The 144179-nt window shown below is 36.2% G+C and overlaps 2 long non-coding RNA genes across 3 annotated transcripts; both read right to left on the reverse strand.

The window, feature by feature from the left end:
- Positions 1 to 5218: 5218 nt before the first annotated feature.
- LOC147846246 (uncharacterized) lies at positions 5219 to 68326 on the reverse strand. 2 transcript variants are annotated; one of them, XR_015478320.2, is made up of 3 exons: positions 68068 to 68326; positions 56872 to 64173; positions 5219 to 5513 (listed from the first exon to the last, which is right to left on the reverse strand). It is a non-coding gene; the product is annotated as an uncharacterized LOC147846246 (long non-coding RNA). The 2 variants fall into 2 exon arrangements; XR_015478319.2 differs by having other exon boundaries at positions 5219 to 5446; positions 56793 to 64173.
- Positions 8421 to 9726, reverse strand: LOC147837030 (uncharacterized). The gene is made up of 2 exons (XR_015478321.1): positions 9642 to 9726; positions 8421 to 8687 (listed from the first exon to the last, which is right to left on the reverse strand). It is a non-coding gene; the product is annotated as an uncharacterized LOC147837030 (long non-coding RNA).
- Positions 68327 to 144179: the final 75853 nt, after the last annotated feature.

The following is a 144179-nucleotide window of genomic DNA, read 5'->3' on the forward strand; positions in this document are numbered from 1 at the left end:
GCTTCCCCCGAGAACGCTCATTGCCAGTTGTTTTTTTCCATGACCGAGGGCTCTCTCGGCACGGATACACTGGCCCACAGCTGGCCTCGGGGCATGCGCAAGTATGCATTTCCCCCAGTGAGCCTGCTCGCACAGTTACTGTGCAAGGTCAGGGAGGACGAGGAACAGGTTCTGCTAGTTGCACCCCTTTGGCCCAACCAGACCTGGATATCAGAGCTCTCACTCCTCACGACGACCCTCCCCTGGCGGATCCCTTTGAGAGAGGACCTACTCTCTCAGGGACAGGGCACCATCTGGCACCCTCGCCCCGATCTTTGGAACCTCCACGTGTGGTCCTTAGATGCGAGTAAGACTTAGGTAACCTACCGACTGCAGTGGTTAATACCATCACTCAGGCTAGAGCCCCCTCCACGAGGCACGCCTACGCCCTGAAGTGAAGTCTATTCACTGAATGGTGCCTCTCTCGCAGAGAAGACCCCCGAAACTGCCAGATTAGTGTTGTGCTCTCTTTCCTTCAAGAGAAATTGGACAGCAGGCTGTCGCCCTCCACTCTCAAGGTTTACGTGGCCACCATCTCTGCTTATCATAACGCGGTAGCTGGCGGCACCATGGGAAAGCATAACCTCATCATCCGGTTCCTTAGGAGTGCTAGGCGAATTAATCCATCTCGCCCCCCTCTCATGCCCTCTTGGGATCTCGCCCTCGTTCTCACGAGTTTGCGAGCTGATCCCTTTGAGCCACTCAAATCAGTATCTCTAAGATTTCTGTCCCTGAAGACAGCCCTGCTGGTTGCGTTGGCCTCCATCAAGAGGGTCGGGGACCTGGAGGCATTTTCGGTCAGTGACTCGTGCCTGGAATTCGGGCCGGATTACTCTCACGTCATCCTGAGACCCCGCCTGGGTTATGTGCCCAAGGTTCCTACCACCCCCTTTAGAGATCAGGTAGTGAACGTGCAAGCGCTGCCCCCGGAGGAGGCAGACCCAGCCCTTTCTTTACTTTGTCCAGTTCGCGCTCTGCACATTTATGTGGACCGTACTCAGAATTTTAGATCATCTGAGCAGCTTTTTGTCTGTTATGGCGGTCGGCAGCAGAGAAGTGGCGTATCGAAACAAAGATTATCCCACTGGATTGTGGATGCCATTTCACCCGCTTATTCGAGTCGAGGTCAGCCGTGTCCCTTGGGAGTGCGTGCACACTCCACTCGGAGTGTTGCATCCTCTTGGGCGCGTGCACGCGGTGCCTCTCTAACAGACATCTGTAGAGCTGCGGGCTGGGCGACACCCAACATATTTGCAAGGTTTTACAATCTGGGAGTGGAGCCGGTTTCCTCAAGGGTATTAGGTAACCCTTTGGTGATTGAGGAAACAACTCGGTATGGTGTTGAGACACGCTTGCTGCACCATTTTTCCTAACACGGAGATACGTGCGCCTTTTTATCTGTCAGTAAAGTTCCCCATCAGGTGAGCCCTGCAGATTCCTCCGTGGCCCCCAGCACTGACTCAGCGGAGGAGTCACTTGCTGGCCCACTACGTTGTAGGTCTGCCCGCTGGTCAGCCTGCGTTTTGGGTATAGGTGCCTGTTATGCGTGATCCCCACTAGGCAATCCCATATGCTTATTCCGCCACGGTTAAGTCCCCCCCCTGGGTCTTCCCTCTCCACTAACCACTCTTTTGCTATGCGTACTCCCCCTTTATAGGGCTAGTCCATATGTAAATTCTGCCATCTATCCCCCCTTGGGTAACGGATGGCCTCTGCAGCGTCCTCCCTATCGGGATTGCACGCTTCCCAACGTACTGTCGTATTTTCCTAGAATTATCTAGATGCTCACGACTTCTCAAAAAATATATCTAAATCCGTAAGACTTCTGTTGAAGTAGGATAAATTAGGGCCAGGGACAGGTTGGAGGACCGCGCCTCCCATGATGTGGGTGCGTCACGCTTGCTTGACTATCCCGTCATCGGGGGCGTTGGTAAGGTGCAATCATTATGGCGCTTTCCATAGTTCTTCCATTTCGTGGATTTCAAATTAAATCCACTCTATAGCACTGAAGTTCCCCAACCGAAGGGGAACGTTCGAGGTTACAGAAGTAACCCTTCGTTTCCCGAGGAGGGGAACGGAAGTGCTATACTCCGTCACCATAATGACTGTCCCTTAGCTGTTTGAAAGTCTCTTCAGCTTAAAAGGATGGCGTTTGCATGCTCCAGGTGTGCTTATATGCTGGGATTTTGTGGATTTCAAATCAAATCCACTCTATAGCACTTCCGTTCCCCTTCTCGGGGAACGAAGGGTTACTTCTGTAACCTCGAACGTTTCTAACGGCTAGGAATAGACAGTTTCTGTTTGGTTACCATAGCTAAAACAATGAAGTTTGGACTGCTTGAATGACATCTGTGTTATCTGTTTTGAAAAATGTTGGGGAACATGTGTCAACCCAATGAGAAAGGGTTTACACATTTGCAGGACCGGTCTTCTGCTCTGCTGGGATAGTGATAATGAAAATGAAGTGGAACCTAGTGTCTTTAACCAGGTCAAAGCAAACAAGAAAAACTGTAATTCACTTGATTTAAAAAAAACAGGAAAACATGTATATTACTGTGTTAAATGAAAATCTGAAATATTTAATGGCTTATGGCTATGGTTTTGTATTCAAAAATTTTTTTTTTTGGATGGTTTTTATTTATTTATTTATTAATTATTTATTATTTATTAATGGTACTTTTACCATACACCAACTTCTCAACAATTTGGTAGAGGCTGATATTTTAGAAATTATGGGATATGTTGGAAAAAAAATGCATTGATTGTGTTAACTAGCGACATTAGGAGTTACGAAATGCAATCAAAAAAATTATATTGCTTTTGTCTTGGTGTGACAGTTAAATAGTTATTTGTAATACAATTTTGTTCTTTAATACAGCAGTCAGATATACGAACTGTGCCCTGAATTTGACCTGCTCAAAGAAAACACTCTTTCTGAATGTATCAAACAAAACTCATGCATAGAAGACAGCATGAGCATTTACAGCAAATAAACTAATGGCAATATTATCCCGCCTGCTTTTTGAGTGCTGACAGGCGAGGTCTTACACACCTATGATTGGTTATTGTCCTCAACACAAAGGGATTTCGAAATATAAGCGCTGTTCACCCATGGCGGGACACCCATATGTACTTAAGTAAAAGTGGAAGTAGGAGAAAAAAACAATACTTCAGCAAAGTACAGATACTGCCTTTTAGTACTTAAGTACAGGAGTGAAGTAGTTCTACTTCGTTACTATACATCTCTGTAAAGGCCTATCTGAAAAAAAAGATTTTAGATATTTTCTAAAATCAAACACCAGAGAAGGTTTAAAAATATTATTTTTAAAGTATTTGGATACGATGCTTATAATCAAATCGTGAAAACAGAGCATTTTTGGGGAGAGTGAAAGCAGAAACTGCAACCTTTTTTCTGTTATCCAGCTGTGCAGTGCCACTTTAAAAACTCATTGGGGAAAACTGTAAAACTAAGTGTGTTCTGTGTCCCCAAACAAGTGTTGATGTTTTTATATGACAAGCTTAAATTGAAAAATGAAATTTACATGAGGAGTTTTATTAGTAAAAAGCTGCTGAAATATATTTTATTACTTGCTCTTATGTGCTGAAATACTTAACACTTTCCTTAAGATCACATAATATGAAACATCTAAGTGTCATAAAGCCTATAAGGAAAAATGTATATGATTTAGGTCTCTCCAGAGCATTTGGGGTGAATTTTTGACTGCGTCTATCTAAATGAGGATGTTATAAAACAAATTTTATAACAAGTTATTAACGGAGACCACTCGTTGCACGATGCCAACAGATCGGTCGGAGAGTAAATGAAAAAACACACAGGACCATGCATATAGACATATGCTATTATGTAGCCTACTGCTGCCCTACAGAAAAATTCAGCTTAAACCAGCCTAGGCTGGTTGGCTGGTTTTAGCTGGTCGACCAGCCTGGTTTTAGAGGGGTTTTGGCTGGTTTCCAGCCATTTCCAGCCTGGTCTTAGCTGGTCAGGCTGGGAGATGACCAGCTAAAACCAGCTTGACCAGCCTAGCCAGGGTGGGAGTCCAGCCAAAACCAGCTATGTCCATCTTAAACCAGGCTGGTCAAGCTGGTTTTAGTTGGATTAATCTGGTAATTTTCCAGCCTGACCAGCTAAGACCAGGCTGGAAATGGCAGAAAACCAGCCTGGAAATGGTCAAAACCACTCTAAAACCAGGCTGGTCAACCAGTTAAAACCAGCCAAGCAGCCTACACTCAAAAAAAAAAATTTAACCCAAAAAGTTTAACTTTATGTAATTCAATTGGATGTCAATTTTTCATCCAATTTAATTACATAAATCCAACGTAAAAGTTAACATTAGTTTAAGCTTAACCTCTTTATGTTCAGATTACATGTGAATTGAATTAAATAAATTTTATGACAACTGCTGTACTCTGTTTTATGCTTGTATATTACATAAACTTTACTCATTTCTAATGTTTTTGTTATTTGCTTAATATAATCACATTTTTGTTCTTAGATATATATTAAATAATTACTCAAAACAGGTTACATTTACAAATATTTATTGTGTTATTTCTCCATAAGTCCAAAGTAACATCCAAACTGACCAGAAAAACACACAAAAAAGCATAACAGCACATACCATAATGCAGTTTATAACAAAGAAAGGCAACATATTTCTGGTTATTATGACTCATGTGACTCTTCAGTTTTGTGCCTACAAGTAACATAAACAAAGAAACGTAATACAACATTGTAACATGAAATTAGCTCATTTTATGAATATTAATAATCAACAATAACGGTTTATTCTTAATTATTAATATTCCGGCTTAAGCTTCAGTCAGTTTGGTCAAACAAACATATGATTGTAGCTATATGATCATGCTCGCGCGACCGAGCGGATTCCCAGATTATGAATATTAATTATCAACAATAACGAATTATTATTAACCATTAATATTCCGGATCAATTTATTGTTAATTTGACCAAACGAACACAAGCAGAGCCGCCGCTCTTCCGAGCGGACACGGTAATCTATTCATTTAGAAATAGGGAATTTAATTGCTACTTCTTGTGAAGTAGATTAATCATTCAAAAGTTTTAAACAACTTATAATAGCTAGGCAGGGGAATCTGTATTTCAGTGACATTTTCTCGTGAGGCAAACAATACAATTCATTTGATTATAATGGAATTTATTGACTAGTCAGACGTAACGAACAAACAAACGCACAAACATACATTAAACACAAAACAAAGGTAAACCACGTGGAGATATCGGGTCTATAGAACGTGTAACAGCAAAGAGAAATAGTAAAGCTAGGAAATATAGATTTCAGATAAAAGAGTGACAAAACTTTCAGTTCCACACGCACCATTACGGACCACCAAGGTTATAAAAAAGACCTTTTTGATAAAAGGGGCACAGCTTAATCGCATAACTAAAATCACCTGGTCTTTCATGTCTGGAGGTCTCTTTTATGCGTCTCTCTTCCGTCGTGATGAAACTCCTTTTGATGTCCTTCTTGATGCATGGAGTTTGTAATGCAATTCGGACGAACACGATCGCAACTTTAAACTGAGTTTACTTTTGCCGGAAAATAAAGAAAACGTGGCGGGAAAGTCCATGCGGCTGTGAAGAGCCGTGTGGCCCTTAAAGGGACCACCGTCAATGATGTTCCTTTTTAGGACGTTCTCTTTCTGCCCAGATGTTTGGCAAAAGGTCTGGTTATACCTGCGGGTCACGTGACAACCCGTACAGCATTCTGACCAATGATTTCAGGGGAAAGTTTGCACGCGAACCTTCCTTTGTCTCGAGGCTGCTCGTATGCAAATTTAAGTGTCCGCCTTAAGCATGCGGACAGGCATTTAATACAGGGCTTTAATGAATAAAGCAATGTGAGTTATGGTCTTGCTCTATGCATCATGTGTTGTAAGATGTCAGCAGAAACCCATCGGTACCAAACATGGGGGGTTTAAAGTACATCAACATAATTTTTCATATCCTTACAATATTTATGCTTTACAAAGGCCTAAAGGAAACATGCAGGTTATAAGAGAGGTTACACAGGTAAGAAAAGTCAGAAATGAGATACAAAGTTTACAAAACATAACCCATTGGGGTAACACTTTATATTGATGGTCCCCCTTTAGATTGTCTGTTGACCATAAGTTACTTTTCAAGTTCTTATCTGTTTACTCTCATCTAGGTAGTATATGTAGATTGTTTTTTAAATGTTTCTAGGCAATCATTACAATGTCTACAACATGTAAACATTTATTAAACTTTGGGTAAGTTAAGTGTCACCAATATAGGTTCTAGATGGTCAACAATGTATCAGTAGATATGTAACAAATCTTCAACAGATGTTCAACAGAGTATCAGTAAATAAGCAACAAATCCTCAGCATTAAGGTTCTAGATGTTCAACAATGTATCAGTAAATATGTAACAAATCTTCAAAAGATGTTCAACAGAGTATCAGTAGATATGCAACAAATCCTCAACATTTATTAAACTTTTGATAAGTTACGTGCTACCAAATTAGGTTGTAGTGTATTACAGTGTATTAGTAGATATGCAACAAATCTTCAACAATTTTTTAGTACATTTACCATCAAGATTTTTTTGTTGTCAGTGTCTGCATGTAGTTGCTAATCAGTTTATGAATAGACCTTCAGTAAACATTCAGATGCCTATAAGTAGCAACGCAACATAATTTAAAATGAACTTTAAACAAATATAAAGTTAGGGTTAGGTACAAATTTCATACATGTATTTGCTAACGTGTTCAACTAACTATTCGTTGCATTTAACCTAACTTTCAGTAGACAGTTAGTTTACTTTAAGTTACATTTATCTGCTCATCTGTTGTCACACTAGGCCCATCAAAATGAAGTGAAAACCTAAGAAATGCTGTTGAATGGCTGTAAGGAGCCAACATCACAGACAGCATGGTTACTATTCTGTAAATGTTCAGCAGATAGTCAACAGACAGGTAGTAGCAACACTGGTGCAAGTATTTGAAGACAGACACAACAGTACCACACATACAAAAACATGAAATAAATACCAGAGTCATTAGTTCGTTCAACTGCTTTTAATGTATTGCTGTAAAAAAAAAAGAACAGCCCAGATAATTAAGCTAAAGAAAACTAACTTCAGGACAACTAAAAACAATTGTTACATTTGAAGAGTTTAGATGCAAAACCATATCCGCTTGTTAAGTGATGACATATGTAATACTGTTTCCGGGTCCAAGTCGCCATTCATTTGAGTGGAGAAATCATTCGTTTATGATCACGTTTTATTCCTATCACACATTAAAGTCAATTTTATATAAAATCATAGTGTACACAACAATCTCTGGGCTTGCTGCATAACAAATACCAAAAATATAACAATAAAAAAAATGAATCACTTTCTGACATCGGATATTAGGCATTACCACATGTTTTTGGACTTGTCAGGGAAACCAGAGTACCCAGAGGAAACCCACGCGAACATGGGGAGAACATGCAAACTTCACACAGAAACACCAACTGACCCAGCCGAGGCTCGAACCAGTGACTTTCTTGCTGCAGGCAAGACAATGCAGGCACCATATACATTTTTTTCTAAAATGTTATTTTTTTTAAGTCTCAGTTCTGCAATGTAACTTTTTTTGTGGCAAATATTTTTTTTCATTATCTTTAACATAGTAGGCTGAAAAAAAAAACAAATTTTAGAAAAACAATTTAAATGGCGGGCAATGTGGTGGCGCAGAGGGTAAAACGTTCACCTCACAGTAAGAAGGTCGTTGGTTCGAGCCTCAGCTAGGTCAGGTGGCATTTCTGTGTGGAGTTTGCATGTTCTCCCTGTGTTCGCGTGGGTGTCCTCCGGGTGCTCCGGTTTCCTCCACAAGTCCAAAGACATGCGGTACAGGTAAATTGAGTAGGCTCAAATATGTGTGTGTTTGGATGTTTCCCAGTGATGCATTGCAGCTTGAAGGGCATCTGCTGTGTAAAACATGGAATGATTCATTCCATTGTGGCAACCCTAGATTAATAAATGGACTAAGGTGAAAAGAAAATTAATTAATTTAGTCGGAATTTAATAGTTTTTGCATCTGATTTAAATATATATATATATATATATATATATATATATATATATATATATATATATATATATATATATATATATATATATATATTTTTTTTTTTTTTTTTTTTTGCCATTATAAGCTAAGTTTATTGTGCTGTAAGTTTTTGCTTCTACATTTTACCAACAGTAAACAGGAGCATTATTGAACAAAGAAACATACTGTACAATAAACATGGCAACAATAAGTGACATAGCAAATCTACTCTAATCACTTATTCAGATAAAAAGACAAAAGTGAACCCTTCCTTTTTATTGATACAACATTTATGCAAAAATCTCCAAAAATGAACTCTCTACACTTTTGAGCGAACTGTTAATTGCCCTGGTGTGAAGCTGATGCTGTTAAATCCCTCCCTGTTAGCAAAGTACAGCTCTGCAATTGCAGCAAGCTGAGCCACTGCATTTTGAGAGACACCTTCTCTCTGAAACGCTCTGGTCATGGTTGGTCCACGTCTTGTCCACTTCAAAAGCCTTTTGTAGCAATGTATGACATCAAGAACAGCTGAAAAACAATTTAAAACATTAATACCTTCATGACCAAATAATCACAATGCAACCACCTATCGTAAGCCTAATGAGCACGTAAAATTATAGAAATAAGTATCATTAACATGCACATTTGTTTGTGTGCGTGTGTGTGTGTGTGCGTGCGTGCGTGTGTGTGTATGATAGACAGCATGTGCTAGGGTGTGTAAGAGAGAGAGCCAGTACATGTTTATGAGAGAGCATGTAGAAGTGTGTGTGTGAGTGAGAGCATGTACATGTGTCTGTGAGATGTCTATGTGTTTGTGTTGGCAACATTGTATCATTTAGTCAGGCTTAAAAAGTAATTCTGACTTGAATTGAGATAGAATGTAGGTGTGTGTGAGAGAGAGCATGTACAAGAGTGAGTGTGTTAGTGAGAGTGTGTACACGTGTGTGTGTGTGTGTGTGTGTGTGTGTGTGTGTGTGTGAGTGAGACTAGTCAGTTAGTGTTGTGCTGAAATTTGCTATGTCCTGAAAACTTGTCAGACAAAACAGTTATTTACTTTTTGGTTTTATTTTTATATTATATTTTTTACATAATATAATCATTTTTATTTTAATATTTTATTTTAAATAATAATAGGCCCACACACACACAGTCTAAAAATTGATTATTAAGCATGTAATACACACCTAGTCTAAAGACACATTATTAAAACATGCAAAATTACTTGAAATTTATACAAGTTTTCATGACAAATGGTGATTAAGTGGCCAAGTAAATTGTTTTTGCCTTTATCACTCCATCTGAACTTGAAAACAGAATTATGCTTTTTAAATCGAGTTTTATAACAACTAACTACTATACAGGCTAAGTTGAAATGGATCTAAGAAACTATGTTGATGCGAGCTGATCACTTTCCATTGGGCCTACTTGAAACAGTAACACAGTAAAATCACAAGTAACATTTGGTCAAAACTTCACACGTACCTTTTCTTCCACGGTAGTTGCATTTGGGTTGATCACGGAGAACAAATTTGCGTTCCTTTTGTTAAGGGAGCTTTATTTAGGCGGCAATCCTTTTTAAGCGCCTTTTATGTAGTTTTCCTGTAGAGGGCGCTTAGCTGTACATAATTTGAAGTCGAGTTTTATGGGAAAGATTAAAAACACTCATATTTTATAAAAACGAGTCATATTACATCTAGCTATATCATGTACAAATCAAAATGGTCCAGCTAACATTTAAAAAATTATTAAATAAAGTTTTTTGAATCATCGGAAATGACTATGTGATGACAGCGCTTAGAAATGTAACAGGTACCCTGTGACATCGACATAAGTTAGTACCCCAAACAGTTGGGACCAATGACTTTAAAAGCCGATATAAATATAATAAAAATAATAAACTTCATGAAGATTTCTCATTAGATTAATATTATAAATTCAAACCGCAAAGAACATAATAATTTTAAATATCTGGGCCTCCAAGTCCCGCCCATTTCCGGAGTTGTCTTTTCCGCGCCAACAGAGCATTATGCTGCATCTAAATTCATGAGTTCTGCTGTAGCAGTTTAGGTAATGTATTTTCGCGAATGTAAATTAGTAAAAAATAATAGGTTTAATCAGATGTGTAGATGAGCACTTTGTTAAGATAACTCTGAGACAGTTTATATTAGTGAAACAAGTCTGAAATTAATACAGTGAATGCAAAGAAAAAGACAACGAAAAGCATGAAAATTGTGACATCTTGTAAAGACCGCTACATCTGGTAAGTATATTATATTTATTTTATCCATATCCTATTCAGAAAATAACATCAATAAAAGTAAGTTATTATTGGGCTATTATAGCATATTTGCTTCAAGATTAACAATTATTTTAAGCACTTACAAGTTTCACCCTCTTATAGTACTGTAAATGTTTAAAACCTTTTAAAATTTGATTTTCTTTCAATGCTTTCAACTTTTAAATTACTTTAAACCATTGTTTTATTCAATATAGAAGCAGTTCTCAAACTTAAAATAAGATGACTATAATTGAGACAGATTATTTTAACTTGTCTATTTATTTGTTTGTGTGTTTGTTTGTTTGCATTGCCAAAGGTAATACATGTTTATGAATAACTTTACTACTTATTTGCAGGCAGTGAAAGAAGTCATGTAGACGAATTTGGAAAAGTGTAAGGACGAAGTCTATATTTTTCCATTCCCATGCAAGTCATTTCAGTTGGATGAAGTGTATTTACAGGCAAGTTTTCATATGATCTCTACAGCATATTTTCTATGATCTCTAGTAGCCTGTTCTCTAGTATTCTACGTATACATTTTTTTCATTCAGTTTTTTTTACTGTAATATAACATTGCATTATTTAGATTTCACAAGGTCTCCATATGCGACAAGTGGATATGATGTTACCATTGTGTGTATATACATAATATAAATATGTATACTGTTGATGGCAGAATTATTGGCCCCCCTTTGAATTTTTTTTTTCTTTTTGAAATATTAAAGGAGCAAGGACATTTTCACAGTATATCTGATATTTTTTTTCTTCTGGAGAAAGTCTTATTTATTTTATTTCCACTAGAATAAAAGCAGTTATTAATATTTTAAAATACAGTTTATTGGCAAAATTATTAGCCCCTTTAAGCTATATATGTATTTTTATTTTTTATTTTTTGATAGTCTACAGAACAAACCATCATTATACAATAACTTGCCTAATTGCCCTAACCTGCCTAGTTAACCCAATTTACCTAATTAAGCCTTTAAATGTCACTTTAAGCTGTAAGAAGAGTCTTGAAAAATATCTAGTAAATTATTATTTATGTCATCATTGCAAAGATAAAATAAATCAGTTATTAAAAATAAGTTATTAAAACTATTATGTCTAGAAATGTGTTGATAAAATATTCTCTCTGTTAAACAGAAATTGGTGAAAAAAATAAACGGGGCTAATATTTCTGACTTTAACCGTGTATATAGGTGACGCAGTGGGTAGCATGTTCACCTCACAGCAAGAAGGGGGTTGGTTCGAGCCTCGGCTGAGTCAGTTGGCATATCTGTGTGGAGTTTGCATGCTTTCCTCGTGTTTGCGTGGGTTTCTTTCGGGTGCTCCTGTTTCCTCCACAAGTCCAAAGACATGTGGTACAGGTGAATTGGCTATGCTAAAATTGACCGTAGTGTATGAGTTCGAATGGGTGGATTGTGGCTGGAAGGGCATCCGCTGCGTAAAACATATGCTGGATAAGTTGGCGGTTCATTCCACTGTGGCGACCCCAGATTAATAAAGGGACTAAGCCGACGAAAATGAATGAATGAATCAATATATATATATATATATTTACATATATATTAGTTACATAAGTGGATAATAACAATGGAATGACACAAGGAGAAAGTACTGAACTACTGAAATGTATTTGATACTTCATATTACTGTATATTATAGTAGTAGCAGCTTAAAGACGATTAAAATTTTTGAGGTAAGTGTTACCCCTAATCTCATTCCAAATCTAAAAGAAATTAATTCATTCATTCATTTTCTTTTCGGCATAGTACCTTTATTAATCCGGGATCTCCACAGCGGAATAAACCGCCAACTTATCCAGCATGTTTTTACGCAGCAGAAGCCCTTCCAGCTGCAACCCATTTTTGGTAAATTAATTAATCTTATGAACACATAAAATATTTTTGTTATGAAGTATTAGAGAAGTGCCTAAAATATACCATAGTTATTTTAAAATTTAGGATGACCAAAAGCCTTTGAGTTTGCAACTTAATGTGGGTAAGTAAATTATGTAATATCGTAATATATGTAATGTTTTTAAACATGATAACAAAATGCTTTATTTTAATGCGTAAGATAAAACTTTTATTTATAAATATTTATTAAACAGTTTCCGATTGCTAACAGCCAGTGAATACAAGTGAGAGGAATTTAAATCTGTTGCCTAGTAATTTGTACATAAACATCCCTTCTGTTTTTGTAGGGTTTAAAGTTTGATAATTAAAATTGTCATGACAAGAATGAATGAATTTGCACCATTTTAGCATTGCAGTTTAACAAAATGGTGTGCTTTGAACTTAAACTTGGTGGTAAATGAGCTATAGTTTAACTACAAGAATTTAGCCAAGAGATTCTAACTAATAATGCAGCATTTTTTTTAAAGTTAATTACAGAGTGAAAAATCCCTAGACAAGTCTGAAAATTTGATTCAGGAAAAGTATGCAATTTTTTAAATGGAATTTGTGTAGTGTTTATACATGTAGATAAAAAAAATTAACATTGCTCCATTGCTCTAACAAATTAAATTGCCACAAGTATTTTTATAGACTCACAATATTTGACTTTATTTTAAGGCTGCATGGCTTTTGACTATTCAGAGTTTTTGAAAAGGTTTAACTTAAATTTCTTTTCTATTTTTTCAGTATGGCAGAGGGCGTTTTGGAGGTCTGTGGAAAAGGAAATGCTGGTTATTTGGAATGGTTGAAATTTTGCCTTCCCGAAAACCTGTTTTCCAGCTGGTGGACAAACGGGACAAGAAGACCCTTATACCAATCATAGCAAAACATTTCAAGAAAGGCAGCATCATTCATAGTGATGAATGGCGTGCACACTCAAGTTTTTCAGAGAGGATACCTACATCACACAGTGAACTACAGCATTAGTTTTGTTATTCCATCATCACGGGTACATACACAATACATTGAAAAGGCATAGGCAAACTACAAAAGGGAAGTATGGAGACTGCGTGCAAACCGGACAGAAAAGTCGCTGAAAAACCATCTAATATATATAGAATGGACTTATTGGTTGGGTAGGAAACACAAACAAGGGATTCTTGGAAGGCTTATACATGACATCAGTCAGCTCTACCAGTGTGTGTGTATACAGTTAAGGTCAGAATTATTAGCCCCATCTTGATTTTTTTTTTTTTTTATGTTTTCAAAATGATGTTTTAACAGATTCAGGAAATATTCACAGTATGTCTAATAATATTTTTTTCTTCTGGAGAAAGTCTTATTTGTTTTATTTCAGCTAGAATAAAAGCAGTTTTTAATTTTTAAAATCCATTTCAAGGTCAAAATTATTAGCCCCTTTAAGCTATATATTTTTTTAGATAGTCTACAGAACAAACCATCATTATACAATTACTTGCCTAATTACCCTAACCTGCCTAGTTACCCTAATTAACCTAGTTCAGCCTTTAAATGTCACTTTAAGCTGTATAGAAGTGTCTTGAAAAATATTTAGTCAAATATTATGTACTGTTATCATGGGAAAGATAAATAGAGTTATTAAATCTATTTTGTTAAGAAATATGTTGATAAAATCTTCCCTCCATTAAACAGATATATATATATATATATATATATATATATATATATATATATATATATATATATATATATATATATATATATATATATATACACACACACACAGTTTAAGTCAGAATTATTAGCCCCCCTGAATTATTAGCACCCCTGTTTATTTTTTCCCCAATTTCTGTTTAATAGAGGGAAGATTGTTTTAGCACATTTCTAAGCCTAATAGTTTTAAAAACCTATTTCTTATGAATGGTTTATTTTATCTTTGCCATGATGACAGTAAATAATATAATAATTTTATAATAATATAATAAATAATATTTTTCAAGACATTTTTATACAGCTTAAAGTGACATTTAAAGGCTTCACCAGGTTAATAAGGTGAACTAGGCAGGTTAGGGTACTTAGGCAAGTTATTGTATAACGATGGTTTGTTCTGCAGACTATCAGAAAAAAAATAGCTTAAAGGGGCTAATAATTTTGTCCCAAAAATGATTTTAAAAAATTAAAAACTGCTTTAATTCTAGCCGAAATAAAACAAATAAGACTTTTTCCATAAGAAAAAATATTATCAGACATACTGTGAAAATTTCCTTGCTCTGTTAAACATCATTTAGGAAATATTTAAAAAAGAAAAAAAAATCAAAAGGGGGCTAATAATTCTGACTTTATTTCAACTGTGTGTGTGTGTGTGTATGTATATGTGTATATATATATATATATATATATATATATATATATTTATATGAGCAATATCACACGAGTAGCGTTAGTGTCCCCACCAGTGCCGATATACAGCCATATCGCAGTGCTACGAGTGTGATATTGCGTTTATACAACAGTTTGATGGCATAATTGTGGATATAAAAACTAAATCAAACATGGTGAGTCTCAAAAACCTTTTTGTATGAGGAACTACTTTCTTCCGCATTGGATTCAAATCATAAGCTGACAGTTAAACAGTTGAGCAAGCATGTTTTAAATTTTAGATCTGTAGTGTCTGCTTTCTGCTGGCTGTATGTGGGCGGAGTAATACACAAAGGGTAATTATTACGTAAATATATCACGGCTATCAGCCAATCAGATTCAAGAACCAGACAGAATTGTTTATATATATATATATATATATATATATATATATATATATATATATATATATATATATATATAAACATCGTTATACAATATATGTTTGTATATATATATATATATATATATATATATATATATATATATATATATATATATATATATATATATATAAAGAAAGAGAGAGCGAGTAAGAGCCATTTAATGTTCAGTTGTGTTTACTGAAATTTTTGATAGCAATACATTAAAAGCAGTTGAACGAACTAATGACTCTGGTATTTATTTTTATGTTTTTGTATGTGTGGTGCTGTTGTGTGTCTTCAAATACTTGCACCAGTGTTGCTACTACCTGTCTGTTGACTATCTGCTGAACATTTACAGAATAGTAATAGTACCATGCTGTCTGTAATGTTGGCTCCTTACAGTCATTCAACAGCATTTCTTAGGTTTTCACTTCATTTTGATGGGCCTAGTGTGACAACAGATTAGCAGATAAATGTAACTTAAAGTAAACTAACTGTCTACTGAAAGTTAGGTTAAATGCAACGAATAGTTAGTTGAACACTTTTGCAAATACATGAATGAAATTTGTACCTAATCCTAACTTTATATTTGATTAAAGTTCATTTTAAATTATGTTGCATTGCTACTTATAGGCATCTGAATGTTTACTGAAGGTCTATTCATAAACTGATTAACATCTACATGCAGACACTGACAACAAAAAAATCTTGATGGTAAATGTACTAAAAAATTGTTGAAGATTTGTTGCATATCTACTAATACACTGTAATACACTACAACCTAATTTGGTAGCACGTAACTTATCAAAAGTTTAATAAATGTTGAGGATTTGTTGCATATCTACTGATACTTTGTTGAACATATTTTGAAGATTTGTTACATATTTGCTGATACACTCTTGAACATCTAGAACCTTAATGCTGAGGATTTGTTGCTTATCTACTGATACTCTGTTTAACATCTGTTGAAGATTTGTTACATATTTACTGATACATTGTTGAACATCTAGAACCTTAATGCTGAGGATTTGTTGCTTATCTACTGATACTCTGTTGAACATCTGTTGAAGATTTGTTACATACCTACTGATACATTGTTGACCATCTAGAACCTATATTGGTAACACTTAACTTACCAAAAGTTTAATAAATGTTTACATGTTGTAGACATTGTAATGATTGCCTAGAAACATTTAAAAGACAATCTACAGATACTACCCAGTTGAGAGTAAACAGATAAGAACTTGAAAAGTAACTTATGGTCAACAGACTATCTAAAGGGGGACCATCAAAATAAAGTGTTACCGATCCGGCCATAAAATGCATCATTCTTTTTTGTTTTAGACAACATTTCCTGCACTGTTAAACATGTTAAAGCAAGTTGCAAGTGAAAATCTATGTCTCTGACTGAGTTTGCATTACTGTGATTTGACCTCTCTGCTGGCTGAGATAAGCTCATTTTCAACGTCCAATTCAGAATGTAATAAAACCAGATCCAGCTATAAAATGCATCATTCTTTTTTGTTTTAGACAACATTTCATGCACTGTTAAACATGTTAAAGCAAGTTGCAAGAGAAAATCTATGTCTCTGACTGAGTTTGCATTACTGTGATTTGACCTCTCTGCTGGCTGAGATAAGCTCATTTTCAACGTCCAATTCAGAATGTAATAAAACCAGATCCAGCCATAAAATGCATCATTCTTTTTTGTTTTAGACAACATTTCATGCACTGTTAAACATGTTAAAGCAAGTTGCAAGTGAAAATCTATGTCTCTGACTGAGTTTGCATTACTGTGATTTGACCTCTCTGCTGGCTGAGATAAGCTCATTTTCAACGTCCAATTCAGAATGTAATAAAACCAGATCCAGCTATAAAATGCATCATTCTTTTTTGTTTTAGACAACATTTCATGCACTGTTAAACATGTTAAAGCAAGTTGCAAGTGAAAATCTATGTCTCTGACTGAGTTTGCATTACTGTGATTTGACCTCTCTGCTGGCTGAGATAAGCTCATTTTCAACGTCCAATTCAGAAAGTGATAAAAACAGATCCAGCCATAAAATGCATCATTCTTTTTTGTTTTAGACAACATTTCATGCACTGTTAAACATGTTAAAGCAAGTTGCAAGTGAAAATCTATGTCTCTGACTGAGTTTGCATTACTGTGATTTGACCTCTCTGCTGGCTGAGATAAGCTCATTTTCAACGTCCAATTCAGAAAGTAATAAAACCAGATCCAGCTATAAAATGCATCATTCTTTTTTGTTTTAGACAACATTTCATGCACTGTTAAACATGTTAAAGCAAGTTGCAAGTGAAAATCTATGTCTCTGACTGAGTTTGCATTTCTGTGATTTGACCTCTCTGCTGGCTGAGATAAGCTCATTTTCAACGTCCAATTCAGAATGTAATAAAACCAGATCCAGCCATAAAATGCATCATTCTTTTTTGTTTTAGACAACATTTCATGCACTGTTAAACATGTTAAAGCAAGTTGCAAGTGAAAATCTATGTCTCTGACTGAGTTTGCATTACTGTGATTTGACCTCTCTGCTGGCTGAGATAAGCTCATTTTCAACGTCCAATTCAGAATTAATAAAACCAGATCCAGCTATAAAATGCATCATTCTTTTTTGTTTTAGACAACATTTCATGCACTGTTAAACATGTTAAAGCAAGTTGCAAGTGAAAATCTATGTCTCTGACTGAGTTTGCATTACTGTGATTTGACCTCTCTGCTGGCTGAGATAAGCTCATTTTCAACGTCCAATTCAGAAAGTGATAAAAATAGATCCAGACATAAAATGCATCATTCTTTTTTGTTTTAGACAACATTTCACGCACTGTTAAACATGTTAAAGCAAGTTGCAAGAGAAAATCTATGTCCCTGACTGAGTTTGCATTACTTTGATTTGACCTCTCTGCTGGCTGAGATAAGCTCATTTTCAACGTCCAATTCAGAAAGTGATAAAAACAGATCCAGCCATAAAATGCATCATTCTTTTTTGTTTTAGACAACATTTCATGCACTGTTAAACATGTTAAAGCAAGTTGCAAGTGAAAATCTATGTCTCTGACTGAGTTTGCATTACTGTGATTTGACCTCTCTGCTGGCTGAGATAAGCTCATTTTCAACGTCCAATTCAGACTGTAATAAAACCAGATCCAGCTATAAAATGCATCATTCTTTTTTTATTTTAGACAACATTTCCTGCACTGTTAAACATGTTAAAGCAAGTTGCAAGTGAAAATCTATGTCTCTGACTGAGTTTGCATTACTGTGATTTGACCTCTCTGCTGGCTGGGATAAGCTCATTTTCAACGTCCAATTCAGAAAGTGATAAAAACAGATCCAGCCATAAAATGCATCATTCTTTTTTGTTTTAGACAACATTTCATGCACTGTTAAACATGTTAAAGCAAGTTGCAAGTGAAAATCTATGTCTCTGACTGAGTTTGCATTACTGTGATTTGACCTCTCTGCTGGCTGAGATAAGCTCATTTTCAACGTCCAATTCAGAAAGTAATAAAACCAGATCCAGCTATAAAATGCATCATTCTTTTTTGTTTTAGACAACATTTCATGCACTGTTAAACATGTTAAAGCAAGTTGCAAGTGAAAATCTATGTCTCTGACTGAGTTTGCATTACTGTGATTTGAACTCTCTGCTGGCTGAGATAAGCTCATTTTCAACGTCCAATTCAGAATGTGATAAAACCAGATCCAGCCATAAAATGCATCATTCTTTTTTGTTTTAGACAACATTTCATGCACTGTTAAACATGTTAAAGCAAGTTGCAAGTGAAAATCTATGTCTCTGACTGAGTTTGCATTACTGTGATTTGACCTCTCTGCTGGCTGAGATAAGCTCATTTTCAACGTCCAATTCAGAAAGTAATAAAACCAGATCCAGCTATAAAATGCATCATTCTTTTTTGTTTTAGACAACATTTCATGCACTGTTAAACATGTTAAAGCAAGTTGCAAGTGAAAATCTATGTCTCTGACTGAGTTTGCATTACTGTGATTTGACCTCTCTGCTGGCTGAGATAAGCTCATTTTCAACGTCCAATTCAGAATTAATAAAACCAGATCCAGCTATAAAATGCATCATTCTTTTTTGTTTTAGACAACATTTCATGCACTGTTAAACATGTTAAAGCAAGTTGCAAGTGAAAATCTATGTCTCTGACTGAGTTTGCATTACTGTGATTTGACCTCTCTGCTGGCTGAGATAAGCTCATTTTCAACGTCCAATTCAGAATGTAATAAAACCAGATCCAGCCATAAAATGCATCATTCTTTTTTGTTTTAGACAACATTTCATGCACTGTTAAACATGTTAAAGCAAGTTGCAAGTGAAAATCTATGTCTCTGACTGAGTTTGCATTACTGTGATTTGACCTCTCTGCTGGCTGAGATAAGCTCATTTTCAACGTCCAATTCAGAATTAATAAAACCAGATCCAGCTATAAAATGCATCATTCTTTTTTGTTTTAGACAACATTTCATGCACTGTTAAACATGTTAAAGCAAGTTGCAAGTGAAAATCTATGTCTCTGACTGAGTTTGCATTACTGTGATTTGACCTCTCTGCTGGCTGAGATAAGCTCATTTTCAACGTCCAATTCAGAAAGTGATAAAAATAGATCCAGACATAAAATGCATCATTCTTTTTTGTTTTAGACAACATTTCACGCACTGTTAAACATGTTAAAGCAAGTTGCAAGAGAAAATCTATGTCCCTGACTGAGTTTGCATTACTTTGATTTGACCTCTCTGCTGGCTGAGATAAGCTCATTTTCAACGTCCAATTCAGAAAGTGATAAAAACAGATCCAGCCATAAAATGCATCATTCTTTTTTGTTTTAGACAACATTTCATGCACTGTTAAACATGTTAAAGCAAGTTGCAAGTGAAAATCTATGTCTCTGACTGAGTTTGCATTACTGTGATTTGACCTCTCTGCTGGCTGAGATAAGCTCATTTTCAACGTCCAATTCAGACTGTAATAAAACCAGATCCAGCTATAAAATGCATCATTCTTTTTTTATTTTAGACAACATTTCCTGCACTGTTAAACATGTTAAAGCAAGTTGCAAGTGAAAATCTATGTCTCTGACTGAGTTTGCATTACTGTGATTTGACCTCTCTGCTGGCTGGGATAAGCTCATTTTCAACGTCCAATTCAGAAAGTGATAAAAACAGATCCAGCCATAAAATGCATCATTCTTTTTTGTTTTAGACAACATTTCATGCACTGTTAAACATGTTAAAGCAAGTTGCAAGTGAAAATCTATGTCTCTGACTGAGTTTGCATTACTGTGATTTGACCTCTCTGCTGGCTGAGATAAGCTCATTTTCAACGTCCAATTCAGAAAGTAATAAAACCAGATCCAGCTATAAAATGCATCATTCTTTTTTGTTTTAGACAACATTTCATGCACTGTTAAACATGTTAAAGCAAGTTGCAAGTGAAAATCTATGTCTCTGACTGAGTTTGCATTACTGTGATTTGAACTCTCTGCTGGCTGAGATAAGCTCATTTTCAACGTCCAATTCAGAATGTGATAAAACCAGATCCAGCCATAAAATGCATCATTCTTTTTTGTTTTAGACAACATTTCATGCACTGTTAAACATGTTAAAGCAAGTTGCAAGTGAAAATCTATGTCTCTGACTGAGTTTGCATTACTGTGATTTGACCTCTCTGCTGGCTGAGATAAGCTCATTTTCAACGTCCAATTCAGAAAGTAATAAAACCAGATCCAGCTATAAAATGCATCATTCTTTTTTGTTTTAGACAACATTTCATGCACTGTTAAACATGTTAAAGCAAGTTGCAAGTGAAAATCTATGTCTCTGACTGAGTTTGCATTACTGTGATTTGACCTCTCTGCTGGCTGAGATAAGCTCATTTTCAACGTCCAATTCAGAATTAATAAAACCAGATCCAGCTATAAAATGCATCATTCTTTTTTGTTTTAGACAACATTTCATGCACTGTTAAACATGTTAAAGCAAGTTGCAAGTGAAAATCTATGTCTCTGACTGAGTTTGCATTACTGTGATTTGACCTCTCTGCTGGCTGAGATAAGCTCATTTTCAACGTCCAATTCAGAAAGTGATAAAAATAGATCCAGACATAAAATGCATCATTCTTTTTTGTTTTAGACAACATTTCACACACTGTTAAACATGTTAAAGCAAGTTGCAAGAGAAAATCTATGTCCCTGACTGAGTTTGCATTACTTTGATTTGACCTCTCTGCTGGCTGAGATAAGCTCATTTTCAACGTCCAATTCAGAAAGTGATAAAAACAGATCCAGCCATAAAATGGATCATTCTTTTTTGTTTTAGACAACATTTCATGCACTGTTAAACATGTTAAAGCAAGTTGCAAGTGAAAATCTATGTCTCTGACTGAGTTTGCATTACTGTGATTTGACCTCTCTGCTGGCTGAGATAAGCTCATTTTCAACGTCCAATTCAGAATGTAATAAAACCAGATCCAGCTATAAAATGCATCATTCTTTTTTGTTTTAGACAACATTTCATGCACTGTTAAACATGTTAAAGCAAGTTGCAAGAGAAAATCTATGTCTCTGACTGAGTTTGCATTACTGTGATTTGACCTCTCTGCTGGCTGAGATAAGCTCATTTTCAACGTCCAATTCAGAATGTAATAAAACCAGATCCAGCCATAAAATGCATCATTCTTTTTTGTTTTAGACAACATTTCATGCACTGTTAAACATGTTAAAGCAAGTTGCAAGTGAAAATCTATGTCTCTGACTGAGTTTGCATTACTGTGATTTGACCTCTCTGCTGGCTGAGATAAGCTCATTTTCAACGTCCAATTCAGAATGTAATAAAACCAGATCCAGCTATAAAATGCATCATTCTTTTTTGTTTTAGACAACATTTCATGCACTGTTAAACATGTTAAAGCAAGTTGCAAGTGAAAATCTATGTCTCTGACTGAGTTTGCATTACTGTGATTTGACCTCTCTGCTGGCTGAGATAAGCTCATTTTCAACGTCCAATTCAGAAAGTGATAAAAACAGATCCAGCCATAAAATGCATCATTCTTTTTTGTTTTAGACAACATTTCATGCACTGTTAAACATGTTAAAGCAAGTTGCAAGTGAAAATCTATGTCTCTGACTGAGTTTGCATTACTGTGATTTGACCTCTCTGCTGGCTGAGATAAGCTCATTTTCAACGTCCAATTCAGAAAGTAATAAAACCAGATCCAGCTATAAAATGCATCATTCTTTTTTGTTTTAGACAACATTTCATGCACTGTTAAACATGTTAAAGCAAGTTGCAAGTGAAAATCTATGTCTCTGACTGAGTTTGCATTTCTGTGATTTGACCTCTCTGCTGGCTGAGATAAGCTCATTTTCAACGTCCAATTCAGAATGTAATAAAACCAGATCCAGCCATAAAATGCATCATTCTTTTTTGTTTTAGACAACATTTCATGCACTGTTAAACATGTTAAAGCAAGTTGCAAGTGAAAATCTATGTCTCTGACTGAGTTTGCATTACTGTGATTTGACCTCTCTGCTGGCTGAGATAAGCTCATTTTCAACGTCCAATTCAGAATTAATAAAACCAGATCCAGCTATAAAATGCATCATTCTTTTTTGTTTTAGACAACATTTCATGCACTGTTAAACATGTTAAAGCAAGTTGCAAGTGAAAATCTATGTCTCTGACTGAGTTTGCATTACTGTGATTTGACCTCTCTGCTGGCTGAGATAAGCTCATTTTCAACGTCCAATTCAGAAAGTGATAAAAATAGATCCAGACATAAAATGCATCATTCTTTTTTGTTTTAGACAACATTTCACGCACTGTTAAACATGTTAAAGCAAGTTGCAAGAGAAAATCTATGTCCCTGACTGAGTTTGCATTACTTTGATTTGACCTCTCTGCTGGCTGAGATAAGCTCATTTTCAACGTCCAATTCAGAAAGTGATAAAAACAGATCCAGCCATAAAATGCATCATTCTTTTTTGTTTTAGACAACATTTCATGCACTGTTAAACATGTTAAAGCAAGTTGCAAGTGAAAATCTATGTCTCTGACTGAGTTTGCATTACTGTGATTTGACCTCTCTGCTGGCTGAGATAAGCTCATTTTCAACGTCCAATTCAGACTGTAATAAAACCAGATCCAGCTATAAAATGCATCATTCTTTTTTTATTTTAGACAACATTTCCTGCACTGTTAAACATGTTAAAGCAAGTTGCAAGTGAAAATCTATGTCTCTGACTGAGTTTGCATTACTGTGATTTGACCTCTCTGCTGGCTGGGATAAGCTCATTTTCAACGTCCAATTCAGAAAGTGATAAAAACAGATCCAGCCATAAAATGCATCATTCTTTTTTGTTTTAGACAACATTTCATGCACTGTTAAACATGTTAAAGCAAGTTGCAAGTGAAAATCTATGTCTCTGACTGAGTTTGCATTACTGTGATTTGACCTCTCTGCTGGCTGAGATAAGCTCATTTTCAACGTCCAATTCAGAAAGTAATAAAACCAGATCCAGCTATAAAATGCATCATTCTTTTTTGTTTTAGACAACATTTCATGCACTGTTAAACATGTTAAAGCAAGTTGCAAGTGAAAATCTATGTCTCTGACTGAGTTTGCATTACTGTGATTTGAACTCTCTGCTGGCTGAGATAAGCTCATTTTCAACGTCCAATTCAGAATGTGATAAAACCAGATCCAGCCATAAAATGCATCATTCTTTTTTGTTTTAGACAACATTTCATGCACTGTTAAACATGTTAAAGCAAGTTGCAAGTGAAAATCTATGTCTCTGACTGAGTTTGCATTACTGTGATTTGACCTCTCTGCTGGCTGAGATAAGCTCATTTTCAACGTCCAATTCAGAAAGTAATAAAACCAGATCCAGCTATAAAATGCATCATTCTTTTTTGTTTTAGACAACATTTCATGCACTGTTAAACATGTTAAAGCAAGTTGCAAGTGAAAATCTATGTCTCTGACTGAGTTTGCATTACTGTGATTTGACCTCTCTGCTGGCTGAGATAAGCTCATTTTCAACGTCCAATTCAGAATTAATAAAACCAGATCCAGCTATAAAATGCATCATTCTTTTTTGTTTTAGACAACATTTCATGCACTGTTAAACATGTTAAAGCAAGTTGCAAGTGAAAATCTATGTCTCTGACTGAGTTTGCATTACTGTGATTTGACCTCTCTGCTGGCTGAGATAAGCTCATTTTCAACGTCCAATTCAGAAAGTGATAAAAATAGATCCAGACATAAAATGCATCATTCTTTTTTGTTTTAGACAACATTTCACACACTGTTAAACATGTTAAAGCAAGTTGCAAGAGAAAATCTATGTCCCTGACTGAGTTTGCATTACTTTGATTTGACCTCTCTGCTGGCTGAGATAAGCTCATTTTCAACGTCCAATTCAGAAAGTGATAAAAACAGATCCAGCCATAAAATGGATCATTCTTTTTTGTTTTAGACAACATTTCATGCACTGTTAAACATGTTAAAGCAAGTTGCAAGTGAAAATCTATGTCTCTGACTGAGTTTGCATTACTGTGATTTGACCTCTCTGCTGGCTGAGATAAGCTCATTTTCAACGTCCAATTCAGAATGTAATAAAACCAGATCCAGCCATAAAATGCATCATTTTTTTTTTTTGTTTTAGACAACATTTCATGCACTGTTAAACATGTTAAAGCAAGTTGCTGGAGAAAATCTATGTCTCTGACTGAGTTTGCATTACTGTGATTTGACCTCTCTGCTGGCTGAGATAAGCTCATTTTCAACGTCCAATTCAGAATGTAATAAAACCAGATCCAGCCATAAAATGCATCATTCTTTTTTGTTTTAGACAACATTTCATGCACTGTTAAACATGTTAAAGCAAGTTGCAAGTGAAAATCTATGTCTCTGACTGAGTTTGCATTACTGTGATTTGACCTCTCTGCTGGCTGAGATAAGCTCATTTTCAACGTCCAATTCAGAATGTAATAAAACCAGATCCAGCTATAAAATGCATCATTCTTTTTTGTTTTAGACAACATTTCATGCACTGTTAAACATGTTAAAGCAAGTTGCAAGTGAAAATCTATGTCTCTGACTGAGTTTGCATTACTGTGATTTGACCTCTCTGCTGGCTGAGATAAGCTCATTTTCAACGTCCAATTCAGAAAGTGATAAAAACAGATCCAGCCATAAAATGCATCATTCTTTTTTGTTTTAGACAACATTTCATGCACTGTTAAACATGTTAAAGCAAGTTGCAAGTGAAAATCTATGTCTCTGACTGAGTTTGCATTACTGTGATTTGACCTCTCTGCTGGCTGAGATAAGCTCATTTTCAACGTCCAATTCAGAAAGTAATAAAACCAGATCCAGCTATAAAATGCATCATTCTTTTTTGTTTTAGACAACATTTCATGCACTGTTAAACATGTTAAAGCAAGTTGCAAGTGAAAATCTATGTCTCTGACTGAGTTTGCATTTCTGTGATTTGACCTCTCTGCTGGCTGAGATAAGCTCATTTTCAACGTCCAATTCAGAATGTAATAAAACCAGATCCAGCCATAAAATGCATCTATCTTTTTTGTTTTAGACAACATTTCATGCACTGTTAAACATGTTAAAGCAAGTTGCAAGTGAAAATCTATGTCTCTGACTGAGTTTGCATTACTGTGATTTGACCTCTCTGCTGGCTGAGATAAGCTCATTTTCAACGTCCAATTCAGAATTAATAAAACCAGATCCAGCTATAAAATGCATCATTCTTTTTTGTTTTAGACAACATTTCATGCACTGTTAAACATGTTAAAGCAAGTTGCAAGTGAAAATCTATGTCTCTGACTGAGTTTGCATTACTGTGATTTGACCTCTCTGCTGGCTGAGATAAGCTCATTTTCAACGTCCAATTCAGAAAGTGATAAAAATAGATCCAGACATAAAATGCATCATTCTTTTTTGTTTTAGACAACATTTCACGCACTGTTAAACATGTTAAAGCAAGTTGCAAGAGAAAATCTATGTCCCTGACTGAGTTTGCATTACTTTGATTTGACCTCTCTGCTGGCTGAGATAAGCTCATTTTCAACGTCCAATTCAGAAAGTGATAAAAACAGATCCAGCCATAAAATGCATCATTCTTTTTTGTTTTAGACAACATTTCATGCACTGTTAAACATGTTAAAGCAAGTTGCAAGTGAAAATCTATGTCTCTGACTGAGTTTGCATTACTGTGATTTGACCTCTCTGCTGGCTGAGATAAGCTCATTTTCAACGTCCAATTCAGACTGTAATAAAACCAGATCCAGCTATAAAATGCATCATTCTTTTTTGTTTTAGACAACATTTCATGCACTGTTAAACATGTTAAAGCAAGTTGCAAGTGAAAATCTATGTCTCTGACTGAGTTTGCATTTCTGTGATTTGACCTCTCTGCTGGCTGAGATAAGCTCATTTTCAACGTCCAATTCAGAATGTAATAAAACCAGATCCAGCCATAAAATGCATCATTCTTTTTTGTTTTAGACAACATTTCATGCACTGTTAAACATGTTAAAGCAAGTTGCAAGTGAAAATCTATGTCTCTGACTGAGTTTGCATTACTGTGATTTGACCTCTCTGCTGGCTGAGATAAGCTCATTTTCAACGTCCAATTCAGAAAGTGATAAAAACAGATCCAGCCATAAAATGGATCATTCTTTTTTGTTTTAGACAACATTTCATGCACTGTTAAACATGTTAAAGCAAGTTGCAAGTGAAAATCTATGTCTCTGACTGAGTTTGCATTACTGTGATTTGACCTCTCTGCTGGCTGAGATGAGCTCATTTTCAACGTCCAATTCAGAAAGTGATAAAAACAGATCCAGCCATAAAATGCATCATTCTTTTTTGTTTTAGACAACATTTCATGCACTGTTAAACATGTTAAAGCAAGTTGCAAGTGAAAATCTATGTCTCTGACTGAATTTGCATTACTGTGATTTGACCTCTCTGCTGGCTGAGATAAGCTCATATTCAACGTCCAATTCAGAATGTAATAAAACCAGATCCAGCTATAAAATGCATCATTCTTTTTTGTTTTAGACAACATTTCATGCACTGTTAAACATGTTAAAGCAAGTTGCAAGTGAAAATATCTGTCTCTGACTGAGTTAGCATTACTGTGATTTGACCTCTCTGCTGGCCGAGATAAGCTCATTTTCAACGTCCAATTCAGAAAGTGATAAAAACAGATCCAGCCATAAAATGCATCATTCTTTTTTGTTTTAGACAACATTTCCTGCACTGTTAAACATGTTAAAGCAAGTTGCAAGTGAAAATCTATGTCCCTGACTGAGTTTGCATTACTGTGATTTGACCTCTCTGCTGGCTGAGATAAGCTCATTTTCAACGTCCAATTCAAAAAGTGATAAAAACAGATCCAGCCATAAACTGGATCATTCTTTTTTGTTTTAGACAACATTTCATGCACTGTTAAACATGTTAAAGCAAGTTGCAAGTGAAAATCTATGTCTCTGACTGAGTTTGCATTACTGTGATTTGACCTCTCTGCTGGCTGAGATAAGCTCATTTTCAACGTCCAATTCAGAATGTAATAAAAGCAGATCCAGCTATAAAATGCATCATTCTTTTTTGTTTTAGACAACATTTCATGCACTGTTAAACATGTTAAAGCAAGTTGCAAGTGAAAATCTATGTCTCTGACTGAGTTTGCATTACTGTGATTTGACCTCTCTGCTGGCTGAGATAAGCTCATTTTCAACGTCCAATTCAGAATTAATAAAACCAGATCCAGCTATAAAATGCATCATTCTTTTTTGTTTTAGACAACATTTCATGCACTGTTAAACATGTTAAAGCAAGTTGCAAGTGAAAATCTATGTCTCTGACTGAGTTTGCATTACTGTGATTTGACCTCTCTGCTGGCTGAGATAAGCTCATTTTCAACGTCCAATTCAGAAAGTGATAAAAATAGATCCAGACATAAAATGCATCATTCTTTTTTGTTTTAGACAACATTTCACACACTGTTAAACATGTTAAAGCAAGTTGCAAGAGAAAATCTATGTCCCTGACTGAGTTTGCATTACTTTGATTTGACCTCTCTGCTGGCTGAGATAAGCTCATTTTCAACGTCCAATTCAGAAAGTGATAAAAACAGATCCAGCCATAAAATGGATCATTCTTTTTTGTTTTAGACAACATTTCATGCACTGTTAAACATGTTAAAGCAAGTTGCAAGTGAAAATCTATGTCTCTGACTGAGTTTGCATTACTGTGATTTGACCTCTCTGCTGGCTGAGATAAGCTCATTTTCAACGTCCAATTCAGAATGTAATAAAACCAGATCCAGCTATAAAATGCATCATTCTTTTTTGTTTTAGACAACATTTCATGCACTGTTAAACATGTTAAAGCAAGTTGCAAGAGAAAATCTATGTCTCTGACTGAGTTTGCATTACTGTGATTTGACCTCTCTGCTGGCTGAGATAAGCTCATTTTCAACGTCCAATTCAGAATGTAATAAAACCAGATCCAGCCATAAAATGCATCATTCTTTTTTGTTTTAGACAACATTTCATGCACTGTTAAACATGTTAAAGCAAGTTGCAAGTGAAAATCTATGTCTCTGACTGAGTTTGCATTACTGTGATTTGACCTCTCTGCTGGCTGAGATAAGCTCATTTTCAACGTCCAATTCAGAATGTAATAAAACCAGATCCAGCTATAAAATGCATCATTCTTTTTTGTTTTAGACAACATTTCATGCACTGTTAAACATGTTAAAGCAAGTTGCAAGTGAAAATCTATGTCTCTGACTGAGTTTGCATTACTGTGATTTGACCTCTCTGCTGGCTGAGATAAGCTCATTTTCAACGTCCAATTCAGAAAGTGATAAAAACAGATCCAGCCATAAAATGCATCATTCTTTTTTGTTTTAGACAACATTTCATGCACTGTTAAACATGTTAAAGCAAGTTGCAAGTGAAAATCTATGTCTCTGACTGAGTTTGCATTACTGTGATTTGACCTCTCTGCTGGCTGAGATAAGCTCATTTTCAACGTCCAATTCAGAAAGTAATAAAACCAGATCCAGCTATAAAATGCATCATTCTTTTTTGTTTTAGACAACATTTCATGCACTGTTAAACATGTTAAAGCAAGTTGCAAGTGAAAATCTATGTCTCTGACTGAGTTTGCATTTCTGTGATTTGACCTCTCTGCTGGCTGAGATAAGCTCATTTTCAACGTCCAATTCAGAATGTAATAAAACCAGATCCAGCCATAAAATGCATCATTCTTTTTTGTTTTAGACAACATTTCATGCACTGTTAAACATGTTAAAGCAAGTTGCAAGTGAAAATCTATGTCTCTGACTGAGTTTGCATTACTGTGATTTGACCTCTCTGCTGGCTGAGATAAGCTCATTTTCAACGTCCAATTCAGAAAGTAATAAAACCAGATCCAGCTATAAAATGCATCATTCTTTTTTGTTTTAGACAACATTTCATGCACTGTTAAACATGTTAAAGCAAGTTGCAAGTGAAAATCTATGTCTCTGACTGAGTTTGCATTACTGTGATTTGACCTCTCTGCTGGCTGAGATAAGCTCATTTTCAACGTCCAATTCAGAATTAATAAAACCAGATCCAGCTATAAAATGCATCATTCTTTTTTGTTTTAGACAACATTTCATGCACTGTTAAACATGTTAAAGCAAGTTGCAAGTGAAAATCTATGTCTCTGACTGAGTTTGCATTACTGTGATTTGACCTCTCTGCTGGCTGAGATAAGCTCATTTTCAACGTCCAATTCAGAAAGTGATAAAAATAGATCCAGACATAAAATGCATCATTCTTTTTTGTTTTAGACAACATTTCACACACTGTTAAACATGTTAAAGCAAGTTGCAAGAGAAAATCTATGTCCCTGACTGAGTTTGCATTACTTTGATTTGACCTCTCTGCTGGCTGAGATAAGCTCATTTTCAACGTCCAATTCAGAAAGTGATAAAAACAGATCCAGCCATAAAATGGATCATTCTTTTTTGTTTTAGACAACATTTCATGCACTGTTAAACATGTTAAAGCAAGTTGCAAGTGAAAATCTATGTCTCTGACTGAGTTTGCATTACTGTGATTTGACCTCTCTGCTGGCTGAGATAAGCTCATTTTCAACGTCCAATTCAGAATGTAATAAAACCAGATCCAGCCATAAAATGCATCATTTTTTTTTTTTGTTTTAGACAACATTTCATGCACTGTTAAACATGTTAAAGCAAGTTGCTGGAGAAAATCTATGTCTCTGACTGAGTTTGCATTACTGTGATTTGACCTCTCTGCTGGCTGAGATAAGCTCATTTTCAACGTCCAATTCAGAATGTAATAAAACCAGATCCAGCCATAAAATGCATCATTCTTTTTTGTTTTAGACAACATTTCATGCACTGTTAAACATGTTAAAGCAAGTTGCAAGTGAAAATCTATGTCTCTGACTGAGTTTGCATTACTGTGATTTGACCTCTCTGCTGGCTGAGATAAGCTCATTTTCAACGTCCAATTCAGAATGTAATAAAACCAGATCCAGCTATAAAATGCATCATTCTTTTTTGTTTTAGACAACATTTCATGCACTGTTAAACATGTTAAAGCAAGTTGCAAGTGAAAATCTATGTCTCTGACTGAGTTTGCATTACTGTGATTTGACCTCTCTGCTGGCTGAGATAAGCTCATTTTCAACGTCCAATTCAGAAAGTGATAAAAACAGATCCAGCCATAAAATGCATCATTCTTTTTTGTTTTAGACAACATTTCATGCACTGTTAAACATGTTAAAGCAAGTTGCAAGTGAAAATCTATGTCTCTGACTGAGTTTGCATTACTGTGATTTGACCTCTCTGCTGGCTGAGATAAGCTCATTTTCAACGTCCAATTCAGAAAGTAATAAAACCAGATCCAGCTATAAAATGCATCATTCTTTTTTGTTTTAGACAACATTTCATGCACTGTTAAACATGTTAAAGCAAGTTGCAAGTGAAAATCTATGTCTCTGACTGAGTTTGCATTTCTGTGATTTGACCTCTCTGCTGGCTGAGATAAGCTCATTTTCAACGTCCAATTCAGAATGTAATAAAACCAGATCCAGCCATAAAATGCATCTATCTTTTTTGTTTTAGACAACATTTCATGCACTGTTAAACATGTTAAAGCAAGTTGCAAGTGAAAATCTATGTCTCTGACTGAGTTTGCATTACTGTGATTTGACCTCTCTGCTGGCTGAGATAAGCTCATTTTCAACGTCCAATTCAGAATTAATAAAACCAGATCCAGCTATAAAATGCATCATTCTTTTTTGTTTTAGACAACATTTCATGCACTGTTAAACATGTTAAAGCAAGTTGCAAGTGAAAATCTATGTCTCTGACTGAGTTTGCATTACTGTGATTTGACCTCTCTGCTGGCTGAGATAAGCTCATTTTCAACGTCCAATTCAGAAAGTGATAAAAATAGATCCAGACATAAAATGCATCATTCTTTTTTGTTTTAGACAACATTTCACGCACTGTTAAACATGTTAAAGCAAGTTGCAAGAGAAAATCTATGTCCCTGACTGAGTTTGCATTACTTTGATTTGACCTCTCTGCTGGCTGAGATAAGCTCATTTTCAACGTCCAATTCAGAAAGTGATAAAAACAGATCCAGCCATAAAATGCATCATTCTTTTTTGTTTTAGACAACATTTCATGCACTGTTAAACATGTTAAAGCAAGTTGCAAGTGAAAATCTATGTCTCTGACTGAGTTTGCATTACTGTGATTTGACCTCTCTGCTGGCTGAGATAAGCTCATTTTCAACGTCCAATTCAGACTGTAATAAAACCAGATCCAGCTATAAAATGCATCATTCTTTTTTGTTTTAGACAACATTTCATGCACTGTTAAACATGTTAAAGCAAGTTGCAAGTGAAAATCTATGTCTCTGACTGAGTTTGCATTTCTGTGATTTGACCTCTCTGCTGGCTGAGATAAGCTCATTTTCAACGTCCAATTCAGAATGTAATAAAACCAGATCCAGCCATAAAATGCATCATTCTTTTTTGTTTTAGACAACATTTCATGCACTGTTAAACATGTTAAAGCAAGTTGCAAGTGAAAATCTATGTCTCTGACTGAGTTTGCATTACTGTGATTTGACCTCTCTGCTGGCTGAGATAAGCTCATTTTCAACGTCCAATTCAGAAAGTGATAAAAACAGATCCAGCCATAAAATGGATCATTCTTTTTTGTTTTAGACAACATTTCATGCACTGTTAAACATGTTAAAGCAAGTTGCAAGTGAAAATCTATGTCTCTGACTGAGTTTGCATTACTGTGATTTGACCTCTCTGCTGGCTGAGATGAGCTCATTTTCAACGTCCAATTCAGAAAGTGATAAAAATAGATCCAGACATAAAATGCATCATTCTTTTTTGTTTTAGACAACATTTCACACACTGTTAAACATGTTAAAGCAAGTTGCAAGAGAAAATCTATGTCCCTGACTGAGTTTGCATTACTTTGATTTGACCTCTCTGCTGGCTGAGATAAGCTCATTTTCAACGTCCAATTCAGAAAGTGATAAAAACAGATCCAGCCATAAAATGGATCATTCTTTTTTGTTTTAGACAACATTTCATGCACTGTTAAACATGTTAAAGCAAGTTGCAAGTGAAAATCTATGTCTCTGACTGAGTTTGCATTACTGTGATTTGACCTCTCTGCTGGCTGAGATAAGCTCATTTTCAACGTCCAATTCAGAATGTAATAAAACCAGATCCAGCCATAAAATGCATCATTTTTTTTTTTTGTTTTAGACAACATTTCATGCACTGTTAAACATGTTAAAGCAAGTTGCTGGAGAAAATCTATGTCTCTGACTGAGTTTGCATTACTGTGATTTGACCTCTCTGCTGGCTGAGATAAGCTCATTTTCAACGTCCAATTCAGAATGTAATAAAACCAGATCCAGCCATAAAATGCATCATTCTTTTTTGTTTTAGACAACATTTCATGCACTGTTAAACATGTTAAAGCAAGTTGCAAGTGAAAATCTATGTCTCTGACTGAGTTTGCATTACTGTGATTTGACCTCTCTGCTGGCTGAGATAAGCTCATTTTCAACGTCCAATTCAGAATGTAATAAAACCAGATCCAGCTATAAAATGCATCATTCTTTTTTGTTTTAGACAACATTTCATGCACTGTTAAACATGTTAAAGCAAGTTGCAAGTGAAAATCTATGTCTCTGACTGAGTTTGCATTACTGTGATTTGACCTCTCTGCTGGCTGAGATAAGCTCATTTTCAACGTCCAATTCAGAAAGTGATAAAAACAGATCCAGCCATAAAATGCATCATTCTTTTTTGTTTTAGACAACATTTCATGCACTGTTAAACATGTTAAAGCAAGTTGCAAGTGAAAATCTATGTCTCTGACTGAGTTTGCATTACTGTGATTTGACCTCTCTGCTGGCTGAGATAAGCTCATTTTCAACGTCCAATTCAGAAAGTAATAAAACCAGATCCAGCTATAAAATGCATCATTCTTTTTTGTTTTAGACAACATTTCATGCACTGTTAAACATGTTAAAGCAAGTTGCAAGTGAAAATCTATGTCTCTGACTGAGTTTGCATTTCTGTGATTTGACCTCTCTGCTGGCTGAGATAAGCTCATTTTCAACGTCCAATTCAGAATGTAATAAAACCAGATCCAGCCATAAAATGCATCTATCTTTTTTGTTTTAGACAACATTTCATGCACTGTTAAACATGTTAAAGCAAGTTGCAAGTGAAAATCTATGTCTCTGACTGAGTTTGCATTACTGTGATTTGACCTCTCTGCTGGCTGAGATAAGCTCATTTTCAACGTCCAATTCAGAATTAATAAAACCAGATCCAGCTATAAAATGCATCATTCTTTTTTGTTTTAGACAACATTTCATGCACTGTTAAACATGTTAAAGCAAGTTGCAAGTGAAAATCTATGTCTCTGACTGAGTTTGCATTACTGTGATTTGACCTCTCTGCTGGCTGAGATAAGCTCATTTTCAACGTCCAATTCAGAAAGTGATAAAAATAGATCCAGACATAAAATGCATCATTCTTTTTTGTTTTAGACAACATTTCACGCACTGTTAAACATGTTAAAGCAAGTTGCAAGAGAAAATCTATGTCCCTGACTGAGTTTGCATTACTTTGATTTGACCTCTCTGCTGGCTGAGATAAGCTCATTTTCAACGTCCAATTCAGAAAGTGATAAAAACAGATCCAGCCATAAAATGCATCATTCTTTTTTGTTTTAGACAACATTTCATGCACTGTTAAACATGTTAAAGCAAGTTGCAAGTGAAAATCTATGTCTCTGACTGAGTTTGCATTACTGTGATTTGACCTCTCTGCTGGCTGAGATAAGCTCATTTTCAACGTCCAATTCAGACTGTAATAAAACCAGATCCAGCTATAAAATGCATCATTCTTTTTTGTTTTAGACAACATTTCATGCACTGTTAAACATGTTAAAGCAAGTTGCAAGTGAAAATCTATGTCTCTGACTGAGTTTGCATTTCTGTGATTTGACCTCTCTGCTGGCTGAGATAAGCTCATTTTCAACGTCCAATTCAGAATGTAATAAAACCAGATCCAGCCATAAAATGCATCATTCTTTTTTGTTTTAGACAACATTTCATGCACTGTTAAACATGTTAAAGCAAGTTGCAAGTGAAAATCTATGTCTCTGACTGAGTTTGCATTACTGTGATTTGACCTCTCTGCTGGCTGAGATAAGCTCATTTTCAACGTCCAATTCAGAAAGTGATAAAAACAGATCCAGCCATAAAATGGATCATTCTTTTTTGTTTTAGACAACATTTCATGCACTGTTAAACATGTTAAAGCAAGTTGCAAGTGAAAATCTATGTCTCTGACTGAGTTTGCATTACTGTGATTTGACCTCTCTGCTGGCTGAGATGAGCTCATTTTCAACGTCCAATTCAGAAAGTGATAAAAACAGATCCAGCCATAAAATGCATCATTCTTTTTTGTTTTAGACAACATTTCATGCACTGTTAAACATGTTAAAGCAAGTTGCAAGTGAAAATCTATGTCTCTGACTGAATTTGCATTACTGTGATTTGACCTCTCTGCTGGCTGAGATAAGCTCATATTCAACGTCCAATTCAGAATGTAATAAAACCAGATCCAGCTATAAAATGCATCATTCTTTTTTGTTTTAGACAACATTTCATGCACTGTTAAACATGTTAAAGCAAGTTGCAAGTGAAAATATCTGTCTCTGACTGAGTTAGCATTACTGTGATTTGACCTCTCTGCTGGCCGAGATAAGCTCATTTTCAACGTCCAATTCAGAAAGTGATAAAAACAGATCCAGCCATAAAATGCATCATTCTTTTTTGTTTTAGACAACATTTCCTGCACTGTTAAACATGTTAAAGCAAGTTGCAAGTGAAAATCTATGTCCCTGACTGAGTTTGCATTACTGTGATTTGACCTCTCTGCTGGCTGAGATAAGCTCATTTTCAACGTCCAATTCAAAAAGTGATAAAAACAGATCCAGCCATAAACTGGATCATTCTTTTTTGTTTTAGACAACATTTCATGCACTGTTAAACATGTTAAAGCAAGTTGCAAGTGAAAATCTATGTCTCTGACTGAGTTTGCATTACTGTGATTTGACCTCTCTGCTGGCTGAGATAAGCTCATTTTCAACGTCCAATTCAGAATGTAATAAAAGCAGATCCAGCTATAAAATGCATCATTCGTTTTTGTTTTAGACAACATTTCATGCACTGTTAAACATGTTAAAGCAAGTTGCAAGTGAAAATCTATGTCTCTGACTGAGTTTGCATTACTGTGATTTGACCTCTCTGCTGGCTGAGATAAGCTCATTTTCAACGTCCAATTCAGAAAGTGATAAAAACAGATCCAGCCATAAAATGCATCATTCTTTTTTGTTTTAGACAACATTTCCTGCACTGTTAAACATGTTAAAGCAAGTTGCAAGTGAAAATCTATGTCTCTGACTGAGTTTGCATTACTGTGATTTGACCTCTCTGCTGGCTGAGATAAGCTCATTTTCAACGTCCAATTCAGAATGTAATAAAACCAGATCCAGCCATAAAATGCATCATTTTTTTTTTGTTTTAGACAACATTTTATGCACTGTTAAACATGTTAAAGCAAGTTGCAAGAGAAAATCTATGTCTCTGACTGAGTTTGCATTACTGTGATTTGACCTCTCTGCTGGCTGAGATAAGCTCATTTTCAACGTCCAATTCAGAATGTAATAAAACCAGATCCAGCCATAAACTGCATCATTCTTTTTTGTTTTAGACAACATTTCATGCACTGTTAAACATGTTAAAGCAAGTTGCAAGTGAAAATCTATGTCTCTGACTGAGTTTGCATTACTGTGATTTGACCTCTCTGCTGGCTGAGATAAGCTCATTTTCAACGTCCAATTCAGAATGTAATAAAACCAGATCCAGCTATAAAATGCATCATTCTTTTTTGTTTTAGACAACATTTCATGCACTGTTAAACATGTTAAAGCAAGTTGCAAGTGAAAATCTATGTCTCTGACTGAGTTTGCATTACTGTGATTTGACCTCTCTGCTGGCTGAGATAAGCTCATTTTCAACGTCCAATTCAGAAAGTGATAAAAACAGATCCAGCCATAAAATGCATCATTCTTTTTTGTTTTAGACAACATTTCATGCACTGTTAAACATGTTAAAGCAAGTTGCAAGTGAAAATCTATGTCTCTGACTGAGTTTGCATTACTGTGATTTGACCTCTCTGCTGGCTGAGATAAGCTCATTTTCAACGTCCAATTCAGAAAGTAATAAAACCAGATCCAGCTATAAAATGCATCATTCTTTTTTGTTTTAGACAACATTTCATGCACTGTTAAACATGTTAAAGCAAGTTGCAAGAATAAGCTCATTTTCAACGTCCAATTCAGAATGTAATAAAACCAGATCCAGCCATAAAATGCATCATTCTTTTTTGTTTTAGACAACATTTCATGCACTGTTAAACATGTTAAAGCAAGTTGCAAGTGAAAATCTATGTCTCTGACTGAGTTTGCATTACTGTGATTTGACCTCTCTGCTGGCTGAGATAAGCTCATTTTCAACGTCCAATTCAGAATGTAATAAAACCAGATCCAGCTATAAAATGCATCATTCTTTTTTGTTTTAGACAACATTTCATGCACTGTTAAACATGTTAAAGCAAGTTGCAAGTGAAAATCTATGTCTCTGACTGAGTTTGCATTACTGTGATTTGACCTCTCTGCTGGCTGAGATAAGCTCATTTTCAACGTCCAATTCAGAAAGTGATAAAAATAGATCCAGACATAAAATGCATCATTCTTTTTTGTTTTAGACAACATTTCACGCACTGTTAAACATGTTAAAGCAAGTTGCAAGAGAAAATCTATGTCCCTGACTGAGTTTGCATTACTTTGATTTGACCTCTCTGCTGGCTGAGATAAGCTCATTTTCAACGTCCAATTCAGAAAGTGATAAAAACAGATCCAGCCATAAAATGCATCATTCTTTTTTGTTTTAGACAACATTTCATGCAGTGTTAAACATGTTAAAGCAAGTTGCAAGTGAAAATCTATGTCTCTGACTGAGTTTGCATTACTGTGATTTGACCTCTCTGCTGGCTGAGATAAGCTCATTTTCAACGTCCAATTCAGACTGTAATAAAACCAGATCCAGCTATAAAATGCATCATTCTTTTTTATTTTAGACAACATTTCCTGCACTGTTAAACATGTTAAAGCAAGTTGCAAGTGAAAATCTATGTCTCTGACTGAGTTTGCATTACTGTGATTTGACCTCTCTGCTGGCTGGGATAAGCTCATTTTCAACGTCCAATTCAGAAAGTGATAAAAACAGATCCAGCCATAAAATGCATCATTCTTTTTTGTTTTAGACAACATTTCATGCACTGTTAAACATGTTAAAGCAAGTTGCAAGTGAAAATCTATGTCTCTGACTGAGTTTGCATTACTGTGATTTGACCTCTCTGCTGGCTGAGATAAGCTCATTTTCAACGTCCAATTCAGAAAGTAATAAAACCAGATCCAGCTATAAAATGCATCATTCTTTTTTGTTTTAGACAACATTTCATGCACTGTTAAACATGTTAAAGCAAGTTGCAAGTGAAAATCTATGTCTCTGACTGAGTTTGCATTACTGTGATTTGACCTCTCTGCTGGCTGAGATAAGCTCATTTTCAACGTCCAATTCAGAATGTGATAAAACCAGATCCAGCCATAAAATGCATCATTCTTTTTTGTTTTAGACAACATTTCATACACTGTTAAACATGTTAAAGCAAGTTGCAAGTGAAAATCTATGTCTCTGACTGAGTTTGCATTACTGTGATTTGACCTCTCTGCTGGCTGAGATAAGCTCATTTTCAACGTCCAATTCAGAAAGTGATAAAAACAGATCCAGCCATAAAATGCATCATTCTTTTTTGTTTTAGACAACATTTCATGCACTGTTAAACATGTTAAAGCAAGTTGCAAGTGAAAATCTATGTCTCTGACTGAGTTTGCATTACTGTGATTTGACCTCTCTGCTGGCTGAGATAAGCTCATTTTCAACGTCCAATTCAGACTGTAATAAAACCAGATCCAGCTATAAAATGCATCATTCTTTTTTGTTTTAGACAACATTTCATGCACTGTTAAACATGTTAAAGCAAGTTGCAAGTGAAAATCTATGTCTCTGACTGAGTTTGCATTTCTGTGATTTGACCTCTCTGCTGGCTGAGATAAGCTCATTTTCAACGTCCAATTCAGAATGTAATAAAACCAGATCCAGCCATAAAATGCATCATTCTTTTTTGTTTTAGACAACATTTCATGCACTGTTAAACATGTTAAAGCAAGTTGCAAGTGAAAATCTATGTCTCTGACTGAGTTTGCATTACTGTGATTTGACCTCTCTGCTGGCTGAGATAAGCTCATTTTCAACGTCCAATTCAGAAAGTGATAAAAACAGATCCAGCCATAAAATGGATCATTCTTTTTTGTTTTAGACAACATTTCATGCACTGTTAAACATGTTAAAGCAAGTTGCAAGTGAAAATCTATGTCTCTGACTGAGTTTGCATTACTGTGATTTGACCTCTCTGCTGGCTGAGATAAGCTCATTTTCAACGTCCATTTCAAAAAGTGATAAAAACAGATCCAGCCATAAAATGGATCATTCTTTTTTGTTTTAGACAACATTTCATGCACTGTTAAACATGTTAAAGCAAGTTGCAAGTGAAAATCTATGTCTCTGACTGAGTTTGCATTACTGTGATTTGACCTCTCTGCTGGCTGAGATAAGCTCATTTTCAACGTCCAATTCAGAATGTAATAAAACCAGATCCAGCTATAAAATGCATCATTCTTTTTTGTTTTAGACAACATTTCATGCACTGTTAAACATGTTAAAGCAAGTTGCAAGTGAAAATCTATGTCTCTGACTGAGTTTGCATTACTGTGATTTGACCTCTCTGCTGGCTGAGATAAGCTCATTTTCAACGTCCAATTCAGAAAGTGATAAAAACAGATCCAGCCATAAAATGCATCATTCTTTTTTGTTTTAGACAACATTTCATGCACTGTTAAACATGTTAAAGCAAGTTGCAAGTGAAAATCTATGTCTCTGACTGAGTTTGCATTACTGTGATTTGACCTCTCTGCTGGCTGAGATAAGCTCATTTTCAACGTCCAATTCAGAAAGTAATAAAACCAGATCCAGCTATAAAATGCATCATTCTTTTTTGTTTTAGACAACATTTCATGCACTGTTAAACATGTTAAAGCAAGTTGCAAGAATAAGCTCATTTTCAACGTCCAATTCAGAATGTAATAAAACCAGATCCAGCCATAAAATGCATCATTCTTTTTTGTTTTAGACAACATTTCATGCACTGTTAAACATGTTAAAGCAAGTTGCAAGTGAAAATCTATGTCTCTGACTGAGTTTGCATTACTGTGATTTGACCTCTCTGCTGGCTGAGATAAGCTCATTTTCAACGTCCAATTCAGAATGTAATAAAACCAGATCCAGCTATAAAATGCATCATTCTTTTTTGTTTTAGACAACATTTCATGCACTGTTAAACATGTTAAAGCAAGTTGCAAGTGAAAATCTATGTCTCTGACTGAGTTTGCATTACTGTGATTTGACCTCTCTGCTGGCTGAGATAAGCTCATTTTCAACGTCCAATTCAGAAAGTGATAAAAATAGATCCAGACATAAAATGCATCATTCTTTTTTGTTTTAGACAACATTTCACGCACTGTTAAACATGTTAAAGCAAGTTGCAAGAGAAAATCTATGTCCCTGACTGAGTTTGCATTACTTTGATTTGACCTCTCTGCTGGCTGAGATAAGCTCATTTTCAACGTCCAATTCAGAAAGTGATAAAAACAGATCCAGCCATAAAATGCATCATTCTTTTTTGTTTTAGACAACATTTCATGCAGTGTTAAACATGTTAAAGCAAGTTGCAAGTGAAAATCTATGTCTCTGACTGAGTTTGCATTACTGTGATTTGACCTCTCTGCTGGCTGAGATAAGCTCATTTTCAACGTCCAATTCAGACTGTAATAAAACCAGATCCAGCTATAAAATGCATCATTCTTTTTTATTTTAGACAACATTTCCTGCACTGTTAAACATGTTAAAGCAAGTTGCAAGTGAAAATCTATGTCTCTGACTGAGTTTGCATTACTGTGATTTGACCTCTCTGCTGGCTGGGATAAGCTCATTTTCAACGTCCAATTCAGAAAGTGATAAAAACAGATCCAGCCATAAAATGCATCATTCTTTTTTGTTTTAGACAACATTTCATGCACTGTTAAACATGTTAAAGCAAGTTGCAAGTGAAAATCTATGTCTCTGACTGAGTTTGCATTACTGTGATTTGACCTCTCTGCTGGCTGAGATAAGCTCATTTTCAACGTCCAATTCAGAAAGTAATAAAACCAGATCCAGCTATAAAATGCATCATTCTTTTTTGTTTTAGACAACATTTCATGCACTGTTAAACATGTTAAAGCAAGTTGCAAGTGAAAATCTATGTCTCTGACTGAGTTTGCATTACTGTGATTTGACCTCTCTGCTGGCTGAGATAAGCTCATTTTCAACGTCCAATTCAGAATGTGATAAAACCAGATCCAGCCATAAAATGCATCATTCTTTTTTGTTTTAGACAACATTTCATACACTGTTAAACATGTTAAAGCAAGTTGCAAGTGAAAATCTATGTCTCTGACTGAGTTTGCATTACTGTGATTTGACCTCTCTGCTGGCTGAGATAAGCTCATTTTCAACGTCCAATTCAGAAAGTGATAAAAACAGATCCAGCCATAAAATGCATCATTCTTTTTTGTTTTAGACAACATTTCATGCACTGTTAAACATGTTAAAGCAAGTTGCAAGTGAAAATCTATGTCTCTGACTGAGTTTGCATTACTGTGATTTGACCTCTCTGCTGGCTGAGATAAGCTCATTTTCAACGTCCAATTCAGACTGTAATAAAACCAGATCCAGCTATAAAATGCATCATTCTTTTTTGTTTTAGACAACATTTCATGCACTGTTAAACATGTTAAAGCAAGTTGCAAGTGAAAATCTATGTCTCTGACTGAGTTTGCATTTCTGTGATTTGACCTCTCTGCTGGCTGAGATAAGCTCATTTTCAACGTCCAATTCAGAATGTAATAAAACCAGATCCAGCCATAAAATGCATCATTCTTTTTTGTTTTAGACAACATTTCATGCACTGTTAAACATGTTAAAGCAAGTTGCAAGTGAAAATCTATGTCTCTGACTGAGTTTGCATTACTGTGATTTGACCTCTCTGCTGGCTGAGATAAGCTCATTTTCAACGTCCAATTCAGAAAGTGATAAAAACAGATCCAGCCATAAAATGGATCATTCTTTTTTGTTTTAGACAACATTTCATGCACTGTTAAACATGTTAAAGCAAGTTGCAAGTGAAAATCTATGTCTCTGACTGAGTTTGCATTACTGTGATTTGACCTCTCTGCTGGCTGAGATAAGCTCATTTTCAACGTCCAATTCAGAAAGTGATAAAAACAGATCCAGCCATAAAATGCATCATTCTTTTTTGTTTTAGACAACATTTCATGCACTGTTAAACATGTTAAAGCAAGTTGCAAGTGAAAATCTATGTCTCTGACTGAATTTGCATTACTGTGATTTGACCTCTCTGCTGGCTGAGATAAGCTCATATTCAACGTCCAATTCAGAATGTAATAAAACCAGATCCAGCTATAAAATGCATCATTCTTTTTTGTTTTAGACAACATTTCATGCACTGTTAAACATGTTAAAGCAAGTTGCAAGTGAAAATATCTGTCTCTGACTGAGTTAGCATTACTGTGATTTGACCTCTCTGCTGGCCGAGATAAGCTCATTTTCAACGTCCAATTCAGAAAGTGATAAAAACAGATCCAGCCATAAAATGCATCATTCTTTTTTGTTTTAGACAACATTTCCTGCACTGTTAAACATGTTAAAGCAAGTTGCAAGTGAAAATCTATGTCCCTGACTGAGTTTGCATTACTGTGATTTGACCTCTCTGCTGGCTGAGATAAGCTCATTTTCAACGTCCAATTCAAAAAGTGATAAAAACAGATCCAGCCATAAACTGGATCATTCTTTTTTGTTTTAGACAACATTTCATGCACTGTTAAACATGTTAAAGCAAGTTGCAAGTGAAAATCTATGTCTCTGACTGAGTTTGCATTACTGTGATTTGACCTCTCTGCTGGCTGAGATAAGCTCATTTTCAACGTCCAATTCAGAATGTAATAAAAGCAGATCCAGCTATAAAATGCATCATTCGTTTTTGTTTTAGACAACATTTCATGCACTGTTAAACATGTTAAAGCAAGTTGCAAGTGAAAATCTATGTCTCTGACTGAGTTTGCATTACTGTGATTTGACCTCTCTGCTGGCTGAGATAAGCTCATTTTCAACGTCCAATTCAGAAAGTGATAAAAACAGATCCAGCCATAAAATGCATCATTCTTTTTTGTTTTAGACAACATTTCCTGCACTGTTAAACATGTTAAAGCAAGTTGCAAGTGAAAATCTATGTCTCTGACTGAGTTTGCATTACTGTGATTTGACCTCTCTGCTGGCTGAGATAAGCTCATTTTCAACGTCCAATTCAGAATGTAATAAAACCAGATCCAGCCATAAAATGCATCATTTTTTTTTTGTTTTAGACAACATTTCATGCACTGTTAAACATGTTAAAGCAAGTTGCAAGAGAAAATCTATGTCTCTGACTGAGTTTGCATTACTGTGATTTGACCTCTCTGCTGGCTGAGATAAGCTCATTTTCAACGTCCAATTCAGAATGTAATAAAACCAGATCCAGCCATAAAATGCATCATTCTTTTTTGTTTTAGACAACATTTCATGCACTGTTAAACATGTTAAAGCAAGTTGCAAGTGAAAATCTATGTCTCTGACTGAGTTTGCATTACTGTGATTTGACCTCTCTGCTGGCTGAGATAAGCTCATTTTCAACGTCCAATTCAGAATGTAATAAAACCAGATCCAGCTATAAAATGCATCATTCTTTTTTGTTTTAGACAACATTTCATGCACTGTTAAACATGTTAAAGCAAGTTGCAAGAGAAAATCTATGTCCCTGACTGAGTTTGCATTACTTTGATTTGACCTCTCTGCTGGCTGAGATAAGCTCATTTTCAACGTCCAATTCAGAAAGTGATAAAAACAGATCCAGCCATAAAATGCATCATTCTTTTTTGTTTTAGACAACATTTCATGCAGTGTTAAACATGTTAAAGCAAGTTGCAAGTGAAAATCTATGTCTCTGACTGAGTTTGCATTACTGTGATTTGACCTCTCTGCTGGCTGAGATAAGCTCATTTTCAACGTCCAATTCAGACTGTAATAAAACCAGATCCAGCTATAAAATGCATCATTCTTTTTTATTTTAGACAACATTTCCTGCACTGTTAAACATGTTAAAGCAAGTTGCAAGTGAAAATCTATGTCTCTGACTGAGTTTGCATTACTGTGATTTGACCTCTCTGCTGGCTGGGATAAGCTCATTTTCAACGTCCAATTCAGAAAGTGATAAAAACAGATCCAGCCATAAAATGCATCATTCTTTTTTGTTTTAGACAACATTTCATGCACTGTTAAACATGTTAAAGCAAGTTGCAAGTGAAAATCTATGTCTCTGACTGAGTTTGCATTACTGTGATTTGACCTCTCTGCTGGCTGAGATAAGCTCATTTTCAACGTCCAATTCAGAAAGTAATAAAACCAGATCCAGCTATAAAATGCATCATTCTTTTTTGTTTTAGACAACATTTCATGCACTGTTAAACATGTTAAAGCAAGTTGCAAGTGAAAATCTATGTCTCTGACTGAGTTTGCATTACTGTGATTTGACCTCTCTGCTGGCTGAGATAAGCTCATTTTCAACGTCCAATTCAGAATGTGATAAAACCAGATCCAGCCATAAAATGCATCATTCTTTTTTGTTTTAGACAACATTTCATACACTGTTAAACATGTTAAAGCAAGTTGCAAGTGAAAATCTATGTCTCTGACTGAGTTTGCATTACTGTGATTTGACCTCTCTGCTGGCTGAGATAAGCTCATTTTCAACGTCCAATTCAGAAAGTGATAAAAACAGATCCAGCCATAAAATGCATCATTCTTTTTTGTTTTAGACAACATTTCATGCACTGTTAAACATGTTAAAGCAAGTTGCAAGTGAAAATCTATGTCTCTGACTGAGTTTGCATTACTGTGATTTGACCTCTCTGCTGGCTGAGATAAGCTCATTTTCAACGTCCAATTCAGACTGTAATAAAACCAGATCCAGCTATAAAATGCATCATTCTTTTTTGTTTTAGACAACATTTCATGCACTGTTAAACATGTTAAAGCAAGTTGCAAGTGAAAATCTATGTCTCTGACTGAGTTTGCATTTCTGTGATTTGACCTCTCTGCTGGCTGAGATAAGCTCATTTTCAACGTCCAATTCAGAATGTAATAAAACCAGATCCAGCCATAAAATGCATCATTCTTTTTTGTTTTAGACAACATTTCATGCACTGTTAAACATGTTAAAGCAAGTTGCAAGTGAAAATCTATGTCTCTGACTGAGTTTGCATTACTGTGATTTGACCTCTCTGCTGGCTGAGATAAGCTCATTTTCAACGTCCAATTCAGAAAGTGATAAAAACAGATCCAGCCATAAAATGGATCATTCTTTTTTGTTTTAGACAACATTTCATGCACTGTTAAACATGTTAAAGCAAGTTGCAAGTGAAAATCTATGTCTCTGACTGAGTTTGCATTACTGTGATTTGACCTCTCTGCTGGCTGAGATAAGCTCATTTTCAACGTCCATTTCAAAAAGTGATAAAAACAGATCCAGCCATAAAATGGATCATTCTTTTTTGTTTTAGACAACATTTCATGCACTGTTAAACATGTTAAAGCAAGTTGCAAGTGAAAATCTATGTCTCTGACTGAGTTTGCATTACTGTGATTTGACCTCTCTGCTGGCTGAGATAAGCTCATTTTCAACGTCCAATTCAGAATGTAATAAAACCAGATCCAGCTATAAAATGCATCATTCTTTTTTGTTTTAGACAACATTTCATGCACTGTTAAACATGTTAAAGCAAGTTGCAAGTGAAAATCTATGTCTCTGACTGAGTTTGCATTACTGTGATTTGACCTCTCTGCTGGCTGAGATAAGCTCATTTTCAACGTCCAATTCAGAAAGTGATAAAAACAGATCCAGCCATAAAATGCATCATTCTTTTTTGTTTTAGACAACATTTCATGCACTGTTAAACATGTTAAAGCAAGTTGCAAGTGAAAATCTATGTCTCTGACTGAGTTTGCATTACTGTGATTTGACCTCTCTGCTGGCTGAGATAAGCTCATTTTCAACGTCCAATTCAGAAAGTAATAAAACCAGATCCAGCTATAAAATGCATCATTCTTTTTTGTTTTAGACAACATTTCATGCACTGTTAAACATGTTAAAGCAAGTTGCAAGAATAAGCTCATTTTCAACGTCCAATTCAGAATGTAATAAAACCAGATCCAGCCATAAAATGCATCATTCTTTTTTGTTTTAGACAACATTTCATGCACTGTTAAACATGTTAAAGCAAGTTGCAAGTGAAAATCTATGTCTCTGACTGAGTTTGCATTACTGTGATTTGACCTCTCTGCTGGCTGAGATAAGCTCATTTTCAACGTCCAATTCAGAATGTAATAAAACCAGATCCAGCTATAAAATGCATCATTCTTTTTTGTTTTAGACAACATTTCATGCACTGTTAAACATGTTAAAGCAAGTTGCAAGTGAAAATCTATGTCTCTGACTGAGTTTGCATTACTGTGATTTGACCTCTCTGCTGGCTGAGATAAGCTCATTTTCAACGTCCAATTCAGAAAGTGATAAAAATAGATCCAGACATAAAATGCATCATTCTTTTTTGTTTTAGACAACATTTCACGCACTGTTAAACATGTTAAAGCAAGTTGCAAGAGAAAATCTATGTCCCTGACTGAGTTTGCATTACTTTGATTTGACCTCTCTGCTGGCTGAGATAAGCTCATTTTCAACGTCCAATTCAGAAAGTGATAAAAACAGATCCAGCCATAAAATGCATCATTCTTTTTTGTTTTAGACAACATTTCATGCAGTGTTAAACATGTTAAAGCAAGTTGCAAGTGAAAATCTATGTCTCTGACTGAGTTTGCATTACTGTGATTTGACCTCTCTGCTGGCTGAGATAAGCTCATTTTCAACGTCCAATTCAGACTGTAATAAAACCAGATCCAGCTATAAAATGCATCATTCTTTTTTATTTTAGACAACATTTCCTGCACTGTTAAACATGTTAAAGCAAGTTGCAAGTGAAAATCTATGTCTCTGACTGAGTTTGCATTACTGTGATTTGACCTCTCTGCTGGCTGGGATAAGCTCATTTTCAACGTCCAATTCAGAAAGTGATAAAAACAGATCCAGCCATAAAATGCATCATTCTTTTTTGTTTTAGACAACATTTCATGCACTGTTAAACATGTTAAAGCAAGTTGCAAGTGAAAATCTATGTCTCTGACTGAGTTTGCATTACTGTGATTTGACCTCTCTGCTGGCTGAGATAAGCTCATTTTCAACGTCCAATTCAGAAAGTAATAAAACCAGATCCAGCTATAAAATGCATCATTCTTTTTTGTTTTAGACAACATTTCATGCACTGTTAAACATGTTAAAGCAAGTTGCAAGTGAAAATCTATGTCTCTGACTGAGTTTGCATTACTGTGATTTGACCTCTCTGCTGGCTGAGATAAGCTCATTTTCAACGTCCAATTCAGAATGTGATAAAACCAGATCCAGCCATAAAATGCATCATTCTTTTTTGTTTTAGACAACATTTCATACACTGTTAAACATGTTAAAGCAAGTTGCAAGTGAAAATCTATGTCTCTGACTGAGTTTGCATTACTGTGATTTGACCTCTCTGCTGGCTGAGATAAGCTCATTTTCAACGTCCAATTCAGAAAGTGATAAAAACAGATCCAGCCATAAAATGCATCATTCTTTTTTGTTTTAGACAACATTTCATGCACTGTTAAACATGTTAAAGCAAGTTGCAAGTGAAAATCTATGTCTCTGACTGAGTTTGCATTACTGTGATTTGACCTCTCTGCTGGCTGAGATAAGCTCATTTTCAACGTCCAATTCAGACTGTAATAAAACCAGATCCAGCTATAAAATGCATCATTCTTTTTTGTTTTAGACAACATTTCATGCACTGTTAAACATGTTAAAGCAAGTTGCAAGTGAAAATCTATGTCTCTGACTGAGTTTGCATTTCTGTGATTTGACCTCTCTGCTGGCTGAGATAAGCTCATTTTCAACGTCCAATTCAGAATGTAATAAAACCAGATCCAGCCATAAAATGCATCATTCTTTTTTGTTTTAGACAACATTTCATGCACTGTTAAACATGTTAAAGCAAGTTGCAAGTGAAAATCTATGTCTCTGACTGAGTTTGCATTACTGTGATTTGACCTCTCTGCTGGCTGAGATAAGCTCATTTTCAACGTCCAATTCAGAAAGTGATAAAAACAGATCCAGCCATAAAATGGATCATTCTTTTTTGTTTTAGACAACATTTCATGCACTGTTAAACATGTTAAAGCAAGTTGCAAGTGAAAATCTATGTCTCTGACTGAGTTTGCATTACTGTGATTTGACCTCTCTGCTGGCTGAGATAAGCTCATTTTCAACGTCCAATTCAGAAAGTGATAAAAACAGATCCAGCCATAAAATGCATCATTCTTTTTTGTTTTAGACAACATTTCATGCACTGTTAAACATGTTAAAGCAAGTTGCAAGTGAAAATCTATGTCTCTGACTGAATTTGCATTACTGTGATTTGACCTCTCTGCTGGCTGAGATAAGCTCATATTCAACGTCCAATTCAGAATGTAATAAAACCAGATCCAGCTATAAAATGCATCATTCTTTTTTGTTTTAGACAACATTTCATGCACTGTTAAACATGTTAAAGCAAGTTGCAAGTGAAAATATCTGTCTCTGACTGAGTTAGCATTACTGTGATTTGACCTCTCTGCTGGCCGAGATAAGCTCATTTTCAACGTCCAATTCAGAAAGTGATAAAAACAGATCCAGCCATAAAATGCATCATTCTTTTTTGTTTTAGACAACATTTCCTGCACTGTTAAACATGTTAAAGCAAGTTGCAAGTGAAAATCTATGTCCCTGACTGAGTTTGCATTACTGTGATTTGACCTCTCTGCTGGCTGAGATAAGCTCATTTTCAACGTCCAATTCAAAAAGTGATAAAAACAGATCCAGCCATAAACTGGATCATTCTTTTTTGTTTTAGACAACATTTCATGCACTGTTAAACATGTTAAAGCAAGTTGCAAGTGAAAATCTATGTCTCTGACTGAGTTTGCATTACTGTGATTTGACCTCTCTGCTGGCTGAGATAAGCTCATTTTCAACGTCCAATTCAGAATGTAATAAAAGCAGATCCAGCTATAAAATGCATCATTCGTTTTTGTTTTAGACAACATTTCATGCACTGTTAAACATGTTAAAGCAAGTTGCAAGTGAAAATCTATGTCTCTGACTGAGTTTGCATTACTGTGATTTGACCTCTCTGCTGGCTGAGATAAGCTCATTTTCAACGTCCAATTCAGAAAGTGATAAAAACAGATCCAGCCATAAAATGCATCATTCTTTTTTGTTTTAGACAACATTTCCTGCACTGTTAAACATGTTAAAGCAAGTTGCAAGTGAAAATCTATGTCTCTGACTGAGTTTGCATTACTGTGATTTGACCTCTCTGCTGGCTGAGATAAGCTCATTTTCAACGTCCAATTCAGAATGTAATAAAACCAGATCCAGCCATAAAATGCATCATTTTTTTTTTGTTTTAGACAACATTTCATGCACTGTTAAACATGTTAAAGCAAGTTGCAAGAGAAAATCTATGTCTCTGACTGAGTTTGCATTACTGTGATTTGACCTCTCTGCTGGCTGAGATAAGCTCATTTTCAACGTCCAATTCAGAATGTAATAAAACCAGATCCAGCCATAAAATGCATCATTCTTTTTTGTTTTAGACAACATTTCATGCACTGTTAAACATGTTAAAGCAAGTTGCAAGTGAAAATCTATGTCTCTGACTGAGTTTGCATTACTGTGATTTGACCTCTCTGCTGGCTGAGATAAGCTCATTTTCAACGTCCAATTCAGAATGTAATAAAACCAGATCCAGCTATAAAATGCATCATTCTTTTTTGTTTTAGACAACATTTCATGCACTGTTAAACATGTTAAAGCAAGTTGCAAGTGAAAATCTATGTCTCTGACTGAGTTTGCATTACTGTGATTTGACCTCTCTGCTGGCTGAGATAAGCTCATTTTCAACGTCCAATTCAGAAAGTGATAAAAACAGATCCAGCCATAAAATGCATCATTCTTTTTTGTTTTAGACAACATTTCATGCACTGTTAAACATGTTAAAGCAAGTTGCAAGTGAAAATCTATGTCTCTGACTGAGTTTGCATTACTGTGATTTGACCTCTCTGCTGGCTGAGATAAGCTCATTTTCAACGTCCAATTCAGAAAGTGATAAAAATAGATCCAGACATAAAATGCATCATTCTTTTTTGTTTTAGACAACATTTCACGCACTGTTAAACATGTTAAAGCAAGTTGCAAGAGAAAATCTATGTCCCTGACTGAGTTTGCATTACTTTGATTTGACCTCTCTGCTGGCTGAGATAAGCTCATTTTCAACGTCCAATTCAGAAAGTGATAAAAACAGATCCAGCCATAAAATGCATCATTCTTTTTTGTTTTAGACAACATTTCATGCACTGTTAAACATGTTAAAGCAAGTTGCAAGTGAAAATCTATGTCTCTGACTGAGTTTGCATTACTGTGATTTGACCTCTCTGCTGGCTGAGATAAGCTCATTTTCAACGTCCAATTCAGACTGTAATAAAACCAGATCGAGCTATAAAATGCATCATTCTTTTTTATTTTAGACAACATTTCCTGCACTGTTAAACATGTTAAAGCAAGTTGCAAGTGAAAATCTATGTCTCTGACTGAGTTTGCATTACTGTGATTTGACCTCTCTGCTGGCTGGGATAAGCTCATTTTCAACGTCCAATTCAGAAAGTGATAAAAACAGATCCAGCCATAAAATGCATCATTCTTTTTTGTTTTAGACAACATTTCATGCACTGTTAAACATGTTAAAGCAAGTTGCAAGTGAAAATCTATGTCTCTGACTGAGTTTGCATTACTGTGATTTGACCTCTCTGCTGGCTGAGATAAGCTCATTTTCAACGTCCAATTCAGAAAGTAATAAAACCAGATCCAGCTATAAAATGCATCATTCTTTTTTGTTTTAGACAACATTTCATGCACTGTTAAACATGTTAAAGCAAGTTGCAAGTGAAAATCTATGTCTCTGACTGAGTTTGCATTACTGTGATTTGACCTCTCTGCTGGCTGAGATAAGCTCATTTTCAACGTCCAATTCAGAATGTGATAAAACCAGATCCAGCCATAAAATGCATCATTCTTTTTTGTTTTAGACAACATTTCATGCACTGTTAAACATGTTAAAGCAAGTTGCAAGTGAAAATCTATGTCTCTGACTGAGTTTGCATTACTGTGATTTGACCTCTCTGCTGGCTGAGATAAGCTCATTTTCAACGTCCAATTCAGAAAGTGATAAAAATAGATCCAGACATAAAATGCATCATTCTTTTTTGTTTTAGACAACATTTCATGCACTGTTAAACATGTTAAAGCAAGTTGCAAGTGAAAATCTATGTCTCTGACTGAGTTTGCATTACTGTGATTTGACCTCTCTGCTGGCTGAGATAAGCTCATTTTCAACGTCCAGTTCAGAAAGTGATAAAAACAGATCCAGCCATAAAATGCATCATTCTTTTTTGTTTTAGACAACATTTCATGCACTGTTAAACATGTTAAAGCAAGTTGCAAGTGAAAATCTATGTCTCTGACTGAGTTTGCATTACTGTGATTTGACCTCTCTGCTGGCTGAGATAAGCTCATTTTCAACGTCCAATTCAGAAAGTAATAAAACCAGATCCAGCTATAAAATGCATCATTCTTTTTTGTTTTAGACAACATTTCATGCACTGTTAAACATGTTAAAGCAAGTTGCAAGTGAAAATCTATGTCTCTGACTGAGTTTGCATTTCTGTGATTTGACCTCTCTGCTGGCTGAGATAAGCTCATTTTCAACGTCCAATTCAGAATGTAATAAAACCAGATCCAGCCATAAAATGCATCATTCTTTTTTGTTTTAGACAACATTTCATGCACTGTTAAACATGTTAAAGCAAGTTGCAAGTGAAAATCTATGTCTCTGACTGAGTTTGCATTACTGTGATTTGACCTCTCTGCTGGCTGAGATAAGCTCATTTTCAACGTCCAATTCAGAATTAATAAAACCAGATCCAGCTATAAAATGCATCATTCTTTTTTGTTTTAGACAACATTTCATGCACTGTTAAACATGTTAAAGCAAGTTGCAAGTGAAAATCTATGTCTCTGACTGAGTTTGCATTACTGTGATTTGACCTCTCTGCTGGCTGAGATAAGCTCATTTTCAACGTCCAATTCAGAAAGTGATAAAAATAGATCCAGACATAAAATGCATCATTCTTTTTTGTTTTAGACAACATTTCACGCACTGTTAAACATGTTAAAGCAAGTTGCAAGAGAAAATCTATGTCCCTGACTGAGTTTGCATTACTTTGATTTGACCTCTCTGCTGGCTGAGATAAGCTCATTTTCAACGTCCAATTCAGAAAGTGATAAAAACAGATCCAGCCATAAAATGGATCATTCTTTTTTGTTTTAGACAACATTTCATGCACTGTTAAACATGTTAAAGCAAGTTGCAAGTGAAAATCTATGTCTCTGACTGAGTTTGCATTACTGTGATTTGACCTCTCTGCTGGCTGAGATAAGCTCATTTTCAACGTCCAATTCAGAATGTAATAAAACCAGATCCAGCCATAAAATGCATCATTTTTTTTTTGTTTTAGACAACATTTCATGCACTGTTAAACATGTTAAAGCAAGTTGCAAGAGAAAATCTATGTCTCTGACTGAGTTTGCATTACTGTGATTTGACCTCTCTGCTGGCTGAGATAAGCTCATTTTCAACGTCCAATTCAGAATGTAATAAAACCAGATCCAGCCATAAAATGCATCATTCTTTTTTGTTTTAGACAACATTTCATGCACTGTTAAACATGTTAAAGCAAGTTGCAAGTGAAAATCTATGTCTCTGACTGAGTTTGCATTACTGTGATTTGACCTCTCTGCTGGCTGAGATAAGCTCATTTTCAACGTCCAATTCAGAATGTGATAAAACCAGATCCAGCTATAAAATGCATCATTCTTTTTTGTTTTAGACAACATTTCATGCACTGTTAAACATGTTAAAGCAAGTTGCAAGTGAAAATCTATGTCTCTGACTGAGTTTGCATTACTGTGATTTGACCTCTCTGCTGGCTGAGATAAGCTCATTTTCAACGTCCAATTCAGAAAGTGATAAAAACAGATCCAGCCATAAAATGCATCATTCTTTTTTGTTTTAGACAACATTTCATGCACTGTTAAACATGTTAAAGCAAGTTGCAAGTGAAAATCTATGTCTCTGACTGAGTTTGCATTACTGTGATTTGACCTCTCTGCTGGCTGAGATAAGCTCATTTTCAACGTCCAATTCAGAAAGTAATAAAACCAGATCCAGCTATAAAATGCATCATTCTTTTTTGTTTTAGACAACATTTCATGCACTGTTAAACATGTTAAAGCAAGTTGCAAGTGAAAATCTATGTCTCTGACTGAGTTTGCATTTCTGTGATTTGACCTCTCTGCTGGCTGAGATAAGCTCATTTTCAACGTCCAATTCAGAATGTAATAAAACCAGATCCAGCCATAAAATGCATCATTCTTTTTTGTTTTAGACAACATTTCATGCACTGTTAAACATGTTAAAGCAAGTTGCAAGTGAAAATCTATGTCTCTGACTGAGTTTGCATTACTGTGATTTGACCTCTCTGCTGGCTGAGATAAGCTCATTTTCAACGTCCAATTCAGACTGTAATAAAACCAGATCCAGCTATAAAATGCATCATTCTTTTTTATTTTAGACAACATTTCCTGCACTGTTAAACATGTTAAAGCAAGTTGCAAGTGAAAATCTATGTCTCTGACTGAGTTTGCATTACTGTGATTTGACCTCTCTGCTGGCTGGGATAAGCTCATTTTCAACGTCCAATTCAGAAAGTGATAAAAACAGATCCAGCCATAAAATGCATCATTCTTTTTTGTTTTAGACAACATTTCATGCACTGTTAAACATGTTAAAGCAAGTTGCAAGTGAAAATCTATGTCTCTGACTGAGTTTGCATTACTGTGATTTGACCTCTCTGCTGGCTGAGATAAGCTCATTTTCAACGTCCAATTCAGAAAGTAATAAAACCAGATCCAGCTATAAAATGCATCATTCTTTTTTGTTTTAGACAACATTTCATGCACTGTTAAACATGTTAAAGCAAGTTGCAAGTGAAAATCTATGTCTCTGACTGAGTTTGCATTACTGTGATTTGACCTCTCTGCTGGCTGAGATAAGCTCATTTTCAACGTCCAATTCAGAATGTGATAAAACCAGATCCAGCCATAAAATGCATCATTCTTTTTTGTTTTAGACAACATTTCATACACTGTTAAACATGTTAAAGCAAGTTGCAAGTGAAAATCTATGTCTCTGACTGAGTTTGCATTACTGTGATTTGACCTCTCTGCTGGCTGAGATAAGCTCATTTTCAACGTCCAATTCAGAAAGTGATAAAAATAGATCCAGACATAAAATGCATCATTCTTTTTTGTTTTAGACAACATTTCATGCACTGTTAAACATGTTAAAGCAAGTTGCAAGTGAAAATCTATGTCTCTGACTGAGTTTGCATTACTGTGATTTGACCTCTCTGCTGGCTGAGATAAGCTCATTTTCAACGTCCAATTCAGAAAGTGATAAAAACAGATCCAGCCATAAAATGCATCATTCTTTTTTGTTTTAGACAACATTTCATGCACTGTTAAACATGTTAAAGCAAGTTGCAAGTGAAAATCTATGTCTCTGACTGAGTTTGCATTACTGTGATTTGACCTCTCTGCTGGCTGAGATAAGCTCATTTTCAACGTCCAATTCAGAAAGTAATAAAACCAGATCCAGCTATAAAATGCATCATTCTTTTTTGTTTTAGACAACATTTCATGCACTGTTAAACATGTTAAAGCAAGTTGCAAGTGAAAATCTATGTCTCTGACTGAGTTTGCATTTCTGTGATTTGACCTCTCTGCTGGCTGAGATAAGCTCATTTTCAACGTCAAATTCAGAATGTAATAAAACCAGATCCAGCCATAAAATGCATCATTCTTTTTTGTTTTAGACAACATTTCATGCACTGTTAAACATGTTAAAGCAAGTTGCAAGTGAAAATCTATGTCTCTGACTGAGTTTGCATTACTGTGATTTGACCTCTCTGCTGGCTGAGATAAGCTCATTTTCAACGTCCAATTCAGAATTAATAAAACCAGATCCAGCTATAAAATGCATCATTCTTTTTTGTTTTAGACAACATTTCATGCACTGTTAAACATGTTAAAGCAAGTTGCAAGTGAAAATCTATGTCTCTGACTGAGTTTGCATTACTGTGATTTGACCTCTCTGCTGGCTGAGATAAGCTCATTTTCAACGTCCAATTCAGAAAGTGATAAAAATAGATCCAGACATAAAATGCATCATTCTTTTTTGTTTTAGACAACATTTCACGCACTGTTAAACATGTTAAAGCAAGTTGCAAGAGAAAATCTATGTCCCTGACTGAGTTTGCATTACTTTGATTTGACCTCTCTGCTGGCTGAGATAAGCTCATTTTCAACGTCCAATTCAGAAAGTGATAAAAACAGATCCAGCCATAAAATGGATCATTCTTTTTTGTTTTAGACAACATTTCATGCACTGTTAAACATGTTAAAGCAAGTTGCAAGTGAAAATCTATGTCTCTGACTGAGTTTGCATTACTGTGATTTGACCTCTCTGCTGGCTGAGATAAGCTCATTTTCAACGTCCAATTCAGAAAGTGATAAAAACAGATCCAGCCATAAAATGCATCATTCTTTTTTGTTTTAGACAACATTTCATGCACTGTTAAACATGTTAAAGCAAGTTGCAAGTGAAAATCTATGTCTCTGACTGAGTTTGCTGTAGCATGAAATTAGCTCATTTTATGAATATTAATAATCAACAATAACGGTTTATTCTTAATTATTAATATTCCGGCTTAAGCTTCAGTCAGTTTGGTCAAACAAACATATGATTGTAAATGATCATGCTCGCGCGACCGAGCGGATTCCCAGATTATGAATATTGATTATCAACAATAACGAATTATTATTAATCAATAATATTCCGGATCAATTTATTGTCAATTTGACCAAACGAACACAAGCAGAGCCGCCGCTCTTCCGAGCGGACGCTGTAATCTATTCATTTAGAAAAAGGGAATTTAATTGCTACTTCTTGTGAAGTAGATTAATCATTCAAAAGTTTTAAACAACTTATAATAGCTAGGCAGGGGAATCTGTATTTCAGTGACATTTTCTCGTGAGGCAAACAATACAATTCATTTGATTATAATGGAATTTATTGACTAGTCAGACGTAACGAACAAACAAACGCACAAACATACATTAAACACAAAACAAAGGTAAACCACGTGGAGATATCGGGTCTAAAGAACGTGTAACAGCAAAGAGAAATAGTAAAGCTAGGAAGTATAGATTTCAGATAAAAGAGTGACAAGACTTTCAGTTCCACACGCACCATTACGGACCACCAAGGTTATAAAACACACCTTTTTGATAAAAGGGGGCACAGCTTAATCGCATGACTAAAATCACCTGGTCTTCCATGTCTGGAGGTCTCTCTTATGCGTCTCTCTTCCGTCGTGATGAAAACTACTCTTGATGTCCTTTGATGCGTGAAGTTTGTAGTGCAGTTCGGACGAACACGATCGCAAACTTTAAACTGAATTTACTTTGCCGGAAAATAAAGAAAACGTGGCGGGAAAGTCCATGCGGCTGTGAAGAGCCGTGTGGCCCTTAAAGGGACCACCGTCAATGATGTTCCTTTTTGGGACGTTCTCTTTCTGCCCAGATGTTTGGGGGGAAGTGTGCTTATACCTGCGGGTCACGTGACAACACGTACAGCATTCTGACCAATGATTTCAGGGGAAAGTTTGCGCGCGAACCCTTTCTTTGTCTCAAGGCTCCTCGTATGCAAATTTGAGCGTCCGCCTAAAGCATGCGGACAGGCATTTAATACAGGGCTTTAAAGAATAAAGCAATGCGAGTTATGGTCTCGATCTATGCATCATGTGTTGTAAAATGTCAGCAGAAACCCATCGGTACCAAACATGGGGGGGGGTTGGAAGTACATTACCATAATTTTTCATATCCTTACAATATTTATGCTTTACAAAGGCCTAAATAGAACATGCATACAGGTTATAAGAGAGGTTACACAGGTAAGAAAAGTCAGAAATGAGATACAAAGTTTACAAAACATAACACATTGGTTTTGTGCTGGTTCTGGATTTAATGAGTTCATTTTCTTTCTGTCGGAACAGCCTCGTGGGGGTGTATGTGTGTGTGTGAGTGTATTTGGGCAGGAATGTCTTTGAAGTTTTCCTGCTTATCTATCTAGGCCCCCTGAACAACTTAAGCTGTCACGAAAATCCAGACTTCTTGGAGCCAGGAGTCGTAAAACCGTTCTGTCGGACCGTGATAAAATCAATAAGAAATTTTATCTGTGGACTGTACGCTACATATATCCCCCCTTTGCAACGAAGAAGGTTCGGAAAAACCTTGTTGGTTGAAATCTAACTTGACGTACAGGATGGGTTGGAGGTGAGTTTCTTTCGACCTCCGTTGCTGGGTCGACGAGTCGTGGCTTAGACTCAAGCAGTTTTGACTTAGTTTCTTCATGCTCTTTCCCCCCTTTCCTGGTTTCACGCAGGAAAGCTTTGAGGGGGAGGTCAGGGGTGCACTTGTCCACTGGTGCTTGCATCTTATTGAATGGCGAGGCCCTTGTTAAGGTGTGCTTCCCTGTTGTCAGGAGGCACGGAGTGGTAGTTGTTCCGCAGTTTTCCAGAGATGAGTGATAGAGGAGTATAGTTGTGAGGTTGCAGTGGTCTTCTGGTGAGACTGAGGTACAGGATCGTGGCTGTATCCTGTGTAGGAAAGGAAGTGAGAGAGAGAGAGAGAGAGAGAGAGGGAACAGGGGACAGAGTAGGTGGTGTCTGTGATGACTGTGCTTGGCTGGGCATTCCACTGTGACACCGGTTGCAGGGTCTCTACCCCCTTTCCTGGCTTGTGGCCCAGTGTTTGTTACTCTGGTTGTGATACGTAGGTTTGAGGGTTGGCTGCTATGCAGCTGAGCGTATACAACCAGGAGTCTTTGCCCTTCCTGTGTGATATTGGTAGTGCAGGGTGGGTGCCTCTGTCCAAGTTGTTTACATCATCAGAAGATATGCCATGGTCTGGGCTGTGTCGTCGGTGCTGAGAGACACTCTACCCATTTGGTGTACTGGCATATGAGTTCAAGGGGAAGAGAAAGCGAAGGAGAGAAAAAACACAAAAAAAAAAAAAAATTGTTGCTCCTTGTGAGCCCATGGAAGTGTCCCGCCCGATCCATCTGGTTGTCTGATCATGAGAGGATGGTTTCTCTGTGTTGCTGTGATGCTCGGTGAATCAGCGCCCTGGGCATGTTTTGCTGTGTGCAGGGTCAGTACATTAGCATTACCCCCCTCTGGCTCTGAGGCAGCACGAACTGCGGTGTCGTGGGGTCTTCAGGGACAACCCAAAAATGATTCACACGCACCTGTTTTTCTTAAGATGTAGGAGGTGTTGAGTGACATCTGTGTTGAAGCTGAGGTCAGACAGAAGGATCGGGTGGTAGGTGGGGTGAGTGGTGGAAACAAAACAAAACAACAAGAGACAAAGTAAAGGTAAAAATAAACCTGGTCTGACGTGAGGTGTCAGACGCCTATGTGGTCGCAATGTCGTTTGTCGACATTTGTCGGGCTGGTGAGATTGAATGTGGCAGCTTAGGCTAGGCAGGGTTGTTGGCTGCCGATTACAGCTGCCAGATCTCGGGGTTTTGGTTGGGTGGTGACCATGGTCCACCGTGTGATCCACCTTCTTGGTAAGGGCATTGGTCCAGTCATTCAGGTCCTTGTCAGTGCCTGAAAGTTTGAATTGTTCTTATCTTCTTCTGTAGACGACCATGATGTGGTTGTCAGTGTTGTGGTCGCCTACTTGGGAAGAAGAAAAAGTGTTGACGTTTCACGGGCTTGTGGTGGGCAGTTCTGAAGCCTTTTGTTTCCCCCCTGGGAGGTGGAACGTGAAACAGAGTCTAGCAAGTTGGAGTCTGCAGCTAAGTGCACTCTGATGTCATGGGCTGCTGTGCTTTGAAGGGTTACAATGGTGGCTGCCATTTCTGCATACTGCGGTGGTTGTGGGAGCATCCATCGACACAGGTTGTGGGCATACCTTGGCACGCATTCTCATCCCAGTACTTGGGAGTACTTGAATGACAGGTTGGCAGAGGTGGCTGGGGTTCCTCCTCTACAGCGTTGCAAATTGTCTGTCAGTTGTACAGTCTTGGTAAACAGCTATGCTGTTACCCAGCGTGGATTTGTGGCTTAAGGTGTAACAAGTGTCAATACAGTGGCCCTAGGGGGCCATCGGCCACATGGCCGTACTGGCGTTAGTCTTTATGCCATCCCGGATGTGCTGACTGTTCAGTAACGTGACAGGTTGGTGGCAGGTGTCTATGATGGTTTTAGTGCTCCAAAGAAGTTGGAGAATAGCCGTTGAAATGGCACCCACCGTGCAGAGCGATGTTGTTACACAGTCTTAGTATTTGCCTTCTGGCGCAAGGAGTGTCTTACTTGCATATGCCCAGACGTTGTCTCACTTCAATCGTGGCCAGCTGTTGACCTTCCGTCAAACAGAAGGACAGCCCTTTTTGACAGGGTGGTCACGGGTCGAGAAGTCTTTGAACAGTTCTTAATGACGTGTCTGGAGTAGTTGCACCCCTTTAGGGAGCCGCTCAGTACAGAGACCTTGCTAGGCGGTAGTCTTTGCGCTAGCCACAGTCAACTGTTGCAGGCCATGGTCTATCTCCTTTGAGTGGCCAGACACGGTGGTACTTTCATTAAGGATGTCATCAACGTAGATGAGGTTACCTCTAACATAAGCATCGGGATATGCTTTGTTCAGGAGGGTGTTGCTTTCGGCTGGTGAGTTGGCCTAGCCGACGGGGCACCTCATGATCATTTAGTGTCTGTTGTTCAAGGTGAAAGCTAGCTTATTTGGATGTACAGGTATTGTCCAGAAGGCGGGGACCACATCAAGCGTTGAGGAGATGGTTGGTCCTTGAATTCTGGGCACTTCCTGTTCCAGTGATGTCATTGGCCCTTGTGACAATGGCATTTGCTGATTTAGCTTTCTATGGTCAGGCACCCTTTTGACCCTGGGCTTGAGGATGGGCCAGATGGGTGCCAAGCAGGTTGTTGCATAGCCCGATGTCCTTTTTCCAGCATGGAGTTGGATATTGCCATGTGAAGGTCAGTGGGACTTGCAGTCTAAAAAGTCTTTAGTGAGGGCACCGTGGTAGTTATACAGGATGTGCTGACGTTTGTCGGTTGGCCTCATCCTGTGTGGCCTCAGCATGTCTGTTCTGTTGAGGAAAGTGCCCTGTCTTCATCCATGTTAGTGATGGGGTGACGAGTGGCTGGGCACAAGGCAAGGAGTTAGTCCTCTGTGAGCTCACTTCTGCCTACCGGTTCTTTGTTTACTGGTAAGACAGGCGTGAGTGTGGCGAGCTGGAATGGAACAGTATAGTCTGTGTTTTCTAAGCTCCCCTCTGGTGTCGTTGCATGTAGGGTGAGGCCACTAATTGGCCCAAGAGTTCAAAGTCATGGAACTCGTAGCTGACCAATCGTCCCAGTAGGTAGTCTTTGGGGATTTTTATGTCAGTTGCCATGCAGCTATTACACAAGACATATACTGTTCATGAGGACAGTACAATTTAGGGTATGGCTTCCAGGTTGAGGCCCAGTTTTATGCCCCTTCTGTTGTTGGTTGGAAGAAAACCCAATGTATGGTTTAGAGTTCGGCCTTTCGTATGGAGAGCCATATAGAGCACCTGTTTGTATAGGCTGGCACCACAGAGTCTTGTTTGCTGATGACGGAGCAGACCTCTGTCATGGTCTGGCCTGAGTGGGGCTTTTGAGGGTGACAGCCATTGTTGTTGGCTGTGAGAAGTGTGGGTGCCTATCACCAGTCGTTAAAGGTGTCTATATATATGCCTGAAGATGTATCAGGCTATTAGCTCTGATGTCACGTCGTGCGGCGGGGCCGTGAGAGTTAGGATGGGATGGGTCACCCATCCGCCATTCCGATTCAAGTTCAATGTGCAAATGCTGTTGGCAGTTGTCATGTGTGAGAGTTCAGCATTTGGACCGTAGTGTGTATGCTTGTGAGTTGAACACAGGTCTGGGGGTGTGTTCAGGCGGAGTGTCGCACCGTGCGAGGCTGATGGCTGCTGGGTTGTCTGCTCACAGTGCAAGTACAATGTCATTCACAGTCCGGTTATTCAACATTAAGCCCTTTGAGGCCTGGGGCAGCAAGCGTTGGGGTTGCTAGCTGGTTTGAAGGCTGCAGAGTAGCGACCTTGACCCCCTCTATGTTGTTGAGTTTGGGTTCTCGCGGGTTCCAGCAGTTTCCCGCGACCTCGGTGACCTGACAGTCTGTTGGGGTTGACCTGACGGCTGTGAGAGAGTTCTCGCACTTGGGCCCAGATTTTAAAGGGGTTCAAAGTTCGAAAGAGGTTCAAACATATCCAGCGGATCTTTACCATTCAGCAGCAGGTATGTGCCCATTGGCGACGGGTACACGGGGTGCACTGCAGTCATGGGGACAGTCGTTACTTGAATGGGAGCGATGTATGCGAGTTGAACCTCAGTTTGGCTGTATGATTTGCACTATCAGCCTGCCTGGTTGGCATTTAAGTGTTCGTTTTAGTCTCTGAGCTCTTGCTTTGAGTTACTCAAACAGGAATGATGACATTATTGTGAGGTCTGCTCCCGTGCTGACGCGTGTTTTTCATCTTTCTTTCATCTCCACGGTTACAGCCAAGTAGCGCGTTGTTGCCACGCCATTTTGGTCAGGTTCCCCAAGAGTTGAAGTGCAGGGGCCTGAGCAGTTGTTTGTACGCAGGTGTGGCTGGTTGGTGGGCTGTGGCTCAGGAGGTAAACAGACAACCAGACCAGTGTTTCCTGGTACCTGAGGTTGCAAGCATGGTGACACTGGCTGCTTCTTGGGGGAAGCGTGATGCTGCAGTTAGATACACAGTCTTTAGCTTGTGTTGGACTCGCAGTACTCTGCGGGGATGGAGCAGAAAGCAGGTGTTCAGGGGGGGGTAAATGGTTTTGGACCCCCCTCTAGTCATAAGGAGTCTGGCTTGACTTCCTGTAGGGCCCCTTCAAGCTTTTTAGCAGTTCTGCTGCTCATGACGCCACTGTGCCATTGTTTGGTGTCAGGTTTTCACCTTTGGCTTTCTCTGGCGTGTAACTAGCTGGATGCTGGTTGCTTGAGCTCCTAGCTACTGCAGGTTGTTCATTCCTTGGTTGCTGTTAGGCTCCTTTTGGGCTGCTTGTGGTGAGTGGTTTGTCCCAGTGTGTCTCTGAGCATCATGTCTGGTGTTGGGACACGCGCCTTCCTGGCGGTGCTGTCCTCTGCTGGCGGAGAAAGGCTTTAACTCACTGTTGGAAGTCTTGCGGCTGGGAAACAGTAGCGTGCCTTTTAAAGTCAGCTCCGGATGAGACTCTGAGACAGGGTAGCTTGTAGGTGTTTGACAGTCTTTCAAAGCAGTCTTTGTTTTGAACAGATTTTATGAGCTAAACTCTGCCGCTGTTGGGTGGTCAGGGCGTGGGGGCAGGGCATTGCCCGAGTGCGGACTCACCACAGAAAGCAGGTTTTTGGGAGAGAGAGGATCTGGAAGTTGAAATCCTCCTCCGTCCGTGGCTCATTTCCTGTCTTGAAGTAGGGTTGGTGTAGTCGACTGCAGTATGCTTGTGAGGTCTCGTGGCTGTTCTGAGACCCATGGCGACAATCAGTCCTTACTCTGACACGGGGTCAGGTAAAACACTCTAGTAAGAGCTCTTGCATCGGCTCGTAATCTGCTTTGATGGCACGGCGCTGTTGATTCAGGAAACTTCTTGCCTCACGGCTCGAAGTAATTCTTAGCAGATACAGTTTGTCACAGAGAGTGGCACTTGGCCTCTGTGTAAAAGTCAATGTCTTAAAATTAGGAGTGCGTGTCGTCGCCTTCAGCAAGGTTTGGGGTGAAAGTTGGCATTTCCCTGGCCAGCTGGTTCAAAGTCTTTGGCTGACAGATGGTGTCTGTCGTGGGGGACCCCATTGGAGGGAGTCCTGGCCCTGTGTTGCTGATGGGCGTTGCTGGAATGCTGGCTGGCGGGGCGGTATGAGTTGGATTCACCCCCCTCTGCTGGTCTATTCAGTCTTGGCCTTTGGGCTGACTGCGGCACTTCCCCTTTCGGATAGTCACATGGGTTGTAGAAATGTGACAGTTCTGGGTGAACTCTGGTAGGTTCATGCTTAAAAGTCTCTTTGTTGGGTTCCGTGTTGGAATTTTGCTCGGGCCCTCAGCCGTTGACTTTAGAGGCTTTGACCCGAGCTTCACTGTCTTTAGTTCTGCTCTTTACAATAGTGTTTCAGCTTGTAGCTTTACACTCAGTTCATCTTTGGCTTTCTCCTCTCGTCGCTCCTTGTGTCCGTTGTCCGCTTGTAGCTCCATCGGGGCGCTGTAGTCCGTCCATTTGCTCCAGAAGTTCGGCGTCCTTTTCCCTCGTCGTCTTGCAGGCGTCCTGGGCTCGATGCTCCAGCTGGTTGAGACCCTTTCCTATGGGTCTGGCCTGTGCAAGGGTGAGGTGTGTCAGGACCCTGGAGAGTTGAGTCTGGGCTTGGCTGTCATGGCTCCGGGCTAGGTCGTTCGCCCTCAGCGGATTAATGCAGACGTCCAGCTGTTCTCTGCTAGGCCGCTGCAGCTCCATGGCGTCGTTGGGCAGGAGGTTGTGGGTTAAGCACTTAACCAGGCCTCCAGTTGGTCCCAGTGAGCAGCGGGCTGGGCGCACTTGACATGCTGGTCTGTTGGGTGAGACAGAGATCACAAGGGAGAGAGAGAGAGACCCACATGGCCAAATCGAGTGGATGTTAGCATTGTGCTATATTATTAGTCTGACAGGGTTGTCAGCTAAGGGGTATGTGCCGGCTAGACGTTGGTCCTTCTAAGGATCCACTGGGGGCCGGACAATTCGGATGTCGAATTTGGGTGACTAGATAACAGTTGATATCTACGTACTGGCCTCAAGGCTTTTAGTCATGCGCCAGGCTGTGCAAATTATCAATCAATTATTTAAATCACCCTGGTGGTTCTCAATAGCGTGGTCTCTGAGCAGGTCAAAGTAAATAAAAATAATTAAGTAAATAAAAATAACAGTAACCCCAAAAAACAAAAATGAATAATACTAACGATAAGTTAAAAGGCACCTCGCTCGGATGAACGAGTGTACAGGGAAAGAAAAATGAAAGAAAATACTAATATGGATATCAGTAAATATGAATAGAAATAAAACTGAAAGACAGACAAGGATGAGAAACGAGGGAGAGAGAGATAGAGAGAGAGAGAGAATAGCAAAACCTATGGGCATGTCTAAAATGTTCGTTTTATAGTCCTGTAGTGGGCTAGGTTTAGACTAGGTTTTACATGCTATTTACACTTGGTGGTGAGTGAAAGGCAATCAGATGAAGGTCGCAAGAGCGTGCTATCTGGTTAGACTTTCCCCAACTCCTACTGCAGTCGCTATCAGATCACTTGCCTATAATGTAACTCGGTTGTGAACTCACACAGCGTAGGCTTTTAGCACAATACGTAGCACTCAAGAAAGTCACTGACCGCCTGGCATGATTCAAAATTGGGTTTTGCCTGATGATTCCGGTGCCGCTCTAGGCCTGTAGAATGAGGTGGCCAATCTCACTCAGGCGGGCACGTGTGTGGAATCATGACAGGGTAATTAACCAAGATTGATCGTATGCCAGTTGACACGGATGGTGCTTCTTGGAGTACGATTGCTGATGCCACTGTGATCCACACAAGCCGGAGAGACAAAACGCCAAGGTATCTAACGCATCCTTCAGCAGGGGTCAGTTATGTCAGACAGATGAACCCAATCTTTTTATCTGCAACCTGAATAACCTGTATGCTTAACCACACAAGCACAGAGGACTCGGGTCCGGATACGGGCAGTACTATGGATCTACTATTCTGGGCGAGCCAGTTGGAGTAGGCATCTTAGTATGCTGTAGTATCTGATGGATAGAGAAGGTTATCACCCTGTGATGGAGGGAGGCTAAAGGAAAATTAAATCGGCATAAAAGAATCTAAAAGAATAATCATAATAATCCCCTATAGGTAAAAGCAGTACAGGACGGCTTAGAAAAAGTAGAAAGAGTGCCTTAGTATTCAGGGGCATCTACAAACATTAATGGGTTAGCCCAACATGTTTTGATCAGATGTGGGATCTATAGATTGATAGCTCTGAATTTAGCTTCAGACTAATACTTGCCCTAATATAGTTATACTTTCCCTATAACCTAAGAGGTGAGGGAATAAATAAGGCATGAGGAAAAGATGGAGTAAAAAAAAATCAAAAGGGAAGAAAAATTATGCCTATTAATGATAATAATAGAGAGATTAAAGGCTATTCCCCAAATAGCAAAACCAACAAAATTAAAATTAAACATGACCTAAGTTTAGAATAGATTATTGGGAACTTGATTAAAAATCAAGTAATAACAAAATAAACTGGACAACGGTATTAAAATGAAAAAGACAGAAGGCAGAAAATTAATAAAAAAAAATTGAAAGTAACAAAATAATTCATAATACCAAAAGAAATAAAAACAGACCAATAATCTATACTTGGGTAACTAAACTATTGTTTGGATAAAATGATAACAGGGAAAATAAAATGCTTAATCGAAATTAAAACAAATTAACTCCAAACTGTTTGACCATTTCAGACCACTTGAGACACAATGGTGGGCGGAACTGATGTGAGAAGAGCATGAAGAGACAGGGGGAGATGTTTCCGAGTTGCACTTCACATTCGGTTAGCCTTGTGCTAAAGTTTGTTAATGATACAAAATGTGAAGGGTTGGTTTGCTTAAGCATTAGCTGGCGTTAGCCGCTAGCAAGTTGTTACGCTTCGCATCCGGTTAGCCTTGTGCTAACAGTTTGGTAATATTAAGACGCGAAGGGTTAGTTTACTTAAGACTAGTCGTTAGAAGCTAGCGAGTGGTTTTGCCCTGTGATGTAAGCCGCGTCACACACTCTGCCTCCTGAAAGGCGGATCTTATGCTTTGGGGTGGTGACTACGTCATTCACGCATGCGTGCGCGCGCACGAGTTACGTGTACGAGGAGTCAATGGGCGCTCAAAGAGCCGATTTATGAATGGGAGGAGTTCTCATTCATAACTTGGTATGCGGCTGACTTCACGAAGGCAAAGCGCGAACCACTAAGATTCGCACAAGCGGTCATTATATCATGTTGCCGTAACATTGATAATAATATTCGACCATTACAATTAGACAAACAAACATAAAATGCGAGACGTCTCTCGAGGCGGTGCACGTTTGTACACAGATTTGGTCCGGACGAACATAACTGAAATATGGGAATTCACATCCATATCAGATTTCGGTACCATTTAAAACACGCTTATGATTCTGAGAATTCCTTTCGTCAGAAAGCGGTTAACAGGCAAGCTTGCAGCTCCCAAATACATTAATTTAGAACCGTCCAGCAGTTCTGAAATTAATTTCGCACGGCGGCGAAGCAAAGAGGTTAAACGTTAGGCAGCTAATCTAACAGTTTGAAACCACGGGAGAAATAGTCTAGAGTTTTTCTAGCTATAAAGGCCTTTTAAACGGACAGGTTTGGGGTTTCCAAACTGTCTTACAAGCGCTGAGAGAGGTGTATTTTCCTCCGACAGGCACACTAATATATTTAAATGATTTGCAGAACGTGCGTCTCAGCAAAATCGATTTAAAATATATATGAACTGCAGTTTAAATTGTTACACTCTACACGGGCAGCTCTCTGCTGTGTTTAGTGAACAGAATGGCTGAAAGAGGCTTTTCGTCCTCCCAGTTTTGAAGAAAGGAAATGCTTCTCGCGGTCCTATTTTTTTTCTTCTATAGCGCGCTTAATAAATCACCATGAATTGAAAAGTTTGTTTCACAGGAAATGTTTGGAAAACTGCCCGCATTCTCCACCAATATATGTAGCATGAAATTAGCTCATTTTATGAATATTAATAATCAACAATAACGGTTTATTCTTAATTATTAATATTCCGGCTTAAGCTTCAGTCAGTTTGGTCAAACAAACATATGATTGTAAATGATCATGCTCGCGCGACCGAGCGGATTCCCAGATTATGAATATTGATTATCAACAATAACGAATTATTATTAATCAATAATATTCCGGATCAATTTATTGTCAATTTGACCAAACGAACACAAGCAGAGCCGCCGCTCTTCCGAGCGGACGCTGTAATCTATTCATTTAGAAAAAGGGAATTGAATTGCTACTTCTTGTGAAGTAGATTAATCATTCAAAAGTTTTAAACAACTTATAATAGCTAGGCAGGGGAATCTGTATTTCAGTGACATTTTCTCGTGAGGCAAACAATACAATTCATTTGATTATAATGGAATTTATTGACTAGTCAGACGTAACGAACAAACAAACGCACAAACATACATTAAACACAAAACAAAGGTAAACCACGTGGAGATATCGGGTCTAAAGAACGTGTAACAGCAAAGAGAAATAGTAAAGCTAGGAAGTATAGATTTCAGATAAAAGAGTGACAAGACTTTCAGTTCCACACGCACCATTACGGACCACCAAGGTTATAAAACACACCTTTTTGATAAAAGGGGGCACAGCTTAATCGCATGACTAAAATCACCTGGTCTTCCATGTCTGGAGGTCTCTCTTATGCGTCTCTCTTCCGTCGTGATGAAAACTACTCTTGATGTCCTTTGATGCGTGAAGTTTGTAGTGCAGTTCGGACGAACACGATCGCAAACTTTAAACTGAATTTACTTTGCCGGAAAATAAAGAAAACGTGGCGGGAAAGTCCATGCGGCTGTGAAGAGCCGTGTGGCCCTTAAAGGGACCACCGTCAATGATGTTCCTTTTTGGGACGTTCTCTTTCTGCCCAGATGTTTGGGGGGAAGTGTGCTTATACCTGCGGGTCACGTGACAACACGTACAGCATTCTGACCAATGATTTCAGGGGAAAGTTTGCGCGCGAACCCTTTCTTTGTCTCAAGGCTCCTCGTATGCAAATTTGAGCGTCCGCCTAAAGCATGCGGACAGGCATTTAATACAGGGCTTTAAAGAATAAAGCAATGCGAGTTATGGTCTCGATCTATGCATCATGTGTTGTAAAATGTCAGCAGAAACCCATCGGTACCAAACATGGGGGGGGGTTGGAAGTACATTACCATAATTTTTCATATCCTTACAATATTTATGCTTTACAAAGGCCTAAATAGAACATGCATACAGGTTATAAGAGAGGTTACACAGGTAAGAAAAGTCAGAAATGAGATACAAAGTTTACAAAACATAACACATTGGTTTTGTGCTGGTTCTGGATTTAATGAGTTCATTTTCTTTCTGTCGGAACAGCCTCGTGGGGGTGTATGTGTGTGTGTGAGTGTATTTGGGCAGGAATGTCTTTGAAGTTTTCCTGCTTATCTATCTAGGCCCCCTGAACAACTTAAGCTGTCACGAAAATCCAGACTTCTTGGAGCCAGGAGTCGTAAAACCGTTCTGTCGGACCGTGATAAAATCAATAAGAAATTTTATCTGTGGACTGTACGCTTGCATTACTGTGATTTGACCTCTCTGCTGGCTGAGATAAGCTCATTTTCAACGTCCAATTCAGACTGTAATAAAACCAGATCCAGCTATAAAATGCATCATTCTTTTTTATTTTAGACAACATTTCCTGCACTGTTAAACATGTTAAAGCAAGTTGCAAGTGAAAATCTATGTCTCTGACTGAGTTTGCATTACTGTGATTTGACCTCTCTGCTGGCTGAGATAAGCTCATTTTCAACGTCGAATTCAGAATGTGATAAAACCAGATCCAGCCATAAAATGCATCATTCTTTTTTGTTTTAGACAACATTTCATACACTGTTAAACATGTTAAAGCAAGTTGCAAGTGAAAATCTATGTCTCTGACTGAGTTTGCATTACTGTGATTTGACCTCTCTGCTGGCTGAGATAAGCTCATTTTCAACGTCCAATTCAGAAAGTGATAAAAATAGATCCAGACATAAAATGCATCATTCTTTTTTGTTTTAGACAACATTTCATGCACTGTTAAACATGTTAAAGCAAGTTGCAAGTGAAAATCTATGTCTCTGATTGAGTTTGCATTACTGTGATTTGACCTCTCTGCTGGCTGAGATAAGCTCATTTTCAACGTCCAATTCAGAATGTAATAAAACCAGATCCAGCTATAAAATGCATCATTCTTTTTTGTTTTAGACAACATTTCATGCACTGTTAAACATGTTAAAGCAAGTTGCAAGTGAAAATCTATGTCTCTGACTGAGTTTGCATTACTGTGATTTGACCTCTCTGCTGGCTGAGATAAGCTCATTTTCAACGTCCAATTCAGAAAGTGATAAAAACAGATCCAGCCATAAAATGCATCATTCTTTTTTGTTTTAGACAACATTTCATGCACTGTTAAACTTGTTAAAGCAAGTTGCAAGTGAAAATCTATGTCTCTGACTGAGTTTGCATTACTGTGATTTGACCTCTCTGCTGGCTGAGATAAGCTCATTTTCAACGTCCAATTCAGAAAGTGATAAAAACAGATCCAGCCATAAAATGGATCATTCTTTTTTGTTTTAGACAACATTTCATGCACTGTTAAACATGTTAAAGCAAGTTGCAAGTGAAAATCTATGTCTCTGACTGAGTTTGCATTACTGTGATTTGACCTCTCTGCTGGCTGAGATAAGCTCATTTTCAACGTCCAATTCAGAATGTGATAAAACCAGATCCAGCCATAAAATGCATCATTCTTTTTTGTTTTAGACAACATTTCATGCACTGTTAAACATGTTAAAGCAAGTTGCAAGTGAAAATCTATGTCTCTGACTGAGTTTGCATTACTGTGATTTGACCTCTCTGCTGGCTGAGATAAGCTCATTTTCAACGTCCAATTCAGAAAGTGATAAAAATAGATCCAGACATAAAATGCATCATTCTTTTTTGTTTTAGACAACATTTCATGCACTGTTAAACATTTTAAAGCAAGTTGCAAGTGAAAATCTATGTCTCTGACTGAGTTTGCATTACTGTGATTTGACCTCTCTGCTGGCTGAGATAAGCTCATTTTCAACGTCTAATTCAGAAAGTGATAAAAACAGATCCAGCCATAAAATGCATCATTCTTTTTTGTTTTAGACAACATTTCCTGCACTGTTAAACATGTTAAAGCAAGTTGCAAGTGAAAATCTATGTCCCTGACTGAGTTTGCATTACTGTGATTTGACCTCTCTGCTTGCTGAGATAAGCTCATTTTCAATGTTCAATTCAGAAAGTGATAAAAACAGATCCAGCCATAAAATGGATCATTCTTTTTTGTTTTAGACAACATTTCATGCACTGTTAAACATGTTAAAGCAAGTTGAGAGTGAAAATCTATGTCCCTGACTGAGTTTGCATTACTGTGATTTGACCTCTCTGCTGGCTGAGATAAGCTCATTTTCAACGTCCAATTCAGAAAATGATAAAACAGATCCAGCCATAACATGGATCATTCTTTTTTGTTTTAGACAACATTTCATGCACTGTTAAACATGTTAAAGCAAGTTGCAAGTGAAAATCTATGTCTCTGACTGAGTTTGCGTTACTGTGATTTGACCTCTCTGCTGGCTGAGATAAGCTCATTTTCAACGTCCAATTCAGAATGTAATAAAACCAGATCCAGCTATAAAATGCATCATTCTTTTTTGTTTTAGACAACATTTCATGCACTGTTAAACATGTTAAAGCAAGTTGCAAGTGAAAATCTATGTCTCTGACTGAGTTTGCATTACTGTGATTTGACCTCTCTGCTGGCTGAGATAAGCTCATTTTCAACGTCCAATTCAGAAAGTGATAAAAACAGATCCAGCCATAAAATGCATCATTCTTTTTTGTTTTAGACAACAATTCATGCACTGTTAAACATGTTAAAGCAAGTTGCAAGTGAAAATCTATGTCTCTGACTGAGTTTGCATTACTGTGATTTGACCTCTCTGCTGGCTGAGATAAGCTCATTTTCAACGTCCAATTCAAAAAGTGATAAAACCAGATCCAGCTATCAAATGCATCATTCTTATTTGTTTTAGACAACATTTCATGCACTGTTAAACATGTTAAAGCAAGTTGCAAGTGAAAATCTATGTCTCTGACTGAGTTTGCATTACTGTGATTTGACCTCTCTGCTGGCTGAGATAAGCTCATTTTCAACGTCCATTTCAGAAAGTGATAAAAACAGATCCAGCCATAAAATGCATCATTCTTTTTTGTTTTAGACAACATTTCCTGCACTGTTAAACATGTTAAAGCAAGTTGAAAGTGAAAATCTATGTCCCTGACTGAGTTTGCATTACTGTGATTTGACCTCTCTGCTTGCTGAGATAAGCTCATTTTCAATGTTCAATTCAGAAAGTGATAAAAACAGATCCAGCCATAAAATGGATCATTCTTTTTTGTTTTAGACAACATTTCATGCACTGTTAAACATGTTAAAGCAAGTTGAGAGTGAAAATCTATGTCCCTGACTGAGTTTGCATTACTGTGATTTGACCTCTCTGCTGGCTGAGATAAGCTCATTTTCAACGTCCAATTCAGAAAATGATAAAACAGATCCAGCCATAACATGGATCATTCTTTTTTGTTTTAGACAACATTTCATGCACTGTTAAACATGTTAAAGCAAGTTGCAAGTGAAAATCTATGTCTCTGACTGAGTTTGCGTTACTGTGATTTGACCTCTCTGCTGGCTGAGATAAGCTCATTTTCAACGTCCAATTCAGAATGTAATAAAACCAGATCCAGCTATAAAATGTATCATTCTTTTTTGTTTTAGACAACATTTCATGCACTGTTAAACATGTTAAAGCAAGTTGCAAGTGAAAATCTATGTCTCTGACTGAGTTTGCATTACTGTGATTTGACCTCTCTGCTGGCTGAGATAAGCTCATTTTCAACGTCCAATTCAGAAAGTGATAAAAACAGATCCAGCCATAAAATGCATCATTCTTTTTTGTTTTAGACAACAATTCATGCACTGTTAAACATGTTAAAGCAAGTTGCAAGTGAAAATCTATGTCTCTGACTGAGTTTGCATTACTGTGATTTGACCTCTCTGCTGGCTGAGATAAGCTCATTTTCAACGTCCAATTCAAAAAGTGATAAAACCAGATCCAGCTATCAAATGCATCATTCTTTTTTGTTTTAGACAACATTTCATGCACTGTTAAACATGTTAAAGCAAGTTGCAAGTGAAAATCTATGTCTCTGACTGAGTTTGCATTACTGTGATTTGACCTCTCTGCTGGCTGAGATAAGCTCATTTTCAACGTCCATTTCAGAAAGTGATAAAAACAGATCCAGCCATAAAATGGATCATTCTTTTTTGTTTTAGACAACATTTCATGCACTGTTAAACATGTTAAAGCAAGTTGCAAGTGAAAATCTATGTCTCTGACTGAGTTTGCATTACTGTGATTTGACCTCTCTGCTGGCTGAGATAAGCTCATTTTCAACGTCCAATTCAGAATGTAATAAAACCAGATCCAGCTATAAAATGCATCATTCTTTTTTGTTTTAGACAACATTTCATGCACTGTTAAACATGTTAAAGCAAGTTGCAAGTGAAAATCTATGTCTCTGACTGAGTTTGCATTACTGTGATTTGACCTCTCTGCTGGCTGAGATAAGCTCATTTTCAACGTCCAATTCAGAAAGTGATAAAAACAGATCCAGCCATAAAATGGATCATTCTTTTTTGTTTTAGACAACATTTCATGCACTGTTAAACATGTTAAAGCAAGTTGCAAGTGAAAATCTATGTCTCTGACTGAGTTTGCATTACTGTGATTTGACCTCTCTGCTGGCTGAGATAAGCTCATTTTCAACGTCCAATTCAGAATGTAATAAAACCAGATCCAGCTATAAAATGCATCATTCTTTTTTGTTTTAGACAACATTTCATGCACTGTTAAACATGTTAAAGCAAGTTGCAAGTGAAAATCTATGTCTCTGACTGAGTTTGCATTACTGTGATTTGACCTCTCTGCTGGCTGAGATAAGCTCATTTTCAACGTCCAATTCAGAAAGTGATAAAAACAGATCCAGCCATAAAATGGATCATTCTTTTTTGTTTTAGACAACATTTCATGCACTGTTAAACATGTTAAAGCAAGTTGCAAGTGAAAATCTATGTCTCTGACTGAGTTTGCATTACTGTGATTTGACCTCTCTGCTGGCTGAGATAAGCTCATTTTCAACGTCCAATTCAGAAAGTGATAAAAACAGATCCAGCCATAAAATGGATCATTCTTTTTTGTTTTAGACAACATTTCATGCACTGTTAAACATGTTAAAGCAAGTTGCAAGTGAAAATCTATGTCTCTGACTGAGTTTGCATTACTGTGATTTGACCTCTCTGCTGGCTGAGATAAGCTCATTTTCAACGTCCAATTCAGAATGTAATAAAACCAGATCCAGCTATAAAATGCATCATTCTTTTTTGTTTTAGACAACATTTCATGCACTGTTAAACATGTTAAAGCAAGTTGCAAGTGAAAATCTATGTCTCTGACTGAGTTTGCATTACTGTGATTTGACCTCTCTGCTGGCTGAGATAAGCTCATTTTCAACGTCCAATTCAGAAAGTGATAAAAACAGATCCAGCCATAAAATGCATCATTCTTTTTTGTTTTAGACAACATTTCCTGCACTGTTAAACATGTTAAAGCAAGTTGCAAGTGAAAATCTATGTCCCTGACTGAGTTTGCATTACTGTGATTTGACCTCTCTGCTGGCTGAGATAAGCTCATTTTCAACGTCCAATTCAGAAAGTGATATAAACAGATCCAGCCATAAAATGGATCATTCTTTTTTTGTTTTAGACAACATTTCATGCACTGTTAAACATGTTAAAGCAAGTTGCAAGTGAAAATCTTTGTCTCTGACTGAGTTTGTGTTATTGTGATTTGACCTCTCTGCTGGCTGAGATAAGCTCATTTTCAACGTCCAATTCAGACTGTAATAAAACCAGATCCAGCTATAAAATGCATCATTCTTTTTTATTTTAGACAACATTTCATGCACTGTTAAACATGTTAAAGCAAGTTGCAAGTGAAAATCTACGTCTCTGACTGAGTTTGCATTACTGTAATTTGACCTCTCTGCTGGCTGAGATAAGCTCATTTTCAACGTCCAATTCAGAAAGTGATAAAAACAGATCCAGCCATAAAATGCATCATTCTTTTTTGTTTTAGACAACATTTCATGCACTGTTAAACATGTTAAAGCAAGTTGCAAGTGAAAATCTATGTCTCTGACTGAGTTTGCATTACTGTGATTTTACCTCTCTGCTGGCTGAGATAAGCTCATTTTCAACGTCCAATTCAGAATGTAATAAAACCAGATCCAGCTATAAAATGCATCATTCTTTTTTGTTTTAGACAACATTTCATGCACTGTTAAACATGTTAAAGCAAGTTGAGAGTGAAAATCTATGTACCTGACTGAGTTTGCATTACTGTGATTTGACCTCTCTGCTGGCTGAGATAAGCTCATTTTCAACGTCCAATTCAGAAAATGATAAAACAGATCCAGCCATAACATGGATCATTCTTTTTTGTTTTAGACAACATTTCATGCACTGTTAGACATGTTAAAGCAAGTTGCAAGTGAAAATCTATGTCTCTGACTGAGTTTGCATTACTGTGATTTGACCTCTCTGCTGGCTGAGATAAGCTCATTTTCAACGTCCAATTCAGAATGTAATAAAACCAGATCCAGCTATAAAATGCATCATTCTTTTTTGTTTTAGACAACATTTCATGCACTGTTAAACATGTTAAAGCAAGTTGCAAGTGAAAATCTATGTCTCTGACTGAGTTTGCATTACTGTGATTTGACCTCTCTGCTGGCTGAGATAAGCTCATTTTCAACGTTCAATTCAGAAAGTGATAAAAACAGATCCAGCCATAAAATGCATCATTCTTTTTTGTTTTAGACAACATTTCATGCACTGTTAAACATGTTAAAGCAAGTTGCAAGTGAAAATCTATGTCTCTGACTGAGTTTGCATTACTGTGATTTGACCTCTCTGCTGGCTGAGATAAGCTCATTTTCAACGTCCAATTCAGAATGTAATAAAACCAGATCCAGCCATAAAATGCATCATTCTTTTTTGTTTTAGACAACATTTCATGCACTGTTAAACATGTTAAAGCAAGTTGCAAGTGAAAATCTATGTCTCTGACTGAGTTTGCATTACTGTGATTTGACCTCTCTGCTGGGTAAGATAAGCTCATTTTCAAGGTCCAATTCAGAATGTAATAAAACCAGATCCAGCTATAAAATGCATCATTTTTTTTTTGTTTGAGACAACATTTCATGCACTGTTAAACATGTTAAAGCAAGTTGCAAGTGAAAATCTATGTCTCTGACTGAGTTTGCATTACTGTGATTTGACCTCTCTGCTGGCTGAGATAAGCTCATTTTCAACTTCCAATTCAGAAAGTGATAAAAACAGATCCAGCCATAAAATGGATCATTCTTTTTAGTTTTAGACAACATTTCATGCACTGTTAAACATGTTAAAGCAAGTTGCAAGTGAAAATCTATGTCTCTGACTGAGTTTGCATTACTGTGATTTGACCTCTCTGCTGGCTGAGATAAGCTCATTTTCAACGTCCAATTCAGAAAGTGATAAAAACAGATCCAGCCATAAAATGCATCATTCTTTTTCGTTTAAGACAACATTTCATGCACTGTTAAACATGTTAAAGCAAGTTGCAAGTGAAAATCTATGTCTCTGACTGAGTTTGCATTACTGTGATTTGACCTCTCTGCTGGCTGAGATAAGCTCATTTTCAACGTCCAATTCAGAATGTAATAAAACCAGATCCAGCTATAAAATGCATCATTCTTTTTTGTTTTAGACAACATTTCCTGCACTGTTAAACATGTTAAAGCAAGTTGCAAGTGAAAATCTATGTCTCTGACTGAGTTTGCTTTACTGTGATGTGACCTCTCTGCTGGCTGAGATAAGCTCATTTTCAACGTTCAATTCAGAAAGTGATAAAAACAGATCCAGCCATAAAATGCATCATTCTTTTTTGTTTTAGACAACATTTCATGCACTGTTAAACATGTTAAAGCAAGTTGCAAGTGAAAATCTATGTCTCTGACTGAGTTTGCATTACTGTGATTTGACCTCTCTGCTGGCTGAGAAAAGCTCATTTTCAACGTCCAATTCAGAATGTGATAAAACCAGATCCAGACATAAAATGCATCATTCTATTTTCATTTAGACAACATTTCATGCACTGTTAAACATGTTAAAGCAAGTTGCAAGTGAAAATCTATGTCTCTGACTGAGTTTGCATTACTGTGATTTGACCTCTCTGCTGGCTGAGATAAGCTCATTTTCAACGTCCAATTCAGAATGTAATAAAACCAGATCCAGCTATAAAATGCATCATTCTTTTTTGTTTTAGACAACATTTCATGCACTGTTAAACATGTTCATCATTCTTTTTTGTTTTAGACAACATTTCATGCACTGTTAAACATGTTAAAGCAAGTTGCAAGTGAAAATCTATGTCTCTGACTGAATTTGCATTACTGTGATTTGACCTCTCTGCTGGCTGAGATAAGCTCATTTTCAACGTCCAATTCAGAATGTAATAAAACCAGATCCAGCTATAAAATGCATCATTCTTTTTTGTTTTAGACAACATTTCATGCACTGTTAAACATGTTAAAGCAAGTTGCAAGTGAAAATCTATGTCTCTGACTGAGTTTGCATTACTGTGATTTGACCTCTCTGCTGGCTGAGATAAGCTCATTTTCAACGTCCAATTCAGAATGTAATAAAACCAGATCCAGCTATAAAATGCATCATTCTTTTTTGTTTTAGACAACATTTCATGCACTGTTAAACATGTTAAAGCAAGTTGCAAGTGAAAATCTATGTCTCTGACTGAGTTTGCATTACTGTGATTTGACCTCTCTGCTGGCTGAGATAAGCTCATTTTCAACGTCCAATTCAGAAAGTGATAAAAACAGATCCAGCCATAAAATGCATCATTCTTTTTTGTTTTAGACAACATTTCCTGCACTGTTAAACATGTTAAAGCAAGTTGCAAGTGAAAATCTATGTCCCTGACTGAGTTTGCATTACTGTGATTTGACCTCTCTGCTGGCTGAGATAAGCTCATTTTCAACGTCCAATTCAGAAAGTGATAAAAACAGATCCAGCCATAAAATGGATCATTCTTTTTTGTTTTAGACAACATTTCATGCACTGTTAAACATGTTAAAGCAAGTTGCAAGTGAAAATCTATGTCTCTGACTGAGTTTGCATTACTGTGATTTGACCTCTCTGCTGGCTGAGATAAGCTCATTTTCAACTTCCAATTCAGAAAGTGATAAAAACAGATCCAGCCATAAAATGGATCATTCTTTTTTGTTTTAGACAACATTTCATGCACTGTTAAACATGTTAAAGCAAGTTGCAAGTGAAAATCTATGTCTCTGACTGAGTTTGCATTAATGTGATTTGACCTCTCTGCTGGCTGAGATAAGCTCATTTTCAACGTCCAATTCAGAAAGTGATAAAAACAGATCCAGCCATAAAATGCATCATTCTTTTTTGTTTTAGACAACATTTCATGCACTGTTAAACATGTTAAAGCAAGTTGCAAGTGAAAATCTATGTCTCTGACTGAGTTTGCATTACTGTGATTTGACCTCTCTGCTGGCTGAGATAAGCTCATTTTCAACTTCCAATTCAGAAAGTGATAAAAACAGATCCAGCCATAAAATGCATCATTCTTTTTTGTATTAGACAACATTTCATGCAATGTTAAACATGTTAAAGCAAGTTGCAAGTGAAAATCTATGTCTCTGACTGAGTTTGCATTACTGTGATTTGACCTCTCTGCTGGCTGAGATAAGCTCATTTTCAACTTCCAATTCAGAAAGTGATAAAAACAGATCCAGCCATAAAATGGATCATTCTTTTTAGTTTTAGACAACATTTCATGCACTGTTAAACATGTTAAAGCAAGTTGCAAGTGAAAATCTATGTCTCTGACTGAGTTTGCATTACTGTGATTTGACCTCTCTGCTGGCTGAGATAAGCTCATTTTCAACGTCCAATTCAGAAAGTGATAAAAACAGATCCAGCCATAAAATGCATCATTCTTTTTTGTTTTAGACAACATTTCATGCACTGTTAAACATGTTAAAGCAAGTTGCAAGTGAAAATCTATTTCTCTGACTGAGTTTGCATTACTGTGATTTGACCTCTCTGCTGGCTGAGATGAGCTCATTTTCAACGTCCAATTCAGAAAGTGATAAAAACAGATCCAGCCATAAAATGCATCATTCTTTTTTGTATTAGACAACATTTCATGCACTGTTAAACATGTTAAAGCAAGTTGCAAGTGAAAATCTATGTCTCTGACTGAGTTTGCATTACTGTGATTTGACCTCTCTGCTGGCTGAGATAAGCTCATTTTCAACGTCCAATTCAGAATGTAATAAAACCAGATCCAGCTATAAAATGCATCATTCTTTTTTGTTTTAGACAACATTTCCTGCACTGTTAAACATGTTAAAGCAAGTTGCAAGTGAAAATCTATGTCTCTGACTGAGTTTGCTTTACTGTGATTTGACCTCTCTGCTGGCTGAGATAAGCTCATTTTCAACGTTCAATTCAGAAAGTGATAAAAACAGATCCAGCCATAAAATGCATCATTCTTTTTTGTTTTAGACAACATTTCATGCACTGTTAAACATGTTAAAGCAAGTTGCAAGTGAAAATCTATGTCTTTGACTGAGTTTGCATTACTGTGATTTGACCTCTCTGCTGGCTGAGAAAAGCTCATTTTCAACGTCCAATTCAGAATGTGATAAAACCAGATCCAGACATAAAATGCATCATTCTATTTTCATTTAGACAACATTTCATGCACTGTTAAACATGTTAAAGCAAGTTGCAAGTGAAAATCTATGTCTCTGACTGAGTTTGCATTACTGTGATTTGACCTCTCTGCTGGCTGAGATAAGCTCATTTTCAACGTCCAATTCAGAATGTAATAAAACCAGATCCAGCCATAAAATGCATCATTTTTTTTTTGTTTTAGACAACATTTCATGCACTGTTAAACATGTTAAAGCAAGTTGCAAGTGAAAATCTATGTCTCTGACTGAGTTTGCATTACTGTGATTTGACCTCTCTGCTGGCTGAGATAAGCTCATTTTCAACGTCCAATTCAGAAAGTGATAAAAATAGATCCAGCCATAAAATGGATCATTCTTTTTTGTTTTAGACAACATTTCATGCACTGTTAAACATGTTAAAGCAAGTTGCAAGTGAAAATCTATGTCTCTGACTGAGTTTGCATTACTGTGATTTGACCTCTCTGCTGGCTGAGATAAGCTCATTTTCAACGTCCAATTCAGAAAGTAATAAAAACAGATCCAGCCATAAAATGCTTAATTCTTTTTTGTTTTAGACAACATTTCCTGCACTGTTAAACATGTTAAAGCAAGTTGCAAGTGAAAATCTATGTCTCTGACTGAGTTTGCATTACTGTGATTTGACCTCTCTGCTGGCTGAGATAAGCTCATTTTCAACGTCCAATTCAGAATGTAATAAAACCAGATCCAGCTATAAAATGCATCATTCTTTTTTGTTTTAGACAACATTTCCTGCACTGTTAAACATGTTAAAGCAAGTTGCAAGTGAAAATCTATGTCTCTGACTGAGTTTGCTTTACTGTGATTTGACCTCTCTGCTGGCTGAGATAAGCTCATTTTCAACGTTCAATTCAGAAAGTGATAAAAACAGATCCAGCCATAAAATGCATCATTCTTTTTTGTTTTAGACAACATTTTATGCACTGTTAAACATGTTAAAGCAAGTTGCAAGTGAAAATCTATGTCTCTGACTGAGTTTGCATTACTGTGATTTGACCTCTCTGCTGGCTGAGAAAAGCTCATTTTCAACGTCCAATTCAGAATGTGATAAAACCAGATCCAGCCATAAAATGCATCATTCTATTTTCATTTAGACAACATTTCATGCACTGTTAAACATGTTAAAGCAAGTTGCAAGTGAAAATCTATGTCTCTGACTGAGTTTGCATTACTGTGATTTGACCTCTCTGCTGGCTGAGATAAGCTCATTTTCAACGTCCAATTCAGAATGTAATAAAACCAGATCCAGCCATAAAATGCATCATTTTTTTTTTTGTTTTAGACAACATTTCATGCACTGTTAAACATGTTAAAGCAAGTTGCAAGTGAAAATCTATGTCTCTGACTGAGTTTGCATTACTGTGATTTGACCTCTCTGCTGGCTGAGATAAGCTCATTTTCAACGTCCAATTCAGAAAGTGATAAAAATAGATCCAGACATAAAATGCATCATTCTTTTTTTGTTTTAGACAACATTTCATGCACTGTTAAACATGTTAAAGCAAGTTGCAAGAGAAAATCTATGTCCCTGACTGAGTTTGCATTACTGTGATTTGACCTCTCTGCTGGCTGAGATAAGCTCATTTTCAACGTCCAATTCAGAAAGTGATAAAAACAGATCCAGCCATAAAATGCATCATTCTTTTTTGTTTTAGACAACATTTCATGCACTGTTAAACATGTTAAAGCAAGTTGCAAGTGAAAATCTATGTCTCTGACTGAGTTTGCATTACTGTGATTTGACCTCTCTGCTGGCTGAGATAAGCTCATTTTCAACGTCCAATTCAGAATGTAATAAAACCAGATCCAGCTATAAAATGCATCATTCTTTTTTGTTTTAGACAACATTTCATGCACTGTTAAACATGTTAAAGCAAGTTGCAAGTGAAAATCTATGTCTCTGACTGAGTTTGCATTACTGTGATTTGACCTCTCTGCTGGCTGAGATAAGCTCATTTTCAACGTCCAATTCAGAAAGTGATAAAAACAGATCCAGCCATAAAATGCATCATTCTTTTTTGTTTTAGACAACATTTCCTGCACTGTTAAACATGTTAAAGCAAGTTGCAAGTGAAAATCTATGTCCCTGACTGAGTTTGCATTACTGTGATTTGACCTCTCTGCTGGCTGAGATAAGCTCATTTTCAACGTCCAATTCAGAAAGTGATAAAAACAGATCCAGCCATAAAATGGATCATTCTTTTTTTGTTTTAGACAACATTTCATGCACTGTTAAACATGTTAAAGCAAGTTGCAAGTGAAAATCTATGTCTCTGACTGAGTTTGCATCACTGTGATTTGACCTCTCTGCTGGCTGAGATAAGCTCATTTTCAACGTTCAATTGAGAATGTAATAAAACCAGATCCAGCTATAAAATGCATCTTTCTTTTTTGTTTTAGACAACATTTCATGCACTGTTAAACATGTTAAAGCAAGTTGCAAGTGAAAATCTATGTCTCTGACTGAGTTTGCATTACTGTGATTTGACCTCTCTGCTGGCTGAGATGTTCATTTTCAACGTCCAATTCAGAAAGTGATAAAAACAGATCCAGCCATAAAATGCATCATTCTTTTTTGTTTTAGACAACATTTCATGCACTGTTAAACATGTTAAAGCAAGTTGCAAGTGAAAATCTATGTCTCTGACTGAGTTTGCATTACTCTGATTTGACCTCTCTGCTGGCTGAGATAAGCTCATTTTCAACGTTCAATTCAGAAAGTGATAAAAACAGATCCAGCCATAAAATGCATCATTCTTTTTTGTTTTAGACAACATTTCATGCACTGTTAAACATGTTAAAGCAAGTTGCAAGTGAAAATCTATGTCTCTGACTGAGTTTGCATTACTGTGATTTGACCTCTCTGCTGGCTGAGATAAGCTCATTTTCAACGTCCAATTCAGAATGTAATAAAACCAGATCCAGCCATAAAATGCATCATTCTTTTTTGTTTTAGAAAACATTTCATGCACTGTTAAACATGTTAAAGCAAGTTGCAAGTGAAAATCTATGTCTCTGACTGAGTTTGCATTACTGTGATTTGACCTCTCTGCTGGGTAAGATAAGCTCATTTTCAAGGTCCAATTCAGAATGTAATAAAACCAGATCCAGCTATAAAATGCATCATTCTTTTTTGTTTGAGACAACATTTCATGCACTGTTAAACATGTTAAAGCAAGTTGCAAGTGAAAATCTATGTCTCTGACTGAGTTTGCATTACTGTGATTTGACCTCTCTGCTGGCTGAGATAAGCTCATTTTCAACTTCCAATTCAGAAAGTGATAAAAACAGATCCAGCCATAAAATGGATCATTCTTTTTAGTTTTAGACAACATTTCATGCACTGTTAAACATGTTAAAGCAAGTTGCAAGTGAAAATCTATGTCTCTGACTGAGTTTGCATTACTGTGATTTGACCTCTCTGCTGGCTGAGATAAGCTCATTTTCAACGTCCAATTCAGAAAGTGATAAAAACAGATCCAGCCATAAAATGCATCATTCTTTTTTGTTTTAGACAACATTTCATGCACTGTTAAACATGTTAAAGCAAGTTGCAAGTGAAAATCTATGTCTCTGACTGAGTTTGCATTACTGTGATTTGACCTCTCTGCTGGCTGAGAAAAGCTCATTTTCAACGTCCAATTCAGAATGTGATAAAACCAGATCCAGACATAAAATGCATCATTCTATTTTCATTTAGACAACATTTCATGCACTGTTAAACATGTTAAAGCAAGTTGCAAGTGAAAATCTATGTCTCTGACTGAGTTTGCATTACTGTGATTTGACCTCTCTGCTGGCTGAGATAAGCTCATTTTCAACGTTCAATTCAGAAAGTGATAAAAACAGATCCAGCCATAAAATGCATCATTCTTTTTTGTTTTAGACAACATTTCATGCACTGTTAAACATGTTAAAGCAAGTTGCAAGTGAAAATCTATGTCTCTGACTGAGTTTGCATTACTGTGATTTGACCTCTCTGCTGGCTGAGATAAGCTCATTTTCAACGTCCAATTCAGAATGTAATAAAACCAGATCCAGCTATAAAATGCATCATTCTTTTTTGTTTTAGACAACATTTCCTGCACTGTTAAACATGTTAAAGCAAGTTGCAAGTGAAAATCTATGTCTCTGACTGAGTTTGCTTTACTGTGATTTGACCTCTCTGCTGGCTGAGATAAGCTCATTTTCAACGTTCATTTCAGAAAGTGATAAAAACAGATCCAGCCATAAAATGCATCATTCTTTTTTGTTTTAGACAACATTTTATGCACTGTTAAACATGTTAAAGCAAGTTGCAAGTGAAAATCTATGTCTCTGACTGAGTTTGCATTACTGTGATTTGACCTCTCTGCTGGCTGAGAAAAGCTCATTTTCAACGTCCAATTCAGAATGTGATAAAACCAGATCCAGCCATAAAATGCATCATTCTATTTTCATTTAGACAACATTTCATGCACTGTTAAACATGTTAAAGCAAGTTGCAAGTGAAAATCTATGTCTCTGACTGAGTTTGCATTACTGTGATTTGACCTCTCTGCTGGCTGAGATAAGCTCATTTTCAACGTCCAATTCAGAATGTAATAAAACCAGATCCAGCCATAAAATGCATCATTTTTTTTTTGTTTTAGACAACATTTCATGCACTGTTAAACATGTTAAAGCAAGTTGCAAGTGAAAATCTATGTCTCTGACTGAGTTTGCATTACTGTGATTTGACCTCTCTGCTGGCTGAGATAAGCTCATTTTCAACGTCCAATTCAGAAAGTGATAAAAATAGATCCAGACATAAAATGCATCATTCTTTTTTTGTTTTAGACAACATTTCATGCACTGTTAAACATGTTAAAGCAAGTTGCAAGAGAAAATCTATGTCCCTGACTGAGTTTGCATTACTGTGATTTGACCTCTCTGCTGGCTGAGATAAGCTCATATTCAACGTCCAATTCAGAAAGTGATAAAAACAGATCCAGCCATAAAATGCATCATTCTTTTTTGTTTTAGACAACATTTCATGCACTGTTAAACATGTTAAAGCAAGTTGCAAGTGAAAATCTATGTCTCTGACTGAGTTTGCATTACTGTGATTTGACCTCTCTGCTGGCTGAGATAAGCTCATTTTCAACGTCCAATTCAGAATGTAATAAAGCCAGATCCAGCCATAAAATGCATCATTCTTTTTTGTTTCAGACAACATTTCATGCACTGTTAAACATGTTAAAGCAAGTTGCAAGTGAAAATCTATGTCTCTGACTGAGTTTGCATTACTGTGATTTGACCTCTCTGCTGGCTGAGATAAGCTCATTTTCAACGTCCAATTCAGAATGTAATAAAACCAGATCCAGCTATAAAATGCATCATTCTTTTTTGTTTTAGACAACATTTCATGCACTGTTAAACATGTTAAAGCAAGTTGCAAGTGAAAATCTATGTCTCTGACTGAGTTTGCATTACTGTGATTTGACCTCTCTGCTGGCTGAGATAAGCTCATTTTCAACGTCCAATTCAGAAAGTGATAAAAACAGATCCAGCCATAAAATGCATCATTCTTTTTTGTTTTAGACAACATTTCCTGCACTGTTAAACATGTTAAAGCAAGTTGCAAGTGAAAATCTATGTCCCTGACTGAGTTTGCATTACTGTGATTTGACCTCTCTGCTGGCTGAGATAAGCTCATTTTCAACGTCCAATTCAGAAAGTGATAAAAACAGATCCAGCCATAAAATGGATCATTCTTTTTTTGTTTTAGACAACATTTCATGCACTGTTAAACATGTTAAAGCAAGTTGCAAGTGAAAATCTATGTCTCTGACTGAGTTTGCATTACTGTGATTTGACCTCTCTGCTGGCTGAGATAAGCTCATTTTCAACGTTCAATTGAGATTGTAATAAAACCAGATCCAGCTATAAAATGCATCATTCTTTTTTGTTTTAGACAACATTTCATGCACTGTTAAACATGTTAAAGCAAGTTGCAAGTGAAAATCTATGTCTCTGACTGAGTTTGCATTACTGTGATTTGACCTCTCTGCTGGCTGAGATAAGCTCATTTTCAACGTCCAATTCAGAAAGTGATAAAAACAGATCCAGCCATAAAATGGATCATTCTTTTTTTGTTTTAGACAACATTTCATGCACTGTTAAACATGTTAAAGCAAGTTGCAAGTGAAAATCTATGTCTCTGACTGAGTTTGCATTACTGTGATTTGACCTCTCTGCTGGCTGAGATAAGCTCATTTTCAACGTCCAATTCAGAAAGTAATAAAAACAGATCCAGCCATAAAATGCTTAATTCTTTTTGTTTTAGACAACATTTCCTGCACTGTTAAACATGTTAAAGCAAGTTGCAAGTGAAAATCTATGTCTCTGACTGAGTTTGCATTACTGTGATTTGACCTCTCTGCTGGCTGAGATGTTCATTTTCAACGTCCAATTCAGAAAGTGATAAAAACAGATCCAGCCATAAAATGCATCATTCTTTTTTGTTTTAGACAACATTTCATGCACTGTTAAACATGTTAAAGCAAGTTGCAAGTGAAAATCTATGTCTCTGACTGAGTTTGCATTACTGTGATTTGACCTCTCTGCTGGCTGAGATAAGCTCATTTTCAACGTCCAATTTAGAATGTAATAAAACCAGATCCAGACATAAAATGCATCATTCTTTTTTGTTTTAGACAACATTTCATGCACTGTTAAACATGTTAAAGCAAGTTGCAAGTGAAAATCTATGTCTCTGACTGAGTTTGCATTACTGTGATTTGACCTCTCTGCTGGCTGAGATAAGCTCATTTTCAACGTCCAATTCAGAATGTAATAAAACCAGATCCAGCTATAAAATGCATCATTCTTTTTTGTTTTAGACAACATTTCATGCACTGTTAAACATGTTAAAGCAAGTTGCAAGTGAAAATCTATGTCCCTGACTGAGTTTGCATTACTGTGATTTGACCTCTCTGCTGGCTGAGATAAGCTCATTTTCAACGTCCAATTCAGAAAGTGATAAAAACAGATCCAGCCATAAAATGGATCATTCTTTTTTTGTTTTAGACAACATTCCATGCACTGTTAAACATGTTAAAGCAAGTTGCAAGTGAAAATCTATGTCTCTGACTGAGTTTGCATTACTGTGATTTGACCTCTCTGCTGGCTGAGATAAGCTCATTTTCAACGTTCAATTGAGAATGTAATAAAACCAGATCCAGCTATAAAATGCATCATTCTTTTTTGTTTTAGACAACATTTCATGCACTGTTAAACATGTTAAAGCAAGTTGCAAGTGAAAATCTATGTCTCTGACTGAGTTTGCATTACTGTGATTTGACCTCTCTGCTGGCTGAGATAAGCTCATTTTCAACGTCCAATTCAGAAAGTGATAAAAACAGATCCAGCCATAAAATGGATCATTCTTTTTTGTTTTAGACAACATTTCATGCACTGTTAAACATGTTAAAGCAAGTTGCAAGTGAAAATCTATGTCTCTGACTGAGTTTGCATTACTGTGATTTGACCTCTCTGCTGGCTGAGATAAGCTCATTTTCAACGTCCAATTCAGAAAGTAATAAAAACAGATCCAGCCATAAAATGCTTAATTCTTTTTGTTTTAGACAACATTTCCTGCACTGTTAAACATGTTAAAGCAAGTTGCAAGTGAAAATCTATGTCTCTGACTGAGTTTGCATTACTGTGATTTGACCTCTCTGCTGGCTGAGATAAGCTCATTTTCAACGTCCAATTCAGAAAGTGCTAAAAACAGATCCAGCCATAAAATGCATCATTCTTTTTTGTTTTAGACAACATTTCATGCACTGTTAAACATGTTAAAGCAAGTTGCAAGTGAAAATCTATGTCTCTGACTGAGTTTGCATTACTGTGATTTGACCTCTCTGCTGGCTGAGATAAGCTCATTTTCAACGTTCAATTCAGAAAGTGATAAAAACAGATCCAGCCATAAAATGCATCATTCTTTTTTGTTTTAGACAACATTTCATGCACTGTTAAACATGTTAAAGCAAGTTGCAAGTGAAAATCTATGTCTCTGACTGAGTTTGCATTACTGTGATTTGACCTCTCTGCTGGCTGAGATAAGCTCATTTTCAACGTCCAATTCAGAATGTAATAAAACCAGATCCAGCCATAAAATGCATCATTCTTTTTTGTTTTAGACAACATTTCATGCACTGTTAAACATGTTAAAGCAAGTTGCAAGTGAAAATCTATGTCTCTGACTGAGTTTGCATTACTGTGATTTGACCTCTCTGCTGGGTAAGATAAGCTCATTTTCAAGGTCCAATTCAGAATGTAATAAAACCAGATCCAGCTATAAAATGCATCATTCTTTTTTGTTTGAGACAACATTTCATGCACTGTTAAACATGTTAAAGCAAGTTGCAAGTGAAAATCTATGTCTCTGACTGAGTTTGCATTACTGTGATTTGACCTCTCTGCTGGCTGAGATAAGCTCATTTTCAACTTCCAATTCAGAAAGTGATAAAAACAGATCCAGCCATAAAATGGATCATTCTTTTTAGTTTTAGACAACATTTCATGCACTGTTAAACATGTTAAAGCAAGTTGCAAGTGAAAATCTATGTCTCTGACTGAGTTTGCATTACTGTGATTTGACCTCTCTGCTGGCTGAGATAAGCTCATTTTCAACGTCCAATTCAGAAAGTGATAAAAACAGATCCAGCCATAAAATGCATCATTCTTTTTCGTTTTAGACAACATTTCATGCACTGTTAAACATGTTAAAGCAAGTTGCAAGTGAAAATCTATGTCTCTGACTGAGTTTGCATTACTGTGATTTGACCTCTCTGCTGGCTGAGATAAGCTCATTTTCAACGTCCAATTCAGAATGTAATAAAACCAGATCCAGCTATAAAATGCATCATTCTTTTTTGTTTTAGACAACATTTCCTGCACTGTTAAACATGTTAAAGCAAGTTGCAAGTGAAAATCTATGTCTCTGACTGAGTTTGCTTTACTGTGATTTGACCTCTCTGCTGGCTGAGATAAGCTCATTTTCAACGTTCAATTCAGAAAGTGATAAAAACAGATCCAGCCATAAAATGCATCATTCTTTTTTGTTTTAGACAACATTTCATGCACTGTTAAACATGTTAAAGCAAGTTGCAAGTGAAAATCTATGTCTCTGACTGAGTTTGCATTACTGTGATTTGACCTCTCTGCTGGCTGAGAAAAGCTCATTTTCAACGTCCAATTCAGAATGTGATAAAACCAGATCCAGACATAAAATGCATCATTCTATTTTCATTTAGACAACATTTCATGCACTGTTAAACATGTTAAAGCAAGTTGCAAGTGAAAATCTATGTCTCTGACTGAGTTTGCATTACTGTGATTTGACCTCTCTGCTGGCTGAGATAAGCTCATTTTCAACGTTCAATTCAGAAAGTGATAAAACCAGATCCAGCCATAAAATGCATCATTCTTTTTTGTTTTAGACAACATTTCATGCACTGTTAAACATGTTAAAGCAAGTTGCAAGTGAAAATCTATGTCTCTGACTGAGTTTGCATTACTGTGATTTGACCTCTCTGCTGGCTGAGATAAGCTAATTTTCAACTTCCAATTCAGAAAGTGATAAAAACAGATCCAGCCATAAAATGGATCATTCTTTTTAGTTTTAGACAACATTTCATGCACTGTTAAACATGTTAAAGCAAGTTGCAAGTGAAAATCTATGTCTCTGACTGAGTTTGCATTACTGTGATTTGACCTCTCTGCTGGCTGAGATAAGCTCATTTTCAACGTCCAATTCAGAATGTAATAAAACCAGATCCAGCTATAAAATGCATCATTCTTTTTTGTTTTAGACAACATTTCCTGCACTGTTAAACATGTTAAAGCAAGTTGCAAGTGAAAATCTATGTCTCTGACTGAGTTTGCTTTACTGTGATTTGACCTCTCTGCTGGCTGAGATAAGCTCATTTTCAACGTTCAATTCAGAAAGTGATAAAAACAGATCCAGCCATAAAATGCATCATTCTTTTTTGTTTTAGACAACATTTCATGCACTGTTAAACATGTTAAAGCAAGTTGCAAGTGAAAATCTATGTCTCTGACTGAGTTTGCATTACTGTGATTTGACCTCTCTGCTGGCTGAGAAAAGCTCATTTTCAACGTCCAATTCAGAATGTGATAAAACCAGATCCAGACATAAAATGCATCATTCTATTTTCATTTAGACAACATTTCATGCACTGTTAAACATGTTAAAGCAAGTTGCAAGTGAAAATCTATGTCTCTGACTGAGTTTGCATTACTGTGATTTGACCTCTCTGCTGGCTGAGATAAGCTCATTTTCAACGTTCAATTCAGAAAGTGATAAAACCAGATCCAGCCATAAAATGCATCATTCTTTTTTGTTTTAGACAACATTTCATGCACTGTTAAACATGTTAAAGCAAGTTGCAAGTGAAAATCTATGTCTCTGACTGAGTTTGCATTACTGTGATTTGACCTCTCTGCTGGCTGAGATAAGCTAATTTTCAACTTCCAATTCAGAAAGTGATAAAAACAGATCCAGCCATAAAATGGATCATTCTTTTTAGTTTTAGACAACATTTCATGCACTGTTAAACATGTTAAAGCAAGTTGCAAGTGAAAATCTATGTCTCTGACTGAGTTTGCATTAATGTGATTTGACCTCTCTGCTGGCTGAGATAAGCTCATTTTCAACGTCCAATTCAGAAAGTGATAAAAATAGATCCAGACATAAAATGCATCATTCTTTTTTTGTTTTAGACAACGTTTCATGCACTGTTAAACATGTTAAAGCAAGTTGCAAGAGAAAATCTATGTCCCTGACTGAGTTTGCATTACTGTGATTTGACCTCTCTGCTGGCTGAGATAAGCTCATTTTCAACGTCCAATTCAGAAAGTGATAAAAACAGATCCAGCCATAAAATGGATCATTCTTTTTTTGTTTTAGACAACATTTCATGCACTGTTAAACATGTTAAAGCAAGTTGCAAGTGAAAATCTATGTCTCTGACTGAGTTTGCATTACTGTGATTTGACCTCTCTGCTGGCTGAGATAAGCTCATTTTCAACGTCCAATTGAGAATGTAATAAAACCAGATCCAGCTATAAAATGCATCATTCTTTTTTGTTTTAGACAACATTTCATGCACTGTTAAACATGTTAAAGCAAGTTGCAAGTGAAAATCTATGTCTCTGACTGAGTTTGCATAACTGTGATTTGACCTCTCTGCTGGCTGAGAAAAGCTCATTTTCAACGTCCAATTCAGAATGTGATAAAACCAGATCCAGACATAAAATGCATCATTCTATTTTCATTTAGACAACATTTCATGCACTGTTAAACATGTTAAAGCAAGTTGCAAGTGAAAATCTATGTCTCTGACTGAGTTTGCATTACTGTGATTTGACCTCTCTGCTGGGTAAGATAAGCTCAGTTTCAAGGTCCAATTCAGAATGTAATAAAACCAGATCCAGCTATAAAATGCATCATTCTTTTTTGTTTTAGACAACATTTCATGCACTGTTAAACATGTTAAAGCAAGTTGCAAGTGAAAATCTATGTCTCTGACTGAGTTTGCATTACTGTGATTTGACCTCTCTGCTGGCTGAGATAAGCTCATTTTCAACGTCCAATTCAGAAAGTGATAAAACAGATCCAGCCATAAAATGCATCATTCTTTTTTGTTTTAGACAACATTTCCTGCACTGTTAAACATGTTAAAGCAAGTTGCAAGTGAAAATCTATGTCCCTGACTGAGTTTGCATTACTGTGATTTGACCTCTCTGCTGGCTGAGATAAGCTCATTTTCAACGTCCAATTCAGAAAGTGATAAAAACAGATCCAGCCATAAAATGGATCATTCTTTTTTTGTTTTAGACAACATTTCATGCACTGTTAAACATGTTAAAGCAAGTTGCAAGTGAAAATCTATGTCTCTGACTGAGTTTGCATTACTGTGATTTGACCTCTCTGCTGGCTGAGATAAGCTAATTTTCAACTTCCAATTCAGAAAGTGATAAAAACAGATCCAGCCATAAAATGGATCATTCTTTTTAGTTTTAGACAACATTTCATGCACTGTTAAACATGTTAAAGCAAGTTGCAAGTGAAAATCTATGTCTCTGACTGAGTTTGCATTAATGTGATTTGACCTCTCTGCTGGCTGAGATAAGCTCATTTTCAACGTCCAATTCAGAAAGTGATAAAAACAGATCCAGCCATAAAATGCATCATTCTTTTTTGTTTTAGACAACATTTCATGCACTGTTAAACATGTTAAAGCAAGTTGCAAGTGAAAATCTATGTCTCTGACTGAGTTTGCATTACTGTGATTTGACCTCTCTGCTGGCTGAGATAAGCTCATTTTCAACGTCCAATTCAGAAAGTGATAAAAACAGATCCAGCCATAAAATGCATCATTCTTTTTTGTATTAGACAACATTTCATGCAATGTTAAACATGTTAAAGCAAGTTGCAAGTGAAAATCTATGTCTCTGACTGAGTTTGCATTACTGTGATTTGACCTCTCTGCTGGCTGAGATAAGCTCATTTTCAACGTCCAATTCAGAAAGTGATAAAAATAGATCCAGACATAAAATGCATCATTCTTTTTTGTTTTAGACAACATTTCAAGCACTGTTAAACATGTTAAAGCAAGTTGCAAGAGAAAATCTATGTCCCTGACTGAGTTTGCATTACTTTGATTTGACCTCTCTGCTGGCTGAGATAAGCTCATTTTCAACGTCCAATTCAGAAAGTGATAAAAACAGATCCAGCCATAAAATGGATCATTCTTTTTTGTTTTAGACAACATTTCATGCACTGTTAAACATGTTAAAGCAAGTTGCAAGTGAAAATCTATGTCTCTGACTGAGTTTGCATTACTGTGATTTGACCTCTCTGCTGGCTGAGATAAGCTAATTTTCAACTTCCAATTCAGAAAGTGATAAAAACAGATCCAGCCATAAAATGGATCATTCTTTTTAGTTTTAGACAACATTTCATGCACTGTTAAACATGTTAAAGCAAGTTGCAAGTGAAAATCTATGTCTCTGACTGAGTTTGCATTAATGTGATTTGACCTCTCTGCTGGCTGAGATAAGCTCATTTTCAACGTCCAATTCAGAAAGTGATAAAAACAGATCCAGCCATAAAATGGATCATTCTTTTTTGTTTTAGACAACATTTCATGCACTGTTAAACATGTTAAAGCAAGTTGCAAGTGAAAATCTATGTCTCTGACTGAGTTTGCATTACTGTGATTTGACCTCTCTGCTGGCTGAGATAAGCTCATTTTCAACGTCCAATTCAGAAAGTGATAAAAACAGATCCAGCCATAAAATGGATCATTCTTTTTTGTTTTAGACAACATTTCATGCACTGTTAAACATGTTAAAGCAAGTTGCAAGTGAAAATCTATGTCTCTGACTGAGTTTGCATTACTGTGATTTGACCTCTCTGCTGGCTGAGATAAGCTCATTTTCAACGTCCAATTCAGAATGTAATAAAACCAGATCCAGCTATAAAATGCATCATTCTTTTTTGTTTTAGACAACATTTCATGCACTGTTAAACAAGTTAAAGCAAGTTGCAAGTGAAAATCTATGTCTCTGACTGAGTTTGCATTACTGTGATTTGACCTCTCTGCTGGCTGAGATAAGCTCATTTTCAACGTCCAATTCAGAAAGTGATAAAAACAGATCCAGCCATAAAATGCATCATTCTTTTTTGTTTTAGACAACATTTCCTGCACTGTTAAACATGTTAAAGCAAGTTGCAAGTGAAAATCTATGTCCCTGACTGAGTTTGCATTACTGTGATTTGACCTCTCTGCTGGCTGAGATAAGCTCATTTTCATTGTCCAATTCAGAAAATGATAAAACAGATCCAGCCATAACATGGATCATTCTTTTTTGTTTTAGACAACATTTCATGCACTGTTAGACATGTTAAAGCAAGTTGCAAGTGAAAATCTATGTCTCTGACTGAGTTTGCGTTACTGTGATTTGACCTCTCTGCTGGCTGAGATAAGCTCATTTTCAACGTCCAATTCAGAATGTAATAAAACCAGATCCAGCTATAAAATGCATCATTCTTTTTTGTTTTAGACAACATTTCATGCACTGTTAAACATGTTAAAGCAAGTTGCAAGTGAAAATCTATGTCTCTGACTGAGTTTGCATTACTGTGATTTGACCTCTCTGCTGGCTGAGAAAAGCTCATTTTCAACGTTCAATTCAGAAAGTGATAAAAACAGATCCAGCCATAAAATGCATCATTCTTTTTTGTTTTAGACAACATTTCATGCACTGTTAAACATGTTAAAGCAAGTTGCAAGTGAAAATCTATGTCTCTGACTGAGTTTGCATTACTGTGATTTGACCTCTCTGCTGGCTGAGATAAGCTCATTTTCAACTTCCAATTCAGAAAGTGATAAAAACAGATCCAGCCATAAAATGGATCATTCTTTTTAGTTTTAGACAACATTTCATGCACTGTTAAACATGTTAAAGCAAGTTGCAAGTGAAAATCTACGTCTCTGACTGAGTTTGCATTACTGTGATTTGACCTCTCTGCTGGCTGAGATAAGCTCATTTTCAACGTCCAATTCAGAATGTAATAAAACCAGATCCAGCTATAAAATGCATCATTCTTTTTTGTTTTAGACAACATTTCATGCACTGTTAAACATGTTAAAGCAAGTTGAGAGTGAAAATCTATGTACCTGACTGAGTTTGCATTACTGTGATTTGACCTTTCTGCTGGCTGAGATAAGCTCATTTTCAACGTCCAATTCAGAAAATGATAAAACAGATCCAGCCATAACATGGATCATTCTTTTTTGTTTTAGACAACATTTCATGCACTGTTAGACATGTTAAAGCAAGTTGCAAGTGAAAATCTATGTCTCTGACTGAGTTTGCGTTACTGTGATTTGACCTCTCTGCTGGCTGAGATAAGCTCATTTTCAACGTCCAATTCAGAATGTAATAAAACCAGATCCAGCTATAAAATGCATCATTCTTTTTTGTTTTAGACAACATTTCATGCACTGTTAAACATGTTAAAGCAAGTTGCAAGTGAAAATCTATGTCTCTGACTGAGTTTGCATTACTGTGATTTGACCTCTCTGCTGGCTGAGATAAGCTCATTTTCAACGTTCAATTCAGAAAGTGATAAAAACAGATCCAGCCATAAAATGCATCATTCTTTTTTGTTTTAGACAACATTTCATGCACTGTTAAACATGTTAAAGCAAGTTGCAAGTGAAAATCTATGTCTCTGACTGAGTTTGCATTACTGTGATTTGACCTCTCTGCTGGGTAAGATAAGCTCAGATTCAAGGTCCAATTCAGAATGTAATAAAACCAGATCCAGCTATAAAATGCATCATTCTTTTTTGTTTGAGACAACATTTCATGCACTGTTAAACATGTTAAAGCAAGTTGCAAGTGAAAATCTATGTCTCTGACTGAGTTTGCATTACTGTGATTTGACCTCTCTGCTGGCTGAGATAAGCTCATTTTCAACTTCCAATTCAGAAAGTGATAAAAACAGATCCAGCCATAAAATGGATCATTCTTTTTAGTTTTAGACAACATTTCATGCACTGTTAAACATGTTAAAGCAAGTTGCAAGTGAAAATCTATGTCTCTGACTGAGTTTGCATTACTGTGATTTGACCTCTCTGCTGGCTGAGATAAGCTCATTTTCAACGTCCAATTCAGAAAGTGATAAAAACAGATCCAGCCATAAAATGCATCATTCTTTTTCGTTTTAGACAACATTTCATGCACTGTTAAACATGTTAAAGCAAGTTGCAAGTGAAAATCTATGTCTCTGACTGAGTTTGCATTACTGTGATTTGACCTCTCTGCTGGCTGAGATAAGCTCATTTTCAACGTCCAATTCAGAATGTAATAAAACCAGATCCAGCTATAAAATGCATCATTCTTTTTTGTTTTAGACAACATTTCCTGCACTGTTAAACATGTTAAAGCAAGTTGCAAGTGAAAATCTATGTCTCTGACTGAGTTTGCTTTACTGTGATTTGACCTCTCTGCTGGCTGAGATAAGCTCATTTTCAACGTTCAATTCAGAAAGTGATAAAAACAGATCCAGCCATAAAATGCATCATTCTTTTTTGTTTTAGACAACATTTCATGCACTGTTAAACATGTTAAAGCAAGTTGCAAGTGAAAATCTATGTCTCTGACTGAGTTTGCATTACTGTGATTTGACCTCTCTGCTGGCTGAGAAAAGCTCATTTTCAACGTCCAATTCAGAATGTGATAAAACCAGATCCAGACATAAAATGCATCATTCTATTTTCATTTAGACAACATTTCATGCACTGTTAAACATGTTAAAGCAAGTTGCAAGTGAAAATCTATGTCTCTGACTGAGTTTGTATTACTGTGATTTGACCTCTCTGCTGGCTGAGATAAGCTCATTTTCAACGTCCAATTCAGAATGTAATAAAACCAGATCCAGCTATAAAATGCATCATTCTTTTTTGTTTTAGACAACATTTCATGCACTGTTAAACATGTTCATCATTCTTTTTTGTTTTAGACAACATTTCATGCACTGTTAAACATGTTAAAGCAAGTTGCAAGTGAAAATCTATGTCTCTGACTGAGTTTGCATTACTGTGATTTGACCTCTCTGCTGGCTGAGATAAGCTCATTTTCAACGTCCAATTCAGAATGTAATAAAACCAGATCCAGCCATAAAATGCATCATTCTTTTTTGTTTTAGACAACATTTCATGCACTGTTAAACATGTTAAAGCAAGTTGCAAGTGAAAATCTATGTCTCTGACTGAGTTTGCATTACTGTGATTTGACCTCTCTGCTGGCTGAGATAAGCTCATTTTCAACGTCCAATTCAGAATGTAATAAAACCAGATCCAGCTATAAAATGCATCATTCTTTTTTGTTTTAGACAACATTTCATGCACTGTTAAACATGTTAAAGCAAGTTGCAAGTGAAAATCTATGTCTCTGACTGAGTTTGCATTACTGTGATTTGACCTCTCTGCTGGCTGAGATAAGCTCATTTTCAACGTCCAATTCAGAATGTAATAAAACCAGATCCAGCTATAAAATGCATCATTCTTTTTTGTTTTAGACAACATTTCAAGCACTGTTAAACATGTTAAAGCAAGTTGCAAGAGAAAATCTATGTCCCTGACTGAGTTTGCATTACTTTGATTTGACCTCTCTGCTGGCTGAGATAAGCTCATTTTCAACGTCCAATTCAGAAAGTGATAAAAACAGATCCAGCCATAAAATGGATCATTCTTTTTTGTTTTAGACAACATTTCATGCACTGTTAAACATGTTAAAGCAAGTTGCAAGTGAAAATCTATGTCTCTGACTGAGTTTGCATTACTGTGATTTGACCTCTCTGCTGGCTGAGATAAGCTAATTTTCAACTTCCAATTCAGAAAGTGATAAAAACAGATCCAGCCATAAAATGGATCATTCTTTTTAGTTTTAGACAACATTTCATGCACTGTTAAACATGTTAAAGCAAGTTGCAAGTGAAAATCTATGTCTCTGACTGAGTTTGCATTAATGTGATTTGACCTCTCTGCTGGCTGAGATAAGCTCATTTTCAACGTCCAATTCAGAAAGTGATAAAAACAGATCCAGCCATAAAATGGATCATTCTTTTTTGTTTTAGACAACATTTCATGCACTGTTAAACATGTTAAAGCAAGTTGCAAGTGAAAATCTATGTCTCTGACTGAGTTTGCATTACTGTGATTTGACCTCTCTGCTGGCTGAGATAAGCTCATTTTCAACGTCCAATTCAGAAAGTGATAAAAACAGATCCAGCCATAAAATGGATCATTCTTTTTTGTTTTAGACAACATTTCATGCACTGTTAAACATGTTAAAGCAAGTTGCAAGTGAAAATCTATGTCTCTGACTGAGTTTGCATTACTGTGATTTGACCTCTCTGCTGGCTGAGATAAGCTCATTTTCAACGTCCAATTCAGAATGTAATAAAACCAGATCCAGCTATAAAATGCATCATTCTTTTTTGTTTTAGACAACATTTCATGCACTGTTAAACATGTTAAAGCAAGTTGCAAGTGAAAATCTATGTCTCTGACTGAGTTTGCATTACTGTGATTTGACCTCTCTGCTGGCTGAGATAAGCTCATTTTCAACGTCCAATTCAGAAAGTGATAAAAACAGATCCAGCCATAAAATGCATCATTCTTTTTTGTTTTAGACAACATTTCCTGCACTGTTAAACATGTTAAAGCAAGTTGCAAGTGAAAATCTATGTCCCTGACTGAGTTTGCATTACTGTGATTTGACCTCTCTGCTGGCTGAGATAAGCTCATTTTCAACGTCCAATTCAGAAAGTGATATAAACAGATCCAGCCATAAAATGGATCATTCTTTTTTTGTTTTAGACAACATTTCATGCACTGTTAAACATGTTAAAGCAAGTTGCAAGTGAAAATCTTTGTCTCTAACTGAGTTTGCGTTACTGTGATTTGACCTCTCTGCTGGCTGAGATAAGCTCATTTTCAACGTCCAATTCAGACTGTAATAAAACCAGATCCAGCTATAAAATGCATCATTCTTTTTTGTTTTAGACAACATTTCATGCCCTGTTAAACATGTTAAAGCAAGTTGAGAGTGAAAATCTATGTACCTGACTGAGTTTGCATTACTGTGATTTGACCTCTCTGCTGGCTGAGATAAGCTCATTTTCATTGTCCAATTCAGAAAATGATAAAACAGATCCAGCCATAACATGGATCATTCTTTTTTGTTTTAGACAACATTTCATGCACTGTTAGACATGTTAAAGCAAGTTGCAAGTGAAAATCTATGTCTCTGACTGAGTTTGCGTTACTGTGATTTGACCTCTCTGCTGGCTGAGATAAGCTCATTTTCAACGTCCAATTCAGAATGTAATAAAACCAGATCCAGCTATAAAATGCATCATTCTTTTTTGTTTTAGACAACATTTCATGCACTGTTAAACATGTTAAAGCAAGTTGCAAGTGAAAATCTATGTCTCTGACTGAGTTTGCATTACTGTGATTTGACCTCTCTGCTGGCTGAGAAAAGCTCATTTTCAACGTTCAATTCAGAAAGTGATAAAAACAGATCCAGCCATAAAATGCATCATTCTTTTTTGTTTTAGACAACATTTCATGCACTGTTAAACATGTTAAAGCAAGTTGCAAGTGAAAATCTATGTCTCTGACTGAGTTTGCATTACTGTGATTTGACCTCTCTGCTGGCTGAGATAAGCTCATTTTCAACTTCCAATTCAGAAAGTGATAAAAACAGATCCAGCCATAAAATGGATCATTCTTTTTAGTTTTAGACAACATTTCATGCACTGTTAAACATGTTAAAGCAAGTTGCAAGTGAAAATCTACGTCTCTGACTGAGTTTGCATTACTGTGATTTGACCTCTCTGCTGGCTGAGATAAGCTCATTTTCAACGTCCAATTCAGAATGTAATAAAACCAGATCCAGCTATAAAATGCATCATTCTTTTTTGTTTTAGACAACATTTCATGCACTGTTAAACATGTTAAAGCAAGTTGAGAGTGAAAATCTATGTACCTGACTGAGTTTGCATTACTGTGATTTGACTTTTCTGCTGGCTGAGATAAGCTCATTTTCAACGTCCAATTCAGAAAATGATAAAACAGATCCAGCCATAACATGGATCATTCTTTTTTGTTTTAGACAACATTTCATGCACTGTTAGACATGTTAAAGCAAGTTGCAAGTGAAAATCTATGTCTCTGACTGAGTTTGCGTTACTGTGATTTGACCTCTCTGCTGGCTGAGATAAGCTCATTTTCAACGTCCAATTCAGAATGTAATAAAACCAGATCCAGCTATAAAATGCATCATTCTTTTTTGTTTTAGACAACATTTCATGCACTGTTAAACATGTTAAAGCAAGTTGCAAGTGAAAATCTATGTCTCTGACTGAGTTTGCATTACTGTGATTTGACCTCTCTGCTGGCTGAGATAAGCTCATTTTCAACGTTCAATTCAGAAAGTGATAAAAACAGATCCAGCCATAAAATGCATCATTCTTTTTTGTTTTAGACAACATTTCATGCACTGTTAAACATGGTAAAGCAAGTTGCAAGTGAAAATCTATGTCTCTGACTGAGTTTGCATTACTGTGATTTGACCTCTCTGCTGGGTAAGATAAGCTCAGTTTCAAGGTCCAATTCAGAATGTAATAAAACCAGATCCAGCTATAAAATGCATCATTCTTTTTTGTTTGAGACAACATTTCATGCACTGTTAAACATGTTAAAGCAAGTTGCAAGTGAAAATCTATGTCTCTGACTGAGTTTGCATTACTGTGATTTGACCTCTCTGCTGGCTGAGATAAGCTCATTTTCAACTTCCAATTCAGAAAGTGATAAAAACAGATCCAGCCATAAAATGGATCATTCTTTTTAGTTTTAGACAACATTTCATGCACTGTTAAACATGTTAAAGCAAGTTGCAAGTGAAAATCTATGTCTCTGACTGAGTTTGCATTACTGTGATTTGACCTCTCTGCTGGCTGAGAAAAGCTCATTTTCAACGTCCAATTCAGAATGTGATAAAACCAGATCCAGACATAAAATGCATCATTCTATTTTCATTTAGACAACATTTCATGCACTGTTAAACATGTTAAAGCAAGTTGCAAGTGAAAATCTATGTCTCTGACTGAGTTTGTATTACTGTGATTTGACCTCTCTGCTGGCTGAGATAAGCTCATTTTCAACGTCCAATTCAGAATGTAATAAAACCAGATCCAGCTATAAAATGCATCATTCTTTTTTGTTTTAGACAACATTTCATGCACTGTTAAACATGTTCATCATTCTTTTTTGTTTTAGACAACATTTCATGCACTGTTAAACATGTTAAAGCAAGTTGCAAGTGAAAATCTATGTCTCTGACTGAGTTTGCATTACTGTGATTTGACCTCTCTGCTGGCTGAGATAAGCTCATTTTCAACGTCCAATTCAGAATGTAATAAAACAAGATCCAGCCATAAAATGCATCATTCTTTTTTGTTTTAGACAACATTTCATGCACTGTTAAACATGTTAAAGCAAGTTGCAAGTGAAAATCTATGTCTCTGACTGAGTTTGCATTACTGTGATTTGACCTCTCTGCTGGCTGAGATAAGCTCATTTTCAACGTCCAATTCAGAATGTAATAAAACCAGATCCAGCTATAAAATGCATCATTCTTTTTTGTTTTAGACAACATTTCATGCACTGTTAAACATGTTAAAGCAAGTTGCAAGTGAAAATCTATGTCTCTGACTGAGTTTGCATTACTGTGATTTGACCTCTCTGCTGGCTGAGATAAGCTCATTTTCAACGTCCAATTCAGAATGTAATAAAACCAGATCCAGCTATAAAATGCATCATTCTTTTTTGTTTTAGACAACATTTCATGCACTGTTAAACATGTTAAAGCAAGTTGCAAGTGAAAATCTATGTCTCTGACTGAGTTTGCATTACTGTGATTTGACCTCTCTGCTGGCTGAGATAAGCTAATTTTCAACGTCCAATTCAGAAAGTGATAAAAACAGATCCAGCCATAAAATGCATCATTCTTTTTTGTTTTAGACAACATTTCCTGCACTGTTAAACATGTTAAAGCAAGTTGCAAGTGAAAATCTATGTCCCTGACTGAGTTTGCATTACTGTGATTTGACCTCTCTGCTGGCTGAGATAAGCTCATTTTCAACGTCCAATTCAGAAAGTGATAAAAACAGATCCAGCCATAAAATGGATCATTCTTTTTTTGTTTTAGACATTTCATGCACTGTTAAACATGTTAAAGCAAGTTGCAAGTGAAAATCTATGTCTCTGACTGAGTTTGCATTACTGTGATTTGACCTCTCTGCTGGCTGAGATAAGCTCATTTTCAACTTCCAATTCAGAAAGTGATAAAAACAGATCCAGCCATAAAATGGATCATTCTTTTTAGTTTTAGACAACATTTCATGCACTGTTAAACATGTTAAAGCAAGTTGCAAGTGAAAATCTAAGTCTCTGACTGAGTTTGCATTAATGTGATTTGACCTCTCTGCTGGCTGAGATAAGCTCATTTTCAACGTCCAATTCAGAAAGTGATAAAAACAGATCCAGCCATAAAATGCATCATTCTTTTTTGTTTTAGACAACATTTCATGCACTGTTAAACATGTTAAAGCAAGTTGCAAGTGAAAATCTATGTCTCTGACTGAGTTTGCATTACTGTGATTTGACCTCTCTGCTGGCTGAGATAAGCTCATTTTCAACGTCCAATTCAGAAAGTGATAAAAACAGATCCAGCCATAAAATGCATCATTCTTTTTTGTATTAGACAACATTTCATGCAATGTTAAACATGTTAAAGCAAGTTGCAAGTGAAAATCTATGTCTCTGACTGAGTTTGCATTACTGTGATTTGACCTCTCTGCTGGCTGAGATAAGCTCATTTTCAACTTCCAATTCAGAAAGTGATAAAAACAGATCCAGCCATAAAATGGATCATTCTTTTTAGTTTTAGACAACATTTCATGCACTGTTAAACATGTTAAAGCAAGTTGCAAGTGAAAATCTATGTCTCTGACTGAGTTTGCATTACTGTGATTTGACCTCTCTGCTGGCTGAGATAAGCTCATTTTCAACGTCCAATTCAGAAAGTGATAAAAACAGATCCAGCCATAAAATGCATCATTCTTTTTTGTATTAGACAACATTTCATGCACTGTTAAACATGTTAAAGCAAGTTGCAAGTGAAAATCTATGTCTCTGACTGAGTTTGCATTACTGTGATTTGACCTCTCTGCTGGCTGAGATAAGCTCATTTTCAACGTCCAATTCAGAATGTAATAAAACCAGATCCAGCTATAAAATGCATCATTCTTTTTTGTTTTAGACAACATTTCCTGCACTGTTAAACATGTTAAAGCAAGTTGCAAGTGAAAATCTATGTCTCTGACTGAGTTTGCTTTACTGTGATTTGACCTCTCTGCTGGCTGAGATAAGCTCATTTTCAACGTTCAATTCAGAAAGTGATAAAAACAGATCCAGCTATAAAATGCATCATTCTTTTTTGTTTTAGACAACATTTCATGCACTGTTAAACATGTTAAAGCAAGTTGCAAGTGAAAATCTATGTCTCTGACTGAGTTTGCATTACTGTGATTTGACCTCTCTGCTGGCTGAGATAAGCTCATTTTCAACGTCCAATTCAGAAAGTGATAAAAATAGATCCAGACATAAAATGCATCATTCTTTTTTTGTTTTAGACAACATTTCATGCACTGTTAAACATGTTAAAGCAAGTTGCAAGAGAAAATCTATGTCCCTGACTGAGTTTGCATTACTGTGATTTGACCTCTCTGCTGGCTGAGATAAGCTCATTTTCAACGTCCAATTCAGAAAGTGATAAAAACAGATCCAGCCATAAAATGCATCATTCTTTTTTGTTTTAGACAACATTTCATGCACTGTTAAACATGTTAAAGCAAGTTGCAAGTGAAAATCTATGTCTCTGACTGAGTTTGCATTACTGTGATTTGACCTCTCTGCTGGCTGAGATAAGCTCATTTTCAACGTCCAATTCAGAATGTAATAAAGCCAGATCCAGCCATAAAATGCATCATTCTTTTTTGTTTTAGACAACATTTCATGCACTGTTAAACATGTTAAAGCAAGTTGCAAGTGAAAATCTATGTCTCTGACTGAGTTTGCATTACTGTGATTTGACCTCTCTGCTGGCTGAGATAAGCTCATTTTCAAGTCCAATTCAGAAAGTGATAAAAACAGATCCAGCCATAAAATGCATCATTCTTTTTTTGTTTTAGACAACATTTCATGCACTGTTAAACATGTTAAAGCAAGTTGCAAGTGAAAATCTATGTCTCTGACTGAGTTTGCATTACTGTGATTTGACCTCTCTGCTGGCTGAGATAAGCTCATTTTCAACGTCCAATTCAGAATGTAATAAAACCAGATCCAGCTATAAAATGCATCATTCTTTTTTGTTTTAGACAACATTTCATGCACTGTTAAACATGTTAAAGCAAGTTGCAAGTGAAAATCTATGTCTCTGACTGAGTTTGCATTACTGTGATTTGACCTCTCTGCTGGCTGAGATAAGCTCATTTTCAACGTCCAATTCAGAAAGTGATAAAAACAGATCCAGCCATAAAATGCATCATTCTTTTTTGTTTTAGACAACATTTCCTGCACTGTTAAACATGTTAAAGCAAGTTGCAAGTGAAAATCTATGTCCCTGACTGAGTTTGCATTACTGTGATTTGACCTCTCTGCTGGCTGAGATAAGCTCATTTTCAACGTCCAATTCAGAAAGTGATAAAAACAGATCCAGCCATAAAATGGATCATTCTTTTTTTGTTTTAGACAACATTTCATGCACTGTTAAACATGTTAAAGCAAGTTGCAAGTGAAAATATATGTCTCTGACTGAGTTTGCATTACTGTGATTTGACCTCTCTGCTGGCTGAGATAAGCTCATTTTCAACGTCCAATTCAGAAAGTGATAAAAACAGATCCAGCCATAAAATGCATCATTCTTTTTTGTTTTAGACAACATTTCATGCACTGTTAAACATGTTAAAGCAAGTTGCAAGTGAAAATCTATGTCTCTGACTGAGTTTGCATTACTGTGATTTGACCTCTCTGCTGGCTGAGATAAGCTCATTTTCAACGTCCAATTCAGAAAGTAATAAAACCAGATCCAGCTATAAAATGCATCATTCTTTTTTGTTTTAGACAACATTTCATGCACTGTTAAACATGTTAAAGCAAGTTGCAAGTGAAAATCTATGTCTCTGACTGAGTTTGCATTTCTGTGATTTGACCTCTCTGCTGGCTGAGATAAGCTCATTTTCAACGTCCAATTCAGAATGTAATAAAACCAGATCCAGCTATAAAATGCATCATTCTTTTTTGTTTTAGACAACATTTCATGCACTGTTAAACATGTTAAAGCAAGTTGCAAGTGAAAATCTATGTCTCTGACTGAGTTTGCATTACTGTGATTTGACCTCTCTGCTGGCTGAGATAAGCTCATTTTCAACGTCCAATTCAGAAAGTGATAAAAATAGATCCAGACATAAAATGCATCATTCTTTTTTGTTTTAGACAACATTTCATGCACTGTTAAACATGTTAAAGCAAGTTGCAAGAGAAAATCTATGTCCCTGACTGAGTTTGCATTACTTTGATTTGACCTCTCTGCTGGCTGAGATAAGCTCATTTTCAACGTCCAATTCAGACTGTAATAAAACCAGATCCAGCTATAAAATGCATCATTCTTTTTTATTTTAGACAACATTTCCTGCACTGTTAAACATGTTAAAGCAAGTTGCAAGTGAAAATCTATGTCTCTGACTGAGTTTGCATTACTGTGATTTGACCTCTCTGCTGGCTGAGATAAGCTCATTTTCAACGTCCAATTCAGAATGTGATAAAACCAGATCCAGCCATAAAATGCATCATTCTTTTTTGTTTTAGACAACATTTCATGCACTGTTAAACATGTTAAAGCAAGTTGCAAGTGAAAATCTATGTCTCTGACTGAGTTTGCATTACTGTGATTTGACCTCTCTGCTGGCTGAGATAAGCTCATTTTCAACGTCCATTTCAGAAAGTGATAAAAACAGATCCAGCCATAAAATGGATCATTCTTTTTTGTTTTAGACAACATTTCATGCACTGTTAAACATGTTAAAGCAAGTTGCAAGTGAAAATCTATGTCTCTGACTGAGTTTGCATTACTGTGATTTGACCTCTCTGCTGGCTGAGATAAGCTCATTTTCAACGTCCAATTCAGAATGTAATAAAACCAGATCCAGCTATAAAATGCATCATTCTTTTTTGTTTTAGACAACATTTCATGCACTGTTAAACATGTTAAAGCAAGTTGCAAGTGAAAATCTATGTCTCTGACTGAGTTTGCATTACTGTGATTTGACCTCTCTGCTGGCTGAGATAAGCTAATTTTCAACTTCCAATTCAGAAAGTGATAAAAACAGATCCAGCCATAAAATGGATCATTCTTTTTAGTTTTAGACAACATTTCATGCACTGTTAAACATGTTAAAGCAAGTTGCAAGTGAAAATCTATGTCTCTGACTGAGTTTGCATTAATGTGATTTGACCTCTCTGCTGGCTGAGATAAGCTCATTTTCAACGTCCAATTCAGAAAGTGATAAAAACAGATCCAGCCATAAAATGGATCATTCTTTTTTGTTTTAGACAACATTTCATGCACTGTTAAACATGTTAAAGCAAGTTGCAAGTGAAAATCTATGTCTCTGACAGAGTTTGCATTACTGTGATTTGACCTCTCTGCTGGCTGAGATAAGCTCATTTTCAACGTCCAATTCAGAATGTAATAAAACCAGATCCAGCTATAAAATGCATCATTCTTTTTTGTTTTAGACAACATTTCATGCACTGTTAAACATGTTAAAGCAAGTTGCAAGTGAAAATCTATGTCTCTGACTGAGTTTGCATTACTGTGATTTGACCTCTCTGCTGGCTGAGATAAGCTCATTTTCAACGTCCAATTCAGAATGTAATAAAACCAGATCCAGCTATAAAATGCATCATTCTTTTTTGTTTTAGACAACATTTCATGCACTGTTAAACATGTTAAAGCAAGTTGCAAGTGAAAATCTATGTCTCTGACTGAGTTTGCATTACTGTGATTTGACCTCTCTGCTGGCTGAGATAAGCTCATTTTCAACGTCCAATTCAGAAAGTGATAAAAACAGATCCAGCCATAAAATGCATCATTCTTTTTTGTTTTAGACAACATTTCCTGCACTGTTAAACATGTTAAAGCAAGTTGCAAGTGAAAATCTATGTCCCTGACTGAGTTTGCATTACTGTGATTTGACCTCTCTGCTGGCTGAGATAAGCTCATTTTCAACGTCCAATTCAGAAAGTGATATAAACAGATCCAGCCATAAAATGGATCATTCTTTTTTTGTTTTAGACAACATTTCATGCATTGTTAAACATGTTAAAGCAAGTTGCAAGTGAAAATCTTTGTCTCTAACTGAGTTTGCGTTACTGTGATTTGACCTCTCTGCTGGCTGAGATAAGCTCATTTTCAACGTCCAATTCAGACTGTAATAAAACCAGATCCAGCTATAAAATGCATCATTCTTTTTTGTTTTAGACAACATTTCATGCCCTGTTAAACATGTTAAAGCAAGTTGAGAGTGAAAATCTATGTACCTGACTGAGTTTGCATTACTGTGATTTGACCTCTCTGCTGGCTGAGATAAGCTCATTTTCAACGTCCAATTCAGAAAGTGATAAAAACAGATCCAGCTATAAAATGGATCATTCTTTTTTGTTTTAGACAACATTTCATGCACTGTTAAACATGTTAAAGCAAGTTGCAAGTGAAAATCTATGTCTCTGACTGAGTTTGCATTACTGTGATTTGACCTCTCTGCTGGCTGAGATAAGCTCATTTTCAACGTCCAATTCAGAATGTAATAAAACCAGATCCAGCTATAAAATGCATCATTCTTTTTTGTTTTAGACAACATTTCATGCACTGTTAAACATGTTAAAGCAAGTTGCAAGTGAAAATCTATGTCTCTGACTGAGTTTGCATTACTGTGATTTGACCTCTCTGCTGGCTGAGATAAGCTCATTTTCAACGTCCAATTCAGAAAGTGATAAAAACAGATCCAGCCATAAAATGCATCATTCTTTTTTGTTTTAGACAACATTTCCTGCACTGTTAAACATGTTAAAGCAAGTTGCAAGTGAAAATCTATGTCCCTGACTGAGTTTGCATTACTGTGATTTGACCTCTCTGCTGGCTGAGATAAGCTCATTTTCAACGTCCAATTCAGAAAGTGATATAAACAGATCCAGCCATAAAATGGATCATTCTTTTTTTGTTTTAGACAACATTTCATGCATTGTTAAACATGTTAAAGCAAGTTGCAAGTGAAAATCTTTGTCTCTAACTGAGTTTGCGTTACTGTGATTTGACCTCTCTGCTGGCTGAGATAAGCTCATTTTCAACGTCCAATTCAGACTGTAATAAAACCAGATCCAGCTATAAAATGCATCATTCTTTTTTGTTTTAGACAACATTTCATGCCCTGTTAAACATGTTAAAGCAAGTTGAGAGTGAAAATCTATGTACCTGACTGAGTTTGCATTACTGTGATTTGACCTCTCTGCTGGCTGAGATAAGCTCATTTTCAACGTCCAATTCAGAAAATGATAAAACAGATCCAGCCATAACATGGATCATTCTTTTTTGTTTTAGACAACATTTCATGCACTGTTAGACATGTTAAAGCAAGTTGCAAGTGAAAATCTATGTCTCTGACTGAGTTTGCGTTACTGTGATTTGACCTCTCTGCTGGCTGAGATAAGCTCATTTTCAACATCCAATTCAGAATGTAATAAAACCAGATCCAGCTATAAAATGCATCATTCTTTTTTGTTTTAGACAACATTTCATGCACTGTTAAACATGTTAAAGCAAGTTGCAAGTGAAAATCTATGTCTCTGACTGAGTTTGCATTACTGTGATTTGACCTCTCTGCTGGCTGAGATAAGCTCATTTTCAACGTTCAATTCAGAAAGTGATAAAAACAGATCCAGCCATAAAATGCATCATTCTTTTTTGTTTTAGACAACATTTCATGCACTGTTAAACATGTTAAAGCAAGTTGCAAGTGAAAATCTATGTCTCTGACTGAGTTTGCATTACTGTGATTTGACCTCTCTGCTGGGTAAGATAAGCTCATTTTCAAGGTCCAATTCAGAATGTAATAAAACCAGATCCAGCTATAAAATGCATCATTCTTTTTTGTTTGAGACAACATTTCATGCACTGTTAAACATGTTAAAGCAAGTTGCAAGTGAAAATCTATGTCTCTGACTGAGTTTGCATTACTGTGATTTGACCTCTCTGCTGGCTGAGATAAGCTCATTTTCAACTTCCAATTCAGAAAGTGATAAAAACAGATCCAGCCATAAAATGGATCATTCTTTTTAGTTTTAGACAACATTTCATGCACTGTTAAACATGTTAAAGCAAGTTGCAAGTGAAAATCTATGTCTCTGACTGAGTTTGCATTACTGTGATTTGACCTCTCTGCTGGCTGAGATAAGCTCATTTTCAACGTCCAATTCAGAAAGTGATAAAAACAGATCCAGCCATAAAATGCATCATTCTTTTTCGTTTTAGACAACATTTCATGCACTGTTAAACATGTTAAAGCAAGTTGCAAGTGAAAATCTATGTCTCTGACTGAGTTTGCTTTACTGTGATTTGACCTCTCTGCTGGCTGAGATAAGCTCATTTTCAACGTTCAATTCAGAAAGTGATAAAAACAGATCCAGCCATAAAATGCATCATTCTTTTTTGTTTTAGACAACATTTCATGCACTGTTAAACATGTTAAAGCAAGTTGCAAGTGAAAATCTATGTCTCTGACTGAGTTTGCATTACTGTGATTTGACCTCTCTGCTGGCTGAGATAAGCTCATTTTCAACGTCCAATTCAGAATGTAATAAAACTAGATCCAGCCATAAAATGCATCATTCTTTTTTGTTTTAGACAACATTTCATGCACTGTTAAACATGTTAAAGCAAGTTGCAAGTAAAAATCTATGCCTCTGACTGAGTTTGCATTACTGTGATTTGACCTCTCTGCTGGCTGAGATAAGCTCATTTTCAACGTCCAATTCAGAATGTAATAAAACCAGATCCAGCTATAAAATGCATCATTCTTTTTTGTTTTAGACAACATTTCATGCACTGTTAAACATGTTAAAGCAAGTTGCAAGTGAAAATCTATGTCTCTGACTGAGTTTGCATTACTGTGATTTGACCTCTCTGCTGGCTGAGATAAGCTCATTTTCAACGTCCAATTCAGAAAGTGATAAAAACAGATCCAGCCATAAAATGCATCATTCTTTTTTGTTTTAGACAACATTTCCTGCACTGTTAAACATGTTAAAGCAAGTTGCAAGTGAAAATCTATGTCCCTGACTGAGTTTGCATTACTGTAATTTGACCTCTCTGCTGGCTGAGATAAGCTCATTTTCAACGTCCAATTCAGAAAGTGATATAAACAGATCCAGCCATAAAATGGATCATTCTTTTTTTGTTTTAGACAACATTTCATGCACTGTTAAACATGTTAAAGCAAGTTGCAAGTGAAAATCTTTGTCTCTAACTGAGTTTGCGTTACTGTGATTTGACCTCTCTGCTGGCTGAGATAAGCTAACTTTCAACGTCCAATTCAGACTGTAATAAAACCAGATCCAGCTATAAAATGCATCATTCTTTTTTATTTTAGACAACATTTCATGCACTGTTAAACATGTTAAAGCAAGTTGCAAGTGAAAATCTACGTCTCTGACTGAGTTTGCATTACTGTGATTTGACCTCTCTGCTGGCTGAGATAAGCTCATTTTCAACGTCCAATTCAGAAAGTGATAAAAACAGATCCAGCCATAAAATGCATCATTCTTTTTTGTTTTAGACAACATTTCATGCACTGTTAAACATGTTAAAGCAAGTTGCAAGTGAAAATCTATGTCTCTGACTGAGTTTGCATTACTGTGATTTGACCTCTCTGCTGGCTGAGATAAGCTCATTTTCAACGTCCAATTCAGAATGTAATAAAACCAGATCCAGCTATAAAATGCATCATTCTTTTTTGTTTTAGACAACATTTCATGCACTGTTAAACATGTTAAAGCAAGTTGAGAGTGAAAATCTATGTACCTGACTGAGTTTGCATTACTGTGATTTGACCTCTCTGCTGGCTGAGATAAGCTCATTTTCAACGTCCAATTCAGAAAATGATAAAACAGATCCAGCCATAACATGGATCATTCTTTTTTGTTTTAGACAACATTTCATGCACTGTTAGACATGTTAAAGCAAGTTGCAAGTGAAAATCTATGTCTCTGACTGAGTTTGCGTTACTGTGATTTGACCTCTCTGCTGGCTGAGATAAGCTCATTTTCAACGTCCAATTCAGAATGTAATAAAACCAGATCCAGCTATAAAATGCATCATTCTTTTTTGTTTTAGACAACATTTCATGCACTGTTAAACATGTTAAAGCAAGTTGCAAGTGAAAATCTATGTCTCTGACTGAGTTTGCATTACTGTGATTTGACCTCTCTGCTGGCTGAGATAAGCTCATTTTCAACGTTCAATTCAGAAAGTGATAAAAACAGATCCAGCCATAAAATGCATCATTCTTTTTTGTTTTAGACAACATTTCATGCACTGTTAAACATGTTAAAGCAAGTTGCAAGTGAAAATCTATGTCTCTGACTGAGTTTGCATTACTGTGATTTGACCTCTCTGCTGGGTAAGATAAGCTCAGTTTCAAGGTCCAATTCAGAATGTAATAAAACCAGATCCAGCTATAAAATGCATCATTCTTTTTTGTTTGAGACAACATTTCATGCACTGTTAAACATGTTAAAGCAAGTTGCAAGTGAAAATCTATGTCTCTGACTGAGTTTGCATTACTGTGATTTGACCTCTCTGCTGGCTGAGATAAGCTCATTTTCAACTTCCAATTCAGAAAGTGATAAAAACAGATCCAGCCATAAAATGGATCATTCTTTTTAGTTTTAGACAACATTTCATGCACTGTTAAACATGTTAAAGCAAGTTGCAAGTGAAAATCTATGTCTCTGACTGAGTTTGCATTACTGTGATTTGACCTCTCTGCTGGCTGAGATAAGCTCATTTTCAACGTCCAATTCAGAAAGTGATAAAAACAGATCCAGCCATAAAATGCATCATTCTTTTTTGTTTTAGACAACATTTCATGCACTGTTAAACATGTTAAAGCAAGTTGCAAGTGAAAATCTATGTCTCTGACTGAGTTTGCATTACTGTGATTTGACCTCTCTGCTGGCTGAGATAAGCTCATTTTCAACGTCCAATTCAGAATGTAATAAAACCAGATCCAGCTATAAAATGCATCATTCTTTTTTGTTTTAGACAACATTTCCTGCACTGTTAAACATGTTAAAGCAAGTTGCAAGTGAAAATCTATGTCTCTGACTGAGTTTGCTTTACTGTGATTTGACCTCTCTGCTGGCTGAGATAAGCTCATTTTCAACGTTCAATTCAGAAAGTGATAAAAACAGATCCAGCCATAAAATGCATCATTCTTTTTTGTTTTAGACAACATTTCATGCACTGTTAAACATGTTAAAGCAAGTTGCAAGTGAAAATCTATGTCTCTGACTGAGTTTGCATTACTGTGATTTGACCTCTCTGCTGGCTGAGAAAAGCTCATTTTCAACGTCCAATTCAGAATGTGATAAAACCAGATCCAGACATAAAATGCATCATTCTATTTTCATTTAGACAACATTTCATGCACTGTTAAACATGTTAAAGCAAGTTGCAAGTGAAAATCTATGTCTCTGACTGAGTTTGCATTACTGTGATTTGACCTCTCTGCTGGCTGAGATAAGCTCATTTTCAACGTCCAATTCAGAATGTAATAAAACCAGATCCAGCTATAAAATGCATCATTCTTTTTTGTTTTAGACAACATTTCATGCACTGTTAAACATGTTCATCATTCTTTTTTGTTTTAGACAACATTTCATGCACTGTTAAACATGTTAAAGCAAGTTGCAAGTGAAAATCTATGTCTCTGACTGAGTTTGCATTACTGTGATTTGACCTCTCTGCTGGCTGAGATAAGCTCATTTTCAACGTCCAATTCAGAATGTAATAAAACCAGATCCAGCCATAAAATGCATCATTCTTTTTTGTTTTAGACAACATTTCATGCACTGTTAAACATGTTAAAGCAAGTTGCAAGTGAAAATCTATGTCTCTGACTGAGTTTGCATTACTGTGATTTGACCTCTCTGCTGGCTGAGATAAGCTCATTTTCAACGTCCAATTCAGAATGTAATAAAACCAGATCCAGCTATAAAATGCATCATTCTTTTTTGTTTTAGACAACATTTCATGCACTGTTAAACATGTTAAAGCAAGTTGCAAGTGAAAATCTATGTCTCTGACTGAGTTTGCATTACTGTGATTTGACCTCTCTGCTGGCTGAGATAAGCTCATTTTCAACGTCCAATTCAGAATGTAATAAAACCAGATCCAGCTATAAAATGCATCATTCTTTTTTGTTTTAGACAACATTTCATGCACTGTTAAACATGTTAAAGCAAGTTGCAAGTGAAAATCTATGTCTCTGACTGAGTTTGCATTACTGTGATTTGACCTCTCTGCTGGCTGAGATAAGCTCATTTTCAACGTCCAATTCAGAAAGTGATAAAAACAGATCCAGCCATAAAATGCATCATTCTTTTTTGTTTTAGACAACATTTCCTGCACTGTTAAACATGTTAAAGCAAGTTGCAAGTGAAAATCTATGTCCCTGACTGAGTTTGCATTACTGTGATTTGACCTCTCTGCTGGCTGAGATAAGCTCATTTTCAACGTCCAATTCAGAAAGTGATAAAAACAGATCCAGCCATAAAATGGATCATTCTTTTTTTGTTTTAGACATTTCATGCACTGTTAAACATGTTAAAGCAAGTTGCAAGTGAAAATCTATGTCTCTGACTGAGTTTGCATTACTGTGATTTGACCTCTCTGCTGGCTGAGATAAGCTAATTTTCAACTTCCAATTCAGAAAGTGATAAAAACAGATCCAGCCATAAAATGGATCATTCTTTTTAGTTTTAGACAACATTTCATGCACTGTTAAACATGTTAAAGCAAGTTGCAAGTGAAAATCTAAGTCTCTGACTGAGTTTGCATTAATGTGATTTGACCTCTCTGCTGGCTGAGATAAGCTCATTTTCAACGTCCAATTCAGAAAGTGATAAAAACAGATCCAGCCATAAAATGCATCATTCTTTTTTGTTTTAGACAACATTTCATGCACTGTTAAACATGTTAAAGCAAGTTGCAAGTGAAAATCTATGTCTCTGACTGAGTTTGCATTACTGTGATTTGACCTCTCTGCTGGCTGAGATAAGCTCATTTTCAACGTCCAATTCAGAATGTAATAAAACCAGATCCAGCTATAAAATGCATCATTCTTTTTTGTTTTAGACAACATTTCATGCACTGTTAAACATGTTAAAGCAAGTTGCAAGTGAAAATCTATGTCTCTGACTGAGTTTGCATTACTGTGATTTGACCTCTCTGCTGGCTGAGATAAGCTCATTTTCAACGTCCAATTCAGAAAGTGATAAAAACAGATCCAGCCATAAAATGCATCATTCTTTTTTGTTTTAGACAACATTTCCTGCACTGTTAAACATGTTAAAGCAAGTTGCAAGTGAAAATCTATGTCCCTGACTGAGTTTGCATTACTGTGATTTGACCTCTCTGCTGGCTGAGATAAGCTCATTTTCAACGTCCAATTCAGAAAGTGATAAAAACAGATCCAGCCATAAAATGGATCATTCTTTTTTTGTTTTAGACATTTCATGCACTGTTAAACATGTTAAAGCAAGTTGCAAGTGAAAATCTATGTCTCTGACTGAGTTTGCATTACTGTGATTTGACCTCTCTGCTGGCTGAGATAAGCTAATTTTCAACTTCCAATTCAGAAAGTGATAAAAACAGATCCAGCCATAAAATGGATCATTCTTTTTAGTTTTAGACAACATTTCATGCACTGTTAAACATGTTAAAGCAAGTTGCAAGTGAAAATCTAAGTCTCTGACTGAGTTTGCATTAATGTGATTTGACCTCTCTGCTGGCTGAGATAAGCTCATTTTCAACGTCCAATTCAGAAAGTGATAAAAACAGATCCAGCCATAAAATGCATCATTCTTTTTTGTTTTAGACAACATTTCATGCACTGTTAAACATGTTAAAGCAAGTTGCAAGTGAAAATCTATGTCTCTGACTGAGTTTGCATTACTGTGATTTGACCTCTCTGCTGGCTGAGATAAGCTCATTTTCAACGTCCAATTCAGAAAGTGATAAAAACAGATCCAGCCATAAAATGCATCATTCTTTTTTGTATTAGACAACATTTCATGCAATGTTAAACATGTTAAAGCAAGTTGCAAGTGAAAATCTATGTCTCTGACTGAGTTTGCATTACTGTGATTTGACCTCTCTGCTGGCTGAGATAAGCTCATTTTCAACTTCCAATTCAGAAAGTGATAAAACAGATCCAGCCATAAAATGGATCATTCTTTTTAGTTTTAGACAACATTTCATGCACTGTTAAACATGTTAAAGCAAGTTGCAAGTGAAAATCTATGTCTCTGACTGAGTTTGCATTACTGTGATTTGACCTCTCTGCTGGCTGAGATAAGCTAATTTTCAACGTCCAATTCAGAAAGTGATAAAAACAGATCCAGCCATAAAATGCATCATTCTTTTTTGTTTTAGACAACATTTCATGCACTGTTAAACATGTTAAAGCAAGTTGCAAGTGAAAATCTATGTCTCTGACTGAGTTTGCATTACTGTGATTTGACCTCTCTGCTGGCTGAGATAAGCTCATTTTCAACGTCCAATTCAGAAAGTGATAAAAACAGATCCAGCCATAAAATGCATCATTCTTTTTTGTATTAGACAACATTTCATGCACTGTTAAACATGTTAAAGCAAGTTGCAAGTGAAAATCTATGTCTCTGACTGAGTTTGCATTACTGTGATTTGACCTCTCTGCTGGCTGAGATAAGCTCATTTTCAACGTCCAATTCAGAATGTAATAAAACCAGATCCAGCTATAAAATGCATCATTCTTTTTTGTTTTAGACAACATTTCCTGCACTGTTAAACATGTTAAAGCAAGTTGCAAGTGAAAATCTATGTCTCTGACTGAGTTTGCTTTACTGTGATTTGACCTCTCTGCTGGCTGAGATAAGCTCATTTTCAACGTTCAATTCAGAAAGTGATAAAAACAGATCCAGCCATAAAATGCATCATTCTTTTTTGTTTTAGACAACATTTCATGCACTGTTAAACATGTTAAAGCAAGTTGCAAGTGAAAATCTATGTCTCTGACTGAGTTTGCATTACTGTGATTTGACCTCTCTGCTGGCTGAGATAAGCTCATTTTCAACGTCCAATTCAGAAAGTGATAAAAATAGATCCAGACATAAAATGCATCATTCTTTTTTTGTTTTAGACAACATTTCATGCACTGTTAAACATGTTAAAGCAAGTTGCAAGAGAAAATCTATGTCCCTGACTGAGTTTGCATTACTGTGATTTGACCTCTCTGCTGGCTGAGATAAGCTCATTTTCAACGTCCAATTCAGAAAGTGATAAAAACAGATCCAGCCATAAAATGCATCATTCTTTTTTGTTTTAGACAACATTTCATGCACTGTTAAACATGTTAAAGCAAGTTGCAAGTGAAAATCTATGTCTCTGACTGAGTTTGCATTACTGTGATTTGACCTCTCTGCTGGCTGAGATAAGCTCATTTTCAACGTCCAATTCAGAATGTAATAAAGCCAGATCCAGCCATAAAATGCATCATTCTTTTTTGTTTTAGACAACATTTCATGCACTGTTAAACATGTTAAAGCAAGTTGCAAGTGAAAATCTATGTCTCTGACTGAGTTTGCATTACTGTGATTTGACCTCTCTGCTGGCTGAGATAAGCTCATTTTCAAGTCCAATTCAGAAAGTGATAAAAACAGATCCAGCCATAAAATGCATCATTCTTTTTTTGTTTTAGACAACATTTTATGCACTGTTAAACATGTTAAAGCAAGTTGCAAGTGAAAATCTTTGTCTCTAACTGAGTTTGCGTTACTGTGATTTGACCTCTCTGCTGGCTGAGATAAGCTCATTTTCAACGTCCAATTCAGACTGTAATAAAACCAGATCCAGCTATAAAATGCATCATTCTTTTTTGTTTTAGACAACATTTCATGCCCTGTTAAACATGTTAAAGCAAGTTGAGAGTGAAAATCTATGTACCTGACTGAGTTTGCATTACTGTGATTTGACCTCTCTGCTGGCTGAGATAAGCTCATTTTCAACGTCCAATTCAGAAAATGATAAAACAGATCCAGCCATAACATGGATCATTCTTTTTTGTTTTAGACAACATTTCATGCACTGTTAGACATGTTAAAGCAAGTTGCAAGTGAAAATCTATGTCTCTGACTGAGTTTGCGTTACTGTGATTTGACCTCTCTGCTGGCTGAGATGAGCTCATTTTCAACATCCAATTCAGAATGTAATAAAACCAGATCCAGCTATAAAATGCATCATTCTTTTTTGTTTTAGACAACATTTCATGCACTGTTAAACATGTTAAAGCAAGTTGCAAGTGAAAATCTATGTCTCTGACTGAGTTTGCATTACTGTGATTTGACCTCTCTGCTGGCTGAGATAAGCTCATTTTCAACGTTCAATTCAGAAAGTGATAAAAACAGATCCAGCCATAAAATGCATCATTCTTTTTTGTTTTAGACAACATTTCATGCACTGTTAAACATGTTAAAGCAAGTTGCAAGTGAAAATCTATGTCTCTGACTGAGTTTGCATTACTGTGATTTGACCTCTCTGCTGGGTAAGATAAGCTCATTTTCAAGGTCCAATTCAGAATGTAATAAAACCAGATCCAGCTATAAAATGCATCATTCTTTTTTGTTTGAGACAACATTTCATGCACTGTTAAACATGTTAAAGCAAGTTGCAAGTGAAAATCTATGTCTCTGACTGAGTTTGCATTACTGTGATTTGACCTCTCTGCTGGCTGAGATAAGCTCATTTTCAACTTCCAATTCAGAAAGTGATAAAAACAGATCCAGCCATAAAATGGATCATTCTTTTTAGTTTTAGACAACATTTCATGCACTGTTAAACATGTTAAAGCAAGTTGCAAGTGAAAATCTATGTCTCTGACTGAGTTTGCATTACTGTGATTTGACCTCTCTGCTGGCTGAGATAAGCTCATTTTCAACGTCCAATTCAGAATGTAATAAAACCAGATCCAGCTATAAAATGCATCATTCTTTTTTGTTTTAGACAACATTTCATGCACTGTTAAACATGTTAAAGCAAGTTGCAAGTGAAAATCTATGTCTCTGACTGAGTTTGCATTACTGTGATTTGACCTCTCTGCTGGCTGAGATAAGCTCATTTTCAACGTCCAATTCAGAAAGTGATAAAAACAGATCCAGCCATAAAATGCATCATTCTTTTTTGTTTTAGACAACATTTCCTGCACTGTTAAACATGTTAAAGCAAGTTGCAAGTGAAAATCTATGTCCCTGACTGAGTTTGCATTACTGTAATTTGACCTCTCTGCTGGCTGAGATAAGCTCATTTTCAACGTCCAATTCAGAAAGTGATATAAACAGATCCAGCCATAAAATGGATCATTCTTTTTTTGTTTTAGACAACATTTCATGCACTGTTAAACATGTTAAAGCAAGTTGCAAGTGAAAATCTTTGTCTCTAACTGAGTTTGCGTTACTGTGATTTGACCTCTCTGCTGGCTGAGATAAGCTAACTTTCAACGTCCAATTCAGACTGTAATAAAACCAGATCCAGCTATAAAATGCATCATTCTTTTTAATTTTAGACAACATTTCATGCACTGTTAAACATGTTAAAGCAAGTTGCAAGTGAAAATCTACGTCTCTGACTGAGTTTGCATTACTGTGATTTGACCTCTCTGCTGGCTGAGATAAGCTCATTTTCAACGTCCAATTCAGAAAGTGATAAAAACAGATCCAGCCATAAAATGCATCATTCTTTTTTGTTTTAGACAACATTTCATGCACTGTTAAACATGTTAAAGCAAGTTGCAAGTGAAAATCTATGTCTCTGACTGAGTTTGCATTACTGTGATTTGACCTCTCTGCTGGCTGAGATAAGCTCATTTTCAACGTCCAATTCAGAATGTAATAAAACCAGATCCAGCTATAAAATGCATCATTCTTTTTTGTTTTAGACAACATTTCATGCACTGTTAAACATGTTAAAGCAAGTTGAGAGTGAAAATCTATGTACCTGACTGAGTTTGCATTACTGTGATTTGACCTCTCTGCTGGCTGAGATAAGCTCATTTTCAACGTCCAATTCAGAAAATGATAAAACAGATCCAGCCATAACATGGATCATTCTTTTTTGTTTTAGACAACATTTCATGCACTGTTAGACATGTTAAAGCAAGTTGCAAGTGAAAATCTATGTCTCTGACTGAGTTTGCGTTACTGTGATTTGACCTCTCTGCTGGCTGAGATAAGCTCATTTTCAACGTCCAATTCAGAATGTAATAAAACCAGATCCAGCTATAAAATGCATCATTCTTTTTTGTTTTAGACAACATTTCATGCACTGTTAAACATGTTAAAGCAAGTTGCAAGTGAAAATCTATGTCTCTGACTGAGTTTGCATTACTGTGATTTGACCTCTCTGCTGGCTGAGATAAGCTCATTTTCAACGTTCAATTCAGAAAGTGATAAAAACAGATCCAGCCATAAAATGCATCATTCTTTTTTGTTTTAGACAACATTTCATGCACTGTTAAACATGTTAAAGCAAGTTGCAAGTGAAAATCTATGTCTCTGACTGAGTTTGCATTACTGTGATTTGACCTCTCTGCTGGGTAAGATAAGCTCAGTTTCAAGGTCCAATTCAGAATGTAATAAAACCAGATCCAGCTATAAAATGCATCATTCTTTTTTGTTTGAGACAACATTTCATGCACTGTTAAACATGTTAAAGCAAGTTGCAAGTGAAAATCTATGTCTCTGACTGAGTTTGCATTACTGTGATTTGACCTCTCTGCTGGCTGAGATAAGCTCATTTTCAACTTCCAATTCAGAAAGTGATAAAAACAGATCCAGCCATAAAATGGATCATTCTTTTTAGTTTTAGACAACATTTCATGCACTGTTAAACATGTTAAAGCAAGTTGCAAGTGAAAATCTATGTCTCTGACTGAGTTTGCATTACTGTGATTTGACCTCTCTGCTGGCTGAGATAAGCTCATTTTCAACGTCCAATTCAGAAAGTGATAAAAACAGATCCAGCCATAAAATGCATCATTCTTTTTTGTTTTAGACAACATTTCATGCACTGTTAAACATGTTAAAGCAAGTTGCAAGTGAAAATCTATGTCTCTGACTGAGTTTGCATTACTGTGATTTGACCTCTCTGCTGGCTGAGATAAGCTCATTTTCAACGTCCAATTCAGAATGTAATAAAACCAGATCCAGCTATAAAATGCATCATTCTTTTTTGTTTTAGACAACATTTCCTGCACTGTTAAACATGTTAAAGCAAGTTGCAAGTGAAAATCTATGTCTCTGACTGAGTTTGCTTTACTGTGATTTGACCTCTCTGCTGGCTGAGATAAGCTCATTTTCAACGTTCAATTCAGAAAGTGATAAAAACAGATCCAGCCATAAAATGCATCATTCTTTTTTGTTTTAGACAACATTTCATGCACTGTTAAACATGTTAAAGCAAGTTGCAAGTGAAAATCTATGTCTCTGACTGAGTTTGCATTACTGTGATTTGACCTCTCTGCTGGCTGAGAAAAGCTCATTTTCAACGTCCAATTCAGAATGTGATAAAACCAGATCCAGACATAAAATGCATCATTCTATTTTCATTTAGACAACATTTCATGCACTGTTAAACATGTTAAAGCAAGTTGCAAGTGAAAATCTATGTCTCTGACTGAGTTTGCATTACTGTGATTTGACCTCTCTGCTGGCTGAGATAAGCTCATTTTCAACGTCCAATTCAGAATGTAATAAAACCAGATCCAGCTATAAAATGCATCATTCTTTTTTGTTTTAGACAACATTTCATGCACTGTTAAACATGTTCATCATTCTTTTTTGTTTTAGACAACATTTCATGCACTGTTAAACATGTTAAAGCAAGTTGCAAGTGAAAATCTATGTCTCTGACTGAGTTTGCATTACTGTGATTTGACCTCTCTGCTGGCTGAGATAAGCTCATTTTCAACGTCCAATTCAGAATGTAATAAAACCAGATCCAGCCATAAAATGCATCATTCTTTTTTGTTTTAGACAACATTTCATGCACTGTTAAACATGTTAAAGCAAGTTGCAAGTGAAAATCTATGTCTCTGACTGAGTTTGCATTACTGTGATTTGACCTCTCTGCTGGCTGAGATAAGCTCATTTTCAACGTCCAATTCAGAATGTAATAAAACCAGATCCAGCTATAAAATGCATCATTTTTTTTTTGTTTTAGACAACATTTCATGCACTGTTAAACATGTTAAAGCAAGTTGCAAGAGAAAATCTATGTCCCTGACTGAGTTTGCATTACTGTGATTTGACCTCTCTGCTGGCTGAGATAAGCTCGTTTTCAACGTCCATTTCAGAAAATGATAAAAACAGATCCAGCCATAACATGGATCATTCTTTTTTGTTTTAGACAACATTTCATGCACTGTTAAACATGTTAAAGCAAGTTGCAAGTGAAAATCTATGTCTCTGACTGAGTTTGCATTACTGTGATTTGACCTCTCTGCTGGCTGAGATAAGCTCATTTTCAACGTCCAATTCAGAATGTAATAAAACCAGATCCAGCTATAAAATGCATCATTCTTTTTTGTTTTAGACAACATTTCATGCACTGTTAAACATGTTAAAGCAAGTTGCACTTGCAACTTGAAAATCTATGTCTCTGACTGAGTTTGCATTACTGTGATTTGACCTCTCTGCTGGCTGAGATAAGCTCATTTTCAACGTCCAATTCAGAATGTAATAAAACCAGATCCAGCTATAAAATGCATCATTCTTTTTTGTTTTAGACAACATTTCATGCACTGTTAAACATGTTAAAGCAAGTTGCAAGTGAAAATCTATGTCTCTGACTGAGTTTGCATTACTGTGATTTGACCTCTCTGCTGGCTGAGATAAGCTCATTTTCAACGTCCAATTCAGAATGTAATAAAACCAGATCCAGCTATAAAATGCATCATTCTTTTTTGTTTTAGACAACATTTCCTGCACTGTTAAACATGTTAAAGCAAGTTGCAAGTGAAAATCTATGTCTCTGACTGAGTTTGCGTTACTGTGATTTGACCTCTCTGCTGGCTGAGATAAGCTCATTTTCAACGTCCAATTCAGAATGTAATAAAACCAGATCCAGCTATAAAATGCATCATTCTTTTTTGTTTTAGACAACATTTCATGCACTGTTCAACATGTAAAAGCAAGTTGCAAGAGAAAATCTATGCCCCTGACTGAGTTTGCATTACTGTGATTTGACCTTTCTGCTGGCTGAGATAAGCTCATTTTCAACGTCCATTTCAGAAAATGATAAAAATAGATCCGGACATAACATGGATCATTCTTTTTTGTTTTAGACAACATTTCATGCACTGTTAAACATGTTAAAGCAAGTTGCAAGTGAAAATCTATGTCTCTGACTGAGTTTGCATTACTGTGATTTGACCTCTCTGCTGGCTGAGATAAGCTCATTTTCAACGTCCAATTCAGAATGTAATAAAACCAGATCCAGACATAAAATGCATCATTCTTTTTTGTTTTAGACAACATTTCATGCACTGTTAAACATGTTAAAGCAAGTTGCAAGTGAAAATCTATGTCTCTGACTGAGTTTGCATTACTGTGATTTGACCTCTCTGCTGGCTGAGATAAGCTCATTTTCAACGTCCAATTCAGAATGTAATAAAACCAGATCCAGCTATAAAATGCATCATTCTTTTTTGTTTTAGACAACATTTCATGCACTGTTAAACATGTTAAAGCAAGTTGCAAGTGAAAATCTATGTCTCTGACTGAGTTTGCATTACTGTGATTTGACCTCTCTGCTGGCTGAGATAAGCTCATTTTCAACGTCCAATTCAGAATGTAATAAAACCAGATCCAGCTATAAAATGCATCATTCTTTTTTGTTTTAGACAACATTTCATGCACTGTTAAACATGTTAAAGCAAGTTGCAAGTGAAAATCTATGTCTCTGACTGAGTTTGCATTACTGTGATTTGACCTCTCTGCTGGCTGAGATAAGCTCATTTTCAACGTCCAATTCAGAAAGTGATAAAAACAGATCCAGCCATAAAATGCATCATTCTTTTTTGTTTTAGACAACATTTCCTGCACTGTTAAACATGTTAAAGCAAGTTGCAAGTGAAAATCTATGTCCCTGACTGAGTTTGCATTACTGTGATTTGACCTCTCTGCTGGCTGAGATAAGCTCATTTTCAACGTCCAATTCAGAAAGTGATAAAAACAGATCCAGCCATAAAATGGATCATTCTTTTTTTGTTTTAGACATTTCATGCACTGTTAAACATGTTAAAGCAAGTTGCAAGTGAAAATCTATGTCTCTGACTGAGTTTGCATTACTGTGATTTGACCTCTCTGCTGGCTGAGATAAGCTAATTTTCAATTTCCAATTCAGAAAGTGATAAAAACAGATCCAGCCATAAAATGGATCATTCTTTTTAGTTTTAGACAACATTTCATGCACTGTTAAACATGTTAAAGCAAGTTGCAAGTGAAAATCTAAGTCTCTGACTGAGTTTGCATTAATGTGATTTGACCTCTCTGCTGGCTGAGATAAGCTCATTTTCAACGTCCAATTCAGAAAGTGATAAAAACAGATCCAGCCATAAAATGCATCATTCTTTTTTGTTTTAGACAACATTTCATGCACTGTTAAACATGTTAAAGCAAGTTGCAAGTGAAAATCTATGTCTCTGACTGAGTTTGCATTACTGTGATTTGACCTCTCTGCTGGCTGAGATAAGCTCATTTTCAACGTCCAATTCAGAAAGTGATAAAAACAGATCCAGCCATAAAATGCATCATTCTTTTTTGTATTAGACAACATTTCATGCAATGTTAAACATGTTAAAGCAAGTTGCAAGTGAAAATCTATGTCTCTGACTGAGTTTGCATTACTGTGATTTGACCTCTCTGCTGGCTGAGATAAGCTCATTTTCAACTTCCAATTCAGAAAGTGATAAAACAGATCCAGCCATAAAATGGATCATTCTTTTTAGTTTTAGACAACATTTCATGCACTGTTAAACATGTTAAAGCAAGTTGCAAGTGAAAATCTATGTCTCGGACTGAGTTTGCATTACTGTGATTTGACCTCTCTGCTGGCTGAGATAAGCTAATTTTCAACGTCCAATTCAGAAAGTGATAAAAACAGATCCAGCCATAAAATGCATCATTCTTTTTTGTTTTAGACAACATTTCATGCACTGTTAAACATGTTAAAGCAAGTTGCAAGTGAAAATCTATGTCTCTGACTGAGTTTGCATTACTGTGATTTGACCTCTCTGCTGGCTGAGATAAGCTCATTTTCAACGTCCAATTCAGAAAGTGATAAAAACAGATCCAGCCATAAAATGCATCATTCTTTTTTGTATTAGACAACATTTCATGCACTGTTAAACATGTTAAAGCAAGTTGCAAGTGAAAATCTATGTCTCTGACTGAGTTTGCATTACTGTGATTTGACCTCTCTGCTGGCTGAGATAAGCTCATTTTCAACGTCCAATTCAGAAAGTGATAAAAATAGATCCAGACATAAAATGCATCATTCTTTTTTTGTTTTAGACAACATTTCATGCACTGTTAAACATGTTAAAGCAAGTTGCAAGAGAAAATCTATGTCCCTGACTGAGTTTGCATTACTGTGATTTGACCTCTCTGCTGGCTGAGATAAGCTCATTTTCAACGTCCAATTCAGAAAGTGATAAAAACAGATCCAGCCATAAAATGCATCATTCTTTTTTGTTTTAGACAACATTTCATGCACTGTTAAACATGTTAAAGCAAGTTGCAAGTGAAAATCTATGTCTCTGACTGAGTTTGCATTACTGTGATTTGACCTCTCTGCTGGCTGAGATAAGCTCATTTTCAACGTCCAATTCAGAATGTAATGAAGCCAGATCCAGCCATAAAATGCATCATTCTTTTTTGTTTTAGACAACATTTCATGCACTGTTAAACATGTTAAAGCAAGTTGCAAGTGAAAATCTATGTCTCTGACTGAGTTTGCATTACTGTGATTTGACCTCTCTGCTGGCTGAGATAAGCTCATTTTCAAGTCCAATTCAGAAAGTGATAAAAACAGATCCAGCCATAAAATGCATCATTCTTTTTTTGTTTTAGACAACATTTTATGCACTGTTAAACATGTTAAAGCAAGTTGCAAGTGAAAATCTATGTCTCTGACTGAGTTTGCATTACTGTGATTTGACCTCTCTGCTGGCTGAGATAAGCTCATTTTCAACGTCCAATTCAGAATGTAATAAAACCAGATCCAGCTATAAAATGCATCATTCTTTTTTGTTTTAGACAACATTTCATGCACTGTTAAACATGTTAAAGCAAGTTGCAAGTGAAAATCTATGTCTCTGACTGAGTTTGCATTACTGTGATTTGACCTCTCTGCTGGCTGAGATAAGCTCATTTTCAACGTCCAATTCAGAAAGTGATAAAAACAGATCCAGCCATAAAATGCATCATTCTTTTTTGTTTTAGACAACATTTCCTGCACTGTTAAACATGTTAAAGCAAGTTGCAAGTGAAAATCTATGTCCCTGACTGAGTTTGCATTACTGTGATTTGACCTCTCTGCTGGCTGAGATAAGCTCATTTTCAACGTCCAATTCAGAAAGTGATAAAAACAGATCCAGCCATAAAATGGATCATTCTTTTTTTGTTTTAGACAACATTTCATGCACTGTTAAACATGTTAAAGCAAGTTGCAAGTGAAAATCTATGTCTCTGACTGAGTTTGCATTACTGTGATTTGACCTCTCTGCTGGCTGAGATAAGCTCATTTTCAACGTCCAATTCAGAATGTAATAAAACCAGATCCAGCTATAAAATGCATCATTCTTTTTTGTTTTAGACAACATTTCATGCACTGTTAAACATGTTAAAGCAAGTTGCAAGTGAAAATCTATGTCTCTGACTGAGTTTGCATTACTGTGATTTGACCTCTCTGCTGGCTGAGATAAGCTCATTTTCAACGTCCAATTCAGAAAGTGATAAAAACAGATCCAGCCATAAAATGGATCATTCTTTTTTGTTTTAGACAACATTTCATGCACTGTTAAACATGTTAAAGCAAGTTGCAAGTGAAAATCTATGTCTCTGACTGAGTTTGCATTACTGTGATTTGACCTCTCTGCTGGCTGAGATAAGCTCATTTTCAACGTCCAATTCAGAATGTAATGAAGCCAGATCCAGCCATAAAATGCATCATTCTTTTTTGTTTTAGACAACATTTCATGCACTGTTAAACATGTTAAAGCAAGTTGCAAGTGAAAATCTATGTCTCTGACTGAGTTTGCATTACTGTGATTTGACCTCTCTGCTGGCTGAGATAAGCTCATTTTCAAGTCCAATTCAGAAAGTGATAAAAACAGATCCAGCCATAAAATGCATCATTCTTTTTTTGTTTTAGACAACATTTTATGCACTGTTAAACATGTTAAAGCAAGTTGCAAGTGAAAATCTATGTCTCTGACTGAGTTTGCATTACTGTGATTTGACCTCTCTGCTGGCTGAGATAAGCTCATTTTCAACGTCCAATTCAGAATGTAATAAAACCAGATCCAGCTATAAAATGCATCATTCTTTTTTGTTTTAGACAACATTTCATGCACTGTTAAACATGTTAAAGCAAGTTGCAAGTGAAAATCTATGTCTCTGACTGAGTTTGCATTACTGTGATTTGACCTCTCTGCTGGCTGAGATAAGCTCATTTTCAACGTCCAATTCAGAAAGTGATAAAAACAGATCCAGCCATAAAATGCATCATTCTTTTTTGTTTTAGACAACATTTCCTGCACTGTTAAACATGTTAAAGCAAGTTGCAAGTGAAAATCTATGTCCCTGACTGAGTTTGCATTACTGTGATTTGACCTCTCTGCTGGCTGAGATAAGCTCATTTTCAACGTCCAATTCAGAAAGTGATAAAAACAGATCCAGCCATAAAATGGATCATTCTTTTTTTGTTTTAAACAACATTTCATGCACTGTTAAACATGTTAAAGCAAGTTGCAAGTGAAAATCTATGTCTCTGACTGAGTTTGCATTACTGTGATTTGACCTCTCTGCTGGCTGAGATAAGCTCATTTTCAACGTCCAATTCAGAATGTAATAAAAGCAGATCCAGCTATAAAATGCATCATTCGTTTTTGTTTTAGACAACATTTCATGCACTGTTAAACATGTTAAAGCAAGTTGCAAGTGAAAATCTATGTCTCTGACTGAGTTTGCATTACTGTGATTTGACCTCTCTGCTGGCTGAGATAAGCTCATTTTCAACGTCCAATTCAGAAAGTGATAAAAACAGATCCAGCCATAAAATGCATCATTCTTTTTTGTTTTAGACAACATTTCCTGCACTGTTAAACATGTTAAAGCAAGTTGCAAGTGAAAATCTATGTCTCTGACTGAGTTTGCATTACTGTGATTTGACCTCTCTGCTGGCTGAGATAAGCTCATTTTCAACGTCCAATTCAGAATGTAATAAAACCAGATCCAGCCATAAAATGCATCATTTTTTTTTTGTTTTAGACAACATTTCATGCACTGTTAAACATGTTAAAGCAAGTTGCAAGAGAAAATCTATGTCTCTGACTGAGTTTGCATTACTGTGATTTGACCTCTCTGCTGGCTGAGATAAGCTCATTTTCAACGTCCAATTCAGAATGTAATAAAACCAGATCCAGCCATAAAATGCATCATTCTTTTTTGTTTTAGACAACATTTCATGCACTGTTAAACATGTTAAAGCAAGTTGCAAGTGAAAATCTATGTCTCTGACTGAGTTTGCATTACTGTGATTTGACCTCTCTGCTGGCTGAGATAAGCTCATTTTCAACGTCCAATTCAGAATGTAATAAAACCAGATCCAGCTATAAAATGCATCATTCTATTTTGTTTTAGACAACATTTCATGCACTGTTAAACATGTTAAAGCAAGTTGCAAGTGAAAATCTATGTCTCTGACTGAGTTTGCATTACTGTGATTTGACCTCTCTGCTGGCTGAGATAAGCTCATTTTCAACGTCCAATTCAGAAAGTGATAAAAACAGATCCAGCCATAAAATGCATCATTCTTTTTTGTTTTAGACAACATTTCATGCACTGTTAAACATGTTAAAGCAAGTTGCAAGTGAAAATCTATGTCTCTGACTGAGTTTGCATTACTGTGATTTGACCTCTCTGCTGGCTGAGATAAGCTCATTTTCAACGTCCAAATCAGAAAGTAATAAAACCAGATCCAGCTATAAAATGCATCATTCTTTTTTGTTTTAGACAACATTTCATGCACTGTTAAACATGTTAAAGCAAGTTGCAAGTGAAAATCTATGTCTCTGACTGAGTTTGCATTTCTGTGATTTGACCTCTCTGCTGGCTGAGATAAGCTCATTTTCAACGTCCAATTCAGAATGTAATAAAACCAGATCCAGCCATAAAATGCATCATTCTTTTTTGTTTTAGACAACATTTCATGCACTGTTAAACATGTTAAAGCAAGTTGCAAGTGAAAATCTATGTCTCTGACTGAGTTTGCATTACTGTGATTTGACCTCTCTGCTGGCTGAGATAAGCTCATTTTCAACGTCCAATTCAGAATTAATAAAACCAGATCCAGCTATAAAACGCATCATTCTTTTTTGTTTTAGACAACATTTCATGCACTGTTAAACATGTTAAAGCAAGTTGCAAGTGAAAATCTATGTCTCTGACTGAGTTTGCATTACTGTGATTTGACCTCTCTGCTGGCTGAGATAAGCTCATTTTCAACGTCCAATTCAGAAAGTGATAAAAATAGATCCAGACATAAAATGCATCATTCTTTTTTGTTTTAGACAACATTTCACGCACTGTTAAACATGTTAAAGCAAGTTGCAAGAGAAAATCTATGTCCCTGACTGAGTTTGCATTACTTTGATTTGACCTCTCTGCTGGCTGAGATAAGCTCATTTTCAACGTCCAATTCAGAAAGTGATAAAAACAGATCCAGCCATAAAATGGATCATTCTTTTTTGTTTTAGACAACATTTCATGCACTGTTAAACATGTTAAAGCAAGTTGCAAGTGAAAATCTATGTCTCTGACTGAGTTTGCATTACTGTGATTTGACCTCTCTGCTGGCTGAGATGAGCTCATTTTTAACGTCCAATTCAGAAAGTGATAAAAACAGATCCAGCCATAAAATGCATCATTCTTTTTTGTTTTAGACAACATTTCATGCACTGTTAAACATGTTAAAGCAAGTTGCAAGTGAAAATCTATGTCTCTGACTGAGTTTGCATTACTGTGATTTGACCTCTCTGCTGGCTGAGATAAGCTCATTTTCAACGTCCAATTCAGAAAGTGATAAAAACAGATCCAGCCATAAAATGCATCATTCTTTTTTGTTTTAGACAACATTTCATGCACTGTTAAACATGTTAAAGCAAGTTGCAAGTGAAAATCTATGTCTCTGACTGAATTTGCATTACTGTGATTTGACCTCTCTGCTGGCTGAGATAAGCTCATTTTCAACGTCCAATTCAGAAAGTAATAAAACCAGATCCAGCTATAAAATGCATCATTCTTTTTTGTTTTAGACAACATTTCATGCACTGTTAAACATGTTAAAGCAAGTTGCAAGTGAAAATCTATGTCTCTGACTGAGTTTGCATTTCTGTGATTTGACCTCTCTGCTGGCTGAGATAAGCTCATTTTCAACGTCCAATTCAGAATGTAATAAAACCAGATCCAGCTATAAAATGCATCATTCTTTTTTGTTTTAGACAACATTTCATGCACTGTTAAACATGTTAAAGCAAGTTGCAAGTGAAAATCTATGTCTCTGACTGAGTTTGCATTACTGTGATTTGACCTCTCTGCTGGCTGAGATAAGCTCATTTTCAACGTCCAATTCAGAAAGTGATAAAAATAGATCCAGACATAAAATGCATCATTCTTTTTTGTTTTAGACAACATTTCAAGCACTGTTAAACATGTTAAAGCAAGTTGCAAGAGAAAATCTATGTCCCTGACTGAGTTTGCATTACTTTGATTTGACCTCTCTGCTGGCTGAGATAAGCTCATTTTCAACGTCCAATTCAGAAAGTGATAAAAACAGATCCAGCCATAAAATGGATCATTCTTTTTTGTTTTAGACAACATTTCATGCACTGTTAAACATGTTAAAGCAAGTTGCAAGTGAAAATCTATGTCTCTGACTGAGTTTGCATTACTGTGATTTGACCTCTCTGCTGGCTGAGATAAGCTAATTTTCAACTTCCAATTCAGAAAGTGATAAAAACAGATCCAGCCATAAAATGGATCATTCTTTTTAGTTTTAGACAACATTTCATGCACTGTTAAACATGTTAAAGCAAGTTGCAAGTGAAAATCTATGTCTCTGACTGAGTTTGCATTAATGTGATTTGACCTCTCTGCTGGCTGAGATAAGCTCATTTTCAACGTCCAATTCAGAAAGTGATAAAAACAGATCCAGCCATAAAATGGATCATTCTTTTTTGTTTTAGACAACATTTCATGCACTGTTAAACATGTTAAAGCAAGTTGCAAGTGAAAATCTATGTCTCTGACTGAGTTTGCATTACTGTGATTTGACCTCTCTGCTGGCTGAGATAAGCTCATTTTCAACGTCCAATTCAGAAAGTGATAAAAACAGATCCAGCCATAAAATGGATCATTCTTTTTTGTTTTAGACAACATTTCATGCACTGTTAAACATGTTAAAGCAAGTTGCAAGTGAAAATCTATGTCTCTGACTGAGTTTGCATTACTGTGATTTGACCTCTCTGCTGGCTGAGATAAGCTCATTTTCAACGTCCAATTCAGAATGTAATAAAACCAGATCCAGCTATAAAATGCATCATTCTTTTTTGTTTTAGACAACATTTCATGCACTGTTAAACATGTTAAAGCAAGTTGCAAGTGAAAATCTATGTCTCTGACTGAGTTTGCATTACTGTGATTTGACCTCTCTGCTGGCTGAGATAAGCTCATTTTCAACGTCCAATTCAGAAAGTGATAAAAACAGATCCAGCCATAAAATGCATCATTCTTTTTTGTTTTAGACAACATTTCCTGCACTGTTAAACATGTTAAAGCAAGTTGCAAGTGAAAATCTATGTCCCTGACTGAGTTTGCATTACTGTGATTTGACCTCTCTGCTGGCTGAGATAAGCTCATTTTCAACGTCCAATTCAGAAAGTGATATAAACAGATCCAGCCATAAAATGGATCATTCTTTTTTTGTTTTAGACAACATTTCATGCACTGTTAAACATGTTAAAGCAAGTTGCAAGTGAAAATCTTTGTCTCTAACTGAGTTTGCGTTACTGTGATTTGACCTCTCTGCTGGCTGAGATAAGCTCATTTTCAACGTCCAATTCAGACTGTAATAAAACCAGATCCAGCTATAAAATGCATCATTCTTTTTTGTTTTAGACAACATTTCATGCCCTGTTAAACATGTTAAAGCAAGTTGAGAGTGAAAATCTATGTACCTGACTGAGTTTGCATTACTGTGATTTGACCTCTCTGCTGGCTGAGATAAGCTCATTTTCATTGTCCAATTCAGAAAGTGATATAAACAGATCCAGCCATAAAATGGATCATTCTTTTTTTGTTTTAGACAACATTTCATGCATTGTTAAACATGTTAAAGCAAGTTGCAAGTGAAAATCTTTGTCTCTAACTGAGTTTGCGTTACTGTGATTTGACCTCTCTGCTGGCTGAGATAAGCTCATTTTCAACGTCCAATTCAGACTGTAATAAAACCAGATCCAGCTATAAAATGCATCATTCTTTTTTGTTTTAGACAACATTTCATGCCCTGTTAAACATGTTAAAGCAAGTTGAGAGTGAAAATCTATGTACCTGACTGAGTTTGCATTACTGTGATTTGACCTCTCTGCTGGCTGAGATAAGCTCATTTTCAACGTCCAATTCAGAAAGTGATAAAAACAGATCCAGCTATAAAATGGATCATTCTTTTTTGTTTTAGACAACATTTCATGCACTGTTAAACATGTTAAAGCAAGTTGCAAGTGAAAATCTATGTCTCTGACTGAGTTTGCATTACTGTGATTTGACCTCTCTGCTGGCTGAGATAAGCTCATTTTCAACGTCCAATTCAGAATGTAATAAAACCAGATCCAGCTATAAAATGCATCATTCTTTTTTGTTTTAGACAACATTTCATGCACTGTTAAACATGTTAAAGCAAGTTGCAAGTGAAAATCTATGTCTCTGACTGAGTTTGCATTACTGTGATTTGACCTCTCTGCTGGCTGAGATAAGCTCATTTTCAACGTCCAATTCAGAAAGTGATAAAAACAGATCCAGCCATAAAATGCATCATTCTTTTTTGTTTTAGACAACATTTCCTGCACTGTTAAACATGTTAAAGCAAGTTGCAAGTGAAAATCTATGTCCCTGACTGAGTTTGCATTACTGTGATTTGACCTCTCTGCTGGCTGAGATAAGCTCATTTTCAACGTCCAATTCAGAAAGTGATATAAACAGATCCAGCCATAAAATGGATCATTCTTTTTTTGTTTTAGACAACATTTCATGCATTGTTAAACATGTTAAAGCAAGTTGCAAGTGAAAATCTTTGTCTCTAACTGAGTTTGCGTTACTGTGATTTGACCTCTCTGCTGGCTGAGATAAGCTCATTTTCAACGTCCAATTCAGACTGTAATAAAACCAGATCCAGCTATAAAATGCATCATTCTTTTTTGTTTTAGACAACATTTCATGCCCTGTTAAACATGTTAAAGCAAGTTGAGAGTGAAAATCTATGTACCTGACTGAGTTTGCATTACTGTGATTTGACCTCTCTGCTGGCTGAGATAAGCTCATTTTCAACGTCCAATTCAGAAAATGATAAAACAGATCCAGCCATAACATGGATCATTCTTTTTTGTTTTAGACAACATTTCATGCACTGTTAGACATGTTAAAGCAAGTTGCAAGTGAAAATCTATGTCTCTGACTGAGTTTGCGTTACTGTGATTTGACCTCTCTGCTGGCTGAGATAAGCTCATTTTCAACATCCAATTCAGAATGTAATAAAACCAGATCCAGCTATAAAATGCATCATTCTTTTTTGTTTTAGACAACATTTCATGCACTGTTAAACATGTTAAAGCAAGTTGCAAGTGAAAATCTATGTCTCTGACTGAGTTTGCATTACTGTGATTTGACCTCTCTGCTGGCTGAGATAAGCTCATTTTCAACGTTCAATTCAGAAAGTGATAAAAACAGATCCAGCCATAAAATGCATCATTCTTTTTTGTTTTAGACAACATTTCATGCACTGTTAAACATGTTAAAGCAAGTTGCAAGTGAAAATCTATGTCTCTGACTGAGTTTGCATTACTGTGATTTGACCTCTCTGCTGGGTAAGATAAGCTCATTTTCAAGGTCCAATTCAGAATGTAATAAAACCAGATCCAGCTATAAAATGCATCATTCTTTTTTGTTTGAGACAACATTTCATGCACTGTTAAACATGTTAAAGCAAGTTGCAAGTGAAAATCTATGTCTCTGACTGAGTTTGCATTACTGTGATTTGACCTCTCTGCTGGCTGAGATAAGCTCATTTTCAACTTCCAATTCAGAAAGTGATAAAAACAGATCCAGCCATAAAATGGATCATTCTTTTTAGTTTTAGACAACATTTCATGCACTGTTAAACATGTTAAAGCAAGTTGCAAGTGAAAATCTATGTCTCTGACTGAGTTTGCATTACTGTGATTTGACCTCTCTGCTGGCTGAGATAAGCTCATTTTCAACGTCCAATTCAGAAAGTGATAAAAACAGATCCAGCCATAAAATGCATCATTCTTTTTCGTTTTAGACAACATTTCATGCACTGTTAAACATGTTAAAGCAAGTTGCAAGTGAAAATCTATGTCTCTGACTGAGTTTGCTTTACTGTGATTTGACCTCTCTGCTGGCTGAGATAAGCTCATTTTCAACGTTCAATTCAGAAAGTGATAAAAACAGATCCAGCCATAAAATGCATCATTCTTTTTTGTTTTAGACAACATTTCATGCACTGTTAAACATGTTAAAGCAAGTTGCAAGTGAAAATCTATGTCTCTGACTGAGTTTGCATTACTGTGATTTGACCTCTCTGCTGGCTGAGATAAGCTCATTTTCAACGTCCAATTCAGAATGTAATAAAACTAGATCCAGCCATAAAATGCATCATTCTTTTTTGTTTTAGACAACATTTCATGCACTGTTAAACATGTTAAAGCAAGTTGCAAGTAAAAATCTATGCCTCTGACTGAGTTTGCATTACTGTGATTTGACCTCTCTGCTGGCTGAGATAAGCTCATTTTCAACGTCCAATTCAGAATGTAATAAAACCAGATCCAGCTATAAAATGCATCATTCTTTTTTGTTTTAGACAACATTTCATGCACTGTTAAACATGTTAAAGCAAGTTGCAAGTGAAAATCTATGTCTCTGACTGAGTTTGCATTACTGTGATTTGACCTCTCTGCTGGCTGAGATAAGCTCATTTTCAACGTCCAATTCAGAAAGTGATAAAAACAGATCCAGCCATAAAATGCATCATTCTTTTTTGTTTTAGACAACATTTCCTGCACTGTTAAACATGTTAAAGCAAGTTGCAAGTGAAAATCTATGTCCCTGACTGAGTTTGCATTACTGTAATTTGACCTCTCTGCTGGCTGAGATAAGCTCATTTTCAACGTCCAATTCAGAAAGTGATATAAACAGATCCAGCCATAAAATGGATCATTCTTTTTTTGTTTTAGACAACATTTCATGCACTGTTAAACATGTTAAAGCAAGTTGCAAGTGAAAATCTTTGTCTCTAACTGAGTTTGCGTTACTGTGATTTGACCTCTCTGCTGGCTGAGATAAGCTAACTTTCAACGTCCAATTCAGACTGTAATAAAACCAGATCCAGCTATAAAATGCATCATTCTTTTTTATTTTAGACAACATTTCATGCACTGTTAAACATGTTAAAGCAAGTTGCAAGTGAAAATCTACGTCTCTGACTGAGTTTGCATTACTGTGATTTGACCTCTCTGCTGGCTGAGATAAGCTCATTTTCAACGTCCAATTCAGAAAGTGATAAAAACAGATCCAGCCATAAAATGCATCATTCTTTTTTGTTTTAGACAACATTTCATGCACTGTTAAACATGTTAAAGCAAGTTGCAAGTGAAAATCTATGTCTCTGACTGAGTTTGCATTACTGTGATTTGACCTCTCTGCTGGCTGAGATAAGCTCATTTTCAACGTCCAATTCAGAATGTAATAAAACCAGATCCAGCTATAAAATGCATCATTCTTTTTTGTTTTAGACAACATTTCATGCACTGTTAAACATGTTAAAGCAAGTTGAGAGTGAAAATCTATGTACCTGACTGAGTTTGCATTACTGTGATTTGACCTCTCTGCTGGCTGAGATAAGCTCATTTTCAACGTCCAATTCAGAAAATGATAAAACAGATCCAGCCATAACATGGATCATTCTTTTTTGTTTTAGACAACATTTCATGCACTGTTAGACATGTTAAAGCAAGTTGCAAGTGAAAATCTATGTCTCTGACTGAGTTTGCGTTACTGTGATTTGACCTCTCTGCTGGCTGAGATAAGCTCATTTTCAACGTCCAATTCAGAATGTAATAAAACCAGATCCAGCTATAAAATGCATCATTCTTTTTTGTTTTAGACAACATTTCATGCACTGTTAAACATGTTAAAGCAAGTTGCAAGTGAAAATCTATGTCTCTGACTGAGTTTGCATTACTGTGATTTGACCTCTCTGCTGGCTGAGATAAGCTCATTTTCAACGTTCAATTCAGAAAGTGATAAAAACAGATCCAGCCATAAAATGCATCATTCTTTTTTGTTTTAGACAACATTTCATGCACTGTTAAACATGTTAAAGCAAGTTGCAAGTGAAAATCTATGTCTCTGACTGAGTTTGCATTACTGTGATTTGACCTCTCTGCTGGGTAAGATAAGCTCAGTTTCAAGGTCCAATTCAGAATGTAATAAAACCAGATCCAGCTATAAAATGCATCATTCTTTTTTGTTTGAGACAACATTTCATGCACTGTTAAACATGTTAAAGCAAGTTGCAAGTGAAAATCTATGTCTCTGACTGAGTTTGCATTACTGTGATTTGACCTCTCTGCTGGCTGAGATAAGCTCATTTTCAACTTCCAATTCAGAAAGTGATAAAAACAGATCCAGCCATAAAATGGATCATTCTTTTTAGTTTTAGACAACATTTCATGCACTGTTAAACATGTTAAAGCAAGTTGCAAGTGAAAATCTATGTCTCTGACTGAGTTTGCATTACTGTGATTTGACCTCTCTGCTGGCTGAGATAAGCTCATTTTCAACGTCCAATTCAGAAAGTGATAAAAACAGATCCAGCCATAAAATGCATCATTCTTTTTTGTTTTAGACAACATTTCATGCACTGTTAAACATGTTAAAGCAAGTTGCAAGTGAAAATCTATGTCTCTGACTGAGTTTGCATTACTGTGATTTGACCTCTCTGCTGGCTGAGATAAGCTCATTTTCAACGTCCAATTCAGAATGTAATAAAACCAGATCCAGCTATAAAATGCATCATTCTTTTTTGTTTTAGACAACATTTCCTGCACTGTTAAACATGTTAAAGCAAGTTGCAAGTGAAAATCTATGTCTCTGACTGAGTTTGCTTTACTGTGATTTGACCTCTCTGCTGGCTGAGATAAGCTCATTTTCAACGTTCAATTCAGAAAGTGATAAAAACAGATCCAGCCATAAAATGCATCATTCTTTTTTGTTTTAGACAACATTTCATGCACTGTTAAACATGTTAAAGCAAGTTGCAAGTGAAAATCTATGTCTCTGACTGAGTTTGCATTACTGTGATTTGACCTCTCTGCTGGCTGAAAAAAGCTCATTTTCAACGTCCAATTCAGAATGTGATAAAACCAGATCCAGACATAAAATGCATCATTCTATTTTCATTTAGACAACATTTCATGCACTGTTAAACATGTTAAAGCAAGTTGCAAGTGAAAATCTATGTCTCTGACTGAGTTTGCATTACTGTGATTTGACCTCTCTGCTGGCTGAGATAAGCTCATTTTCAACGTCCAATTCAGAATGTAATAAAACCAGATCCAGCTATAAAATGCATCATTCTTTTTTGTTTTAGACAACATTTCATGCACTGTTAAACATGTTCATCATTCTTTTTTGTTTTAGACAACATTTCATGCACTGTTAAACATGTTAAAGCAAGTTGCAAGTGAAAATCTATGTCTCTGACTGAGTTTGCATTACTGTGATTTGACCTCTCTGCTGGCTGAGATAAGCTCATTTTCAACGTCCAATTCAGAATGTAATAAAACCAGATCCAGCTATAAAATGCATCATTCTTTTTTGTTTTAGACAACATTTCATGCACTGTTAAACATGTTAAAGCAAGTTGAGAGTGAAAATCTATGTACCTGACTGAGTTTGCATTACTGTGATTTGACCTCTCTGCTGGCTGAGATAAGCTCATTTTCAACGTCCAATTCAGAAAATGATAAAACAGATCCAGCCATAACATGGATCATTCTTTTTTGTTTTAGACAACATTTCATGCACTGTTAGACATGTTAAAGCAAGTTGCAAGTGAAAATCTATGTCTCTGACTGAGTTTGCGTTACTGTGATTTGACCTCTCTGCTGGCTGAGATAAGCTCATTTTCAACGTCCAATTCAGAATGTAATAAAACCAGATCCAGCTATAAAATGCATCATTCTTTTTTGTTTTAGACAACATTTCATGCACTGTTAAACATGTTAAAGCAAGTTGCAAGTGAAAATCTATGTCTCTGACTGAGTTTGCATTACTGTGATTTGACCTCTCTGCTGGCTGAGATAAGCTCATTTTCAACGTTCAATTCAGAAAGTGATAAAAACAGATCCAGCCATAAAATGCATCATTCTTTTTTGTTTTAGACAACATTTCATGCACTGTTAAACATGTTAAAGCAAGTTGCAAGTGAAAATCTATGTCTCTGACTGAGTTTGCATTACTGTGATTTGACCTCTCTGCTGGGTAAGATAAGCTCAGTTTCAAGGTCCAATTCAGAATGTAATAAAACCAGATCCAGCTATAAAATGCATCATTCTTTTTTGTTTGAGACAACATTTCATGCACTGTTAAACATGTTAAAGCAAGTTGCAAGTGAAAATCTATGTCTCTGACTGAGTTTGCATTACTGTGATTTGACCTCTCTGCTGGCTGAGATAAGCTCATTTTCAACTTCCAATTCAGAAAGTGATAAAAACAGATCCAGCCATAAAATGGATCATTCTTTTTAGTTTTAGACAACATTTCATGCACTGTTAAACATGTTAAAGCAAGTTGCAAGTGAAAATCTATGTCTCTGACTGAGTTTGCATTACTGTGATTTGACCTCTCTGCTGGCTGAGATAAGCTCATTTTCAACGTCCAATTCAGAAAGTGATAAAAACAGATCCAGCCATAAAATGCATCATTCTTTTTTGTTTTAGACAACATTTCATGCACTGTTAAACATGTTAAAGCAAGTTGCAAGTGAAAATCTATGTCTCTGACTGAGTTTGCATTACTGTGATTTGACCTCTCTGCTGGCTGAGATAAGCTCATTTTCAACGTCCAATTCAGAATGTAATAAAACCAGATCCAGCTATAAAATGCATCATTCTTTTTTGTTTTAGACAACATTTCCTGCACTGTTAAACATGTTAAAGCAAGTTGCAAGTGAAAATCTATGTCTCTGACTGAGTTTGCTTTACTGTGATTTGACCTCTCTGCTGGCTGAGATAAGCTCATTTTCAACGTTCAATTCAGAAAGTGATAAAAACAGATCCAGCCATAAAATGCATCATTCTTTTTTGTTTTAGACAACATTTCATGCACTGTTAAACATGTTAAAGCAAGTTGCAAGTGAAAATCTATGTCTCTGACTGAGTTTGCATTACTGTGATTTGACCTCTCTGCTGGCTGAGAAAAGCTCATTTTCAACGTCCAATTCAGAATGTGATAAAACCAGATCCAGACATAAAATGCATCATTCTATTTTCATTTAGACAACATTTCATGCACTGTTAAACATGTTAAAGCAAGTTGCAAGTGAAAATCTATGTCTCTGACTGAGTTTGCATTACTGTGATTTGACCTCTCTGCTGGCTGAGATAAGCTCATTTTCAACGTCCAATTCAGAATGTAATAAAACCAGATCCAGCTATAAAATGCATCATTCTTTTTTGTTTTAGACAACATTTCATGCACTGTTAAACATGTTCATCATTCTTTTTTGTTTTAGACAACATTTCATGCACTGTTAAACATGTTAAAGCAAGTTGCAAGTGAAAATCTATGTCTCTGACTGAGTTTGCATTACTGTGATTTGACCTCTCTGCTGGCTGAGATAAGCTCATTTTCAACGTCCAATTCAGAATGTAATAAAACCAGATCCAGCCATAAAATGCATCATTCTTTTTTGTTTTAGACAACATTTCATGCACTGTTAAACATGTTAAAGCAAGTTGCAAGTGAAAATCTATGTCTCTGACTGAGTTTGCATTACTGTGATTTGACCTCTCTGCTGGCTGAGATAAGCTCATTTTCAACGTCCAATTCAGAATGTAATAAAACCAGATCCAGCTATAAAATGCATCATTCTTTTTTGTTTTAGACAACATTTCATGCACTGTTAAACATGTTAAAGCAAGTTGCAAGTGAAAATCTATGTCTCTGACTGAGTTTGCATTACTGTGATTTGACCTCTCTGCTGGCTGAGATAAGCTCATTTTCAACGTCCAATTCAGAATGTAATAAAACCAGATCCAGCTATAAAATGCATCATTCTTTTTTGTTTTAGACAACATTTCATGCACTGTTAAACATGTTAAAGCAAGTTGCAAGTGAAAATCTATGTCTCTGACTGAGTTTGCATTACTGTGATTTGACCTCTCTGCTGGCTGAGATAAGCTCATTTTCAACGTCCAATTCAGAATGTAATAAAACCAGATCCAGCTATAAAATGCATCATTCTTTTTTGTTTTAGACAACATTTCATGCACTGTTAAACATGTTAAAGCAAGTTGCAAGTGAAAATCTATGTCTCTGACTGAGTTTGCATTACTGTGATTTGACCTCTCTGCTGGCTGAGATAAGCTCATTTTCAACGTCCAATTTAGAATGTAATAAAACCAGATCCAGACATAAAATGCATCATTCTTTTTTGTTTTAGACAACATTTCATGCACTGTTAAACATGTTAAAGCAAGTTGCAAGTGAAAATCTATGTCTCTGACTGAGTTTGCATTACTGTGATTTGACCTCTCTGCTGGCTGAGATAAGCTCATTTTCAACGTCCAATTCAGATTGTAATAAAACCAGATCCAGCTATAAAATGCATCATTCTTTTTTGTTTTAGACAACATTTCATGCACTGTTAAACATGTTAAAGCAAGTTGCAAGTGAAAATCTATGTCTCTGACTGAGTTTGCATTACTGTGATTTGACCTCTCTGCTGGCTGAGATAAGCTCATTTTCAACGTCCATTTCAAAAAGTGATAAAAACAGATCCAGCCATAAAATGGATCATTCTTTTTTGTTTTAGACAACATTTCATGCACTGTTAAACATGTTAAAGCAAGTTGCAAGTGAAAATCTATGTCTCTGACTGAGTTTGCATTACTGTGATTTGACCTCTCTGCTGGCTGAGATAAGCTCATTTTCAACGTCCATTTCAAAAAGTGATAAAAACAGATCCAGCCATAAAATGGATCATTGTTTTTTGTTTTAGACAACATTTCATGCACTGTTAAACATGTTAAAGCAAGTTGCAAGTGAAAATCTATGTCTCTGACTGAGTTTGCATTACTGTGATTTGACCTCTCTGCTGGCTGAGATAAGCTCATTTTCAACGTCCAATTCAGAATGTAATAAATTTCAACGTCCAATTCAGAATGTAATAAAACCAGATCCAGCTATAAAATGCATCATTCTTTTTTGTTTTAGACAACATTTCATGCACTGTTAAACATGTTAAAGCAAGTTGCAAGTGAAAATCTATGTCTCTGACTGAGTTTGCATTACTGTGATTTGACCTCTCTGCTGGCTGAGATAAGCTCATTTTCAACGTCCAATTTAGAATGTAATAAAACCAGATCCAGACATAAAATGCATCATTCTTTTTTGTTTTAGACAACATTTCATGCACTGTTAAACATGTTAAAGCAAGTTGCAAGTGAAAATCTATGTCTCTGACTGAGTTTGCATTACTGTGATTTGACCTCTCTGCTGGCTGAGATAAGCTCATTTTCAACGTCCAATTCAGAATGTAATAAAACCAGATCCAGCTATAAAATGCATCATTCTTTTTTGTTTTAGACAACATTTCATGCACTGTTAAACATGTTAAAGCAAGTTGCAAATGAAAATCTATGTCTCTGACTGAGTTTGCATTACTGTGATTTGACCTCTCTGCTGGCTGAGATAAGCTCATTTTCAACGTCCATTTCAAAAAGTGATAAAAACAGATCCAGCCATAAAATGGATCATTCTTTTTTTGTTTTAGACAACATTTCATGCACTGTTAAACATGTTAAAGCAAGTTGCAAGTGAAAATCTATGTCTCTGACTGAGTTTGCATTACTGTGATTTGACCTCTCTGCTGGCTGAGATAAGCTCATTTTCAACGTCCAATTCAGAATGTAATAAAACCAGATCCAGCTATAAAATGCATCATTCTTTTTTGTTTTAGACAACATTTCATGCACTGTTAAACATGTTAAAGCAAGTTGCAAGAGAAAATCTATGTCCCTGACTGAGTTTGCATTACTGTGATTTGACCTCTCTGCTGGCTGAGATAAGCTCGTTTTCAACGTCCATTTCAGAAAATGATAAAAACAGATCCAGCCATAACATGGATCATTCTTTTTTGTTTTAGACAACATTTCATGCACTGTTAAACATGTTAAAGCAAGTTGCAAGTGAAAATCTATGTCTCTGACTGAGTTTGCATTACTGTGATTTGACCTCTCTGCTGGCTGAGATAAGCTCATTTTCAACGTCCAATTCAGAATGTAATAAAACCAGATCCAGCTATAAAATGCATCATTCTTTTTTGTTTTAGACAACATTTCATGCACTGTTAAACATGTTAAAGCAAGTTGCACTTGCAACTTGAAAATCTATGTCTCTGACTGAGTTTGCATTACTGTGATTTGACCTCTCTGCTGGCTGAGATAAGCTCATTTTCAACGTCCAATTCAGAATGTAATAAAACCAGATCCAGCTATAAAATGCATCATTCTTTTTTGTTTTAGACAACATTTCATGCACTGTTAAACATGTTAAAGCAAGTTGCAAGTGAAAATCTATGTCTCTGACTGAGTTTGCATTACTGTGATTTGACCTCTCTGCTGGCTGAGATAAGCTCATTTTCAACGTCCAATTCAGAATGTAATAAAACCAGATCCAGCTATAAAATGCATCATTCTTTTTTGTTTTAGACAACATTTCCTGCACTGTTAAACATGTTAAAGCAAGTTGCAAGTGAAAATCTATGTCTCTGACTGAGTTTGCGTTACTGTGATTTGACCTCTCTGCTGGCTGAGATAAGCTCATTTTCAACGTCCAATTCAGAATGTAATAAAACCAGATCCAGCTATAAAATGCATCATTCTTTTTTGTTTTAGACAACATTTCATGCACTGTTCAACATGTAAAAGCAAGTTGCAAGAGAAAATCTATGCCCCTGACTGAGTTTGCATTACTGTGATTTGACCTCTCTGCTGGCTGAGATAAGCTCATTTTCAACGTCCATTTCAGAAAATGATAAAAATAGATCCGGACATAACATGGATCATTCTTTTTTGTTTTAGACAACATTTCATGCACTGTTAAACATGTTAAAGCAAGTTGCAAGTGAAAATCTATGTCTCTGACTGAGTTTGCATTACTGTGATTTGACCTCTCTGCTGGCTGAGATAAGCTCATTTTCAACGTCCAATTCAGAATGTAATAAAACCAGATCCAGACATAAAATGCATCATTCTTTTTTGTTTTAGACAACATTTCATGCACTGTTAAACATGTTAAAGCAAGTTGCAAGTGAAAATCTATGTCTCTGACTGAGTTTGCATTACTGTGATTTGACCTCTCTGCTGGCTGAGATAAGCTCATTTTCAACGTCCATTTCAAAAAGTGATAAAAACAGATCCAGCCATAAAATGGATCATTCTTTTTTGTTTTAGACAACATTTCATGCACTGTTAAACATGTTAAAGCAAGTTGCAAGTGAAAATCTATGTCTCTGACTGAGTTTGCATTACTGTGATTTGACCTCTCTGCTGGCTGAGATAAGCTCATTTTCAACGTCCAATTCAGAATGTAATAAATTTCAACGTCCAATTCAGAATGTAATAAAACCAGATCCAGCTATAAAATGCATCATTCTTTTTTGTTTTAGACAACATTTCATGCACTGTTAAACATGTTAAAGCAAGTTGCAAGTGAAAATCTATGTCTCTGACTGAGTTTGCATTACTGTGATTTGACCTCTCTGCTGGCTGAGATAAGCTCATTTTCAACGTCCAATTTAGAATGTAATAAAACCAGATCCAGACATAAAATGCATCATTCTTTTTTGTTTTAGACAACATTTCATGCACTGTTAAACATGTTAAAGCAAGTTGCAAGTGAAAATCTATGTCTCTGACTGAGTTTGCATTACTGTGATTTGACCTCTCTGCTGGCTGAGATAAGCTCATTTTCAACGTCCAATTCAGAATGTAATAAAACCAGATCCAGCTATAAAATGCATCATTCTTTTTTGTTTTAGACAACATTTCATGCACTGTTAAACATGTTAAAGCAAGTTGCACTTGCAACTTGAAAATCTATGTCTCTGACTGAGTTTGCATTACTGTGATTTGACCTCTCTGCTGGCTGAGATAAGCTCATTTTCAACGTCCAATTCAGAATGTAATAAAACCAGATCCAGCTATAAAATGCATCATTCTTTTTTGTTTTAGACAACATTTCATGCACTGTTAAACATGTTAAAGCAAGTTGCAAGTGAAAATCTATGTCTCTGACTGAGTTTGCATTACTGTGATTTGACCTCTCTGCTGGCTGAGATAAGCTCATTTTCAACGTCCAATTCAGAATGTAATAAAACCAGATCCAGCTATAAAATGCATCATTCTTTTTTGTTTTAGACAACATTTCCTGCACTGTTAAACATGTTAAAGCAAGTTGCAAGTGAAAATCTATGTCTCTGACTGAGTTTGCGTTACTGTGATTTGACCTCTCTGCTGGCTGAGATAAGCTCATTTTCAACGTCCAATTCAGAATGTAATAAAACCAGATCCAGCTATAAAATGCATCATTCTTTTTTGTTTTAGACAACATTTCATGCACTGTTCAACATGTAAAAGCAAGTTGCAAGAGAAAATCTATGCCCCTGACTGAGTTTGCATTACTGTGATTTGACCTCTCTGCTGGCTGAGATAAGCTCATTTTCAACGTCCATTTCAGAAAATGATAAAAATAGATCCGGACATAACATGGATCATTCTTTTTTGTTTTAGACAACATTTCATGCACTGTTAAACATGTTAAAGCAAGTTGCAAGTGAAAATCTATG

Source organism: Danio rerio, chromosome 2 (genome assembly GCF_052040795.2).
Source record: "Danio rerio strain M-AB ecotype USA chromosome 2, GRCz13ab, whole genome shotgun sequence".
Taxonomy (NCBI): Eukaryota; Metazoa; Chordata; class Actinopteri; order Cypriniformes; family Danionidae; genus Danio; species Danio rerio.